This window comes from Oncorhynchus mykiss, chromosome 6, assembly GCF_057628025.1.
Source record: "Oncorhynchus mykiss isolate SJ-2025 chromosome 6, ASM5762802v1, whole genome shotgun sequence".
NCBI classification, from domain to species: Eukaryota; Metazoa; Chordata; class Actinopteri; order Salmoniformes; family Salmonidae; genus Oncorhynchus; species Oncorhynchus mykiss.
Window position 1 is genome coordinate 58065151 of NC_143027.1, and position 141696 is coordinate 58206846.

At 43.7% G+C, this 141696-nt stretch overlaps 8 protein-coding genes and 1 pseudogene across 19 annotated transcripts; 4 read left to right on the plus strand and 5 right to left on the minus strand.

Moving 5' to 3' along the window:
• Positions 1–8657: 8657 nt before the first annotated feature.
• LOC110526932 (matrix metalloproteinase-15) lies at positions 8658–34652 on the minus strand. Its single transcript, XM_036980588.2, has 10 exons — positions 33500–34652; positions 25721–25869; positions 24943–25065; positions 24542–24849; positions 21227–21388; positions 20594–20859; positions 17296–17434; positions 15357–15507; positions 14952–15070; positions 8658–14621 (listed from the first exon to the last, which is right to left on the minus strand). Exons 1-10 carry the CDS (start codon positions 33623–33625, stop codon positions 14143–14145), a joined length of 2022 nt encoding a protein of 673 aa, XP_036836483.1. The 5' UTR covers positions 33626–34652; the 3' UTR covers positions 8658–14142.
• LOC110526234 (adhesion G protein-coupled receptor G5) lies at positions 33589–43427 on the plus strand. 3 transcript variants are annotated; one of them, XM_036980590.2, is made up of 16 exons: positions 33589–34653; positions 34922–35027; positions 35121–35256; positions 37101–37169; positions 37517–37611; positions 37825–37903; positions 38041–38182; positions 38732–38857; positions 38985–39104; positions 39206–39251; positions 39377–39471; positions 39644–39759; positions 39941–40209; positions 40387–40489; positions 40875–41155; positions 42813–43427. In XM_036980590.2, exons 3-16 carry the CDS (start codon positions 35213–35215, stop codon positions 42908–42910), a joined length of 1683 nt encoding a protein of 560 aa, XP_036836485.2. In that variant the 5' UTR covers positions 33589–34653; positions 34922–35027; positions 35121–35212; the 3' UTR covers positions 42911–43427. The 3 variants fall into 3 exon arrangements, with proteins under 3 accessions (XP_036836485.2, XP_090094546.1, XP_036836487.2); XM_090238420.1 differs by having other exon boundaries at positions 33636–34027; positions 34925–35027; XM_036980592.2 differs by lacking the exons at positions 33589–34653; positions 34922–35027; positions 35121–35256 and adding an exon at positions 36755–37002.
• Positions 43428–43435: 8 nt separating this feature from the next.
• Positions 43436–50987, plus strand: LOC110526233 (adhesion G protein-coupled receptor G5). 5 transcript variants are annotated; one of them, XM_090238418.1, is made up of 14 exons: positions 43436–43585; positions 43965–44033; positions 44702–44935; positions 45103–45277; positions 45364–45514; positions 46168–46290; positions 46456–46575; positions 47487–47526; positions 47708–47823; positions 47920–48038; positions 48254–48522; positions 48643–48748; positions 48998–49287; positions 49508–50987. In XM_090238418.1, exons 2-14 carry the CDS (start codon positions 43970–43972, stop codon positions 49651–49653), a joined length of 1953 nt encoding a protein of 650 aa, XP_090094544.1. In that variant the 5' UTR covers positions 43436–43585; positions 43965–43969; the 3' UTR covers positions 49654–50987. The 5 variants fall into 5 exon arrangements, 3 of the variants coding, with proteins under 3 accessions (XP_090094544.1, XP_090094545.1, XP_036836481.2); XM_090238419.1 differs by having other exon boundaries at positions 43476–43589; XR_016496777.1 differs by having other exon boundaries at positions 43580–44033; positions 48979–49287.
• A 310-nt stretch (positions 50988–51297) lies between these two features.
• LOC110526235 (adhesion G protein-coupled receptor G5) lies at positions 51298–58484 on the plus strand. 2 transcript variants are annotated; one of them, XM_021607030.3, is made up of 12 exons: positions 51298–51464; positions 51946–52009; positions 52400–52490; positions 52684–52818; positions 53072–53200; positions 53339–53393; positions 53559–53650; positions 56404–56522; positions 56765–57045; positions 57150–57249; positions 57359–57639; positions 57760–58484. In XM_021607030.3, the coding sequence occupies exons 1-12, from the start codon at positions 51404–51406 to the stop codon at positions 57867–57869; spliced, it is 1518 nt and encodes a 505-aa protein (XP_021462705.3). In that variant the 5' UTR covers positions 51298–51403; the 3' UTR covers positions 57870–58484. The 2 variants fall into 2 exon arrangements, with proteins under 2 accessions (XP_021462705.3, XP_021462706.3); XM_021607031.3 differs by lacking the exon at positions 53072–53200.
• Positions 58485–64502: 6018 nt separating this feature from the next.
• LOC110526238 (putative RNA polymerase II nuclear localization protein SLC7A6OS) lies at positions 64503–70851 on the plus strand. The gene is made up of 5 exons (XM_021607033.3): positions 64503–68277; positions 69178–69480; positions 69658–69864; positions 70153–70258; positions 70394–70851. The coding sequence occupies exons 1-5, from the start codon at positions 68086–68088 to the stop codon at positions 70501–70503; spliced, it is 918 nt and encodes a 305-aa protein (XP_021462708.3). The 5' UTR covers positions 64503–68085; the 3' UTR covers positions 70504–70851.
• A 41-nt stretch (positions 70852–70892) lies between these two features.
• LOC110526237 (Y+L amino acid transporter 2) lies at positions 70893–92359 on the minus strand. Its single transcript, XM_021607032.3, has 10 exons — positions 92235–92359; positions 79472–80038; positions 78753–78878; positions 78494–78638; positions 77982–78105; positions 77458–77561; positions 75286–75382; positions 74863–75012; positions 74497–74680; positions 70893–72726 (listed from the first exon to the last, which is right to left on the minus strand). The coding sequence occupies exons 2-10, from the start codon at positions 79971–79973 to the stop codon at positions 72659–72661; spliced, it is 1500 nt and encodes a 499-aa protein (XP_021462707.2). The 5' UTR covers positions 79974–80038; positions 92235–92359; the 3' UTR covers positions 70893–72658.
• A 640-nt stretch (positions 92360–92999) lies between these two features.
• On the minus strand, positions 93000–112653 carry LOC110526239 (receptor-interacting serine/threonine-protein kinase 2). 5 transcript variants are annotated; one of them, XM_090238421.1, is made up of 12 exons: positions 112198–112653; positions 99314–99459; positions 98563–98716; positions 97337–97486; positions 96944–97086; positions 96759–96808; positions 96483–96611; positions 95964–96049; positions 95676–95744; positions 95444–95585; positions 95114–95290; positions 93000–94484 (listed from the first exon to the last, which is right to left on the minus strand). In XM_090238421.1, the coding sequence occupies exons 2-12, from the start codon at positions 99457–99459 to the stop codon at positions 94174–94176; spliced, it is 1557 nt and encodes a 518-aa protein (XP_090094547.1). In that variant the 5' UTR covers positions 112198–112653; the 3' UTR covers positions 93000–94173. The 5 variants fall into 5 exon arrangements, with proteins under 5 accessions (XP_090094547.1, XP_021462711.3, XP_090094548.1 ...); XM_021607036.3 differs by having other exon boundaries at positions 93000–94487; positions 112198–112544; XM_090238422.1 differs by lacking the exon at positions 112198–112653 and adding an exon at positions 100112–100456.
• A 3037-nt stretch (positions 112654–115690) lies between these two features.
• Positions 115691–129144, minus strand: LOC110526240 (adhesion G protein-coupled receptor G1). Its single transcript, XM_021607038.3, has 14 exons — positions 128077–129144; positions 121839–121933; positions 121266–121712; positions 121059–121110; positions 120565–120679; positions 120353–120475; positions 120059–120187; positions 119371–119413; positions 118774–118880; positions 118533–118648; positions 117986–118245; positions 117756–117855; positions 117355–117635; positions 115691–116922 (listed from the first exon to the last, which is right to left on the minus strand). The coding sequence occupies exons 2-14, from the start codon at positions 121903–121905 to the stop codon at positions 116804–116806; spliced, it is 1959 nt and encodes a 652-aa protein (XP_021462713.3). The 5' UTR covers positions 121906–121933; positions 128077–129144; the 3' UTR covers positions 115691–116803.
• Positions 129145–135494: 6350 nt separating this feature from the next.
• LOC149982935 (general transcription factor II-I repeat domain-containing protein 2A-like) overlaps positions 135495–141696 on the minus strand; it is a 7110-nt pseudogene continuing 908 nt past the window's right edge.

The following is a 141696-nucleotide window of genomic DNA, read 5'->3' on the forward strand; positions in this document are numbered from 1 at the left end:
ACAGTGCAGACAGGGATGCTGGCGGCAGGGTGGGGCGGAGAGGGGGTGTCTGTCTGATTGTCTGGCTTTAGACAGGCGGATATGAGGAACGTGTGTGTGTCTGATCACCGCTCGGTGTATCTACTGAGCATTAGATAGATGCTGGCTGGCGGGGTGTGTGTATGTGTGTGTGTGTGTGTGTGTGTGTGGGGAGGGGAGGGGGGGGTAGTGCGTCTTTATTAAAAGCTCTATGTCTACTGCTGCAGGTTGAGGTTATGGCAGATGTGGCCAATTCCTTTGGCTCAGAGAAGCAGATCTGCCGGAGGCAGGCGGGTGAGGGGGTAGGGGGGGCCTGATTATAGAGTCACGGCGGCTGTGAGAGTGCTGCGTCTACATCCCTGTGAATACGAAGCGGCAGGCAGGCAGACACGGGGTGACCTGGAGGTTAGGCGGGTTTAGAAGACACGTAGACGGACCAGGGCCTCTGACAGATTATCAGCCTCACTCCCACCATATCTTAACTCTGGACAAACGACACAGATAACAGAACATATACGGGAGGGGAACAGTTGTTAAAGCCAGCAGATACGGGTTACATTTTTACATCAAACACGATGGACGGAGGCTATTATGAAGAGCTTTTTGATGCGAGCACCTGTTGACATCTCCGGGACGAATGACTGACCAGACATTCAGAACAAAAGGGGGTGAAGGGGCATATCTGTCTGTCTTGCAACCTGACCCTGGTCTTAAACTGGGTGTGTGGTCATCCTGGGAGAGGCACAGTGATGAAGACCAGGCCTGGTGAGTGTGCGTGGGTGAGTGCGTGTGTGGGGCTCCAGGTCAGTTGAGTGGTCAGGTGACAGTCCGGGAGTGTGGGTAGCAGTTACACGTTTTTAATGCACCAGATGTCTTAAAGACACAGAGGCTGAGTCAACTTCCTCCTGGAGGTATGATTTCATGAGCTCATAGTAGCAAGTTGCGTGCTCAGTGAGTACATTTACATGCACACGAATAATTTGACATTCAGCTGATTATGGCATTAGGCCGAGTATGGCATTATTCATTCAAACACCTCACTCTGGTTATCTTAACCCGGCGCACACGACGTACTGTCATAAAGTACGTACACGCCGATTAAAACACCTGGTTTCCTGAGCAAACTTATGAATCATTAGGACTTGTAAACGCCTTAGTCAGAGTTGTAGAGGTGTATTTGATCTGCGAATGTGCTAGCACAAACAAAGTATTCACCTTGGAAATTGTTTTCACATACAAACTTTACATGTCCGAACTCAAACAGGCTTCACGAAAAATAACATGGCCGCTGTGGTAGAACGTTTATTTTGATTGGCTATTTTCTGCATGTATCAACGTCCAATCAGATGGTCCATGTAAACAGGATTATTAGCAAAATCGTTCTTCTTGCAAAGCATGTAAACGTTGAAATCAGACTATTACATTCCTCTGACTATTCACAATGATCATATTATTGTGTGCATGTGACCGTACTCACTTTAGCACATCCCTGTATCACTGTGTGACAGCTGTAATGTAGAACTGTTGGATGAGACAATCAAGGGAAAAACAAGGCAGGATACATACAAACGCAAACTCTATTACTACATACTCTGACCTTACATGTTGTTTACATGTGGTTGAGCGCTTCCATACAGTTTATTCAGAGTCCATTTGGACCTGTGCATGCCCGGCTTGTATGTCAGTCCTTCGAAGGGGCAATCTATGATCGCTAGAGCCATTTTGAATTTACCCATTGATTCTTGAAGAATATAACTTATGTAATGTCTCATGAGCTAAGATCGACTGTTCTACCCCGTCAGAACTCAAAATGTACGTTTATTTTACTCCGATGTTTGGAAACAATGTAAATGTAAACAAACACTATATACCCTGGAAACATGGTTAAAACAATTATTTTGATCCCGTGAATGGTCAGTCCTTGTATCCATAGCTCTGTTTATGAATTGGAGAGTGATTGCACTTCTCCAGCCCCATTCCTCAGCTGCTTACCAAAAAAAAAGCTGGCTGTGTGTCTGCTTGGTCGTTGTTTGAACTACAGATTACCCTTTGAACTAAGAGACAGTCTCCTGGCGGGATCTCCCGAGCGTTTCCCAGAACTTGTCATAGAAAGCCTTAGTGAGGAATCCATGGCATGTCTCCTGGACTACAGAGCGGAGAGACAGAGGGGTGCCTGGGAGTGCCCATTCCAAAGGCATGATCCATATTCCTGTTCCAGTGAGAGGGAAAGTCCACCAACACACAGATATAAGGGATGTGTGTGTGTGTGGGGGGGGGGGGTCTCTGTGTGGTCCAGTCCATGGGGCCAGAGCGCCTAACACCTTTAGGTTGTCAGAGGTCAGTGCCAGGGATTCTGTCCTATCTGACACTGAACAGGGCACCAGTCATCCTGCCAAAGTAGAGCTGGTCTGCTCTCACTGTCATGGTGACAGATAGGTTAGATAGTCCTATTAGGACAGATAGAGACTCAGCGTAGCCTCAGAGAGCCCCCCCCCCCCCCCCCCCCCCCCCCCCCAACAGGGCACGTCCAGTACACACAGCCAGGACAGGTTTGCGTGTCCCTGATATTTCAAAGAAACCCAACCTGGCCCAAACTAACCTGTACTTAGCAGGGAATGCAGTGCACGGTGTGTTGTATCCTTGAGTGGGTTTATATCTCCACCTAGCTCAAAGGGTGCATGACAAGAGTGGATTAAGCAGAGTGGATAGAATAAATAGGTCTATAAATCTGCCCTGGCTGTCTCCTGTGGCGGGGAGGGGGAGGGACGGGGGGAGGTAGCTATCTGTTTGCATTCCAGAGTGGCACACAACAACACAATCAACACATACCAAGCCAGCCCGCAAGGCAGGGGAATCAGACGGGAGAGTGACGGGCAGAGAGGTGCCAAAGATGGCACCGTGCTCTCCCAGGGGAATGTCATTTAACTGTCCTCAAGCACGCATTCTCTCTCTCTCTCTCTCTCTCTCTCTCTCTCTCTCTCTCTCTCTCTCTCTCTCTCTCTCTCTCTCTCTCTCTCTCTCTCTCTCTCTCTCTCTCTCTCTCTCTCTCCATCTTCTGCCCTGTTTGTCTCTCATTTCGGTTCTAGCCACAACACCATGTGTGACACATTATTGTGCAGATTCACTCAGGGCTGCTCTCACTTCCACCACCATTCCCCCATGAGGTTCTCAGTACCGCCGTGCTGAAGTAGACCCAGCAGTTCTACGATCTCCATCAGTCTTCCACTCTTCTCTCCTCCCTTCCCACGCCAGCCTATCGGGGAGATATGGTGCAACTCTGTCATTTGTCTGGCTTATCTGACCTTCCAAAGACCTTTCGTCCGACCTCTCTCTCTCTCCCTCCCTCTAATCCCCTCCATCTCTCTGCTGATATGGTGCTTTTTGAGGAGTGCTGCTGCGAAAGATACCCGAACTCCTCTTTTCTTGTGGGGAGCAGTCTTGGATACTTGTCTATACACACCGAATCCATCCTTCTAATTCCCTTCGATGCCAGTCAATCGAGATTATGGCCAGTCAATAGTAATTATACACTGCCTTAGTTTATCCACGTTCTGTCCGTATTAACACGTTCCGCAGATGGGATCCCCGCCCACTCAGACAGAGTAACCGTCCTACCTTCCAGATACAGATCTCATGGCACAGTCGGGGGGGTGGGGGGGGGATGACTTCTAATTAAAACCAAGGAGAGGAAGGGAGGGGGAAGAGTGACAATGCATCTGCATGGCATAAATGAAATGACTTTTGAGGTAAAGAGGGATAGTCTCTACATTACTCTTCCTCCTCCTCTCCATCTGTGGTACTCCTCCTCCACAATACATTTGACTGTGTCCCATCGGGATCCGATCTGAGGGGACTGGATTCTTCTGAGGGTGTATGGTGGCCCTCAGCTGCAGACCTTTACTACCTGACTGCTGACTTCAATGGCGCCATTTTAAAAGAGCCAGCTGGGTGAAGGCAGGGGCATGCGTGCCCAGTGCTGTCCCGTGGGTCACAGAGGTATCAGGTATCAGATGAGGGGCTCTAAAGGAACAGATGAGATGCAATGTAGAGGGAGGGAGGGAAGGAGCGTGGCAGAAGGGCAAACGGCGGGGAGAGATAGGGAGGAACACTGAGGAGATGAAGAGAGAAGTGGATGCTGACATGAAATGAGAGCGTGGCAGGCATTGAAAAGCCCCTGACAGCGCTGAAACCACAATTGCCTTCATTGCTTTGAGCGTGCAGCCATTGTAAACAAAGCCCGGGACGTGAGTCTCTGTTTGGCATGTGCATCTCTCTCTCTCTCTCTCTGTGTACTTTATATGAGGCCCTCTGCACCTTACCTCATCTGGGTTGGGAAATAATGACACCATCTACAGAGCACCACATTCTCAGGGCTCCCCCTTCTTGGGAGACCCACAAATGTAGCCTCTCTCTGGGCAGTGTGCGCTTCCCCGCTCGGGTTCCCCAGGGCTGGTGCCCAAGCAGCTGCAGCAGGATCACCAGACATCACGGACAGGGAAGGTCTGACTAATCTCCTCTCCAGGCACCGAACCGACAGTGTGCTGCTGCTGCTGCTGCTGAGTCTGTGGAGTGACTCTCCGTAAACACACAGGTCTAGTGCTAACCCTCTCACAAACACACACACGGAGAGAAGCGAGCACGCACCTGTCAAAGTTATCTGCTTAGGATGTTGTCTGTTGTTTTCTGCTTCACCTCGGAGAGAGAGAGAGAGAGAGCGAGAGAGAGAGAGCGATAGAGGGAGATGGGGAGAGAGAGAGAGAGAGAGAGCGATAGAGGGAGATGGGGGGAGAGAGAGAGAGAGAGAGAGAGAGAGAGAGAGAGAGATACAGACAGAAACAGATAGACAAAGAGACAGAGAGCGAGATAAACAAAGACAGTTGCAGCAGTAAAGGCGTTTGTCATGGACATGGTGACTGGCATATGAGCAAGTGTGGAATCTGTTGCCATGGTCCCCTATACTAAGGCATTAAACAACATCAGTTGCCAAGATGAACTACAAAACAAATGGATTATTTTCTCCGCAAATGCCCATTTTACTAAACCCAATGGCATTTTGTGGCTCGGCCATTGTTTTGACGGGTCACCAAGCAATCTTCACAACACTAAATGCGCCATTACTTCCCTGGTCCAGTCGCATGCACATTGTGATAGCTTCTTTACGGAGAGGCTGTGTGTTTGCCACCTTATGACGTGAGCAGTAAGATTCCCTCATGGTGCTCTCCTCTTTAACTCAATCACACCATGTCATTGTATAGCCTTTCCTCCTTAGTACCGTAACGGGTTTGGCATCAGTCAGACCACGGTCTGGTTCTGCTCACTCAATCACCCAGGGGCCCAACACACACCTGTTCTATATACAGGCTAACTGAGTGTATCACACACATGCGTTTGCACAATAACTAAACACACACACCCACCCACATAACTACACAAGCATGCACATAACCACACACACACACACACACACACACACACACACACACACACACACACACACACACACACACACACACACACACACACACACACACACACACACACACAGTGTTACAGGTTCCACTATCAGAGGGTGTGTGTTTAATAGACGCTTGGTCTGTTGCCCTTCGTGTTCCAGGCTGATCCCTGAGGTAGGGTTGTGAGGCTTGTGTATAATGTGACATGGGGTTCTGAGGGGGGAAGACTTACCTCCTCTCTCCTAAACATAGACCTCAAATTGAACAGGGATGTATAGGGTTTAACTACACAGAGGAGAAGGAGTCTACATCATAAAACCAACACATCAGGTCTACCACGTATTTCCTCAACCGGACCCCTTTGTACTTTAAACGGTGTAAACACTAAATTACTCTGACAGATGACAACGTTCGTGCGGCCTTCCAGTTCATCTGGGACTTCGTAAAAAATGTGGTATATCGTGGTAATATTGGGGAAACACAATCTGTGTAATGTGAAACATGCTACAGTCGCTAACTGCGAACTTCCAATACAGTTGTGAGGTCCGTGTCTCTCTTGAGTCCATGGGCAGAACTTTCTCTCAGGAAAAAAAAGAGACCCGGATGGATCATGTGACCGTAATGGAGCCACTTCCTCTGACCCTGGACTGTATACGAACACACAAGCGTGGGGGACAATACGTCTCTGATGAGGGAAACGCTACAGATGTACTGAGGATCACTGGTGGCCACCATGACTACAATCAACATTCATCACCCTCGCTTGAACCCTTCGAGTCATGTTTCTCTCCTATGCGTGCAGACCTTCGTGCATGCCTGCATGTTGAGCCAGGGGGACTTGAGTAACCGTGGTGCTGAGCGTGGTGCGGGCCATGCCAGCAGAAACAGAGCTGGTGCCCCACTGAGACGCAGACGCTGTTTACAAGGTAACAATCACCTCACTGCCCTGAAGCAGGTGGAGTCTAATCATGAGCAAGCATGGGCCAGATGTCACAGCTTGCAAAGTCACGATGCCTAAAAAGCCAAGAGGGACACACATTTCAGCACATTAAACACAGTGAATTTCCCTCGATTTACCCATATTCATCCAAGCAATCTAGACATAAGCAAATAGGACTACAGAGAAAGTGTATTGAGCTGTCGTTTAGGCCACAAACTGATCAAAACACATCTAAGGTTCCCATTCCATATGTGCAGTCTGTTTGCTCAAAGTCTAACACACACTCCATATGCATGTGTAGCTAATGAGTAATGGGTGGGTCCTGCTATGAATTGAGACATTTCTCCCTTTACTTTGTTTTTGCCAAGTGCCCAAACATATTATGCTACACCAGATGTTCTGCATATGACACCATTACCTCACTTTTTAACACTAAGAGGGTCGGCCCAGTCCAGTCACCCTCCAAATTCTGACTCGGAGAAATGAGATAGTAAGTCATTATTATGGGATAGTAAGTCTGGATCATGGGATATTGAATAGCCCTGCAGGTCGACACTATTTAAAGGGGTAATCTGGGATTCAAACAATAAAAAAAGTGTCCTCAACGCCACTTAGTTTGGTAAACAGCTGAAGAGTGGGGCAGAAGAAATGTAACCGCTCTCAAATTCATAGACGCAGGAACTGGATGCAAGGACTGACCATCCATGACATCAAAATGGCAGTTTTACCACGTGTTGAAGCTATACAATGTTTGTCTAAAATTACATTGTTTAAAAACAATGGAGTAAAAAAGCATATATTTTGGGTTCTGATGGGTTAAGGCCGTTGCTCATGGGGCATTTCTAAGTTGTATTCTTAAAGAATCAATGGCTACATATGAATCATTTAAAAGTAAAAATAAAATAAAAATGTATGTACCAATCCCAGAATGCCCCTTTAATGAATTGAATTAATCAATGAAATAAATCGGTTGTCAACCAGATGTCATCAAACGGGCACCAACTCACATCAACAAAACTCTCCAATCCATCCATATGGAACAATACCACCACAAACTCTCTCTCTTTCTCTCTTTCTCTCTCTCTCACACACACACACACACACACACACACACACACACACACACACACACACACACACACACACACACACACACACACACACACACAATGTGTGATTTATGTGACAACGACTTACTATCTAATAATTCTGACTTAGTATCTCATTAGTAGGACTTACTATCTCATAATTATGACTTACTGTCTCGTAACTCGTAGTCAGATTTGATTTCCTTGGTGGCAGGATACGGGCTTCCATACAGTTAGACAAAGACAGACATGAAGAAATAGAAAGTGTGGTTAAGGGGACAGGGTAAGGATATACCATTTGCAATTCTTTTCAGAATATTAGGTATGAACTTACTGCTTGTATATATCATGGGTACAATAGCACAGTAACAGGTGGCATGTAGGCCTAACAGGTGTGTATGCGAGGTTAATAACAGGGTTTGTTTCAAGCTGTGGTTAGGTATTGCTGGTAATAATTAGTCCACTGCTCAGGGGAGCAGCCAGTATAAGTAAAGCTAATTTAACAACGCCAAGGCCAGGTCTCAATTCTAGGTAGAGGTCGGGAAACGATTAGAGCTCAGCAGGTTCAAAGCCCTGACAAGGCTTACGAGGAATGCATTAGCGGAGCTACAAAGAGGTCTGTTGCATTAGGCCACAATATGTAGCCATTTTGCGACGGTACCACTAATGCGTTCCTTATAGACCTATGGTTTGTTATCTTGCACTGTCACATGTAATTAAAACTGCCTACTTAGTCATTTATTCGCTGTAAACATTTGAATATAGATATCTAAGTGAACAGGATTGTGAATCTACAGTATATTTTCTGTGTCATGATTTGGATATAGGTTACTACTGTATAGAAAGACACTGGCTCTGACCAAACGACTGTACTTGCTTCCTCTCACCGCTGTAGTATATGGGCTGTTGCTGCCAAATCTCCCTCCCATTTTCCCATGGTCCATGTTTCCTGGGCCCTGGTCACGGACCGCGATCTTAGCTCAGGGACCGTTTGAAGAAGGGGTGGGACCATTGTCAGAATACAGTTTGTTTGTTTACTGAAGTCCTCATTTTGGGAATTTGACATTATGGCGGACACAATAGATCATGATCCCACAGCTTCTGTATTGGTGGAGTGCCAAGTCACATCATGAATAGGTCATTGGGATACTCGACTTCTTTGTTTTTCAGAGCGTTTTATTGTGTACATGTCCAGCATGGATCGTTAACACACTCAACAGGAGGTGAACACACACCGCAAATGTATAAAACCTTCACGTTCTACAGCAAAACAAAATACAAACACACACGGAATGTTATTCAAAGTACAAAAAAAGAAATCCTACGAAGTTGAAAGAAGAATTCGGAGAAAAAAACGGCACATAATTAAACAAACTGAATGAATATTCAAAATAATCATGATAATCACAGACAAATTAACTTTATTTTCATCCCATCAATGTTAATAGGCGTGGTGAGGTTTAAAAAAATAAAAAAAACTACTCACTGAAGCATTACCCGGGTAGTAACTTTCACGCAACATTGCTGTAACGTTTTTAAAACATTTGTGAGATGTAACGCTGCGCCTAGTAGGCTTTTAGTTGCCTGGTTTTCCAAGGACCTGGGAGGAGCAGTCTACCGTAAGTCAGTTGAGAGTTAATAGCGTGTGGTTTCAGTTGTTCAAGCTCAGCTGAGTGAGTAAGGTGAGATGCACTCTGGGATAGGGATGCACACCCACTGAGTGTGTGTCTAGAGTCGAGACTTCGACGACTCAACTGAAGTGCAATGATCATTTCCCCCGCCAACCTCTGGATCTTGACAGACATCAAACAGAGGATTGAGACATCGAACGCAGGGATCAAAATGAACCCCTTTCTCTTGACATCGTGTCATCTTTCTAACAGATCTCTCTTTTTCTCCACAAAGAGCAGTCTGGCATCCTGTGTGGTTGTTGATTGCAATGAATAACAAAACCATTTTGTCAAGCTAGTGGTTAACCGTTAGACACAATATGAAGCAACTGTACAGGATGCCTGTGAAATGCACTGGCCACAAACAACAACTAACGGAATATATAGAACCAACATAGTCTGCTGGGTTCCTCTCTATCTTGGATACAAAACATCAGACCGCCTTGGCTGCTCTGCTCCCTCCCTGGCCATGACAGAGCTGCGGGGAGGGACAGAGTGGGATTGTGGGAGGAAGGAAGCATCCGGATCCTGGCCTAGGGCTCAGCCTGCCTTCCTGCTGGGCCGGAGCAATGACAGCATGGAGGACAATGCTGCACTTTGTGAGAGAGACCATTGTTACAGTCCCCCTGGGGCCAAGGCAGGGCCTAGACGGGCTGCAGAGAAGACCAGACGAGCGCAGAAGAGTAGAGTGGTGTTGAACAGAGAGAGAGAGAGCAAGTAGTGATACTGTAAGGCTAGAGTAAAGGTACTAGAGGCGACTACAGAGTAATAGCACTCGAAAAAACTCACACCAAACACATACACAGAGGGTGTTGATACCTCAATCAATCCCTGACATAATATTTCATAACTGTATTTTTCATTGCTGTATTTTTCATTGCTGTATTTTTCTTAACTGTATTTTTCATTGCTGTAGTGTTCCAAACAATTCTCATGGAAAACAAAAGAAAAAAGGAAAAAAACAAAGCAGTCTTGGACTCAATCCCAGAGTGCTCTTATAAAGGCTCTAGTTGCCTTCAAGCAGGCAGTTTCTTTGTGAAATTTCCCACATTTCCGTTGCATCTGCTTGAGCTAGTTCTACGGCAGGCATCGTTGGGGACTACAGTGTCTTATTGGGGAGACGTCTCAGACACACCGAGAAACAGTTGGAAACTAAATCCACACTAAGAGACAGACATACTAGGAACACAAACAGCCACAAAGGTCTGGGACTCGCAGTGATAGTCTACTCCATACAGGCACAAAGACACTAGCTATCCCAGATAAAGAGAGAGCAAGTAAGGCATGGACTGGGTCTCAGACAATGAGTGAGCATTTTTTGAGTTTGTCCAGATACCTTCTAGGCCTGCTGATGGTGATTTTTCCATTGATTTGGACAGGATGGGTGGGTGGATGGGGACGGGTGGGGTAGTCAGGGGGGAGAAGAGAGAGGGAAGGCTTTTACCTCTGATTAAGTCCCCTCTCAACCTCGCAGCACAATGAGAGGGCAATGGGCAGAGGCGGTCTCCTAGCAACCCCATCGAGCGGGGATCCATCACTGACACACGCAGGACCTCTCATGACAGTGATTCCTCTCCGCTGTCAATAATATTTATAATAGCCCTTTTAACTGGCCTTCCCCCATCTCAGTGGTATTATTGAAGCATCTCACGCATCCTCAGTGCACCTACCCCACCCCCGTCGATGCCCCAGACAAACATGTTCATCACAACTACTGTTTGACGGATGGTAAACAGTGAAAGCTGCCAGGTATCTGAGTGTAGGGAAATGACTTATCTCTACCTTACAGCAAATCCTTTCTCAGTATCTTTTGGGCTGCTAGTAAATCTACCAGACGTATGCATACTGTACATGCGCCTTTGTGGTCGAAGACAAGAGCATAGGGAATACATAACAATGTGAGAAATAAAGAAGTTTACATACACTGCGTGCTACTATTTCCCTTTGGTATCAGAGAATAGACTCCACAGTTCCTTCTCTGGAGCTAGTGAATGTGGGTCACGGGATACAGTGCCAATAATAATCCTTACAGGAAGAGCCCCGCAGTGAGCTCCTCTCCCTCACTCCCCCTACTGCCTTACTCAGCTGTAGGAATGGACCTCTGGTCTCTCACTCAGCCTGCCTTGCAGCCTCCCCAACCCCCTCCAACAATCACCAACATCTGGGTAAAACAATCCAGGAACAGACTGTAAGACTTCCCAAACACTTAACAGATAAGGTTTCTGTCTTTGAACTCCCTATGTAGATTTCTAGCCTCTCACGCCCTCTCTCGTTCCCCTTCTCCCTCTCTGGTAAAGTCTGTCTCTCCGTTTGGACCTCTCAGAAAATGAAAAGAAGCCTGCTTTGGTCCAGAGAAGGCCTAAGATTATAGGCTGGAGGTTAACAATATTTTAAAACACCTGCTATTTTAAATGAGAGGATGTGCTGACATTTTCTGAGTATGTTCAGAGGAATACTTCTCTAGACCAAGCTCAGAGCGAGAGAGAGAGAGATAGAGAGAGAGAGAGAGAGAGAGAGAAAGCCCTCCAATCTATTTAAATCTAGGGGAGTAGGGTATTACAGAGAGAGGGCTCATTGTGTGGTGCATTACTTGAATTATATTTATTAAAACATTTCAGGAGGCTGAAGTATCGCTGGTTCCAAGTATTTCTCAGATGAAAAGTGTCAGTCAATCTCTTACCTACTGGGCACAGACGTTATTTCAAACTCTAGTTTGATTTATATTTTGGTTGAGTTGTCAACTAACTTCAATTCAACATGAAATCAACAAAACATTTCAGCATGTCATTCCCAGCTAGCACATAATGTTCTGAGAATCACATTTCTTTGAGCTTGGTGAGAGCGTGGTTGTCCTCTGGTTATTTTGCATAAAACCTTCCCAAAATGTTCTGGGAATGGTGCAGGGTACCCAGCTAGCTCATAAAGTTCTGAGAACCTTATATTTCTTAGGTTGGAATGTCAGTACTGTTTCCTATGGGTTTCATCATGGTTCTATTTAAAGTAATGTTCTCCAATTGTTCAGAGAACGTTAAGAAACAAAGTTCTTCTGTGGGAATTTCGGTACTTCAGAATAACTTTTTCGACAGGTTTTCTCATGGTTCTATTGAAAGCTATGTTCTCAGAACGTCCAGAGAACGTTAAGAAACAACGTTCTTCCGTGGGAATTTCAGTACTTCAGCATAAAGTTTTCTGCAGGTTTCCTCAAATTTCTATTTAAAGTAATCTTCTCAGAAACATGAATAAAAGGTTCCATAAAATCCCACAATAAAACATTAGTAACGTTCAAAGAACGTTCTAAGAATGTTATTTAAAAACATACATTCCGTTCTCAGCATCAATGGACCTATAAGTCCATGGAGAGAGAGTAGAATATCATAAGTTCCTAAGAAGGTGAATTTCCATGTGTCCTATCTGTACATGGAGTTCAAAACAGTTAACCTAAGATAGCAGTAGTATTAAAAGTCTTATTCCCAGAACTTTATTTAATTACCTTCAAATAACCTACTATTTCCACCTTAGAACATTAATAAAACCTCACAGGAAAACTTTCAGGGAACCATAGTAAAACGTTCTCACAACCTCCCTGCAACCTACAAATGAACGTTCCCAGAACAGGCAAAATGTTCACTTCCATTCTCAGAACGTTTAAAAGACATTCCGTTTTACTATTCAGGAAATGTTTGGCTTCTTTCCCAGAACCAATGGATAACCAAAAACGTCTGTTCCCACAACCTCCAAGGAACCAAATGTGCTAGCTGGGTTGGATTTAGGTTAAAAGTTTGGTGGAAAAATTTGTTTCCCTTACGTGGTGACTTTTTGCAAATCCAATCATTTTCCCACCTTGATTCAACATCCTCACATTGAAATGATGTGAAAACAACATTGATTCAATTTGTTTATGCCCAGTGGATATTCGTTCAATACCCCCTGTCTCTCTCCTACCTCAGCACCTCAACTGCTCCTCCAAGTCCCACACAGAGGCATTTCACAGTGAATTGCCTTTGTCTTAAAAAAATAAAAAAAAATAGGAAAGAAGCACCTTTCTTTTCCAACCCTTCCCTAATCATAACAACTCAAACTCTCATTACCACGGTTAATAGGACCGAAACAAGGTTAGAAATTAAAAAAAGGCACCACGGGACCATGTTTGGTTGAATGAGCCAAACGTTTGTGAAAGTTGTCTATAAAGTATGGACAAGATTTCCAATATCATCCATGGTGCCCTTGAATTAAAAACAGATGAGAAAACCAAAAGTTCAGTTAGTGGCTGTTCAACATGGAAGGTGTAGTGACAAAAGGCATTGGGTGAGTTGCAGTTCAAAAAGTGACACTATTTACACTGATCTCTCTCCTGTTGATACCTGACGTGCAGTAGGCCTGCTTCAGCTGTAGGAGTCCTGAGGGAGGAGGAGGTGGGAGGGAGGAGTGGGAGAGGGATGGGGGGGGGGGGCTCTCTGCTTTTCACAGAATCAAACCTCCTTCACTCCCTTCATTCTGTGCTGCAGTCTCTCTCTCTATCGCTCTGTTAAGTCTCTGTTTTCCTTTCAAAGGCTAATCCAAGAACCAGATGGAAGTTATCTCAGAGAAACCCACTGTAACGGGCAGAGAGAGAGAGAGAATAATGCAGACACTTCCTGGTTTAGAAAAAAAGACTCACACACACACAATATGAACCAAACAAAAACAAAAAACAATGTGCAAACTTTCTGATATAAATAGACTACAGTCAACTCATTGGGTAGAGCACCATGGGAGGGGAACGAGTTAGGTGTATGTGTTTATGTTTGCTGTGTGTGTGTGTGTGTGTGTGTGTGTGTGCGTGCGTGCGTGTGTGTGCGCGTGCGTCATGTGTGTGTATGTATTTGCACGTATGTCTCTACTACCATGTTTTGGATGAGAAGATAGAGATAGAGGTATGAGGGTAGGGTTCAGGTTGTGGGGGGGGGGGGGGGGGTCATTAAGTGGGTCAGAGGTCACACCCAGTCCTGCATGGAGCGTTTGCAGTGGACCAGAAGTTTGGGAGTTCCTTTCCTCTTCAGTGTGTTGATGATGGCGTAGATCAGTCCCAGGATGCACAGCACCAGGACCAGGGGTACTGTCACCATGATGATGTTCATAGTGCGCGTCTCACTCTCGTCGATCTTCAGCACCACGTCCACCTCGTTGGTCTCCTCTTCTCTCTCGTCCTTATAGTCTACATCATTGGTACGGTCCTGGTCCTTGTCCCGCTCCTTGTCCTTCTCCTTGTCCCGGCCTGCGTCAGGGTTGAAGGGCGGGCGATCCACTTCGGGGACCTTGCGGCCTGCGTCGGTATCCCTGTCTCTGTCTGGGTCCAGGTCCACACTGCAGCCCATGAAGTCCCTCAGGATGGATTTAGGGTAGCCCGGCTCACTCTTCATCCTGTGGTTGTCAAACTTCCAGTATTTGGATCCCTTGTAGAAATATGTATAAGCTGGGAGGGGAAGACAGGGGCAGCATGTTGAGTACTAAATACACTATTATGATAATCAAATACTTATCCACGGCATTGATTGAGGCAGTAAACACAGTACGGTTCTGGGGAAAAGAAAGGCAGCAAAAAAAACACCTTATTTTTCTTCATCCTTTCAAATTAATGTCACTTTTTCCCCCTACTCAGCTCATCAACCCTACACTAAGCTCTCTTTCTCTCCATCCCTCTCTCCCCCTCTCGCTCTCTCTCTGATTGACCAGACCCACCCTTCTCCTTTGTTTAGAGTGTTCATTACTGGCATTCTCTTGGCCCCCCTCTCGCCTCTCTCACCTCCATCATCGCTGAGGAAAGCCCCCTTGGGAGAGGACGGGACCGCAGAGCCCCACACACTGATTGGCTTGGGGTAGTCCTTGTCTACCGCACGGGACTGTTCGTTAAAGCGCCAGTACCTAGAGACGAGAGGGAGAGAATAACAGTATGTTAAACCCCTATACAGCATGCATGTTAAATCAGGCATTAATGTAGAACTCAGGGTGTATGTGTCTTCTAAGCCCCCCCAAAAAAAGCAGTCAGCACACGCCAAGAGATGATGTGATCGTAATCGTGCAAAAACATATTCCGTAGCCCCCAAAAAATAGAAGACAATTTACAGTAGTGAACGCATGATGGAAACTCCTTCGGTCAACATGGAAAAGGGCAACAATTCACAGATAACTGGGAGAGTCCCTTCCTTACCAGTCTCCTTTGAAGAAGTATGTGAAGCCTGATGGTTCCCACCAGATGGCTGTCTCTATCTTGTCATAGGGGATGTCCCTGCCGTAGTCTGTCAGCTCCTGGGGGTAACCAGGCTCCAGGTTTGCCTCCCTGAACAACCAGTACTTATTCTCTACAGGTGGAGGAGAGGAAGGGGGAGGAGAGAAGTACAGTGGTGTAGGAGGGGTGGGGGAACAGATACGTCAGGAAAGGGAAGACAGATATTTTGTGGGACATAATAATTCAGGAGGGAGGGATGGATGGAGAGAAAGAGGGAGGGAGAAAGGCATTCATGGTTAACGGTACTTTGTGGAGCATAGGGACTTTCCCTTTCCAACAACTACCACTCACAAACCTGGAGATCGCTATGGAAACTGTTAACCCGCCATTACATTACAGTCTTGTTTATTTGCTGGCTAGCATGCACCAATAATGGACATAATAGAGAGTGAAATTGTGTTTATGCACAGCTTTGGTTAGATATAATCCATTTGAAGTGGTTCGAGTGGAAATGTCGAGGACATGGCGAGTCCTTTTCTTTTATTGTTTTACAGTATGTTAGACACAGAGGCACCATCCCGCATGCCCTGCTTTCTATTCTCCTGGCCCAGTTCTACATTGAAAACAAAACCTTTGCAGTCAGCATCTGGAGACAAACGGCTGATGCAACTCTCTCCCTCACATTTGCCAGATGTTGCAGGCCAACTTTTGGTCCCTTCGTTTCTTTGCTATGGCTGTCATCCAAATTTCAGAAGGCCTTGCCAATGACATCATTTGCCCTGAAGACTTTCTCAGGGAGAGCCAGCTGTCTTAAAAAGCTACAGCTCAAATGTCTCCCCAAAAAGCATTTTCGCTATCTTCATCTGTCTTTCACTGTTTCTGGTTACAAAATTCATGGAACAAAGTGATGCCAGCGGGATCTATAATAACCTCTACAGACATATCATATTGAGTAGGTTCTCCTAAGGATATTATTACATTTGTGGTTTAACAATTGAGGAGGAGGTGGGGGGGAAATCAATAGAAAACCGCAATGAAGTCTGGGCGAAAAATCGTATAGCAGCAAAAGCACTTTTTATGTCAACCTAATGAGGGAAAATGATCTAAATGAAAGTTAAAACCTAAAGTGTTTGGGGGCATGGGACGGTTTCTATGGCAACGGCGCAGGGAGGAACGAGGTAGTTGTGACCGAATGAGGAGTCTGGGGAGGATTACAGCTTGAGCCAATGGGCATTCACTGCCACCAAGGAGATCTCATGTCTAGCCAAATCCGAATTGCACTGCAGTGCAAAACTCTAGGGATCTCCAGTCCTCCCATTTCAACTTGACGATGTCATTATCTTCTCCATTTAGACAGAGACATCATCTCTTCGATCAATCCAAAGACTGTTTGTCCGTAATATACTACTCGAGGTTACAATACATTTGGGGGATCCATGCTAAAGTGAATGTGGAGATCAAGGAACACTTACTATCTGCAGAAATAAATGTTGATTGTGGAACTAGCAATGTTTACTCACTGCTCAACTGTAATTCAATTGTAATGTGGAAAACACTAACAGCTTTAGGTTTGATCTCCAAGGCACACTGGCGTGAAAAGAAAATGCACACACTGCACACGCAGAGGACTGAAACAATGTTTGTGAATCTATTTTAGGATCAGCAACAATGCTTCATTATAGTGTAACCAAAGCATTCAGTTGTTTTGTCATTGCTGCTACTTCAACACATTAACAACCACTATTCCAGGCCTCTGAGTTGGACTATTTCTCCTCTGTTTAACCCTAATAAAAACTAAAAAAAAACAATGACTGACTGTGTGTGTGTGTGTGTGTGTGCGCGCGCGCGTTCGTATGTATGCCTCCGCGCCTGCTTGTAGTCTTACGTGTGCGTGCACGTGCGATTAGGAGAGTACAAATACCTTTAAAGAAGACAAATTTCCCATCGTGTCTCTCGTAGGCTGCATCGATGTCCCCAGGCAGTCCCCTCCAGAAGTGACCAATGGGCATTGGGTAGTTGTCCAGGACCCTGTTCCTCCGCACCCTCCAGAACCAGCGACCCTGTCAGAAAAGAGCGGGGAGAGCCGTTAGAGGGCACATCCACTGGAGCTCTACTGCTCAGCCTGACCTCTAACCTCTGACCCTGCCTGCCTGTGACATGGCTCTCTGGAGCTGCAGACCTAGCTGGGAGCTGCTGCCTGCACACCAGAAATGGACACAACACTGCGTATCAGCAGTTTAGTACCATCACGCAGTCAGTAAACAGCAGAAACATATGGGAGATAGGAACAGAGAGTGCCAAACATGATGGGCCATGTGCCTGATAGTTCCTGAACCTCTCCTCTCTATCAGAGCCTGTTCAGCACATTGCCTGGAGGAGGAAGTCTTCACAGCCACGTTCAACAGTTTGGATCAATCAATAGGAGAAATACTTCAATAACGCATTCACTACATACGCTACATACACATCTGCGCACACATGCTCTCTCTCTCTCTGTCTCTCTCTCTCTCTCTCTCTCTCTCTGTCTCTCTCTCTCTCTCTCTCTCTCTCTCTCTGTCAGTGCGTCCTCAGTAAGTCCCTAGTCACATGGTGCGGTGGGCGTCCGAGCTTGACCTTCACATTCCCTCCATCTCGTTGGCTCAGGCCCAGAGCTTGAGATTACTTCAGATCTGTCTAATATAGAAACCAGACCCAGGAACGCAGCCAAGGGCCTCTAAATTAAAACCGTCTGTTCTAACACCCAGCCCCCACCCCTCCCTCCTCCTCTACATCCACTAACCTCACCCCTCTCCACGCCCCCCCCTTTCCCTTTCACCACCATGGCACACTCTGCAGTGTCTAAAAGAGAGGGCAGGGTCCCGTCTATAGAAAGAGAAAGAGAGGCCACATTGAGTCCCATTTAAAAGGTGGGGGAAACAGCTGCACGCCCGTACTCTCTCTGTCACCTGACTTTAACACAGGCTCTGTTCCAGCAGCGTTTGGGGTTCGGGAGAAGCCTGCTGCTGGGTGGTCGGGCTCCCAAGCGCATCCGAAAGCCTGCACTACATGACAAGACTGCCAGAACGGACAATGAAATAACTAAAGGCAATGCTAGAAGGCTATTAATACCCACGACCACAGCACTGAGCATATCGCATGTGCCAATTACTGTTGGAACTGGCTTGGGCTTGCTGCATGTTGCACGAGGAGCATTTTACGAGTTGGACTTAAATAAAGTAGTTCAACTGGTTGAACTGCTCTGTTTGTTTTAAGTCAGCACAAAACACGTCTGAAACGGTACAAGAGGGAAAATCGCGCTCTCAGTGTGGGACTCGGAGTGCTTTCCAAAAACGACCTCACAGGTCTGCAAACTCATTCATTAGCGGTAAGTTAATAGCATTGGCTGTCAGCATTAATGGTAAAAGCTAAGAGTTGCATCCTCCTGGCAGCAGCTCTTGTCTTTTGTCCTTCAAGCGGGGAAGCGCAGCCTGTTAGTGAGCAGAGCATCATTTAAAGCAGACCTGCCCTGCATCTAATCTACTCCAACACGAAGAGGCAGGAAGAGAAGAGAGATGACAGAAGTGTAATTACGATTCTGAAGAAGAAAAAAACACACCCGTACTAGTCAAATGTACCGACCGTGGAGCCTCACAGGCGCACAAGAGAAAAGAGAACTGACCAGATGCGACTTTCTGTGAACACTACTCAATGTCAGAGACATTCTGGGCTCCATGGTACCTTTCCTAAAAAAAAATAGGCCGGGGGCATCCGCAGAGAGACGGCTTTGTGAAGCTACAGTCTGTCGTAAAGCTGCTGTATACTACTTCAGATGAAGCGTGATGACGAAAGAGCGCAGCACAGTCAAAGATGACTCTTTTCCCCCCTGCTCTCATGTCTACATAACCCTCCAACTCTATGGTGCCTGTCATGTACACCTCCTCTGCCCTCTCCCACAGAGACAGTTGGCCAGAGAGACAGATAACTGAAGTCAAGGCAAATGGCAGTTCTTGGGAAAAAAAAGAGACAACCAACTTATGTAGATACAGTCGAAAGAAAGAGGAGTGCAGTAGAGGGAACATGGCTCTTTTCAGTGCTAAACTTGGACTGAAACAGGTGCCTGCCCTGTTTATATTTATATGTAGGTGCTAGATACCTTTGAGCTAATATTCTAAATGAAGAGCAGGAGCTTAAGCAGTAAAACATTTTAGGTGCCGGTACTCAGCAGCGACGAGCTCCCGTCCAAGTCAAGCACGGGCTCTTTTCATTCAAAAGAGAAGAGTCGACCACATCAACTGAAGCATAAACAGTGAAATCCTCTCCAGCTGTCGGCAAATGGCCCAACAAATGGTTCAAACGAGAGCCATCGCCGCAGCCCTGGACTGGTTGGTCCTGCGGATGTTAAGGCACACCTGAGACCTAGAGAGTGCTGCTCCTCTCCTCTTTACGGGGCTCCATGTCATAAAATAGAACGTCTCTGAGGTTTTACAGCCTGCTTAGGGCCCAATTGAACCCAGGCCCTGAACCAACTGCCCATAAGGCTCTCCAGATGATCCTAACCTGGGGAGAGCAGATTTTACTGCACTACTGAGAGACACAGACAGACAGCATCATGGTTATCACGCCCACTGGCTGCAATAAGACCAGCCTTTGATCAAATGACCTGCGAGATCAAATCAAATCACATTTTATCGGTCACACAGTTAGCAGATGCTATTGCGTCTGCAGCGAAATTATTGTGTTCCTCGCTCCAACAGTGCAGTAATATCCAACAGTACACAACAATACACACAAATCTAAAAAGTAAAATTATGGAATTAAGAAATACAGAAATATTAGGACGAGCAATGTCGGGAGTCTGGAGTATAAATATAAATACATATGTATATATGTTGTGGGATGTATAGACCATAGACAGTATATGGACAGAATATGTAGTATATCTGGAGAATAGTATATGTTTAGCAATAGTTAAATAGGATAGGCCTTGACTAGAATATAGTATATACATATGAAGGGGGTAAAACAGTATGTAATCATTATTAAAGTGACCCGTATTCCATGACTATGTACATAGGGCAGCAGCCTCTAAGGTGCACGGTAGAGTAACCAGGTGGTAGCCAGCTAGTGACAGTACTGTAAGTAGGTCATGCAGCCATCCAAGAGCAATCTGTTCTTTGCAGCCACGCTGAGACTGAATCAACTCATCTCATATGTGTAGGAAGGCAGTCTGAGGTCCTCACCTTGAACACAAACATCTCTCCCCTGAGCATGGTGACCGTGTCGAAGTTTCCTTCACAGATGTTTGGGCCGTAGTGGTCTGGGCGGTCAGTCGTGCGGGGCTTGTCTGGCCTCCGGGGTGGGGCGTTAGGGGGAGATCTAGGGGGAGGGTTGGGAGGAGAGTTGGGGGGTGACTTGGGGGGAGAGTTGGGGGGTTTGGGGTCTGGCTGGGCTGGCCGGCGAGGAGTGACAGTGGGAAGAGCCTGGGTGGGTGTACCGTCTGGCTGACCTAAAGAAGATAAAGTGATAAACGCATGAAATAAAAGCAGTTAGAGGCTACTCTCCACTCCAAAGTCCTAAAAGGAAATCAAGGGCTCAGAGATTTGTCCTCCAACTGATCTCATAATTGGTAGCTGTGTCCTGGTTTTGCCCAAGCTAGATAAGTGGATATGTGAGTCAGCAGGCTGATTTTCCACTTAGAGCTGTGGGGAGGAGGCATGTAGAGTGGAAACACAGACACAGACTATTCCAACTTCAATCAGGGTTCTAAACACAGGGGTACCCAGGGCTGGAACTCCCCACTTGCAGTTATAGCTCTTACAGCCAACATTATCAGGTCCATATACCAGTAGTTTTGTCGCAGAGGGCCAACTCACCATAGATCTGTTGTATTCCTCTGAGGTCATCCTCGGGCAGTTGAAAGTCGTCCGTTTCCATCCACTGGTAGAAAGGAGCCATGATGGCCATTGGGTTGTTGGAGTGTTCCAGGCCCAGGGCATGGCCCAGCTCATGTACCGCAACAAGGAACAAATCATTACCTGGAGAGAAGAGAAGAGAGAGAGAGAGAGAGAGAGAGAGAGAGAGACAGAGAGAGACAGAGAGAGACAGAGAGAGCGAGAGAGAGAGAGAGAGAGAGAGAGAGAGAGAGAGAGAGAGAGAGAGAGAGGAGGATAGTCATTGTCATACTCAAGGCACTTAAGAAGTATAAACCTCGTCACGACTAAACCTGAAATCGACAGCGAGTGAGTAAAGTGAGAAGAGCAATGACCTGAGCTGTGGCCACAAGCAGGAAGTGTTAACAGAGTTACTGGGATCACCCAGGAGGGAATGGCAGACAACGAGCGATACGGGCCATTCAGGTAGCATCTCACGCAACGTGTCTTTTTTCATCCTCTCTCTCCACACGCTAACTAACCGTGTGTTGATTCAGGAGCCAGAACACTTCATTCATTCATGCTACAGACATGTAAAGCAAAAAGGTACTGAAACCACGACAATCTAGTAGTGTAGCCTTAGGAACTGGAATGAAAGACAGAAATGTACTGTACATCGCGTCCAAAAGAATGGTTCTAAAATGGTTGGAGTGAAATGAAGGACAGCTATATTTGGCAAGTTTAGCAAATAGAGTTGACTTGGAGAGCTCGGGGCTTGGGTTGGGGCTCGAACTGTGGTTGGAGCTGGGGCTAGGGTTGAACCTGGGACTGGGGTTGGACCTGGGGCTAGGGTTGGACCTGGGGCTAGGGTTGAACCTGGGACTAGGGTTGAACCTGGGACTAGGGTTGAACCTGGGGCTAGGGTTGGACCTGGGGCTAGGGTTGGACCTGGGGCTAGGGTTGAACCTGGGACTAGGGTTGGACCTGGGGCTAGGGTTGAACCTGGGACTAGGCTTGAACCTGGGGCTAGGGTTGAACCTGGGACTAGGGTTGGACCTGGGGCTAGAGTTGAGGCTGGAGCTGTGGTTGGAGCTGGGACTAGGGTTGGAGCTGGGGCTAGGGTTGGACCTGGGGCTAGGGTTGAATCTGGGGCTAGGTTTGGACCTGGGGCTAGGGTTGGACCTGGGGCTAGGGCTGGAGCTGTGGTTGGACCTGGACCTGGGGCTGGAGCTGTGGTTGGAGCTGGGGCTAGGGTTGGACCTGGGCCTGAAGCTGTGGTTGGAACTGGGGCTAGGGTTGGGGTTGGAGCTGGGGGGTAGGGTTGGACCTGGGGCTAGGGTTGGAACTGGGGCTAGGGTTGGAGCTTGGGTTGGAACTTGGGCTAGGGTTGGAGCTGGGGGTAGACCTGGGTTTGGACCTGGTACTAGGGTTGGAGCTTGGGGTAGACCTGGGGTTGGACCTGGGGCTAGGGTTGGGGTTGGAGCTGGGGATTTAGGTTTTAGTTGGGGGTTGGGTTGGAGGTAGAGGTGGGGGTTGGGGGGGAAGTCAATGGGTCTTCCCATTTTGACCCTGGTTATTGTTCCCCAGTGCTGGCCAAGTGAGGAACACAGTTACGTCATTCTAACTGAGACTACATGGCGGTGGGGCAGTAGTCTGCACATTCAGACAGTAAGCACCTCCCATTGGGGTTATGAAGTCAAAGCAGAAAAATGTGCTTGTTCCGGGTTTTTAATGGGGTTAATGGTGTTAATGGTGCTCTCAGTAGATAAAGCGGTCGGTCTAATGTCTTCTGGTAAGCAACAAGACACGCAGTCCTCCTCGTACCCTGATCAAAGCCTGCCGTTGTCCCAGACCGACTGACAGTGACGCATTGTCACTGCAACAGAGAACACATCTGTGACACAGTGACTGCCACTTCAACCGCCCTCCACAAAGAACATCCTGTGGACACCCTCAAAAAAAGTAGATGGAAATTGCCTTGAATTGACCTATCCTATAGGTTCGCCTTTTAAGTTTGTTCCAAGTAATGGCATGGTACTTTCCCAGCAAATGACACATTATTCCGTTCCAGTATTAATTGACATTTAACCTGATCTGTGGGCCATCCTGTCTGAAATGAAGGCTTAGGGAGGTTTGTGAGATGTCTGTAGGGAGCACTCTATTATACTGACAGACAGCATTATGTCATATGGCTTCTGTCATCTGAGGAAGTTGAGATGTTCAGGATTCCTCCTTTTGCCAGCGTCATGCTCTTATCCCCTCCCCTTCCAACTTCTCCTCCAACCACAACCTGTGACTTAGCTAGCTATCAGCACATCCAAGTTACTCTAAAAATATCCCACAGGAAACACACAGAGAGAGAGAGAGAGAGAGAGAGAGGGGAGGGGGGGGGGGTCTCTGTAAGGTAACCCTGACAACCATGTGGCTTACAGACTTCAAACGTCTCGGGAGAAGAGCCAACTTATCTCTCTTCCTCCTCTCTAAAATGAACACAGCAGCACATATCCCCATCTAAGAGCCTAATGAATAGACTTGCAGCTTTGTTGGATATCAGTGTGTAATAACCACAACACTTGTCAAGCGTGTTTAAGCTTTGCCAACAATGTCGTTAATGTGCCACGAAAACTTAGTTGACCTTTACTTTTAGAATTTCCGTGGTTTAAAAGACCGTTAAAAGTCATGTGTCAAGAGAGTTTTAAAGACCCAGGCTGCACGAGGATACAACAGTGTTAAAGACAGGGTCAACTCAAAAACCGGTCTCCCACTGTGGAATTACCTCAACACCCTCGCTGTGGCAGTTAGACTTCTCTCCGATCAGTCCAGTAACACCTCCTACTCTCTTGACCTCACCAAGCAGAGCCAGCCACCTGCCTCTGCTCTGACCTGGCTCAGGAAATGACAACGTTCACCTCCACAAGGCAGGGGAAAACCCTCAGTCCCTCACCAAGACCACTCTGGGCAACAGCAGTTTGGTTAATGATTGAAAGTATGAAAAGAGGGGGAGGGGGATTTAGAACAAAATAATTCTACCATTCCTGAAAACACGGCTTTGAGAGCCGGTGGAAGTTGCAGTATGATGTCATCAATCTAACTTTGGAGTTCAATGAAGGAGTGAAATTCGACAGATTCTCAACAAAACAAGTGACGATCTGGTTTGTCGTGGCAACTATGGTTGAACAAGTGGAAGGACAAACCAGCTGAAGTAGGTGAGGAGAGAGGAAAGCAGGGACATTGCATTTTTCTCATAGGTATGTACAAGAAGTAGCGGTTCTGGTGTCACGCTAAAGAGACCGCTGTCCATCCACATCCATCACCTACCTTGCAAGTTCCCATTGCCGATGGTCCACGGCTCATCAGAGTCAAAGTGAGTATCACCACCCATACCAGGACCAGGGAAGTAGGCGTGGGCCAGGAACCCGCCCTCGCCATCGAAGGGTGAGCTGTCTCCATGGAAACCCGAGGCAAAGAAGATCATGATGTCAGGCTCCTTCCTGCGGCCATATTTGATCTCCTGGTAGGGGATCTCATCGAAGGTCAGCGGGGTCACCTTCTGCCACACCTTGAAGGCCCTACGGATGGCCTCATACGAGTTGTACTCCCCGATCTTTGGTGTGTAGTTCTGTATACTGCAAGGGAAGAGGAGGAATCCAAATGAAAACTCATTTGGAATTTGGTTATGGACGAAGATTGACCAAGGTGAAGTAAATCCTGTTATTTACCTGTAGGTGAGGTGGCTCTTGTTCCATTTGTGGCCAGTGAGTGCATAACGTTTGCGCCGAACGTTGGTCTTGATCTGACCCCCAAACTTGTCTGGGACTCCACAGCGCGGCCTCCGCATGGCTCTAGGAGAGGACGTCAGGGTTACACTATCCACTCCTCTACACAGTGTCACACTGGGGTTTTATGAGATACACTGCCCGTGACACCAGCCCAGGTGCCATAGCATAGAAAGTGTTAATGCGTTTTATGTGCAGTAACAGATCTGTGGGTTCAAGACGGGGCGGCGGGTAGCCTAGCGATTAGAGTGTTGGGCCCGCAACCGAAAGTGTTGCTAGATCGAATCCCCGAGCTGACGAGGTAAAAATCTGTCCTTCTGCCCCTGAACAAGGCAGTTAACACACTGTTCCTAGGCTGTCAATGTTCCAAATAATTTGTTCTTAACTGACTTGCCTAGTTAAATAAAGGTTAAAAATAAAAAATAAAGATTGCTCCCAGTTGGGGATTTGATATCTACACCCCAGACCGCCTCACACTCCCATTAAACTTATCACTTATCGCTCAAATCCTTCCGTCTCCCTCACACTGTACAAATCCACTACAAACTAGGGAATGAATCCATTGACATGATTGGACCCATAGGCATGAGAGAGAGAGAGAGAGAGAGAGAGAGAGAGAGAGAGAGAGAGGGGGGGGGGGGGGGGGGGGGTCTGGTTCAGGAGAATGGCATTAGGGTGACAGAAATGACAAGAGCACAACAGGGAAGGAAGTGTGACATACGTCACCGTGCCGTGGTCCATGGCCCCGGTGACCGCCAGGCCGTAGAAACGCTGCATGTCGCTGACGGCGTTGGAAAGGATGTGAGCTGACCGCATGGTGGACATCTGTCTGCTGGCCTGAGGTAGGTAGCCATACATCCGCAGCCATGACTGAGAGAGAGAGAGACAGAGAGAAACTTAACACCATACAGAGTGTACACTCTGAAGGCTGCAATTCTGAACTTTTGGCCAATCACATCAGATCTTTTTCAGAGCTGATCTGATTAAGTCAAAAGGCCAATTGGGGGGAAAAAAAAGATCAGAATTGGGCTGCCTGTGTAAACGCAGCTTAATAGGCATACAGAAGAGCGTAACTAATTGGCTCCTTATAGGACACGTCACTAAACTCTATACTCTTCTGTGAACTGGTCATCTCTGTATACCCGTGGCAAGACGGTTGATGCATATTTATAAAACCCTTAGGCCTCACTCCCCTCTATCTGAGATATCTAGTGCTGTCCTCATTCTTCACATACAACACCCGTTCTGCCAGTCACGTTCTGTTAAAGGTCTTCAAAGCACACATCCCTGGGTCGCTACTCTTTCAGCTCGCTGCAGCTAGCGACTGGAACGAGCTGCAACAAACACTCAAACTGGACAGTTTTATCTCAGTCTCTTCATTCAAAGACTCAATCATGGACACTCTTCCTGACAGCTGTGGCCGCTTTGTGTGATGTACTGTTGTCTCTACCTTCTTGACCTTTGTGCTGTTGACTTTGCCCAATAATGTTTGTACCATGTTTTTGTGCTGCTACCTTGTTGTGTTGCTACTATGTCGTTGTCATGTTGTGTTGCTACCATGCTGTGTTGTCATGTGTTGCTGCCTTGTTATGTTGTTGTCTTAGGTCTCTCTTTATGTAGTGTTGTGTCTCTTTTGTTGTGATGTGTGTTTTGTCCTATATTTATATTGTATTTTTTTTTTTTTATTAAAAAATCCCAGGCCCACGTCCCCGCAGGAGGCCTTTTGCCTTTTGGTAGGCTGTCATTGTAAATAAGAATTTGTTCTTAACTGACTTGCCTAGTTAAATAAAGGTTCAATTTCAAAAAAGTTCAAAATACATTTTTAAAAACTGCCGTGTGGGGGAGGAAGACATGATGGGAGAAACCTGATACAATCACAGACTTCAGATTGATCGTTCCACCTGTCAAAGGGATATTTAATACCACCACAGGCTGTGCCAGAGCGTCACGGCCGATAGATCTACAGATGGAGACACTCAACAGGGTGGCCAAGGAACTCTATCAGCTAAACCATCGTGAAAGAGAGAGACCAGGAACTAACCAGCCGCACCAAAATGGCCACCCCTCATCACTCAGCTGATGGGTAATGCCTGGGAGGCCGAGGATAAGGAGAGGTAGGGGTTGGCTTTTCTCTGAAGCCCATGCTACTGTATAGGAGGCTACTGATCTTTAATAATGTAATTAGCGTTAATTACGTAAGACACATATACACATATTCTGTAAAAAACACAACTAACCCTATACTGTGGTTGCTGAATCATCGCCATGCCTGCTGTAACCAAGGTGGAGGCGATAACAGGGCTAGTGACTGAGAGCAGGGTTAACACAGCGGGTTAACTTTATTTATCTCCGAGTTCGATTACACACAGCTGCGCTGAGACACCATTTTGTTGACAGCCGTTTGTGTCCGAGAGAGGATAAATCACAGCGTATGAACCAGAGAGGCAAAAGCGATATTTTCACTGAAGAATAAAAAAGACACGGAAAACACGTGGCTTACATTTCCTCATCTCCCGAAGAGCCATTTAACATCCACTGAGATGTTTTACCTCTCTGCCTTGAATCATTCTCAACCACTTCCAACTGTCAGAACATCTTTAGAAGCCTCGTGGAGGGAGACGTGAATGGCCACACTTTTGTTGATGCCACTCATCTGATATTTGTAAGACTGACCCGTGTGACTGAGTGTGCGAAGCGGCCACATGATTAACACGAGAATAGTAACAACCTCTGGCCCTGTAACACAAGCAACCATGGACATCTTGAGAAACTCTTAAAGACACACCTCCTCCCAGAGCAGTAAATTTGTGAATTACCAGGGGGGGTTGGGTGATTAAAAGTGGACCTATCCTTACCATACTGAGCAGAGAGTGGGGGAGGAGTGCTATAATGGCCACTTCACTTCTAGCTAAGGACCAGGCCTGGGTAGCTGTTCCTAGTTGCATGGGGCTCCCTCTGGTTTCTGGCTGGCATGATCTCCTGCTTCCAACTCCCCTGCTCACAGAAGACACAGGCCTTTGTGGTCCCCTCCCTCTGCTGTTATGCAGGACTGAATAGCCGGCCCTGTTTCTGGGCACAGGCTGAATGTAAACCCCTCTTTCTCCAGGGTACCAACTGGGGCCCCCAGATCCCATGCTGCTGCTGCTTCTGGAAACATGGCTGACGAAGAGCCTTACAGAGAGCTGAAACACTGCTCTGTCTCTGCTCTTTCTCCGCCGGCACTCTCTCCAGCCGCTCTTACTCTCTTCCCCTTCCCTCTCTCTCTGATATCAACTTCCTCTCTCTTTCCTGTCACATTCTCAACCCCCTGCTGGCTGGCTACCTGTTTTCGCTTCCCTCATTCTACATTTTTCTCTCACTCTTTCATACAAATTCAGGCAGATACTTATCCTATATTTTCATTGGCTATGGGTGGAAGCGGAGAATGGCTGGTTCATAGCTGGTTTAGGTGGGACCCACCTTATCTTCCAGATAAGGGCCCGATCACACAATCTGAGTCCGGGGTTCTGGAGGGTGTAGGAGATGATGGGGAGTGTTCATACAAGACGGAAAATATATGATCCCAGCCTGTGAAATACACAACAACCAGGTTTCTTTTCTCTCTGGCATCGTTCGGGATGGTATATATTGAAGGGCGTTGGAACAAGAGAAATAGGCTGCACCACGTTCTAGATATATGAAAGCACCCTTTTAAAAAGTAAAGTGCTTCAGTCTGTACCCTAGCCTCTAAGAATCCTCTGTACTGAATACAAAGCAAGGCTTTGGTTCCAGGGGGGAGTGAAGCATAGGACGTATTTTAGTCCAATCAGCCACCCTGTCAGCAGCTCCTTCAATAAGACCTTGAGCCTACCTGCCAAAACGAAGGCCTCCTGGATCCAGCAATTCACAAAGAATTGCAAAATGAGCCTCACTCGGTGTGTGTGTGTGTGTGTGTGCGTGCGTGTGTCTGCGTCCCGCACAATGTCAGCCAAGACACTAACAAATGGAGAATGCTTTTATTCCCTGGACTTGGTAGCCTGCCATCTTTTGGTCCTAACCTCCAGCAGAGAGAGAATAAAAATGAAGGCGAGAGACAGGGGGAGGAAATAAAATACACACAGGCACTGTCCTACTCTGTAAAGGGAGTGTCTTGTGAGAGAGAGAGAGATAGAGATGGACGCAGACAGAGAGACCGCTAGAGACAGGGCGAAAGAGAGACAGAAGAAAGAGAGAGAGAGAGCGAGAAACAGGGATCCAGAGAGATAAAAAAAACAAAATAGAAAAAGAGAGAGAGATCCGGAGGGAAGACAGTCACCATTTGAGGTTAATGGCATTTCCTGTTCTCATCACTACCCATTACCTCTCGCCATGGAGATGAAACCTCGCTGTGCCCATGGCGACGGGCAACCTCAGGGGAACACAAAGGAACTGGTTGGAATACATAAAGGAGGCATGCTGCAGATTCCAAGGATAAGCAGAAATAGAGGGAGGCTGGCTCTGCCAACGTTAAGGGTTAAACTGGGGATAAAGATAAGGCTTCAGGAAGCAAACAGTCGGCCTCCTGTGTCCTGCAGACTTAATAAACCCTGGCACCTCCCCCTTCTCCACCTCTTCTCTATGCTGGTCTCTCTTTCTCCCCCGTTTCTCTCTGAAACAGTCCTCTCCAGACAAGAGCTCTCATTGTTGCTCCTCAGCGGCCTGGGAGTCCTGCAGGCCTAAATGTCTCTCCACTGTTTGTGTCCCATTTGGAGAGAAAAAAAGCTGTCACACTTACCCATCACATGCGGCACAGCTGAGCAAGCCGCCTAGTTCACTCGTTCTTTCTCTCCCTCTCTCTCTATCATTTCTCGCTCCCTATCACTCCCACTCCATCGCTGTTCATCAGACCGTGTAGGAGTCCAGTCTCTTGTGATAGGTCAAGCTGTAGGCTCAGGGTGGGAGCTGATGACCATTTCGTCAGTGAGAAAGTTCAGTAAAACAAACGCAAAAGGGAGAATCCATTCAAGACAGATCTCAGGTGAGCTTATATGCATATTGTTCATGCATGCTGATTAATCCCGTTACATTGAACTGAATGGAGAGAGAATATCAGATATAGTGTAACAGTTTAGTGAAGACACACACAAGTTCTCAAGTGAACACCAACCCACACCTTGAGGACAGACGTTGGCAGATAGGCGTTAACTAACAGGCTGTCTGTTCTCGTCAGTCTCCACCCCGCCCCGTATTTATTTTAAACAATCCCTCAGTCAACAGGTCTCCCTGACTACACTTAAAGACCCCATTACCACCTAAACACTACAATGCTAATACTCTGCCAGGATGTGGCATGTCGGGACAAGAAAGTCCCCCCCCCCCCCCCCCGTTATTTTTGTCTGTTAAACAATGGCTGCAGGGTCAGCAGTAACTACCTGTGTTGTGAGCCTCATTCTTCATCCTAATCCTTCAGTCGAGCCAGTCACAAATCTGCCTCACTCAAGAGTGCACCCAACCAAAACACAAACATAAACACAACTCCGGTAAGAATGCATGGGCACGCATTGGCCGACCCATCACTGATGTGATCAGTATTGACTAATTGAATGATGACAATATTGATTCTCCCCAGCAGTGTGTCAATCTAAGAGTCTGTATATACTACATTCATTAGGGGATGATTTCTTATGACACAATAATGTTTTATACTCCTTTATGGGTTTGTCTTACATTGTCTCTCCTAAATATGCCATATTATAGTATTCTAATTGTATTATTAAGCTATAATATTGGTAATATACCTTGGGAGTCCCATAGGCCAAACACCATCATCATGGTCACTAGGGCTTTGAGAGTCTAGTGCCACATAAAATCACATTAATATAGATATATATATTTGGCAGTGGTAAATCTAGGGTGAAAGTTGGGACAATAAAAAGTAGACCTCATCTGGCCGTCTGAAAAAAAGAAAAATGGTGTTTCCCATCCATGACGATGCAGGAGAACAACTCCTGATCTCTCACGGCACCGGAACCTTCCAGCAAGCACAAAGGTGCTACGGTATAGATGTTACATCTGCCACAGGCCCCACAGGTGGGAGAAATGTGTATACAAAATGTGTTGGCAAAGGAACCAGGCAGATTGTGGTGGTTCAGACTGCCTCACATACGTGTTAATATTATGATTTCAAAGTGGCTTAACAATTTCGATAGTCACAACACAACAACCGACCTCAATTGCAGTGGCCCGTGAGAGAGAAAGAAACAACGTGTGCATAACTGACCCCTTCATTAAGCCTCGACCTGACGGGAGAGGCTAAGCACTAAAGTCAACACAGCATGGTTAAGTGGGTGCAGCTGGGACAAAGTCCACAAAAATACAGACCGATACAATAACAAAGGAGAAAGGGCATTACAAACATTCAATACTGCTCTGCTGGATTGAAACTGGCCCTCCACATTCAGTTGGTGTGTTGTAAAGAAAAACTAGAGGGGTATATTCTTCTCTACACATTTGTTGGGACATTTGATTCCCTCGAGCACACATGTTTATTGCTAAGCTCACCGCCCCAAACATTAGCCTACATCTCAGCTCCCTCTCACCTATCTCCCCCCAAGCATTAGCCTACATCTCAGATCCCTCTCACCTATCTCCCCCCAAACATTATCCTACATCTCAGCTCCCTCTCACCTATCTCCCCCCAAACATTTTCCTACATCTCAGCTCCCTCTCACCTATCTCGCCCCAAACATTAGCCTACATCTCAGATCCCTCTCACGTATCTCCCCCCAAACATTAGCCTACATCTCAGATCCCTCTCACCTATCTCCCCCCAAACATTATCCTACATCTCAGCTCCCTCTCACCTATCTCCCCCCAAACATTATCCTACATCTCAGCTCCCTCTCACCTATCTCCCCCAAACATTATCCTACATCTCAGCTCCCTCTCACCTATCTCGCCCCAAACATTAGCCTACATCCCAGCTCCCTCTCACCTATCTCCCCCCAAACATTATCCTACATCTCAGCTCCCTCTCACCTATCTTGCCCCAAACATTAGCCTACATCTCAGCTCCCTCTCACCTATCTCCCCCCAAACATTAGCCTACATCTCAGCTCCCTCTCACCTATCTCCCCCCAAACATTAGCCTACATCTCAGCTCCCTCTCACCTATCTCCCCCCAAACATTAGCCTACATCTCAGATCCCTCTCACCTATCTCCCCCCAAACATTATCCTACATCTCAGCTCCCTCTCACCTATCTCCCCCAAACATTATCCTACATCTCAGCTCCCTCTCACCTATCTCCCCCCAAACATTATCCTACATCTCAGCTCCCTCTCACCTATCTCGCCCCAAACATTAGCCTACATCCCAGCTCCCTCTCACCTATCTCCCCCCAAACATTAGCCTACATCTCAGCTCCCTCTCACCTATCTCCCCCCAAACATTATCCTACATCTCAGCTCCCTCTCACCTATCTCCCCCCAAACATTAGCCTACATCTCAGCTCCCTCTTACCTATCTCACCCCAAACATTAGCCTACATCTCAGCTCCCTCTCACCTATCTGGAGCAGATCGGGAATCAACACTGCCTGCTGCTGAAGACACTGCAAAAGCATTTGCCTATTCCCCCCCACATTTAATCATTCAGTGGATTCATACTGCACGTCCAAAGCAGGGGGCAACTAGTGAGATGAGCATGACTCGGTCAGTGAAACAGATACCTTTTCAGGTACTGTTGTAGTATTTCAAGAAAGCAAAACAACTCTACCTGTAGGAAGGATAAAGTGGAGGACCAATACTATGGATATGCGCTTACAGAATGTGGTTATAACAGTGGGATGACTTAACCTGACCCAGATCTCCTCTAGGAACAGCAGCTTTCCACATATGGTGCTGCCTGCAAGAGTGTGTCAGTGTGTCAGTGAATTGAGTAAGATTTGTGTAGTTTGGCTAGCAGCATGGCCTTTTTGGGGAGAGGTTCCAGCGGCACACAGGGGATGGTCCTGTTAATATTGGAAGAGCTAGTTATGAGCAGGATATGCAGCTTGGTGTGCTGGATCGGGTTCCTCAGACCGAATGGGCTGGGTCATTAAGTTCAAAGTGTGTGTGTAAAAGTGACCCATTTGCACTCATGAATGAGCAACATGTATAATAATGAGCTGACTTTTTGTTTCAAGACTGGAACAGACTTGACCTAACAAATATTTTGGTTTTCTTGCAGGGTATCCAAAATGATTAGGAAGACCTGTCCCCAGCACACATACTTGTTATTTTGGCCAATTGTTATTTTGAGTGCAAGGTTGTCAATGGTATATGTTGTCAATGTTATATCTCTATTGAAATACAGGCCGTCAAAATAGCAATGTCAGCAAAAGTTAACTGGAGTTTTGGTGAGAGTTAAAACAAATATATTTGTATGTGTTTTGCGGCATATTATGATACATTAAAACTAGTGTTTGTATTAACACTACAGCATTGTTGTCACACAGGGATCTTTCTGAACATTGACAGTTTCAGTGAAGATGATCCAATTACCTCTGCATTAAAAGCGTCATCCTCTCCTCCGTGTGTCCCGAGACAGGTGACCCAAAGCACGAGGAGAGAGGGAACTAAAGTCCGTCTCCAGAGTAAGCAAATCCAGTTTACCCATGAGGATGCCATAGCCTACTCTTGGCTTGCCAAAACGCCGGACAAGGAAATGGATACCTTGTCCAAGTGTCCACTGTGCCACTGGGTATAAAGACGTGCTTCAAGTTGTTAAGAATAGTTTATGTTGGTCACCTTCCAAGGAGTTCCTCAGAAATTCGATAAATGTTAAGAGGAACTATTTTTACATGTGCTACGGCGAGGACATCAACACAGACAATGGCATTCATCAACTCCGTCGGTATCGCTTCCAGAAAACAAGGTTCACTCGAGTAGCCAGAGGTGTTGCAGCTGTTCGAAAGGTTGTCCTTTTGACGGCCAATCTACAAGTCTGCTCCACAGTTCTGTTTGAATAGACCACAGTCCCAGGAGGGGGATCGGAGAAGTCTTGCACTGTTGCCAGGATTTCTAAAACGCGTAGGTTGCCTATTATTGCTTGCGGGCGTGTCCCAATTTTACTCACAATTCCGTATCAGGATTAGCTGCTAAAAAGTAATTTCCTAACAACCAGCTTTATGGTAAGTGGCATGTTGGAGTCACTGCACCAGAAGCCAGCTCACAAAGCACGCATAGTGACTTTAATCGTAATATGTCAGTAATTTACTGGACTGCTTTGTGTAACAGGCTTAACATTGACAGAATAAACGTGCAATAAACGCGCAAATGAGCCCAGAGAAACGGAAAACGGTTGAAGGTTAAATAACGGGTCCAAGTTTGTTGACAATTATTTACAGAACCCGAAAAAGAAGTTGAAGTCGGCTGCAGCTGTCCAACACTCGCGCAAATCTAGCGCGGGTGTCCCCGAAGCCTGTTTTGAATCGCGGAGCCTCTTGTGATTATTTAATATGATGGTTCTCTTCCCGTTAAAATCCAGAATTTTCTTCCAGTTTTCCTGGACTCTTTCCACTCTGTTCTGTTCCTCTCCCGGGTCGATTTAAGTGCGTTTTATGGAGCGGGGCAACTCGAAGCTGGACTGGCTGCTTCATCAGTGACTCTGTACCTTGTGCGTCGCGGTCAAAGTCGTTCCTCCAGCTATCAAATCAGTAAGGAGAGCGGATGTAGCCCCCTCCCCTCCCCCCACCCCATTAGCGGATGTAGCCCCCCACCCCCTTGGATGCTATCGAGCTCGTATAGGCTACGAATTAGTATTTTGATGGCATTTACGTTTTCAGAGGTTTCACAAAACATTATATTTATATTGTTATTGGCTGAATTCATTCTGCTTCATAGTTGGAAATAACAAATAGTCTAGCCCTGAAAATGATTATATTGTAGGTCTACTATCTTATGTATTGATAGTCTATCCCTCAGTAGAATGCCTCAGGAAAGGACTAGCAGCAGCCAGGCAGAGCACCCATGGTTGTCAACAACAAGCTAGTCGCAGAGGAAATGTGTGCCAACAGCTGGAAAGAGACAGGTGAGTGTATAGCAGCCCTCTCATTAGTTCTGTCACATTCAGCCAACTCCTTTGTCTAACCTATGTCCTGTCCTGACACCTGCCTAATGGAAGCTGGGGACAGACATATCTGTAGGGTCAATGGAGCAGTCCCCTCCAAAGGAAGGGGATACACACCTCAGCAAGCAGCCTAATACCTCCTCTCGATGAGTAAGGGTGCTTTCCAACAAAAGAGGCACAATCTGATCAGGTAAATGGCTTTTGCATTTCGTTATCAAGTGAGATCAAAAGGGGGGTGATTTTGAATCCCTGTACTATCAATCACTTGTCACCTTATGTGTCTATCATCTGTTCTACAGCCTCTGGCTGGCTATATCCTCACCTGCCTAATAACAGGAAGTTCACCATTAGTGGATATTGCCTCAGCCTCACCGCAGAGTGTCATCGCATTTGAAGCACGGGATAGCTATAAAACAGCATACTTTTCTCTCTGCCCCATGGCAATGTGTGTAGAATCATAGGAAGTTAGCAGTTTTCTCCCGAAAAACACTCCTACCGTGCAGGAGCCCCCGTGAAACGGCGGTATGCCACTGGTGTAGCTACGTATGTTACTGCTTTTTTGGGGGGATGAATGAACTAGCCTTGCAAATATTATTTGGGGAGAGATCTCAAGTAGGCAAGTCATTTTAAACATGAGCAGATCGAGGACCTCTATGTCTTTGGTTTGCATATGCACCACCACCACCTGAGAATGTGGCCTCCTATCCCATTGTTTTAATGTTGTATTTATTTATTTATTTATTTTATTTCACCTTTATTTTTAACCAAGTAGGCCAGTTGAGAACAAGTTCTCATTTACAACTACAACCATGTATCCAGCCAGCCACTAAACAGGATGACTGATAAAGCAGTGTCCAGAGTGGACTAAGTGACAGAACAAATATGTGGCTGAAATGTATGTAGAATGAATGGGCACAGCTTTGCCCTGGGTAATGTCTGGCTATTGGGTAGCACTAGGACCTGTGTTTCTGTAGGAGTGCTGATAGAGGTTCAGCTTAGCCCTTTAGATCGTCGTTCATTTGATTATTATGGACAGAGACCACCTGATGCTAGATCAGCACTCCTACTCTGAGGCACTTGGTACATGGCGAGCCATGTAACTCTACCTTGAAACGACTTCAGTAGAGTTGAGAGAGATTTGATTATCTCTGGGTGCCCTCTACTGGCATTGATTTAAGTCAGATGTTATGTGTATATATATATATATCTTTTTTTTTAAAACATGTTTTCAGTCAGATGTAACCTGCGCCATTGGAAGGTAGTATCCATGAGTGATGGCTCGGCGTCATCGGCGTTGGCTGTCTTGTGTCATGGGTAGACATGTTATGCGTTGGAGAGGTTTTTGCTGGTTGGTTAGCAGTGTAAAATGAAGACTCTGTGGCTGTGACGGTGATGACGGCGATGCTCAAATTCGTCGTCATAGGAAGGATTTATTTTCGTCCGCTCCTAAGTGAGCGTTCACACTTACAAGTCAGCCAAAGCCTTTTGCAATGACCAATGAGAGCCAAAACGCATTACAGGATTTTGTAGTGAGCCTCAATAAAGGGAAAGTGTATTTTTATTGGAAAACATCATATCTCTCCAGTGGTTTAGTCCTCTAATCACTTTAACTCATTTCCATTTAAAAAAAAAGTTTGTTTGGTGTTTCCCGTGCCTCGTAGACCACATGACAGTGATGACACAATGTCAATGCACAGGCAAGTGTACAGCAAGGGTATAAGTTGAAACAACAGAGTCAAACTGTGTAACCCAGTATCTGCCATATACTGCATGTACTTCCTCTGTAATTCTATTTGCACACACATTACTTCCTTAGAATGCATGTAACCGCTCTGACCTCCCCTGCACCTCTTCGAGTGCTGTCGTTAGGACCCAAGATCTGTTCTAGTAATATTTCAAATATTTTACCCTGAACCTTGACTTCCCAGGTTGATAGGTGAGTTCTACTTTGTACTTTGAGACATATTGTTATTACTACATCCATATACGTTTTTCTACAATAATCATAATTGTATTCATCTTGATCAATTTCAGCATATCCAACCAGTATTCAGTGGTCCAACCAGTATTCAGTGGTCCAACCAGTATTCAGTGGATAGGCACGTGAGTGGATGGGTTCTTTGCAAAATTATAGCAGCATTTCCTCTTTACTAGGTCACACAAAATATGCGTAGGCAATGAGATTGAATTTGGTTTTATTAAAATGAGTGTTTCTGATGTTAAAGGTAAGCAAACATTTTGTGACTGAGCATTTACGCTGCAGTATAGGTCCTTAAAACATTGGCTACTCTATTGGTGCAATACAGAGACAGTGTGAAGTTGGGTTAGAATATTTTGGGGATTGCAGCACCTGGATGATTGATTCAACGATTATGTGATATCAGATAAATAGTCCGAATAAGGGAGTAAGGGATGTCTTTCCACCTGGTGTTTGACTTTTACCCCATTAGGATGAAGTCCAGGTTGTTTTACATCATGGTTCTGCTCACAGGACGTCTCGCTATGAACGAAGGAAACAAACATTCGTGCTCCAACTACACTCAAGGTAAAAAATATGAGTTAACCTTCTGACTTAAAAAGATACATTGTTATGAACTTGATTATTATCTTGCTGATATTCTGTTGCCTAGTTTTATCACTTTGATTTCCTGAGTTTGCATCAAAATGTCCATTTTATTTTAAACAAATACAAGGACTCGGGTGTTTCGTGAATCGTATTGTTTGTTTGCACGGTTTCTATCTTACGTTCCGTCTGTAGTCGATGTGGATGGTGTAAGATGCTGGATGGAAGTTGTCAATGAGCAGTTTAAGACGGAGAACCTCAGCACTATTATTAAGTATGCATCAAATCATTTTGCAAGATGATATAGATGATATATCATACATTTCATACACTCCAAATGTGGTATTGACATTTGTACGTTTGCCAAACCTCAAGGAATATGTACTATGTTTGTCTGTGCTTTCCTTACAGATCTGTGGAGAAACTAGAAAGGGTTCTTGAAAACACAGCTTTGAATGAGACAACTTCAATCATTGTTGAGAGGCTTGTGGCTCACATATTCAGGGCCGAGGGCCACTTTACAGGGCTTAATATATCTGCCAGCCAAGAACGGGTAAGATGACAGTGACCTACGATGAAATGCTTGAGGAAGTTGATACACAGTCTTCTGTAAACCACGTACAGTTTGGCATTTATTGGGAATGGGGATGAATCTTGTCGTGGAGGCAGCTCTGCAGAGTGGTCACTAGCTGCCCTAGCCACAAAGTCAAAACATCTGATTTGAAACGTAACCCTAATCTTCACCCTAACCTTAACCACCCTGCTAACCTTATGCCTAACCTTCATTTAAGCCAAAACATTATTCTTTTGTTATCATGAAACATTTTACGATACAGACAATTTTGATTTTGCGGCGTGCCCGTCTTGTGGAAACTGCTCAGCTCCACCTCCAGGACAAGATTCACCCCAATAAACATCAAACCTGCGTCACATGCAAATAGATCATTTGAATGGAAATGCAAATGGGATATTTGAGGTATGACATTTGGGGTGGGTGGGTGATTTGAGATGGGGATGACATCATGACATCATTTTACAGCTATAGTGAACTCTGCCCGATCACTATCCTTGTGTCATTGTCCCTGATGGTACTGTTACCTAGGTAACATCAGACGGTGACCGTGTGGCCAACACTACCGTCAAGGTCCACCTGCCCAAAGAGCTCTTGAAAACCAACGAGAACAATACCATTATCTTCTGCATGATTACCTCACCAGAAAAATATGGGGTAGGTGTGTGTGCGTGTGCGTGTGTGTGTGGTGCGTGCTTGCATGCATGCGTGCGTGTTCCTGTATGGGTCTTTAATACCTTGCTTAATTATTTCAGTTTAGCTGTATTTTGAAATGTTCTTCTAGCAATTGGGGATTCTTGATGGCCGAATAGTAGGTCTGGCTGTGAGCAAGAAGAGAGTGTTAGGTCTGCATGACAAGGTCAATATCTCCATGCCTCTACAGCGCCCCACGCTGGAAAGTCAGGTGAGTGCAATATCAACTCTCTGCGACCTGCACCAGTTCCATGACTACGACAGTGGCAAGAATATAAACTCAAGACGCCTCGTTTGTGTTGTTGTTCACAGGCTGACAAACAACCATCGTGTCAATTCTTTAATTTTTCAACCAATAGTAAGTGCCAATATGAAATGTTATAATACTGATTATAATACTGTCATGAAACTTTTAATGCCCTTGAGGTATCAATTCATGTGACGTCACATGGCTGTGTTTCCTCTGTACAAATGAACGCTTAGAGTTCTACCAGGATGGCTGCACCACCGAGTGGAAGAGAGACGAGGGCCGTGTGGTCTGCTCATGTGACCACCTCACATACTTTGCTGTGCTGATGGTAGACGACTTTACAACTAGCACAGTGCTTCCGTCGTTTCCTTATCACAGCATAGGCACACACTTTAGAATCGATTGAAAGTCAAATGGAAGAGAATACAAAACAAAGTTAAGTAAAATATACCCATCTACAAAAATACACTGGAGCATTAGTTGTATTTTCCTGCGTTTAGGTGTCTCCCTCCATCTCTGAAAGCGATCGGGAGATCCTAAGCTACATCACTCTGATTGGCTGCAGTCTGTCTCTGTTCTTCCTGGTGGTCACAATCGTTCTGTACGCCACTCAAAGGTATGTCACTCTCTGGGCATCATGGTCAGCTCCTCACAGGAACCGCTGGTTTGTCATAAGTTTGACATCATCAGAAAGTGGCATCAAGATGTACATGAACTGGAGGGAGCAGATTCAATTAACATTTTATAGCAACTGACCTTGTTTTCACCATACGCTTTCTCTCTATTCCATTGTTCAGAGGTGCAGGCACAGACATCTCCCTGAAGGTGCATATCAACCTGTCTGTGGCCCTGATCCTCCTCAACCTGCACTTCCTGCCCAGCCAGCAGGCAGCAGCATTATCCTCCTCTGGGCCATGTATCTATGTTGCTGTCCTTCTGCATTACTCTCTACTGGCCACCTTCACATGGACAGCAATCGAAGGCTTCCACCTTTACCTGTTGCTGGTCCGTGTCTTCAACATCTATGTCAGGAGATACCTGCTCAAACTGAGCCTGGTAGGATGGGGTGAGATTGCATTTTACAACCTGAAACTGGTCGTAAACAGTAAGCAAAACAAAACAAAATGGATCTTTTAAAAGAGGCATGGGTGGTGTGCCAACCTTTTGTCTGTCCTCTGTGAGCTTTGTTGATCCGAGCGGGCATACAGTATAATGGATAGCCTGATGTCTCATTTTGTTTCAGGATTCCCTGCGGTCATTGTCATCGTGATTGCTATCATTGACAAAGACACATACAGCCGTGTGACTCTTCATCCTTCTAAGACCAATGGCACAGCTGTGGAGATGTAAGACTGTTGTACCTCTTAAATGAATGTGGATGCTATGTTTAAACCCCAAAAACCTCTTGTCACATTTTATTACTAGAGTCTGTATTGAAATATGAGGACCCCCCCTATAGAGGGTAAGAGATGTATCTCTCTCTCGCTCTCTGTCTATCTGACTCTCTCTCTATATATATATCTCTATGTATCTCTCTCTCGCTCTCTCTCTCTCGCTCTCTGTCTATCTGACTCTCTCGCTCTCTGTCTATCTGTCTATCTGACTCTCTATATCTCTTTTTATCTCTCTTTCGCTCTCTGTCTATCTGTCTATCTGACTCTCTCTATATCTCTTTGTATCTCTATCTCTCTCTCTCTCACTCCCTACCCCTTCTCTAACTCGCCTAACAAGGTGTTACCTCTCTAATGATGTGATGAAGCTGGTGACCACGGTGGGTCTGTTTGCCCTGGTGTTTGTGTTTAACCTCGGTATGCTGGCTGTGACTATGAGGCGCCTCAAGTCTCTGCGCACTGAACAGACGTCAAGGGAGAAGGGTAGGGCCAGGAGGGACACCTGCACTGTGCTGGGCATCACCTGTCTGCTGGGCATCACCTGGGGCATCATCTTCTTCTCCTTCGGCCAGCTTACCACGCCTGGCCTCTACCTTTTCTGTGTCCTCAACTCTCTACAAGGTAAGAGTCATTGTCATGACTCTCATTTATAGAGGCAGGTCAAACTGACTGTGTTTATTATTTAGTAGTAACCTAATGGGACTTCCAAAAACGAACTTTACTGCCATTGTGTGTATGCAATCAGTGTGCTATGTAAGTGAAGGGTTAAACATAATGTTGTTTCCTTGTCTTAGGAACATAACAACTGTGCAGTAATGCAAGAATGACCAATAGGTCAACATACAGGATAATCTCCTCTATTTGTATTTTATTTAATCTTTATCTAACTAGGCAAGTCAGTTAAGAACAAATTCTTATTTACAATGACGGCCTACACCGGCCAAACCCGGACTACGCTGGGCCAATTGTGCGCCGCCCTATGGTACTACCAATCACAGCCGGTTGTGACACAGCCTGGATTCAAACCAGGGTGTCTGTAGTGACACCTCTAGCACTGAGATGCAGTGCCTTAGACCGCTGCGCCACTCAGGAGCCTATCTTCACATTGATTTTCTCTATGCACTTTTTGCTCTCAGTGGAGACTTTCTCTTTATTTATTTATTTGACTGAAACAGTACACATCGATTAACGTTTCTATAAATGTGCCAAATTTAGCTGGCTAGTTTTTTATCTGTAGTCCCTGGGCAGATGGATAAAATCATTTAGCATCACAACATTCCACATATTTCTTATTTATTTCAAATCCAGTCCCTAGATGTGTCTTAAAGAGCGACTGCCTTTAAAAAGCAATGAATCCCTTTGAAAACAGTGGCGTCGATATGAGCCAAAAACATTTATTCTAGTCTCAAAATTGACTACGAAGTTGTAAATAGGATCATTTTGGTCATAAAGTCACTCTAGTCTAAAACTGAGTTTGGAACATCTGTGTGTCACAATGGGTAAATTAAGGTTTTGATTTGATGATGTTGATTTTCCCACTAACATGGGGTGAACAGCTGCAGTGATTGCTCGATCCAGTAGCATAGACAGTGAGACAGACCTGTCCAGCAGCTCTGACATGTTTTAACTTGAGAAATACTGCACCAAACACTTTAGTTAGATATAAAATTGAACAACTAAACATCCTCGGCAAAAGCGTCAAAATTAATTACGGATTTCTTGAGTTATCTTAGATTCATTCTGGGGATTTTGAGGAAGTGAAATAGGCTTCCGCATCTACAGTGTCTCATAGGGGGACAAACATCATTAACCAAATGTGGACTCAGTTAGGAAACACCTCCAAGACTGAAATCTTGTTTTTTTAAATGAGCAACAGGACAAACACACGCACCAATCGGCGTGCTCAGTGGCTCTTTAAAATAGTAGAAGTGAGAAGTAAAAAAAATAATAGTAATAAAAAAGTAGAATAGGCCTAATTGTGAAAAATAAAAATCACATCGTATAAAATACTAGCATAAAATACAAACAACCAAATTGAACAAACAGCAACAAAAAAGGTGTTCCAGGGTATGAACTTTTTTTTGTGAACTCGCCAACACTAGCAACACATTTAAAACCTTCTGGAAGTCGTTTCCAGTGCTGAACAGCTTTTTACAGAAAATGCCAACTTTGAATAAGTATTGACATTTGGAATATACTGTGTGGGTTGTGAGAGGTTGAATGAATACTGTAATGAAATTCTGCCTCGAAGGGTAATATGTCTCATCTTCTTTTGTAGGTTTTTTCATCTTCCTCTGGTTTTGTGTGTTCAAATGGAAGACTGAGGACAGCCAACCTGGCAGTGACACTCACTATACCAATTCCAGATCTGCCTGAGGACAAAGTCTGTTGTCAACCAATCCAGCACTGTTGTTATCAATGTTCATTTCAAACTTGATTGCGATTTTTTTCTTTTGAGAATACGAGCCCTAAACTGTAGACCTTCGAGAATGTCTACAAACCACCCACATGTTTTGTACCAGTACAATATTGTTATTTTTTTATTTTTGCGATTGTTTAGTTATGGAATGAAGGAAGGTGTTTTCAGAATTCCTTTCGTATGTGGTTTGTTCAATTCTAAATCATGTGAGCCAACAGGATCTGATGTAATGTGCTGAGATCCTATCCCTCACTAGTTGATTAACCTGCAACAGAAGATGAATAAGTTTGATCTAAGCAAAACTGTAGCCTATTCATTGATACACCGCTCGAGCAAGCTGAAGTCCAGACTAGATTTGCATAAAACAAACGCAATGCCGCCATTTTCCTCCAAAGTTTACATAAAGATATTAAAATGTTGCAGTTATAAAATTTGACTATGAACAGTCATGAAATAAAACAGCTCCAAACATTAGAATAGACGTTTGTTCAAGGCACAGTTGGAAATACAAATGGGATGGGAGTTTACTCTGTCCAATGATGTGTTTATCTCTACAAAGCACACAGTGGTTTCACACATCATTTGCTCACCCCACAAGGACATCAAATGTGAGTGAAATCAACTCCTAGCGTGTAAGTAAGTGTACGTGTTTGTGTGTAACGGAATATGAATCCATCCTATTTTGTCATTGTCAAGTTCAGCTATTGTGTTGATAATGTTGTGTCATTGTCTTACCTGAGTGACGGCAGAATGATATGTCTGGGAATAAGCAGAGATCACCGTGTTGATTATCAGAACGCATGGCTAGGTTTTGTAGGTATACCTTGTGGTATTAAGTAGTGTTAGCCTCGGTGTCAAGCTGAAATGAAATTCTCGGGCTGCATTGTGTACTTTACTGAGTGTGATGTTGAATGAGTGGCAAGGGCTATGGCAGTATGTTGAAAACAAGGATTACTTTGTAATGTATGTTTTTGGTCATTCATGTTTTCTACTGTTCTACCCTTAAAACAGCCACAATGTTTCCTCTGCGTCTACTTCTACTGATATCTGGAACACTGGCTATGAATTGCTCAAATTCAGGTACGAGCACATCTCAACTAACCGGTGCCCCACGCACACTGACTCTGTACCGGTACCCCCTGTATATAGCCTCGCTATTGTTATTTTACTGATGCCCTTTACTTATTTGTTACTTTTATTTCTTATTCTTATTTTTTTTGTAGCTATTTTTTTAATTTTTTAACTGCATTTTTGGTTAGGGCTTGTAAGTAAGCATTTTACTGTAAGGTCTATATACCTGTTGCATTCGGGCGCATGTGACAAATACAATTTGATTTGATTTGACTAGTGAGCTCAAACTGTGTTTCGTTTTAATGCACTGTGGGACCAAATCAGTGGAGGCTGATGTGGGGAGGACGGCTCATAATAATGGGTGGAACAGAGCTAATGGAATGGCATCAAACACATGGGAACCATGTGGTTGATGTATTTGCTACCATTCCACTCGTTCCGCTCCAGCAACTACCACGATGCCGTCCTCCCCAATTGATATGGAGGGCTTAAGTACACTTGATTTGGGTTGATATTGGTACAATTATTTTATGCTGTTGTAATAATTAGGCAAAAAGCTGTATATAACCCCATTCATGGTTGTTGTAACTCATAAATTGAATTGTGGGGTATCAACCAAATAATAATAACTTTATGCACGGTCGAGATGTTTATCTATTGCTATTTCATTTCCATAGATGATACCTTTTATTTTAACACCACAACTGGGGAGATTTCAATGACAATAAACCTGCCGAACAAGACTATCACCATCAACGATAAAGCCGATGACGATCTGAAATGCTTTTGGTTCATTGAAAGCTATGTTGAGTGCACCTCAATGAACTTGACCTCTATTAACCTCACTGAGTGTCAGACGGCGCAGATTTCTGTCGTCGAGAACTCAACCAGCAAGTTGATCTTCAACATATGTGAACCTACCTTTTTTTTTTTTGTCTATTCGTAATCTCGAAAATTCTGAATGAAACGTGAAACTGTAGCTGTGATTCCTCTGTGATGTCAGAGGTGTTATATAGTCATAACAAAATGACAGTAATAAACCTTACTGAACCGTAACACTTTTTTTTTTGTCCCTCAGTTTCCTCCATGTGTGAGGTCACCAAGTGTACTGGGACAGCAATCACTGCCCTGATGAGAGAGATACAAGACCATCCCAGTGAGGGTCCAAAGGATCTTAAAAGGGTCCTGAACATGCGAAATATGTGTGCAGACCTGTTCAAAAACGATTGGACCATGAGGATGATGTTTATTGGGTAAGTGACCAGCCAACCTGTTTCCATTGACTTCTGAAAGAGACGTAACTTTGATGAGCTGCCCTGTCTCTGTGCTGTATTTGCAGCGTTGAACGGGGCCTGATACACAACATGATGAACATCTCAATCACCGGAGAGCCTGTGTACTACAACCTCAGGAATCTGGCTCTGACTGTGTTTAACCTGACCAACCTAACCAGTGCGGATGACAAGATGGTGAAAATAAAAGCCCCAGAGGTAGGGCTGCTGTATCTGGGTTTGTGTTTAGGCATCTTGTCTCAGATTGAGGTCAGAGAGGAACCCATCCTATAGAACATGTGTGAGTTCCAAATGTATACACTACCTTTCAAAAGTTTGGGGTCACTTTGAAATGTCCTTGTTTTTGAAAGAAAAGCACATTTTGTTGTCCATTAAAATGACATCAAATTGATCAGAAATAAAGTGTAGACATTGTTAATGTTGTAAATGATTATTGTAGCTGGAAACGACTGCTTTTTTATGGAATATCTACATAGGCGTACAGAGGCTCATTATCAGCAACCATCACTCCTGTGTTCCAATGGCACGTTGTGTTAGCTAAACCAAGTTTATCATTTTAAAAGGCTAATTGAGCATTAGAAAACCCTTTTGGAATTATGTGAGCATAGCTGAAAACTGTTGTTCTGATTTTTTTTTTTAAATGTTTTTTTAAATGTACTTTTCTTTCAAAAACAATGACATTTCTAAGTGACCCCAAACTTTGGAACGGTAGTGTATGTCCTGAGTAAATATGTGGTCTGTGTATATTTTATTTACATATTGTAATACTCTGACTGCAGAAGGGGACCCTCTAATGATAATGAGTATAGTGTGTCAGCTAGGTATTTTCCTTTCTCGCTGAAATGATTCAGCTCCTCCCTGAGAACAACTCTTACATTCCGGAAACATGGATCCCTATTGACGCACTCCAGAACATCCCGGAGGAAAATAGGAGAGTGGGCGTGGTCACCTATAAATCACCCAATCAGTTCTTGGTAGGACTTCTCATATTGAGCATCTATTCTATAATTGAATTCAATCATTCTTCCAATTCAGTAAATTCAAAATAAATCAAACATTTTGTGGTTTGATGGGCTGGGCTTTCATGAAATCGCAAACCCTCATAATCCTCCATGTCATTATCACCCTCTTCTATCCAGTTTAAAGAGGAACTCGTGAGAACCATGGCCATACGGATAGAGGTGGATGGCGGCAGACAACTTCAGAACTTGATCACTCCACTCAAGATGAAGTTCAAATTGCTTGACCTTATAATACCAGTAAATTGTCGTCATAAGATTTAGGATGTTCCTGTAATTGAGACTATCTCAAATGTTTTGAGATAGTGACAGATTCTTGGTTGTTTTGGCTCTGTACTCCAGGACTATGAGGTTAAAGTGCAGACTGTCAAGCCCACATTTTCGGGTATTTTCATCCATATCGGGGGAACTGTTTCGAAATTACAGCCCTTTTTGGATATAGTCTCTCCATTTTAGGGGACCAAATGTATTGGGACTCATTCATTTATATGTGTATTGAAGTAATCAAAAGTTTAGTATTTGGTCCCATATTCCCAGCACACAATTATTACATCAAGCTTGTGAATCTACAAACCTGTTGGATGCATTTGCTGTTTGTTTTGGTTGTGTTTCAGATTACTTTGTGCCCAATATAAATGAATGGTAAATAATGTGTTGTTTCATTCTGGAGTCACTTATATTGTAAATAACAATATAATATGTCTCTTAACACTTTAACACATTAATGTAGATGCTGCCATGATTACAGATAGTCCTGAAGGAATCGTGAATAATGTTGAGTGAGAAAGTTGCAGACGAACACGTATCATTCCCCCCAACAAAAATGCGAACCTCCCCTGTTATTGTAATAGTGAGAGTTTGGCATGTCTTGGGGGTTTGATATTTGTGCATCTGTAACTTTCTCACTCGTCATTATTATTGTTCTAAACGGTTCACCCGATATGGATGAAAAAACCCTCAAATGAAAGCGGACAGTCTGCATTTGAACCTCATAGTCATCACATCCAAAATACTATAGAGCCTATAGTATAGAGTATAGAGCCAAAACAACAAAAAATGTGTTACTGTCCCAATAATTTTGTAGCTCACTGTAGTTCACAGTTGATTCTATTAATGCATTACCGAATCAGTGATTATTTTTTTCTCTACAGGTGAATTACAGCCTGTCGTGTCAATATTTCAATGAATATGGTGGGTTGATTTCTGTTACAGTATGTAAGCCTACAGTAACTGTGTTTACATAAAACTACAGTCCATTGCATACCACAGTCCTTTGCATAACATTCTGTTGTTGCCTCATATGGCAATATAAGCTGTACACGTACTGACTGCATTTGTGAATGACTAAAAAAGGGTACTCTCTTCCAAACAGGGAACATAAACCTCCCAGACACTGTCTTTTGGAAAACGGATGGATGCGTTACTAAGATCAACGACAGCGTGGTGGAGTGCATCTGTAACCACGCTACGCCGTTCGCCGTGCTGCTGGTGAGCCATTTATATCCACCAATTCATCTACATCATCCTATCATAAATGTCACCTGGTGATAGTCGTCACGCCGTATCCATTCTTGTCCCTTCCAGATCGCCGACCTATCTATTGACGGTGTGCACTGGCAGGTCTTGTCTTACATCAGCTACATTGGCTGTGGCTTGTCGGCCTTCTTCACCGCCATATCCTTCCTCACCTACGTCATCACCACGTATGTGACCCCCACCTCACCAAAATGCCGCCTGCCCGCTTTTCCCTTCGTTCTCCATTTTGAATTGGATCTCTTCCGCTGTATGTTTCATCCCGTGTCTATTTCAGCATGGCCCGTGTAGTTATCCCTGCGCCTGTATAGATGACTGCACCCGTACTAGTCATCTATCCCCGCTGTTTTATCAGTTGTCTGATACGGTCGTGCCCTTGCTTTAGGAACTCCAGGGCGGACAACGCCAACAGCATCCACGTGTCACTGAGCGGGGCTTTGTTCCTGCTCAACACCTCGTTCCTGCTCAACGAGTGGGGGGCCAGTCTGGGCATCAGGGGCGTGTGTGTCTTCATTGCGGCGGCCATTCACTACAGCCTCCTCAGCTGTTTCACCTGGATGGCCATTGAAGCTGTCCACCTGTATCTCCTCCTGGTCAAGGTGTTCAACACCTACTACCGACACTACATGGCCAAGCTGTCTGCCATTGGCTGGGGTAAGTGAATCAGTTCTAAACATGCTCATTCAGGTGAGAGACACAGTGGAACAAGAGTTTGCGGACACGGAACCGTGGTCGGACATGTGAATACACTCATCCTGTGTGTGCACTGTTCAGGACTCCCTGGTATCGTTGTGGGAGTTTCATTGGCGGTCAAGGATATCAAACCGCTATATGGACCTACAGAAATGACTATGGCAGACACTAACCGGACAAATACAATGTGAGTAAATGTTATCTTTCTCTTTTTGAACGTTCACTTTTTATCAGTACAATTTCAGGGGTGGCCCAATGTACAGCATATTGATGTTCCTAATGAACGTTCTATGTGGAGAATGTTGAGGACAAGGTGAATATGACAAGGTGAATATGATTATGTGTATTGGTAAAGGCCAGATGCAGTTTGTCCAGTCGAATCACAGTTTAATCACTGCGTCACTGCGTTTTAACCAGGGCTCTCTCCCCACCCCAGCTGCTGGATCACGGACATCCCCTTCTTCTACAGTATGAACCTGGCCTACTTCACCATCATCTTTGTCCTTAACTCTGGCATTCTGTTAACGGTGACCACCCGGATCTGCCAGCTGCAGCGCTATGGCAGTAAGGGCAAGCCTGGGAAGGCAAGCCTGGCCTGGAAGGACATCGGCACCGTCCTGGGTCTGACCTGCCTGCTGGGCATCACCTGGGGCCTGGCCTTCCTCAGCTACGGCTATGTCAACCTTCCCATCCTCTACCTGTTCAGCATTTTCAACTCCCTCCAAGGTGACCCAGGGAACATCACGAAAGACAGGGACAGAAAGAGATAGTAAAGCTGATGTTGAGGGGTGGAAGGGAAGAGAGTGGAGATCAAATAAGATTATGTACAAATTGAGAGGAGTGTCAGGTAGAGAAAATGTGGCCCTATGATCTTGAAAGCACCTATTAGTGAGCACCTATGTGGGTGGAGTCTGAGTGATGATCTGTCTGTGTTTCTCTCTCGAAGGATTCTTTATATTCCTATGGATCTGTGGCACTGCCAGGAAAGACAGGGAGCGGGCGGCGAATACCAAGAGCACATCAGCAGCTCTGAACACCTCTACAGCCAAACCCAAGGAGGAGATGTTCCCTGGCAACAACCCCTACCAGTAAACAATGTCTGTCCACAATGGAGATCACCCATATCTTCTTAGATGGCAAGGGGAGTTTTGGCTTTTGTGTCTAATGGCATATGCATTGTCTCTTTCTTTCTCTTTCAAATTGAGTTATGGTTTCTACACCGGTTGTGTGCGTGTGAGTACATGTGCTGTGTGTTTTGGGCTTTTGTGGCCTTGTGGATGGAGCAGATGACTACGGGTCTCGTCCCGTGTGTTAATCATCATGCGCGTGTGTTATTTATTCAAGGTACTCCTCGTTCTTTTGTTTGGGTTTCAACCCTGTGTCTTTGTTACGTGTTTGTTTGGTCTTCGTCCCCGTGCCTTTACACGGCACGCCGTAATTTGGGGCTGAATAAAAAAAACTATTACGCATTCCTGCGCCTGTCTCCCGAATCCATTTATACCAACGTGACATGCATTTTCTTCTGTATCATTCCAATGTATTTATTGGGAAAGTGCTTTGAGGGAATCATTTTACTTGAAGTGTACGTTGTTTATGATTATCAACCTTCATTAAATATCCGATCTCAAGTTGCGGAACTGACTGGTGCATAATTAGTCAGGGGCAAACCAAAGGATTTAGTTTCCTGCATACCATTTAGTTTCCTGCATATCATTTAGTTTCCTGCATACCATTTAGTTTCCTGCATACCATTTAGTTTCCTGCATAAACCTTTTCACACCGCCTCATCATTATTAGTTTCACAATCAATCACTTGATTTTCTAACTCAACTATGTAAAGTGTGTTGCAATCTGGTAATGTTTTCTACATTTGAACTAATATCACTTCTGCAGAAAGTGTCTCACTGGGAGCACTAGGTTCTCAAATGCACACACGATTTTCCATTTGCATATGATTGTGAAACAGAGATCCTCTTTTCTAGCAATTTTCTGGTGAGTGTCAGAATGAGTCTTAGAGATGCTGAGAAATGCCACCATATACAGCACTGTAGCCTAGTGGTTAGAGCATTGGACTAGTAACTGAAAGGTTGCAAGTTCAAATCCCCGAGCTGACAAGGTGCAAATCTGTCGTTCTGCCCCTGAACAGGCAGTTAACCCACTGTTCCTAGGCTGTCATTGAAAATAAGAATTTGTTCTTAACTGACTTGCCTAGTTAAATAAAGGTAAAAAAAAGCATTTTTTTTGTTGATGATTCTCACTGAAATGTTTTGATTATATTGATTTACCTAACATTAACCATCCCCCCACCCCCACCCAAAGGACTACAAAGGACAAAAGCTTTCAAGCTTTGTATCTGGAGACGTCTTATGAACAGTATGTTTTTTAACATTTATATTGTCTAATAAATATAAGTGTTGTATTCATTACATGATGTGTCTACAATAGCCTACTTTTATTCACCCAGTTTTGTAATGCCATAGCCTACAGTATACTCAATTAACTTCCTGCACATTATTGTGTTATTCTTGATGATTTTTCTTAAATTGTATCTGGAGACGTCTTATGAACAGTATGTTTTTTAACATTTATATTGTCTAATAAATATAAGTGTTGTATTCATTACATGCTGTGTCTACAATAGCCTACTTTTATTCACCCAGTTTTGTAATGTCATAGCCTACAGGATACTCAATTAACTTCCTGCACATACAAATATGTCCAACCCCCTCTCTAATTATAGTAATGATATGAAACCAGGAAACAACAACACACGAGCAAAGATCAACTAACAAGACAGACCATTTGCCCATCAGCGGTCACAGACTGAAAGAGGGAGAGAGTGATGAAGACCAGTTATTTATTTATAATATTTATATGCATCCCTGCAACCCTGAGAACCAATGGTAAGCTCCTGTTTGTTTCTATGTGTCGAGCAAGTGTTAAAATGGATGGCACGTGTGGATGAGTATAGGTCGAGGTTATGTAAAGATTTTTGAACAAACATGGACATCAGTGAAAAGGGGTGGGCCAATTAATTGTATATCTGGGGTGGCCAATCCTGGCCTGGAGAACTATCATTTTCAAATAAGATACCTAATCAAGGTCTGTTAAAAAAAGATACACGATTAGTTCAACCAGGTGTGTCTCAACAGGGCTGAAAAAAAGCATACACTCACTGTGGCTCTCGAGGACCAAGGTATGCCACCTCGGATTGACATGGTCCCCACTGAGTTTTTGTCATCATCATTGGCTTTAGTGCCCGACAGTAGTTTTTCATCTGTTTGTTTTGATGTGTTTGTCTTGAGATGAAGCATTGGTACCTTGTATGGATTTTTGTCGTTTCCAGAGTGACATAAGGATTAACCTTGTCAATAACGTTTCCAGACAATCTTCCAAACTGTAAAGATGCTCTTCGAGATTGTCTTCGCACCGAAGTGGTGTGGACCAGGTACTCCAATAAAAGTCCTTATCCCCTATTGTAATGGGATTTTAATGTGCCACGGATATAAACAAAAAAAAAGCCAGTACCTGTTTATCCTTGTAACTACACAGTTAAACATCTCACTAGTCCATATGGGAATGTCCATTAAGTTGACATTTTAGTCATTTAGCGCTTTCATCCAGAGCACCTTATAGTAGTGAGTGGACACATATTTGTCCTTTTACATACTTGTCCCCCGAGGGAAACAAACCCACGATCCTGACGTTGCAAGCACCATGCGCTACCAACTGAGCTATATGGGATTTGATAACCATTTGATATCCGTTCATTACATTGATTAAGTTGAATATAAGAAAAGGGGTTCAAATCATGTAAGATGATGTGTGTTTTCGGTAGGTGTTACGAGGATAGAATTACAATATGCATTCCAATGACCAGAATGGCCATCCCAAACTTCTACAGATGGTCTGTCAACTCATCCAATCAGGTGAGATCATGAATTCATTGCTGTTGATCTCACAACCTTCTGGTTCAGCCATATATACCGGGGTGCAGCAACAAAGACTTCAGACACAGTCGAGTCTCTTGTTTATTTTTTTTATTGCTGCATATTGCAATTTTCGGTATTTCTGATGGATATGTTGCACTTAAAACTGCAATGTCCATTAATTCCACCATAGGCAGAAGAGAGCACGAATTCTGGACACAGAGTGCACATTCCTGCACATGCTCTCCAGAGAAGCAAGAGGAACGACTCTATTAGCACTGACTATGTGCAAATTACAATGGCTGTACTCAACAGCTCTCTATTCAAGGTTGGTAACTGACTCAAACAGTAGGCTATTCTTTGTTTTAGCTGAAACCAACCAATGGTAATGGACAAAATAGTACCACTATCCGGTATACAATTCAGCACTACAGTAAAACAATGAATATATTATTTAATATCATGAAGTCATTTATTGAGGAAGGGTTTTATGAAAGCGAAAGGCACATAAGACCTCTCTGAATGACGTTTGCTCGTCTGCTGCTGCTTTCTGTTGCACTTCCCTCCAATGTTACCAACAGCTTAGCCCGGTTCAAGGCTCTAGATCAGGGGAAGTCCTTGGGCAGTCTGTGCTGGCTGTGAGGGTGGGGGACCACAGTGTGAGTGACCTTGACCAGCCTGTCAGAATCGCCTTCAGAAACACAAATGTGGTGGGTGAATGGAGTCCACTTGAACGTTCAACACTTACTGGCGGAATGTGACTGTGCACCTACTGTATCTCTGAGACAAATATCAGTCTAGTCTATCCTTCAATGAACAGTGTGTGTTTTACATTGCCTTTGTTTCAGACTGAGAGAGGGACTTGTGTTTTCTGGAAGGACTCAGAAAATAAGAATGGCGAAGGTAGGGGCCATGGCTTGACTCATCTTTTAGTGGTGGAACCACTGCGGTGGACTAGCGTGTTCTTTTCCTGTGTGTGTGGACATTTGTGGGTGTGTGGGTGGGTGTTGAACTCTTGTACCTTCGCAATATGTGTGTGTGTGACTTTTGTGGCTTTTCTGTCTGCAGGGGACTGGAGCTCAGAGGGTTGTATTACCACCCTCATTCACGGAGAGTTTGTGTGCAGCTGTAACCATCTCAGCTTCTTTGCAGTGCTTGTGGTAAATACGTGATACAGTTGTTGTATAGGTCATTACTTTAGTTATTTGAATAACTCTATACAAATCATAACTGTGTAATACATGCAAAGACTGATATAGAAGTCTTCAAAACGCTCACTTTAAAGGGATAGTTCACTCAAATGACAAAATGTCATATTGGTTTCCTTACTCTATAAGCGGTCCATCGACAAGGTATGACAGAAATCCATGCTTTGGTTTGTTTACCTGGCCATCGTTACCAAATGCTAATGTTTTGGCACAAATCCAATGCAAGGCAACGATACAGATATTAGCATATTTTGCGCTTCATGTCCAAATCATCTACAAGTAACTTAATTGCGCTACGCAATCAATTGTAGATACTTTAAGATAATTTGGACATGAAGTCCAAACAATGCTAATAGGTACCATTAACTTGCATTGGAAATGTTAATTTCTTAGGGCTGAGATCCCGCTAACGGGATCGATATGACAACAGCCAGTGAAAGTGCAGGGCGCCAAAATCAAAACAACAGAAATCCCATAATTAAAATTCCTCAAACATAGAAGTACTTCACACCATTTTAAAGTTACACTTCTTGTTAATCCCACCACAGTGTCCGATTTCAAATAGGCGTTTACGGTGAAAGCACCACAAACGATTATGTTAGGTCAGAGCCAAGTCACAGAAAAACACAGCCATTTTTCCAGCCAAAGAGAGGAGTCACAAAAATCAGAAATAGAGATAGAATTTATCACTAACCTTTGATGATCTTCATCAGATGACACTCATAGGACTTCATGTTACACAATACATGTATGTTTTGTTCGATAAAATTTTTATATCAAAAAACCTCAGTATACATTGGCGCGTTATGTTCAGTAGTTCCAAAAATATCTGGTGATTTTGCAGAGAGCCACATCAATTTACAGAAATTCTCATAATAAATGTTGATGACAATACAAGTGTTATGCATGGAACTTTAGGTACACTTCTCCTTAATGCAACCGCTGTGTCAGATTTCAAAAAAGCTTTACGGAAAAAGCAAACCATGTAATAATCTGAGTACGGCGCTCAGAGACCAAACAAGCCAAAAAGATATCCGCCATATTGTGCAGTCGTCAGAAGTCAGAAATAACATTATAAATATTCACTTACCTTTGATGATCTTCATCATAATGCACTCCCAGGAATCCTAATTTTAATTTTGTTAGCGCGTTTTGTAAACAAATCAAAACTCACGAAGCGCATTCACTAGGAGCTGTTCCGTTACAGTCCGTATAAACATGTGAAACGATGTATAGAATCAATCTTTAGGAAGTTTTTAACATTAATCTTCAATAATGTTCCAACCGGAGAATTCTTTTGTCTTCAGAAATTCAATGGAACGTGAGCGAACTCCCACGTGAACGAGCGTCAAGAGCTTGTGGCACTCTGCCAGACCACTGACTCAAAGAGCCCTTATGAGCCCCTCCTTTACAGTAGAAGCCTCAAACAAGTTTCTAAAGACTGTCGACCTCTAGTGGAAGCCTTAGGAAGTGCAACATGACCAATATCCCTCTGTATCTTCAATAGAGAATGAGTTGAAAAACGACCAACATCAGATTTCCCACTTCCTGGTTGGATTTTGTCTCAGGTTTTTGCCTGCCATATGAGTTCTGTTATACTCACAGACATCATTCAAAAAGTTTTAGAAACTTCAGAGTGTTTTCTATCCAAATATACTAATAATATACATATATTAGCAAATGGGTCTGAGTAGCAGGCAGTTTACTCTGGGCACCTTATTCATCCAAGCTACTCAATACTCAAATCAAATCAAATCAAATTTTATTTGTCACATACACATGGTTAGCAGATGTTAATGCGAGTGTAGCGAAATGCTTGTGCTTCTAGTTCCGACAATGCAGTAATAACAAGTAATCTAACTAACAATTCCAAAACTACTGTCTTGTACACAGTGTAAGGGGATAAAGAATATGTACATAAGGATATATGAATGAGTGATGGTACAGAGCAGCATAGGCAAGATACAGTAGATGGTATCGAGTACAGTATGTACAAATGAGATGAGTATGTAAACAAAGTGGCATAGTTTAAAGTGGCTAGTGATACATGTATTACATAAGGATACAGTCGATGATATAGAGTACAGTATATACGTATGCATATGAGATGAATAATGTAGGGTAAGTAACATTATATAAGGTAGCATTGCTTAAAGTGGCTAGTGATATATTTACATCATTTCCCATTATTAAAGTGGCTGGAGTTGAGTCAGTGTCAGTGTGTTGGCAGCAGCCACTCAGTGTTAGTGGTGGCTGTTTAACAGTCTGATGGCCTTGAGATAGAAGCTGTTTTTCAGTCTCTCGGTCCCAGCTTTGATGCACCTGTACTGACCTCGCCTTCTGGATGATAGCGGGGTGAACAGGCAGTGGCTCGGGTGGTTGATGTCCTTGATGATCTTTATGGCCTTCCTGTGACATCGGGTGGTGTAGGTGTCCTGGAGGGCAGGTAGTTTGCCCCCGGTGATGCGTTGTGCAGACCTCACTACCCTCTGGAGAGCCTTACGGTTGAGGGCGGTGCAGTTGCCATACCAGGCGGTGATACAGCCCGCCAGGATGCTCTCGATTGTGCATCTGTAGAAGTTTGAATACTGCCCCCAGACATAAGAAGTTTTAACTATCACTTTAATAATTACATCATTTTTTTGTATGGTAAGTCCTAGCTGGTAACATACTCTTGATTCCTTATCCTATTTTCTCACTGACAGAACTCAAATTTGTCGGTAGACCCTGTGAATGCTGCCAACCTCGGCTACATCTCCTACATTGGTTCATCATTCTCTGTGGTTTTCACCACAGTAACCCTTGTCATGTACACTTGTCTTAGGTAAGTATTCTCTATTCATTGAAAATAAACAGAGTAGGTAAACCATTCACAATGCAGCTACACAATAGTACACATTCACAAACGTATGTGTCAAAAATATTGAGCGATAAAATAGAGGTAAGCAAGAGACCTCACTTCAGCCCTTTAATCTGTACACAGACAAAGGCAGAAATATAGCATAAATGGTATACATTATGTAAACATCTCTGTGGGCCTGAGCCTCTTCTTTTCTGTCCCCATAGGAAGGGGCATTCTGAACAGTCAATATCCATTCATGTGCAGCTGACAGGAGCGCTCCTGTTTCTACACCTCTCCTACCTCTTGAGCGAGTGGTGGGTGTGGCATGAGGCTGATGGGGCTGAGGGACATGTCTGTCTGGCCTTTGGGTTGATACTGCACTGGGCTCTCCTGTCCACCTTCACCTGGCTGGCCATTGAAGGCTTCCATCTCTACATGCTGTTAGTCCGCGTCTTCAACATCTATGTCAGGAAATACCTGCTCAAACTGAGCCTGGTTGGATGGGGTGAGATCACAAGTTCCACTCATAAGTATTTTTTTCTTTCTTTGACAGTTGAGCGATATTCTACACCATACAATGTATAGTCTAAATGCAGTCCTTGATTCCAGGCATACCCACTGCAACTGTGATGGCCTGTCGTTTCTCAGGAGTCTACGGCATACATAGCTTCTACATGACGGGGGCCAATAACGGCTCATCAACAGACATGTGAGGTTCAATTCACAGTATTTTGCCATAGGAAGCTAATATTTAAATATACTGTATGTGTAGCCATGAAAACAAGCAAAGGTTCAAATGGACTCTTGTCTAACTGCAGATGTTGGATAAGCAGTGCAACAGACAGCCCTGGAGTCGTGGTCAGCTACATCACAGTGAGTGGATATCTGGGCCTGGTCTTCCTCTTCAACACAGCCATTCTAAGTGTGGTGGTGGTGAAGCTGTGGGGGCAGAGAGGGAAGGGTAGGATGTGGAAGGACTGGGCCACGGTCCTGGGGCTCAGCTGTGTGCTAGGAGTACCATGGGGGTTGGCATTCTGCACCTACGGCCCCCTTTCTCTCCCTGGACTGTACCTCTTCAGTATATTCAACTGCTTCCAGGGTCAGTATCCTATCACACACAACCTCTCTAAGGAAAGATATATGATTGACTGCTTTAAATCTGAGTGATCGCTGAGTGATTTGTTGCTTTTCAATCCCTCCAAAATGATTACTACTACAGGTGTCTTCTTGTTCCTGTGGTTTCTTGCCCTTTCACGTAAGGGCCGCCCAGAGCACTCCTCTGTGAAAGACTCTTCCAGTCAAAAGATGATGGAGACAAACTTCAACTGATACTGTGGGACTTGCAACACATTCCAGCATACCTTTTAATAGTGTTTGCAGACCAAGTCCTGAGTATGAAACAGCGGGGAAAGTATAATTCATTTCTTCCTGGTACGGACCTCTTTTCCGGAAAAAAATGTATGGGCCTAAATATAGAATTGCATATAGAATCCCTATCAATTCAATAGCATTTATCTGGGCCTAGTGGTAAAGATTTGACATGAAACATTTCAAATGTATGACCTTTTATTATGGCATCAACAAAACCAGTCATGATGTTTTAATCAGCTTGTCAAACATCGGCCCCTTTACTAGGCTACCCGAGCAACGTTTATCCACTCACAACATACTTCCAGCCCCCAAACAATGGTGAATTGAGAGAGACAGCTGTTACACAAAACACCAAAAAGTGTCATGACATTTGGCGTTTGTATTTAGGCCAGAATATATGCGTCCACTGCTGTCTGCGTGCGTCTTGGTGTCGGCCACTCATCTCTGCCGTGGCATAATTTCAGTGTTTTTGCATGACATTTTGGAGCATAGGCACCACCTGTTTTCATGTCCATTTGCAAAATGTTCATGCCTCTGCCAAGCGGTAATAATAAAAAACATTTTAAATTTCAATTATTGTGATATATTGTATTTTACCAGTACAGCAAACCCTCGCTATTTATTTTGTGGGGACACCGTACCAGACCGTACCAACTTTCAACTTTCACCCCTGGTGTAAACATGACATTTATGATAAAGTGTGACACATGGAGCAAATAGCCATTACCACACAGACTATCTACTGAATAAAATGGTGCTTGGTGTTGTGGTGTTAATCAGATAATTGAATTATTTAATGCTTTCTTATTGTTTCCTAAAAATAATCTACCAATGCTATTAGACCCATGATTCAGCCTTTTCCACAACGCGTTAATGATACATAATAGAATGTCACTTTGAACTTTAATATAATGTCATTTATTGGAAACAGGAGACAAAGGGCTGTGAGACAAAGGCTTAAGGGGCAGCAGGTAGCGGCAGGTAAACAAAGGGGCGGCAGGTAAACAAAGGGGCGGCAGGTAGTGGCAGGGAAACGAAGAGGCGGCAGGTAGCTGCAGGTAAACAAAAGGGCGGCAGGTAAACAAAGGGGCGGCAGGTAGCTGCAGGTAAACAAAGGGGCGGCAGGTAAACAAAGGGGCGGCAGGTAGCGGCAGGTAAACAAAGGGGCGGCAGGTAAACAAAGGGGCAGCAGGTAAACAAAGGGGCAGCAGGTAGCGGCAGGTAAACAAAGGGGCGGCAGGTAAACAAAGGGGCGGCAGGTAGTGGCAGGGAAACGAAGAGGCGGCAGGTAGCTGCAGGTAAACAAAAGGGCGGCAGGTAAACAAAGGGGCGGCAGGTAGCTGCAGGTAAACAAAGGGGCGGCAGGTAAACAAAGGGGCGGCAGGTAGCGGCAGGTAAACAAAGGGGCGGCAGGTAAACAAAGGGGCAGCAGGTAGCGGCAGGTAAACAAAGGGCGGCAGGTAGCGGCAGGTAAACAAAGGGGCGGCAGGTAACAAAGGGGCGGCAGGTAGCGGCAGGTAAACAAAGGGGAGGCAGGTAGCTGCAGGTAAACAAAGGGGCGGCAGGTAAACAAAAGGGGAGGCAGGTAAACAAAGGGGCGGCAGGTAGCGGCAGGTAAACAAAGGGGCGGCAGGTAAACAAAGGGGCGGCAGGTAGCGGCAGGTAAACAAAGGGGCGGCAGGTAGCTGCAGGTAAACAAAGGGGCGGCAGGTAAACAAAGGGGCGGCAGGTAAACAAAGGGGAGGCAGGTAGCTGCAGGTAAACAAAGGGGCGGCAGGTAGCGGCAGGTAAACAAAGGGGCGGCAGGTAGCGGCAGGGAAACAAAGGGGCGGCAGGTAGCGGCAGGTAAACAAAGGGGCGGCAGGTAAACAAAGGGGCGGCAGGTAGCGGCAGGGAAACAAAGGGGCGGCAGGTAGCTGCAGGTAAACAAAGGGGCGGCAGGTAAACAAAGGGGTGGCAGGTAGCGGCAGGTAAACAAAGGGGTGGCAGGTAAACAAAGGGGCGGCAGGTAGCGGCAGGTAAACAAAGGGGAGGCAGGTAGCTGCAGGTAAACAAAGGGGCAGCAGGTAAACAAAGGGGCGGCAGGTAGCGGCAGGTAAACAAAGGGGCGGCAGGTAGCGGCAGGTAAACAAAGGGGAGGCAGGTAGCTGCAGGTAAACAAAGGGGCAGCAGGTAAACAAAGGGGCGGCAGGTAGCGGCAGGTAAACAAAGGGGCAGCAGGTAGCTGCAGGTAAACAAAGGGGCGGCAGGTAGCGGCAGGTAAACAAAGGGGCGGCAGGTAGCTGCAGGTAAACAAAGGGGCAGCAGGTAGCTGCAGGTAAACAAAGGGGCGGCAGGTAGCGGCAGGTAAACAAAGGGGCGGCAGGTAGCTGCAGGTAAACAAAGCGGCGGCAGGTAGCTGCAGGTAAACAAAGGGGCGGCAGGTAGCTGCAGGTAAACAAAGGGGCAGCAGGTAGCTGCAGGTAAACAAAGGGGCGGCAGGTAGCTGCAGGTAAACAAAGGGGCGGCAGGTAGCGGCAGCTAAACAAAGGGACGGCAGGTAGCAAAGGGGTTCGATTGTTGGGCCAGGAACTTAAAGGTTGCTAGATTGAGTCCCTGAGCTGACAAGGTAGAAATCTGTCGTTCTACCCCTGAACAAGGCAAGGTGGCTTGTTCCTAGGCCGTCATTGTAATTAAGAATTAGTTCTTAACTGACTTGCCTAGTTAAATAAATAAATAATATCCTAGACGCATGAAAAGGGGAATGTATGTGGAGGGTATGGGTCAACAGAAGATGAACAGCAGAATATAGATGTTGTGGTGGCAGTTAGAGGACGTCCTCCGGAAGTTGTCACAATTACTGTGTAAGTCTATGGAAGGGGGTGAGAACCATGAGCCTCCCAGGTTTTGTATTGAAGTCAGTGTACCCAGAGGACAGGCTACTGTAGACCTTCATTGCAAAACAATATGTTTTAATCAACTATTTGGTGACGTATATTTAGTATAGTTTTATTGAAATAAGATAACTTTTTAAATGGGGGGAGGGGGGTGTTGGAACTGAGCACTGAAGCAGGCAGCGGAGTCACTTGAGTGAGGGGAGACAGAACAGCATGCTTGCACGTTGTGACAACTTTTTACCAGTTGTTGGTAGGCTATGTAAATTGTCATTATGGAGACACATATTTCCAACTCTTTTTCCATAAAACATAGGCTAACATGCTAGAACTGACACGCACCAAGACATAACCGGAGACAACAGGAAAACGACTTTAGGCGCTCTAGAGTGCATGAGATAAATTCGCTCTGAGGTAGTTTAAACAGCATTCTGATGTGGACTACTTATAGAAAAAAGGGTCTTACGCATGCTCAGGTCTTGGGTCTCGAGCGCAGCACGAGTGAAATCTTTAAATGGAAGTTATAGAACTCCCTAGCATGCATCCATTCCAGGAAAAAGTCCACAATGAAACTGATATTAAATGTAGAGAATGATACATTTGCATCTTCAGGCTACTGAAGCCTACCATGTTATACAATAAATATGTTGAAATGACGATATCACTGGAGTCATTGCAAATCAATTTGTGCCACTTGTGTAGCCTACCTGGAGCTGACAAATGGATTTAATCAGTGGTGGAAAAAGTAGGTTCCCCAATTGTCATACTTGAGTAAAAGTAAAGACACCTTAATAGAAAATGACTAAAGTAAAAGTGAAAGTTATCCAGTAAAATACTACTACAGTAAAAGTTTGAAAGTATTTTATATTATAATATTTTTTATTTATTTAACTAGGCAAGTCAGTTAAGAACAAATTCTTATTTACAATGACGGCCTACCCAGGCATAGCCCGGATGAAGCTGGGCCGAATGAATGCTGCCCTATGGGACTCAAAATCACAGCTGGATGTGATACAGCCTGGATTTGAACCAGGGACTGTAGTGACACCTCTTGAACTGAGATGCAGTGCCTTAAACCGCTGCGCTACTCGGGAGCCCTAAATCATAAATATACTTAAGTGTCAAAAGTAAATGTAATTGCTAAAATATACTTAAGTGTCACGCCCTGATCTGTTTCACCTGTCCTTGTGCTTGTCTCCACCCTCTCCAAGTGTCACTTATTTTCCCTGGTGTATTTATTCCTGTGTTTCCTGTCTCTCTGTGCCAGTTCGTTTTGTTTGTCAAGTCAACCAGCGTTTTGTTTCTCAGCTCCTGCTTTCCCAGTCTGTCTTTTCTTGCCCTCCTGGTTTTGACCCTTGCCTGTTCTGACTTTGAGCCCGCCTGCCTGACCTCAAGTCTGCCTATCGTCTTGTACCATTTGGACTCTGACCTGGTTTTCTGAACCCCTGCCTGTCCTGACCTCGAGCCTGCCTATAGCCTGGTACTGGACTCTAACCTGGTTTATGAACTCTCGCCTGTACCCGACCTGCCTTTTGTCTACGCCTTTTGTCATAATAAATATCGGAGCTCAACCATCTGCCGCATGTGTCTGCATTTGGGTCTCTTAAACAACTTCTTATGGCTGCAGGGGCAGTATTGAGTAGCTTGGATGAAAGGTGCCCAAAGTCAACGGCCTGCTCCTCAGTCCCAGTTGCTAATATATGCATATTATTAGTAGTATCGGATAGAAAACACTCTGAGGTTTCTAAAACTGTTTGAATGATGTCTGTGAGTATAACAGAACTCCTATGGCAGACCTGAGAAGATATCCAAACAGGAAGTGGAAAATCTGAGGTTGGTCGATTTTCAACCCAGACCCTATTGAATACACAGTGGGATATGGATAAAGTTGCACTTCCCAGGGCTTCCACGAGATGTCAACCGTCTTTGGAAACGTGAATGAGGCTTCTACTGTGTTGTGGAGCCGGATGGGAGCTCTTTGAGTAAGTGGTCTGGCAGAGAGCCAGGTCCTGGTCACGCGCATTTCACATGATAGCGACCTGGTTTCCATGGCTTCTCTACAGACATAGGAATTCTCCGGTTGGAACTTTATTGAAGATTTATGATAACAACATCCTAAAGATTGATTCTATATTTAGTTTGACAAGTTTCCTCGACCTGTAATATAACTTTTTGATGTTTTTGTCCGACGTTTGGATGGACCTGCAAGAGCGTTTGGATTTGTGTACTAAACGTGCTAACAAAAGTAGCTACTTGGACATAAATAATAGACATTATCGAACAAATCAAGCATTTATTGTGGAACTAGGATTCCTGGGAGTGCATTCTGATGAAGATCGTCAAAGGTAAGGGAATATTTATAATGTGATTTCTGATTTCTGTTGACTCCAACATGGCGGATAATTGTATTTATTTTCTGAGCACCGTACTCAGATTATTGCATGGTTTGCATTTTTTTTTTAAAATCTGACACAGCGGTTGCATTAAGAAGAGGTATATCTATATTTACATGTCTAACAATTGTATTTATCAACATTTATAATGAGTATTTCTGTAAAATGATGTGGCTCTCTGCAATATCACCGGATGTTTTTGGAACTAGTGAACGTAACGCGCCAATGTATACTGAGATTTTTTTATATAAATATGAACATTATCAAACAAAACATACATGTATTGTGTAACATGAATTCCTATGAGTGTCATCTGATGAAGATCATCAAAGTGTAGTGATTAATTCTATCTCTATTTCTGCTTTTTGTGACTCCTCTCTTTGGCTGGAAAAATGGCTGGGTTTTTCTGTGAGTTGGTGGTCACCTAACATAATCGTTTGTGGTGCGTTCGCTGTAAAGCTTATTTGAAATCGGACACTGTTGTGGGATTAACAACAATATTACCTTTAAAACTGTATAAAATACATGTATGTTTGAGGAATTTTAATTATGAGATTTCTGTTGTTTTGAATTTGGCGCCCTGCACTTTCACTGGCTGTTGTCATCCCGCCAGATCAGAGGCAATAGGGATGACCAGGGATGTTCTCTTGATTAGTGCGTGAATTGGACCATGTTCCTGTCCTGCTAAGCTTTCAAAATGTAATGAGTACTTTAGGGTGTCAGGTAAAATTTATGGAGTAAAAAGTACATTATTTTCTTTAGGAATGTAGTAAAAGTTGTCAAAAATATAAATAGTAAAGTACAGATCCCCCCCCAAAAAACGACTTAAGTAGTACTTAAGTAGTACAAAGTATGATTACAATCATAAACCCAGATTTTAGTCAGTAAAACTAGCCTATGCCCATTGAAATGATAAGGCAATCTCGCAAAGAAGCCATTTGTAATGGTTTGTAGTCTTAACGTCTGGCACATAACGGCACAATTGCCAGAAAATAGTCTAACATTCGTTTAATAAGGGCAAATGACATTTTCTCTTGCGACATTTTCAAATTCCTTTATTATTCACATTAGGTCATAATTATTATTTTGATGGAAAACCTCATTTTGCTTCTTATGTCGTTAGAAGTTAAGTCGATATTCCTTTTTAATTCGATTGATAATGTTATTGAAAAAGTTTATTTGGCTAAATGTGGCAACTCCTCTCTTGCTGTGAAAAACTATTTGGGGCTAGTTTTCAGGCCTTGTGTGCGGGTTTTGAGTAGTCATTGAGGCTAGAAATGTAGCTAGACCAGGCAACCCTGCCTCCTGGAAGATCTTCTGACGTCCTTTCCCGAGAAGGAAGGAAAGATGGCGGAAGTGTTCAAAACAAAGAGCGCGTCGCGCAATGTTGAATGTTCTGAATGGACAGCAGTAGTATCGAAAACTGGAACAAAAAGGAAATTGTCTAAAATTGTAGTGGAGGATATGTGTATGAATGATAATGAATCGCTCCTTGTTGGGATGCTTTTGTTGAGTAAGGATGCATATGTGGGAGACCTGTTTGAGGTGTTTAAAACGGTGAAGTATGAGCTGGAAAAAGTGGAGTCTGTCAGCGTGACCAGGAGTGGTCTTATTTTGATGAATTGCATGTCTGAAGAACAGAGGAAGGTTGCAGTGAGCCACAAAAGAATCCGGACAACAGAAGTTTTGAACTTTGGAGTAGAGCACCCGTCAAAGGAGTTATCTCAGGGGTGACGAATAATGTTCAGGTTGAATACCTGAAGATAATTCCTGGTGTGGTTGGTGCCCGGCATCTGACCCTTTATTTTTCGAAAAATAGAAAATACCTACGTATGTGAAGCTTGGTTATGTAAGATACGTCGTAAGAGCTTTCATCCCCAAACCATTGCAGTGTAAGAATTGTAAAGTATTTGGCCATGTTTCAAGTGTGTGCAGACAGACAGAGTATACTGAAGAACGGTGTGTAGAAGAACGACGGTGTTGCACTTCAAATCAAATCAAATTTTATTTGTCACATACACATGGTTAGCAGATGTTAATGCGAGTGTAGCGAAATGCTTGTGCTTCTAGTTCCGACAATGCAGTAATAACCAACAAGTAATCTAACTAACAATTCCAAAACTACTGTCTTATACACAGTGTAAAGGGATAAAGAATATGTACAAAAAGATATATGGATGAGTGATGGTACAGAGCAGCATAGGCAAGATACAGTAGATGGTATCGAGTACAGTATATACATATGAGATGAGTATGTAAACAAAGTGGCATAGTTAAAGTGGCTAGTGATACATGTATTACGTAAGGATGCAGTAGATGATATAGAGTACAGTATATACGTATACATATGAGATTAATAATGTAGGGTATGTAAACATTATATTAGGTAGCATTGTTTAAAGTGGCTAGTGATATATTTGACATCATTTCTCATCAATTCCCATTATTGAAGTGGCTGGAGTTGAGTCAGTGTGTTGGCAGCAGCCACTCAATGCCTTCTGGATGATAGCGGGGTGAACAGGCAGTGGCTCGGGTGGTTGTTGTCCTTGATGATCTTTATGGCCTTCCTGTAACATCGGGTGGTGTAGGTGTCCTGGAGGGCAGGTAGTTTGCCCCCGGTGATGCGTTGTGTAGACCTCACTACCCTCTGGAGAGCCTTACGGTTGTGGGCGGAGCAGTTGCCGTACCAGGCGGTGATACAGCCCACCAGGATGCTCTCGATTGTGCATCTGTAGAAGTTTGTGAGTGCTTTTGGTGACAAGCCGAATTTCTTCAGCCTCCTGAGGTTGAAGAGGCGCTGCTGCGCCTTCTTCACGATGCTGTCTGTGTGAGTGGACCAATTCAGTTTGTCTGTGATGTGTATGCCGAGGAACTTAAAACTTACTACCCTCTCCACTACTGTTCCATCGATGTGGATAGGGGGGTGTTCCCTCTGCTGTTTCCTGAAGTCCACAATCATCTCCTTAGTTTTGTTGACGTTGAGTGTGAGGTTATTTTCCTGACACCACACTCCGAGGGCCCTCACCTCCTCCCTGTAGGCCGTCTCGTCGTTGTTGGTAATCAAGCCTACCACTGTTGTGTCGTCCGCAAACTTGATGATTGAGTTGGAGGCGTGCGTGGCCACGCAGTCGTGGGTGAACAGGGAGTACAGGAGAGGGCTCAGAACGCACCCTTGTGGGGCCCCAGTGTTGAGGATTAGCGGGGTGGAGATGTTGTTGCCTACCCTCACCACCTGGGGGCGGCCCGTCAGATAGTCCAGTACCCAGTTGCACAGGGCGGGGTCGAGACCCTGGGTCTCGAGCTTGATGACGAGCTTGGAGGGTACTATGGTGTTGAATGCCGAGCTGTAGTCGATGAACAGCATTCTCACATAGGTATTCCTCTTGTCCAGATGGGTTAGGGCAGTGTGCAGTGTGGTTGAGATTGCATCGTCTGTGGACCTATTTGGGCGGTAAGCAAATTGGAGTGGGTCTAGGGTGTCAGGTAGGGTGGAGGTGATATGGTCCTTGACTAGTCTCTCAAAGCACTTCATGATGACGGAAGTGAGTGCTACGGAGCGGTAGTCGTTTAGCTCAGTTACCTTAGCTTTCTTGGGAACAGGAACAATGGTGGCCCTCTTGAAGCATGTGGTAGGGATCATGATCCCGAGTTCCTGGAGTGCCCTGTAAGGTTGAATTGAGGTGGCAAAAGTTTGAGCGGTCAATCGAATCTCCTATGCGAAGGTGATTAAAATAATTGAGAAAACTTTCGCAAGGCACTGTAGCTACTGACAAAGAAGAACATCAACACAAAGCAGCTGCTTTACAAGTGGGATGCACTGTTGAGCTCTACATCCCGAGGGGTTCATGTTGATTGTACAGAGATTGTGACAGCCAGTAAAATGGCGTCCCTTGAAAGGGCAAGAACAAGAAGTGTGTCAGGAGAAGTGGAGTATTATCATAAGGAGACGGATACTTGGAATACGGAGAAGGAATTAAGGGAAAAAGAGAGGCAGAGGAGGACGAAGAGAGAGAAGGAGGAAGAGGGTGAGCTTGAGTCTGTTAAAAATGGCAGAAAAAAAGAGAGATTGTTTGTTAAAGAAGAATGGAAGAGGTGTAAGCAGATTGAGCTTTACAGATTTGAGTATTTGTGCTGAATGCATTACATTGTTACAGGTGTCAAGCTTATGGGCATGTGGCAGTAGTGTGTAGGAGGGAGGTTCCTAGGTGTGAGAAGTGTGCAGGAGGGCATGAGACAAAGGAATGTGTAACATTGGGGAAATTAGTTATATGTGTTAATTGTAGGGGTGCCCATGGGGCTGGGGTTCAGAAATATCCTGTGCGAGAGAGGCAGTTTGAGGTTTCCAGGGTTAGAGTAGTGCAGAAGTTGTGGTACGCTGAGGCGGTGAAGAAAGTAGAGGAAGATGGGTCAAGGGGGAGGGATCTTGAGAGGAGTGGTGTGAGTACTAGATCTGTACCAGTACAGGCCAACAAGTGATATATGTTTCAGTGAGGTTGGATTTTTATTATTTATAGCAATGGTTATCAACTGTACTGCAGGGATGGAACATAAGTCACTGAATATTGGTGGCAGCTGCAAAGAGTTATTTGGGTCAGAAGAGTTACAAGGTGTTAATTGGTGGTGTCCCAACCTTTTAGGCTGTTGGCTTGAGGTAGGATTAAAAATATGTATTTAGTGGAGTAGGGTTAGATGGTAGGGTATGTGTTGATTTATGTATTTTATGATTATTTATTTTAAGTATAAGGAGTATACTCCAGTCTAGTAGGTGGCGGCAATGCAACATTTGTTGGATGCCAACCGCCGTAAAACCTAATCGAAGAAGATACCATAGTATTGGGAGAATCCTGCCTCCTCTTTCACAAGTGCGACTATAGCTAGCTAGTTACGGTAGTGCCAGCTGGAGCAGCCATGGATCCAAGCACCACTATTCTCCGGGTGAAAAGAAAGAGAGGAACTGACCCTGCCGATGCGTTGCTGCTTGCCTGTAAACGTATTCGGCCAGAGACCACATCCCAGACCGCTGGGGAAACTGTGCCTGAGCCCGATGATGTAGAGGTTGAGAATTCAGTCTTCAAACTCGTGGCAACGGTAGCGTCACAGGTATGGGCCGCTGTCAAACCACGGTTTTTTGTGGGCGCTGTACACAATCGGCTGGTGCTGTGCAAGACACTCAAGTCTGCTGTTTTAGTTTGGCTAGCTAGCTACCTAATGTATTTGATGTTAAACTAACTGTAGTTAGCTTATCAGCTGGTTAACGTTAGCTATATACATTGTATTTTCTCTTCAGCTCAAGTCATCCTTACTTAGGTAACTGGCTAGTTCGCTTTGTGTTGATTAGCAAGCGAGCTAGCTGGCTAACAACACAGATAGCTTGGTAACTATCGTTCGCGAGCTGGCCTACGTTTTCGTTAACTTCACAGCACCAGTATCTGGTGTACCTGTCTCTTGCACATCTGCCATTTCAAGATCATGGGACAATTATACATTTGTATATTTAGCTAGCTAGGAGGAGATAATCCTTCGCAACACCTGTTTGGGTAGAAAATAAGTTTTATTGGCTCCCGAGAGGCGTAGCGGTCTAAGGCACTGCAGCTCAGTGCTGGAGGCGTCACTACAGACGCTGGTTCGATTCCAGGCTGTATCACAACCGGCCGTGATTGGGAGTCCCATAGGGCGGCGCACAATTGACCCAGCGTCGTCCGGGTTTTCCCGGGGTAGGCGTCATTGTAAATAAGAATGGGTTCTTAACTGACTTGCCTAGTTAGTTAAATAAAAATATGAGTTGGCTGGTCATGGTCCAGAGTCAGTCATAGCTAGTTTCATAACCTATTGTTTTATTTTCAATGTAAAAGAGATCTTAATGTTTTCTTAGCACTCAGAAACAGTTCTTGGTAGCTAAGTTTAATTTAGTGAACCTTTTCATGTAATGCACTGCCAGTCTTATTAGTCTCAACTGTCTTTGTTAGGATAACTGTTTCCCTACATTGTCACCATTCTTAGGATGCCCCAGTCCAGACACAGGTTCGTGAAGCACTGGCCCGCCCCCGCATGGCCCACGCCCTGCGCCCGTCAGGCAGCTCCCAGAGGATTGTGGGAGATCTGCGGAGCGTAAAGTGGAGCACCAGGCGGGAGGAGCGATACAGGATCCTCTCCAGCCATCGAGCAGGGATGCCTGCAGAACAGTCCCCCTCAACGCAGCCAGAGCCCACAGAGGAGCCAGGGAAAAATGCCTGGAGCCTGGGTGAAGTTCAGGTGTTTGACATCATCCAGGAAGATGGGGACCCGGACAAAGCACCTAGAAAGGTAGGTGTGAGCTGGGCTCCCCTAGCTAGAGCTGGGGAAACGTTCTATGTAAACGTATCAGTGCCCAGTTCCCATATGATGAATTCAGTGGATCCAGATTGTAGCCTACCTGCCACTGACACATAGGCCTAGTATTTGGATGGCTTGAATTTGATGCTTATTGTGACTGTTTCCCAGTTGCTGACCCCTGACCCAGAGACGATCCTGTGTAACTCGATGAAGATGCTCCGTGAGAAGCTGAGTGTGTCTGGAGAGGGTGTGGGTGTTGAGCATCGTGAACGGGAGGACGACTACGTGTATGACCTTTACTACCAGGAAACAGTCGCTGCAGGCTGGATCCAGGACATCCTGTCCGTCAGGCCCTACTCAGACGAGGGAGAGTTGGTAAGGGTCAAAAGTGTATCTTAGAACTAGTTTTTACAAACTTTATGCCCAAACTCAATCAATTGGGCTTCTCAAAAATATGGTTGCTGTGTTTGAACTTAAAAATAAATTAATTCAAATACAGCTGGCTCTCTCATTTAGATTTTTCACCCACACCACTTTCAATTCAAGTCCCACCTTGTTGCGGTGTTTCCAGACTATACACAGTAGCAATTGAGCATGGGACAAGGTTAGTATCTGAATAACATAAAATTATGCAGGAGGAATAACCTTTTCTTGGATTTCCAGGTGCCTGACTTGGTGGTGAATGAGGAAGTGTATGAGAATGAAGAGGGGAACTGGAGGAATGACTACCCAGATGAGGATGGCAGTGACAGAGAGGAGCGCTATGGAGGTAGGCTAGTACATTTATTTTGATTGTATGAAGTTCACAAAAGCTTCACACAATGATTATCAAAGCTCCCATAGTAAGGATAGTTGCATTACTAGTTTCTCTCCGAAACCTAATTTTGCCGTTCTCATCCTGAAGGGTCCTGGGAAGAGCACTCATACAGTCGGAGATCCTGGGACCAATACCAGGGCGAGGTGATGCAGGAGTTAGATGATGATGATAATGGAGACAAGGATGACTCTGACTGATCTCCAACTTTGAGCATTGGTGGTTGTCTTTTTTTACTGTGCAAGTGTTGGTGTGAATGTGTGGTAGATGTGTCGCACATAACTATGGTGTGCTTCTGGTTTAACTTGTATGTTGGTGAGATGGTTTGGACTGCGTGTTTGCATGTTGTGCATGGTAGTACGTACGTGTAAGCGTATGGTAGTGATTGTGCATCTGAAAGTGTGATACTATGTGTGGGTCTACATTCCCTGTCACACGGGAGTTTGTACTCTTGATGTGTGATGAAAGTGACTCCAAATCCCTTCTGTAAATATGTAGATGTGTATAAAATAAAGCTTTCAAAATAAATGTAAGACTTCCCAAAGAAATTGTGCATTATTGCTGTAATGAATGAAATTATACTGCAAACTGGTTAAGAAGTTTTATTAATAAAACCAATCTTCCATGGAATTAGTATTCAACAGGCAAACTGACAGCCAACTCATTCCTCATATTTAACTTATTCATGGGTAACAGCGTCTTTCATATTCACTGAATAACTATAAATATTGGCCCAGGAGATCCTTTGCATGGTTAACTTACAGGTACAATAAAGTTAACGTTCTGTTTAATTCACTGCTGCTGCCCTAATAGGCCCATCAAGTGATCCCAACTGTTGGTAAAGCTGACATGGCCTCAGTCACCATGGTCTTTGGAGGGTTACATTTGCCGTTGCTGAGATGAGTTGGCTATTGTACATTTTCAAAAGTAGTACAGAAGGTCTTTGTGGGTGGGATTCGGGCTTATGGATAAATAGTTTGCATACTACATTAACCTTACTAAGGTCAGCCAGCAGTTCACAGAAAAATGAGCATCTCATTACTGAAGTAACACCAGAAAGGAGGGCTGGGAAAAAAACCCACTGAACAACCATGTAGCAGCAGACATTGAGTCATTGGTTCCCTTTTTCCAATAAACCATAATCCATAACTCAAAAGCTCCAAGAGAACAAGACCGTAGCATCACCTTTAAGAAATACATTTTAATATTTACGAAAACCGGTGTATTTGCATGTCCCTTCCGGATATGCAGACATACACTAAGTGTACAAAACATTAGGAACAACTTCCTAATATTGAGTTTTTGCCCTCAGAACAGCCTCGATTTGTCTGGCTTGAACTCTACAAGGTGTCAAAAGCATTCCACAGGGAAGCTGGCCCATGTTGACTCCAATGCTTCCCACAGTTGTCTCAAGCTGGATGGATGGCCTTTTGGTGTTGGACCATTCTTGATACGGGAAAACTTGAGTGTGAAAAACCCAGTAGAGTTGCAGTTGACACTCAAACCGGTGTGCCTGACAGCTACTACCATACCCCATTCAAGGACATTTAAATATTTTGGTCTTGCCAGTTCACCCTCAATGGCACACATGCACAACCGATGTCTCAAGAATTTAAAAAAATCCTTATTTAACCTTTCTCATAACCATCATCTACACTGATTGAAGTGGATTTAACAGGTGACATCAATAAGGGATCATAGATTTCACCTGGACAGTCTCATGGAAAGAGCAGGTATTCCTAATGTTTTGTACACTCAGTGTATATGTATGACAGGCACGGCATATTAAAAAGTGCATACCTATACCCTCTGACATCAAAACAACCTCTATAGGTCATTCCATCACGAGATAAGAGATGTGCTGCCATCTTACATAGATCTCCAGCCTCTGAGAAGGGAGAGAACAACTCCATATGCTCTGATGCAGATCTCACCCCATACACCAGGCAAGGGACAATGATATGTCAGGAGATGGGGAGAAGTGAAACTTTGAGTAGGATAATGACGTAAGGAGAGGGGATGTCCCAGAGTCCTGGCCAGATGACCATGGCTTTTCTTGGGATCTGTCCTTGCCAAATGCTTAACTTCACATGAACCATCAGGCATCAGGTTGGCGACAGTGAAAAGCAACTGGAGTCCCACACTGTCACCTCTCTATACCTGTCTGTGCATGTAAACGTGTGTATAGTGTCCCAAATTGTAAACTACAGACTAACATAGTAGTGAGACATTCTGGTAAAATTATTAAATATTCCCAGGTGAATTTCCATGAGTTGGTCCCATGTGTCTGTTTGTGAATTGCAAAGGGTGGTGGGTAACGTGGTGGGAACTGTGTGTCATGGTTGGGAGTGAGGTTTACCCACTGATGTCCATCTCAGTGAGCACACAGAAACAGGTGAGCTGGGTAAAGCGTGTGAAAGAACCTAGCACAAGTGAAAGAAAGAGGGTTAGCGCAATCATTAAATTACTAAAAATGAAAATACTGTTTCCACATCTTTCAATGGAAACATTTTCAACTATCATACAAGACAGGAATATATACAGTGCCTTGCGAAAGTATTCGGCCCCCTTGAACTTTGCGACCTTTTGCCACATTTCAGGCTTCAAACATAAAGATATAAAACTGTATTTTTTTGTGAAGAATCAACAACAAGTGGGACACAATCATGAAGTGGAACGACATTTATTGGATATTTCAAACTTTTTTAACAAATCAAAAACTGAAAAATTGGGCGTGAAAAAGTCGCTTGGGGTATGTCTCTATCAGTTTTGCACATCGAGAGACTGACATTTTTTCCCATTCCTCCTTGCAAAACAGTTCGAGCTCAGTGAGGTTGGATGGAGAGCATTTGTGAACAGCAGCTTTCAGTTCTTTCCACAGATTATCGATTGGATTCAGGTCTGGACTTTGACTTGGCCATTCTAACACCTGGATATGTTTATTTTTGAACCATTCCATTGTAGATTTTGCTTTATGTTTTGGATCATTGTCTTGTTGGAAGACAAATCTCCGTCCCAGTCTCAGGTCTTTTGCAGACTCCATCAGGTTTTCTTCCAGAATGGTCCTGTATTTGGCTCCATCCATCTTCCCATCAATTTCAACCATCTTCCCTGTCCCTGCTGAAGAAAAGCAGGCCCAAACCATGATGCTGCCACCACCATGTTTGACAGTGGGGATGGTGTGTTCAGTGTGATGAGCTGTGTTGCTTTTTCGCCAAACATAGCGTTTTGCATTGTTTGCCAAAAAGTTCAATTTTGGTTTCATCTGACCAGAGCACCTTCTTCCACATGTTTGGTGTGTCTCCCAGGTGGCTTGTGGCAAACTTTAAACTACACTTTTTATGGATATCTTTAAGAAATGGCTTTCTTCTTGCCACTCTTCCATAAAGGCCAGATTTGTGCAATATACGACTGATTGTTGTCCTATGGACAGAGTCTCCCACCTCAGCTGTAGATCTCTGCAGTTCATCCAGAGTGATCATGGGCCTCTTGGCTGCATCTCTGATCAGTCTTCTCCTTGTATGAGCTGAAAGTTTAGAGGGACGGCCAGGTCTTGGTAGATTTGCAGTGGTCTGATACTCCTTCCATTTCAATATTATCGCTTGCACAGTGCTCCTTGGGATGTTTAAAGCTTGGGAAATCTTTTTGTATCCAAATCCGGCTTTAAACTTCTTCACAACAGTATCTCGGACCTGCCTGGTGTGTTCCTTGTTCTTCATGATGCTCTCTGCGCTTTTAACGGACCTCTGAGACTATCACAGTGCAAGTGCATTTATACGGAGACTTGATTACACACAGGTGGATTGTATTTATCATCATTAGTCTTTAGGTCAACATTGGATCATTCAGAGATCCTCACTGAACTTCTGGAGAGAGTTTGCTGCACTGAAAGTAAAGGGGCTGAATAATTTTGCACGCCCAATTTTTCAGTTTTTGATTTGTTAAAAAAGTTTGAAATATCCAATAAATGTCGTTCCACTTCATGATTGTGTCCCACTTGTTGTTGATTCTTCACAAAAAAATACAGTTTTATATCTTTATGTTTGAAGCCTGAAATGTGGCAAAAGGTCGCAAAGTTCAAGGGGGCCGAATACTTTCGCAAGGCACTGTATATATATATATATATATATAAAAATCCGTCCTCATTTGGAAACAGGCTGAGGAAAGGGTCTTATTGAGAGAGGGTAACTCACGTAGTAACTTGGTAATGTAGGGTGGGCGTTTGGACTCGGGCAGGTGGATGCCCAGGAAGTAGACCGGCACTCCGGAGAGGGCAATGGCGATGCCAATGAGAGAGTTGATGGTGTCACTGTACAGTGGCACTGCCACGAGGAACACAGTGCAACAACAGAAGATGATGGGGTACAACAGGGTCAACTGCACACAGGAACACATAGGGGAGACAAGCACAGACATGGAAGGAAGAAGGAAGGAGAAAATAACATTTAAATTGTTGCCTTACATGTAACTACGTGTCTTCCAAGAGATTTGATCTTTAGTCTATTAATTGATCAAGTATGAACATATTAGTTCACAAGTTGAGACATTCAAGTTCTCACCTTGAGTGGTCTGGGTCTGTCTGGTTCCTTCCAGCGCAGGTAGATCTGCCCGGCGATAGACAGACCCATAAAGAACCAGTAGCTGAAGCTGTAGTAGTTGATCAGCTGGAAGACATCCTCTACAGTCAGGTAAACCAAGGCCATGGCACACTGTGGATACACAACAACAACAAAGAAGACACTGGTCAACAGAGGCAGGACGTATGACTCACCAGCAGGGAGAGACATGGCTCATCAGCATCATCCACACCAGATAGTTAGGAAGCTGCACTGGGCATGTCCATCCACCAGGTGTCAGCACTGACAGCAGCTTTGAGTTGATTGGACAGTGGAGATGTTTCTACTTTGTTTGTTTAGCATAACAGTTGATGAAATTGTTCTAAAGTGTGCGATGTAAGTGATGTAAGGAAAGGGGGTGCTTACGTTGAAGAGCAGAGCAGGGACAGGAGTATACCTCTCTGCATGAATCATTGATAAGGCGTCCGGGAGGTGACCTTCACGAGCGCCCACGAAGAACAGCCTGCCAACGGCAGAGGTATCACTTAGTGCTGAGCGATTAGTGTTTTTTGTTTTGGTCGGTTCAGTTTCGTGTAGATTTTTAAAAAGATATAGATTTTTTTACATTAAATGCACTATGCATTATGTGGGTTGAACACCACAGAATAAAACAATTAATACAAGTCCCATGATGGTAGTGACTGCCCATTACTGCTTATCAATTATTAAAATCAGTTATTCACATTATTTTACTTAATAAAATATTTCATTTTGTTTTATTTGATTCCAAGTCATCTCAATCGAGCTGCTGCCTATGCAGACTGACAAAATCACAATTGTAAAAGTTCTTCTAAGTAAATAAGGGTTTACTTTTATGACTGCTAAATACCAACTATCAATCACTTTTGATAATGTATTTTCAGGTAGAGATACCGCGAAGCAACTGCTCTCTACCCCTTTCGATTGCGCCTCTTCTCTCTTCTCTCCCTCTCCGTAGTCATTGTAGTTAATTATCACGTTTTCTGCGCCAAACTATGTAGAACATTGGCCTACTGGTAACTATAACTCACTGCTACGTCACACAGTCCAGGCATGATCTGAAATTATGACTAGTGAAACTGCAGCCAATGTGTGCATTGAGCTCACAGGAAGAAGAAAAAAAAAAAAGGAAAAAAAAAACGAACAAAATGGAATTCAAATAATTGAACAGATGTCGGTCAATTAGTTATTTTTCAAACAACTGACATTTCGGTTAATCACTCAGCACTAGCAGCCACTAGAGCATCTGGACAACATAATGGTAAATCTGTGGCACACAGCATACACTGTGGAATTGGCTATTTCAGCCACACCCATTGCTCACAGATGTATAAAATCGAGCACACAGCGATGCAATCTCCATAGACAAACATTGGCAGTAGAATGGCCTTACTGAAGAGCTCAGTGACTTTCAACATGCACCGTCATAAGATGCCATCTTTCCAACAAGTCAGTAGGTCAACTTTCTACCCTGCTAGAGCTGCCCCAGTCAACTGTAAGTGGTGTTATTGTGAAGTGAAAATGTCTAGGAGCAGCAACAGCTCAGCCGTCTGTCCTCAGTTGCAACACTTATTACTGAGTTCCAAACTGCTTCTGGAAGCAACATCAGCAAAATAACTGTTAGTCGGGAGCTTCATGAAATGGGTTTCCATGGCCGAGCAGCCACACACAAGCCTAAGATCACCATACTCAATTTCAAGCGTCGGCTGGAGTGGTGTAAACCTCGGCGCCATTGGACTCTGGAGCAGTGGAAACGCGTTCTCTGGGGTGATGAATCACACTTCACCAACTGGCAGTCCAACAGACAAATCTGGGCTTTGCAGATGCCAGGAGAACACTACCTGCCCGAATGCGTAGTGCCAACTTTAACATTTGGTGAAGGAAGAATAATGGTCTGGGGCTGTTTTTCATGGTTCAGGTTAGGACCCTTAGTTCCAGTGAAGGGAAATCTTAATGCTACGGCACACAATGACATTCTAGACGATTCTGTGCTTCCAACATTGTGGCAACAGTTTCAAGAAGGACCTTTCCTGTTTAAACATGACAATGCCCCCATGCACAAAGCGAGGTCCATACAGAAATGGTTTCTCGAGATCGGTGTGGAAGAACTTGACTGACCTGCACAGAGCCCTGACCTCAATGAACACCTTTGAGATAAATTGAAACGCTGACTACGAGCCAGGCCTAACATCAGTGCCCAACCTCACTAATGTTCTTGAGGCTGAATGGCTGTAAGTCCCCGCAGCAATGTTCCAACATCTAGTGGAAAGCCTTCCCAGAAGAGTGGAGGCTGTTATGGCAGGAAATGGGGGACCGACTCCATATTAATGCCCCTGATTTTGGAACGAGACGTTCGACGAGCAGGTGTCCACATACTTTTAGTGTACCTCCATAGCCACTACCAGAAAACAACTCCAGCTGGTGTTTATTATAGAAGGTCACTGTAAAAACCATCGGAGTACAACATAACCAGATGGAACAATCGAGGCCTTAGACTGAACAGCAAGACCATAAAGCTTAGGGCAATGTATGGGAGAGCGAGCGTGTCCCAGGATTTACCTGGATGCGGCGATAATAGATGAGTTTAGCCCTCCGTAACAGGACAGAGCCACAGCGATGGGGATGGTCCAGCTCATCACTCCCAGAGTGTGGTCCGCAAACGTCTACAGAGGAGAAGATAAAACATATTTCACACAGGATATTTAAAAAAAACGCACACTTTTACACATGGCTAAAGAAAGATCCATATCTAAAACGGGGAGTCTGTCGGACTCCAATTAAACATCCTGACTGTCAACGGGCCAGGCGGCCCAGCCCTGACACAGTCGCCTGAGGGTGAGCAGGTGCTTATAGAAACAAAGACAAACAGGCCTAAGAACAGAACATCAACTCAATGTATACATAAAACATTTTCAAAAAACAAGCAAGGGCATTTATCACATGGTAATTACTTCAACGTGTGGCACATTCCCAGAAATCAGAGCAGTAAGTAATCTGCCTTTCAACAGAGACCCATTGGCCCAATAAACTAAATAAAACCCATTCCGTGATATAAAAGTGAGCGCTCTCAATTCTGAACTCACCACAGCCACAGCGTCACTGGCGAGGATGGCACTCATGTCCAGCACGGCGTAGTAAGCCACATTAGTCATGATATATATGATCGTGACGATGGGCATGGAGATGGCAATGGACAGGGGCAGGTTCCTATGGGAACAGGGTCAAGAGGTCAAACATGATCATTCACACAGTATACGTCTCTCTTTGCTTTGGCATATACTCTAGCCGGAGTTAACTTGCTTAAACAAAACAGTGCAACATGGTGGTAAGGTTACATGTCAATGGCGTTAATGTGTGAACGTACATACGGTAGGTTCTACTTTGGAATAACACCCAGCTGCCAGCAATCACTATGGCACTCCATTATCTACCACTGCATTCACACATCCTTGTTACCAAAGCTTCCTCCAATTAGTAATGGAACCCAGTTACCGTTCTAGCAGGGGAGCGGAGCAGTTGGTCTAGTTACTGACGGACTATAGAGGCGGAAATCAAGCGGTATGTTTGGTACGTGTAGTCAGGACGTCATGAGTACCTCTCTGGGTCCTTGATCTCCTCGGTAACAAAGTTGAGTGTGTCCCAGCCCGAGTAGGAGAACAGGGCAGAGTACAGGGCCAAGGCAATGTCTCCTGGGTCTGTGGAAGAGCCCTGGAATGACGCCTCAAAGTTCACGGTGGATCCTGAGAGGAGGCAGACAATAATTACTATACAACCTCTCATGCAATGGGATAAAAAACGGATACGAAAATGAATCAACCGTAATGTGTTGGCAGCAGTGTTACAGTGTCACTGACCTTGGCATAGCTTCACTACGCCTGTGATGATGATGACGATGAGGGCAAGAACTTTGGCGTAAGTGAAGACATCCTGCACCCTGGTGCCCCACTTCACGTAGGCTGAGTTGATGAATGTCAGCAAACCTAGGGCCAACCAAAGACAGGAGTGTTCACACAACATCAGACGACTAGTACTTAGCAGAGGGCTGTTATAGATCAAAGACCAAATATTTTTACTGTGCTGTGAGAGTCTTTCAAAATCACAGAGCACTCATTCAATTAGTTGCATGTTACAATTCACAGGTCACATGGAGAGGACTCGAAGCTTCTTAACTCAAGAGTAGTTCTGCCCTGCCCTGTTCTGTTCTGTTCTGTTGGGCTGCTGTCTGTACAGATGCACAGCGCAGTGAGTGCACACGCATGCATGAAAACAGTTAGTGTATCAGTGAATCAGTTAATGTACCCTGTAACGCAGGAACAGTATGTACTAATTCTGCCTGTTGAAGTCACGTAGCGTTACTGAAATGGGTATGAGGTAGGAAGGTACTGGAAAACCTGAAGAGCAAGTCCTACTAAGAGCAATTTGAGAGCGTTCTAAGTTACTCAACTGGAATTAAACGGTCTGCTAATGTCCTATTTGCATTTTCAGAGTGTCCTTTGATCCTTCATTTGCCATTCGTGAGAGAAGGATAAAGTGAAGCAGAGAGTGCCTAAGCGCGTCATAAGGGTTTACTCACATATGCAGGCGGCTGCGATGAGGCGCGAAGCTGAGTAGGGTGGCTCACACGTGGGGAAGAGCGGCTGCACCAGGTAGTTAGCGAACGTTATGGCGATGACTGCCTGACTGGTGGGCTCAATGATGAGCAGTGATGTCCACAGGCGAATAAAGGCAATGAATGGACCAAAGGATTCCAGGATATAGGCATAGCTGGCCCCGGACTTGGTGATGGTGGTGCCCAGCTCTGCGTAACACAGAGCGCCGACCACTGAGAATATTCCACCGACGGCCCAGATGACCAGCGACAGGCCGTAGGAGGCGCTGTAGATGAGCACGCCCTTGGGAGACACGAAGATGCCCGAGCCAATCATGTTGCCTACGATGAGGCTGACTCCGTTGAGCAGGGAGATCTCCTTCTTCATCTGCATGCTTTCTTTAGCCTGCTCGGGGGCCACGGCGTCTGTGTCGACGGGGTGCGAGGAGCTCTCGTTCAGCTTCCTGGACTCGTCCCGGTTCTCCATGCTGGGACTGTCTGGGGGCCTGGCTACTTCTGGGAAGAGGGTCCCTCTGATTGGGTGCCACCTGCCTTAAGAGACAAGAAAGGGGAAGATGGAGGATTTGAGATTTGAGAGAGAGAGAGAGAAAAAAAAAACTGGCGTAGCTAATGCCTCTGAAGCAGGCAGAGAGCGTGGAGTGGTCTAATCCAAATGTATTCCATCTACTCTCTAGACCCACTCCCTGGTGTAGCAAACACACCCACAGCTCTGTGGGCCAATGTGCCCATCATCTCACACCTATGTCTAAATTGTATTACTTTTTATTTAAGAAATTATTTTGACAATAACCCAATTGCATCGTCTATGGCAATGTTTGACAGCCATCGTCGATGTTGACGACATTGCGATGTCACAAAACAACAGGTTTAGTCTATTTGAATTTGTGCATTTTATATATAAGTCAACAGATACATTATTTAGCCTATAACAATCTTTAACACTTGAATGAACATTGATTTAGGCAACAAAAAAACAAAACAAGGCCTATTTTGCCTGTCAAACTGTAAAAATCATTTCATATAGGCCTCCAAATTAGAGAATAAATAAAGTAGCCTAAACACAATAAGTACAAAATATAACCTAAATTAGTGCAAAAAAAACCTGTGCAAATAAATCATTCAAGGTTTGACAGAATATTCCAGCCTATCCTATAGGCTATGTCTTTCGATTAAGATTAATCTGGATTTGAATGAAAAAAATGAAATTGAAAAAAGTGTAATGAGTTTTTTTTTTTACCATGTCTCAGGCCCCATAAAAGGTTTCTGGCGAGGAACACCAGCATGTCCACCCAGTGGCGAACTCAGCAGGATGACGGACTTGTAAATACTTAGCCCAGAGTATTTTTTTTATACAGGAGTAATAAAGGTCTAGTTCACTCATTTTGTGGGGGACCCTCACACCCCTACTTCCCACAGCTATGCTGATATGAGTATTTTTATGGACAATAGTACATGGTCCAACCAAAATGCAGCCTAGACTAAACCTTTAAATAGGTTTAACACCGTTTAGGCCTAGCAATGTGTCCTTTACATATTTTGGTTCTTCCTGCCGGTCAATTGACACCTCCGTGTGCACCCCCAAGAGAGAAAAAAAAAGATACGATTGAATCTCCACAATATTTGTCCAGGAACTTGCAGGTGCCTTGGTGGAAGAGCGGGGAAACACCTCACAGCAAGAACTGGCAAATCTGGTGCAGTCCATGGGGATGAGATACACTGCAGTACTTAATGCAGCTGGTGGCCACACCAGATACTGACTGTGACTTTTGATTAATGTGTCCCTTTGTTCAGGGACACATTATTCCATTTCTGTTAGTCACATGTCTGTGGAACTTGTTCAGTTTATGTCTCAGTTGGTGAATCTTGTTATGTTCGTACAAATATTTACACATGTTAAGTTTGCTGAAAATAAACACAGTTGACAGTGAGAGGACGTTTCTTTTTTTGCTGCTTATATACATTTTTTTGCTGTTTATATACATTTTACGGACACGAGGTATTTCATAATCGTTGTTTTTTAATCCCATCCTTTAATCCCATCAACCCCTTCCATCCATCTCTGAATCTGTAATGTTTGAATTTCCCACTTTAATTACATAACAATTAAAAACATTATTGCGGCCAGCCTGCATTCTAAATAGCAGCATTGCGATACCGTAGGCCTGTAACTACGTGAAACATAAACGTTAGGCTTAACATTAGAAAATGACGACCAATTAAATAAAAATGTACCCATTAAAGCAAAGCTATAGGCTACTTCAAGCCCTAGCACCACATAAACTGATAGGCAGCAGCGTAGACGTCACAATTTCAGATCCATGGTGAGCGATCGGTAGTCTATACTTTGAGTGGCTGACGCAAACTCTAACCTGAGAAACTGCGCTATGCCAGTGGGCCCACTCATGGGCTGCATTCCGAAACACTTAAAAAAGACACACCCTATTCCCTTAGGCCTCAAATTGAATTATGGGGTGTTTCATGCCCTCGAAGTGAACATAATTGTACACTTGTAAACTCCGTTAAAAACGAGGGCTGAGGGGCTTACGTTAAAAACGGACGAAAAATACGGCCGCGGGAATTCCCCCAAGGGCATAGAACATTGTGTTTAGGGCCGAAGGCGGTCTACTTTGAGTTGTTTGAAATGCAGTCATGGTATGTATGATAACATCACATCCTGGCTCTTAATGCCCTCTACAGTGCAGTCAGTGCTGGGGCAGGGCTGTACATTCCATGTGATGAATGTGTGAAATGCATAAAAATAAATGCGCTTAACTGATTGCATCAATGAGGACAAATATCTCTGATATAACTGCACTCTGTCAATAACTAGGCATGACTTATTCTACGATTATACCATCTGCTTGTCAAGAGATTGACAATATGCTTGGCCTATCATGAGGGTGTCTGTGTGAGTTAGAAGTAACATTAGCGGAAAATGGCTAACCTTGGGTGTAGGCAGTTATAATGAGTTGCGGGAGACGCATACAGAACGTAGTGTAGAGAACAAACACTCTTTTGTTAGATAACAGGAGCCAGGTGTGTAATAACTGTATCGAGAGTATGAGCGCATAGATATTCTACACAGCTACAATGCCTGACCGCTGAAGCGCCTAGGGGGCTGGGACCAGCTCGTGCGCCAACAATCAACGATAGGCTGAGTGAGTTTAAACCACGCCCAGTCTCTACTCTGACAGGACGGCTCGGAAGCAGGAACTACTTCTGTCAGAGTATATTATAATAACTTTGTCAGGAACAAGTCAGTTCTCTGTTCTACCCTGCGTGGTGTTACAGCGGACCCGTGTATACAAAAATTGCATTTACCACTTATTGCTTAGCTAATAAAAAAGTACATAGTTTACAATCGGTGACTCAGTGTCATATTTATCCTGATACCAGATTCAATTGACGCAACCCTTAACAGTAACCAAAAGGTTGCAAGTTAAAATCCCCGACAGGCAGTTAACCCACTGTGCCGTCATTGAACATAAGAATTTGTTCTTAACGGACTTGCCTAGTTAAATAAAAAGTTTTTTTTTTAAATATATTTTTAAATTAAGCATAATTACTTTTTACCATATCATTTTGATGAAGACAGGTGAGAGGTAAACAGACTTCTTTGAATGAAATTAAATGTATGAATTGCTCAGAAAGGTAACGTGAGTGTAAGGGTGGGAGCCCCATGCAGCCCCATGTGCTGAAAGTGAGCGCCTTGAAGGAATAGAGTTGCCATATTTGCATGGGACGGTCTGCAATATTCCCTCTAAACTGCGCAGGCACGCAGCTCCCCTCAGACTAACACGACAAAGAAATATCAGCACGATATTGAATTTCACTCAACTTTTCCCCTTTGGTTAACACCGTCAACATATCGCTCAACTGAGATGATTGTGGACTTCAGGAAACAGCAGAGGGAACATCCCCCTATCCATATCGATGGAACAGTAGTGGAGAGGGTAGTAAGTGAAGTTCCTCGGCATACACATCACAGACAAACTGAATTGGTCCACCCACACAGACAGTATCGTGAAGAAGGCGCAGCAGTGCCTCTTCAACCTCAGGAGGCTGAAGAAAGTTGGCTTGTCACCAAAAGCACTCACAAACTTCTACAGATGCACAATCGAGAGCATCCTGTCGGGCTGTATCACCGCCTGGTACGGCAACTGCTCCGCCCACAACCGTAAGGCTCTCCAGAGGGTAGTGAGGTCTGCACAACGCATCACCGGGGACAAATTACCTCCCCTCCAGGACACCTACACCACCCGATGTCACAGGAAGGCCATAAAGATCATCAAGGACAACAACCACCCGAGCCACTGCCTGTTCACCCCGCTATCATCCAGAAGGCGAGGTCAGTACAGGTGCATCAAAGCTGGGACCGAGAGACTGAAAAACAGCTTCTATCTCAAGGCCATCAGACTGTTAAACAGCCACCACTAACATTGAGTGGCTGCTGCCAACACACTGACTCAACTCCAGCCACTTTAATAATGGGAATTGATGGGAATTGATGTAAAATATATCACTAGCAGCTTTAAACAATGCTACTTAATATAATAATGTTTACATACCCTACATTATTTCTCATATGTATACACTGTACTCTATATCATCTACTGCATCTTTATGTAATACATGTATCACTAGCCACTTTAAACTATGCCACTTTGTTTACATACTCATCTCATGTGTATATACTGTACTCGATACCATCTACTGCATCTTGCCTATGCCGCTCTGTACCATCACTCATTCATATATCTTTATGTACATATTCTTTATCCCTTTACACTTGTATAAGGTAGTAGTTTAGGAATTGTTAGCTAGATTACTCGTTGGTTATTACTGCATTGTCGGAACTAGAAGCACAAGCATTTCGCTACACTCGCATTAACATCTGCTAACCATGTGTATGTGACAAATAAAATTTGATTTGATCTGTGGGAATTGCTCGAGTCAACCAATTAGCCACTTTCAATGTAACATACCAAAACAAAAATGAACTATGCAAGACTTAGTATGCAAATCTAACTGCAAAATATTTTCATGTAGGTAGAGCGCATCAGAGTAGGAATCTATTGCATTGAAAGGCATGACTCAGTACTCTCACCATAACCAATCAGAGCTGTAGTAGGCCTATATGCAAATAGCCATTGATGGATCTGTGCCGTTCACTTTGAAATACCTGTTTACAGCATGAGCGGCTGAGAATAGATGAACTTGTTTTGAGATTATGTAGCCACCTATGCACATTTGTTCATATGCTTTGCTAGTTCTTGAGTTAATTGCCCAGTTATAGCTCATTTCTAGTCAACAATGGGGTAGTGGTTGCTTCCTTCAAGAGCACAAAAATGTGTGCATTGCTAGCTTTCTTTGAAAAGTTAGTCAGGTAAAGAGCTTTTTTTTTATGTCTTAAAGGGGCAGTGATGTATTGAGACTGGCTACTTAACTTATTCAAGACAAAAGGCTACTAGTTTACTCCAATTAGGAGAGGGGTGGTAGGGTTAGGGGAAAATAATAAAGGAACCATAATTTGTATGATTCTCTGTAATGGGAATAATAATGCCATTTATTTTGTAAAGTGGTTTCTTGCATGAAAACAAGAACATTCAGCCACCTCCTTGTCTGAAGGACAAGTGGATAAACATGTTAATGTCAAGCCCTGCATTGTCCTTATGGAGTGTAGGCCTATATTGAACACCATCCATTTGCTACTGTAGACAATGACAGAACGGCTATTTCCATGTTAAAGTGTTATGGGATGCATTTTTCTCCATTGTTTTTGATGGTAGGCCACTCTGGTAGGCCTACATTAGGATCAAATAGCCACAGTAGCTTACTTGGTCACTTAAAACTAACTTAAAGCGGGTACAGCCTCAGTGTTCACACGCGGCAGAAGTTGCACTGAATTTTCACAACACTCAAGTTTGCGCTCAGCAGAGCTGAAATTTCCTGTCCTGAAAAAAAATTGAGGGAACATTGACTGTCATTCCACTAAGATATGCACTATACATGCGGACTGTGAGAGAAAAAGAGGTGTCAATATCCACATCCCCACAGGTGGTTATTTGAACCTGGAACAAAACAGGAGTTGTGTTTCTGAACCGCCCTGTCTGGAAGGGGCTCTGCTTTGGTTTCTCCTCATGAAATAATGTACAGATTCTCACACCGATGAGGTGTATACAGTATCAATGACATATCAAACCTTGGTGCTATATAATGGAATGGTTTCATTTTGAAGTATACCAGTATGGATTTTTACAATTCAGTCGATAAGGTTATTTTGATACAGTGCTAAATAAATGAAAAGTTGGATAACTTCACTGCCATTTCTGTCCTATGTTGGTTGGTTTGGTTGACTATAAAACAAATCAGAATGGAGAAAAAACATTTAAACCACTTTGAATAAAATTACATCCTAGGGTCATGCTGCAGTACTCTTGAAACATATTTAGAACTTCAATTATTCAGAAAAATGAAATACCGTCAAAAGTAAAATATTGTGGACATTACATGACCAAAAGTATGTGGACACCTGCTCGTGTCAAACATGTCATTCCAAAATCATGGGCATCAATATGGAGTTGGTCCCCCCTTTGCTGCTATAACAGCCTCCACTCTTCTGAGAAGGCTTTCCACTAGATGTTGGAACATTGCTGCGGTGACTTGCACCCATTCAGCCACAAGAGCATAAGTGAAGTCGGGCACTGATGTTGGCCGATAAGGCCTGGCTCGCAGTCGGCATTCTATTTCAATATGTTCAATGGGGTTGGGCTCTGAGCAGGCCAGTCAAGTTATTCCAAACCATTTCTGTATGCCATGTTGAAACAGGAAAGGGCCTTCTTGAGACTGTTGCCACAAAGTTGGAAGCACAGAATCGTCTAGAATGTAATTGTATGCTGTAGCGTTAACATTTCCCTTCACTGCAACTAAGGGGCCTAGCCAGAAGCATGAAAAACAGCCCCAGACCATTCTTCCTCCTCCAAAAGACTAATGTTGGCACTATGCAGTCGGCAGGTAGTGTTCTCCTGGCATCCGCCAAACCCAAATTCATCTGTCAAACTGCCAGATGGTGAAGCGTGATTCATCACTCCAGAGAACGCGTTTCCACTGCTCCAGAGTCCAATGGCGGCAAGCTTTACATTACTCTAGCTGATGCTTGGCATTGCGCATGGTGATCTTAGGCTGCTTGGCCATGGAAACCCATTTCATGAAGCTCCCGACAAACAGTTCTTCTGCTGATGTTGGAAGTCGGTAGTGAATGTTGCAACCGAGGACAGACGATTTTTACACGCTACGCACTTCAGCACTCGGTGGTCCCGTTCTGTGAGCTTGTTTGGCTTACCACTACATGGCTGAGCCGTTGTTGCTCCTAGATGCTTCTACTTCACAATAACAGTACTTACAGTTGTACGGGGGCAGCTCTAGCAGGGCAGAAATTTGACGAACTGACTTGTTGTTAAGGTGGCATCCTATGACGGTGCCACGTTGAATGTCACTGAGCTCTTCAGTAATACCACTACTGTCAATGTTGGGCTATGGAGATTGCATGACTGTGTGCTCAATTTTATACAGCTGTCAGCAACAGGTGTGGCTGAAATGGCAGAATCCACTAACTTGAAGGGGTGTCCACAGATACACAAAAGTAATGTATTTTGGCCATTTCGCCCAGCACTATGGGATGGTGTATCACCCTGGAAACACCATGCCACAGCAGTACAGCCCAGTCAGCCCAGACACAACGGTGGTCGTCCTGATCACCGATGACGTTGAGATGGCCTAAATGGAGGAAGTCAAGATACCTGGCCGTGTGGTGCCAGAACAACCTCTCCCTCAAAAGTCAGACAAAGGAGTTGATCGTGGACGACAGAAAACAGAGGGCCGAGCATGCCCCTAATCACATCGACGGGGCTGTAGTGTAGACGGTAGAGAGCTTCAAGTTCCCTGGTGTCCACATCATTAAGGATCTATCATGGTCCAAACACACCAACACAGTCATGACGTGGGCACAACATCTCTTCCCCCACAGGAGGCTGAAAAGACTTTGCATGGGCCCTTAAATCCTCAGAAAGTTCTACAGCTGCACCATTGAGAGCATCTTGACTGGCTGCATCACCGCTTGGTATGGCAAATGCTCGGCATCCGACTGCAAGGTGCTACAGAGGGTAGTGTGTACGCCCCAGTACGTCACTGGGGCCAGGGTCCCTGCCATCCAGGACTTCTATACCAGGCAGTGTAAGATGAAGGCCCTAAAAATGGTTGAAGACTCCAGCCACCAAAGTCGCAGTCTGTTCTCTCTGCTACCGCACAGGAAGCGGTACCTGAGTGCCAAGTCTGGGACTAAAAGTCTCCTGAACAGCTTCTACCCCAAAGCCATAAGACTGCTGAAGAGGTTAATTGAATGGCTACCCGGGCTCTCTGCTTTTCAGCCCGTACATAGTACTTCAATCAATCACCCCAACTACCCCAGTACACTGACTCGGTACCGGTACTCCTTGTATATAGCCACGCTATTGTTATTTTATTGTATTACTTTTCTTTTTATCCATTTGTTAATTTTCATACTTTTTAACTGCATTGTTGGGAAAGGGATAGTAAGTAAGCGTTTCACAGTAAAGTCTACATTTGTTTTATTTGGCGCATGTGACAAATACAATTTGATTTGACAGTGGCCATGACACTGAATTAGACATTAAGTCCTGTGTTGCTGAGCGGGTGTGTCCGGTCTGTGAGTCATGTTCTTATGGCACAGGGCCAGCAGATCCTCAGTGCTTTGCACTTTGAATGGCTTCTGTACTGTTACTGCTACAGGATCTGATGGCTATTGTTTTGCTCTTGTTTTTGCAAAAAGGAGTGAGTTAGTGTTGCGAGTCAATGCCTGGATATCAGAGGTTTCATTTATTCACCCTGATATAGGGCTTAGCGATATAGCCAAAATATCAAAGCACAATATTTTTCTTATCTTTGACGGTATTTGATGTTTCTGAATATTAAAAGCACAAAATATATGTTTCATGAGTAGTGCATGACAACCAATTAATTCTAAGTGGTTTAATTGGGATTTATCCATTCTGATTGTCCTAGTTTGGTTGAGTATAAAACAAAGTTGACAGTGAACTAGTCCAATTTGTCCAACTTTTAATTTATTTAGCACTGTATCAAAAATAACTTTATAGACAGTATTGCAAAAAAAAAAAAAAATTATTGTACCGGAATGTGGATCTGTACCAGTATGCGGATCAATACCACTGTACCTTAAAAAGACATATATATATATATATATATATACACACACACACACATATTACACACACACACAGTGGGGCAAAAAAGTATTTAGTCAGCCACCAATTGTGCAAGTTCTCCCACTTAAAAAGATGAGAGAGGCCTGTAATTTTCATCATAGGTACACTTCAACTATGACAGACAAAATGAGAAAAAAACAGCACATGGCCCATTCATTCTTTCCTTTACACAGATCAGTCGTCCTGGTCCCAGCCCCGAAGCATGATGTTTCCACCCCCATGCTTCACAGTAGGTATGGTGTTCTTTGGATGCAACTCAGCATTCTTTGTCCTCCAAACACGACGAGTTTTTACCAAAAGGTTCTATTTTGGTTTCATATGACATTCTCCCAATCTTCTTCTGGATCATCCAAATGCTCTCTAGCAAACTTCAGACGGGCCTGGACATGTACTGGCTTAAGCAGGGGGACATGTCTTGCACTGCAGGATTTGAGTCCCTGGCGGCGTAGTGTGTTACTGATGGTAGGCTTTGTTACTTTGGTCCCAGCTCTCTGCAGGTCATTCACTAGGTCCCCCCGTGTGGTTCTGGGATTTTTGCTCACCGTTCTTGTGATCATTTTGACCCCACGGGGTGAGATCTTGCATGGATCCCCAGATCGAGGGAGATTATCAGTGGTCTTGTATGTCTTCCATTTCCTAATAATTGCTCCCACAGTTGATTTCTTCAAACCAAGCTGCTTACCTATTGCAGATTGTCTTCCCAGCCTGGTGCAGGTCTACAATTCTGTTTCTAGTGTCCTTTGACAGCTCTTTGGTCTTGGCCATAGTAGAGTTTGGAGTGTGACTGAGGTTGTGAACAGGTGTCTTTTATACTGATAACAAGTTCAAACAGGTGCCATTAATACAGGTAACGAGTGGAGGACAGAGGAGCCTCTTAAAGAAGAAGTTACAGGTCTGTGCGAGCCTTGCTTGTTTGTAGGTGACCAAATACTTATTTTCCACCATAATTTGCAAATAAATTCATTAAAAATCCTACAATGTGATTTTCTGGATTTTTTTTTCTAATTTTGTCTGTCATAGTTGAAGTGTACCTATGATGAAAATTACAGGCCTCTCCTCTTTTTAAGTGGGAGAACTTGCACAAGTTATATATTGAGATTAAGGTCAGCCTCAGCCCAGAATTATACTTTTACTGAAAAGAAAGGCTGATAATATAGTAGATCCATAGTCATTACTTTCCTTTGTGAAATATATATTTTGCCCAGCCTTACCACCATACTCACAAGGTCTATACACAAAGGAAAGTAATGACTATGGATCTACTATATTATCAGCCTCTCTTTTCAGTAAAAGCATAATTCTGGGCTGAGGCTGACCTTAATCTCTCATGGACAGACTTTGTAATCATAAATGAAGCATCTCACCAATGTTCCCTCAATTTTTTTCCCTGGCACTGAGCACATTTCCGGTCTGCTGAGCGCAAGTTTGAACGTTGTGAAAATTCTGTGCAACTTCCAGCACGCATTTACTGTGAACACTGAACCCGCTTTAAGTTACAGTTTCAACAGTGGCCAAGAAGGTTGTTGTGGCTATTTCATCATAATGTAGGCCTAACAGAGTGGCCTACCATCAAAAACAAATGGAGAAAAAGGCATCCCATAACACTAACATGGAAATAGCTGTTCTGTCATTCAGTCTACAGTGGCAGCAAATGTGTGGTGTTCAATGTAGGCCCACATTCCATGAGATCTTATTAAAGGTTAAAGGCTTATCATTAACCTGTTTATCCACTTGTCCTTCAGACAAGGAGATGACTGAAAATGTGTTTGATAAAATAAAATTCATTATTATCCCTTTTCATTATTATAGGGAAACAGACATATTATGCTACCCTCTGCCTATTGGCTACTTAGCTTATTCAAGACAGTCATAAAAATACAACACTGCCCTTTTAAGACATAAAAAAAGCTCTTTACCTGACTCGCTTTTCAAAGATGTCTAGAAATGCACACATTTTGTGCTCTTCTAGGAAGCAACCACTCTCCCATTATTGACTAGAAATGAGCTATAACTGGGATAATACCTCACTAACTAGCAAAGAATATGAACAAACGTGCACAGGTGGCTACATGCAGCTCTCTCTTTGTTATCAAAACAAGTGCATCTACTGGCAACCACTCATGCTATTAACAGTCCAGGTTAAAGTGAATGGCACAGATCCATATATCAAATCAAACTGTATTGGTCACATACACATGGCTAGCAGATGTTATTTTGAACTGTGGCACACCTTGATTGGATGTAAAATTATGCAGCACATCTAAAATGTTCCTCATTTATTTAGTGGTAATGACCTCCATCTCATCTGATCCATAATGCAATCTATTTTCTGTGACAATTTTAATGTAAATTGATTACATAGGGTTTATTTGAAATATTTTCATAGTTTTGATAGTTCCTTACTCATGATGGTCAATTTGTGTATACCCCTTTAAGAGTGTCATGCCAGAAAGAAGAAAATGTAGCTCAGGTAAAATCGGTTTGGGCAACAAATGACAAGGCCGTGCTTAGTTTGTTTGTTTGGCAGGCGCTGTGGAATAGCTACAGTTAGCCCAGAGCCATATATTAAGAAATACATAACTCTGGCTAAACCTAAATCAGATTTGCCTGTGCTAATGGTTTTCACAGACAAAGTAAAATTATACAAATTTAACAACAGCCTGAGCGCACTGGATACAGATGTAGCCATGTTCCTTTGAACGTATTATCGGACCAGCACTAGGGCGCTCAAGTCAAAATGACCTGTGCATTCCGCAAAAGTCTGCGGCACACCTGAGTTCCTCAAGCCACATCGGTGAACAGCGGCACACCGGTTGGAAACTACTGCTCTAACGTACTGTTACTTTACTCAAATTAAACTCAACTGTACGGTACTCTCTCTACTGTAGTGCACTTTACTGAATTCAATTAATTTAACTGGACTGTGCTGTCCAAACTTGTGAAACAGGCTTTTAAACATCCGGAAAAATAAGTATTCTAGGTGTCTTTTCAACGTAATTTAGCTTACTGAGTACATTGTTACCCTGGGGATGGTTGTCAGATTGTGACACCCCCATGCCAATTAGATGTTCGTTACCGCATGGCTTGATCTACCACATTTGTATCTTAAAATTATTACACAGCAAGCCCTGGATTTTGAGTAAACACTGTGACAACCAACCCCGGGTTCCCCTACAGGGAAATCGTGGATTTTAATTTGTGCCTTAATGAGATTGTTTTAGAAGCAGACCAAAATCAATATCGATATGTTTACTGTAATGTCCAGTGAACCCTATGGAAACGCAAAGGACCAGTTATCTTTTCCATCTTCTTGCCAGGAAATAACAACCCCCTTTGTCCTACATGGCAGGTAGGCTGTGAATCAGGCATTTACGCGGACTAGTGAAATTAGTAACAGCTACATTCGTATCGGCTATTTGTCTTACCTTTTTATTGTTTTCTGGTTATCGCGATAGACGACCTGCCAAGATGTGTGTGTGGTTGCGGCATCCTCACTGAGCACACAGCAGACTAAATTATCATAGTCACGTGACGGCGGCAATAAATGATCACGTGAATGGATACAGTCGCTGTCAAATACAGTGTACTAGAACACTTGTCTATTTATTTTCTTCAAAAATAAGTTTTAAAATATACATATATATATATATATACACAGACTTTGTGTTCACAGTGTATTTGTTTGATTTACAACTGCACTGGACCAATAAACAAAAATGAAGAAAAACAAATGACCTAGAATGAATTATTCAGATTTCAAATGAAATTCATTTGGTTGGAGGGAAGTGAACTGATTCTCATTTACTGTGTAATTTATCTCACCGGTGGTAATTTGCAGGTGCCGTCAGGGTGAAAATAGCAATTCAACCAGTTTTGAAATGAGAAAACACCCACTGGGCACAGATGACAGTCGTGTATTCTACATTGGTTCAACGTAATTTCATTGAAATTGTGTGGAAACATCATTGATACATATTGATATATATTGCCCACTGTGTGTGTGCCCAGTGGGCAATATATTTGAGCGCAACAGTAATAGGCAACAATTCTACAAGTAGACCTACTTTACACCACTGGGTGGAAATTACAGCCTCTATTAAACATCTTCCTTTGTTTCTGAGTGCATGAACTCCAAAACCAACAAGAAAAGAGCTGCTTGAGTGTCAAGGAGGAGTCTTGATCTAATGTTGTTAGAGATTAATTTGCTTTATTATACAACTCCAAATATTCAGATCATTAGGCTATTCACATACAGACAGTGCTTTGAGGAAATTACTGTTTTCTGTTCTCTGCATGATGTTGAACAGACCAACAACAACAAAAATATGTACACTATGGCCAAAACTTCACTGGGCCTCTCATTTGACAAGACCCCTTTTTTACCCTTTTAGTACATAAACGTCTTTAGACTGTACTTACAATGTGTGACAATTGGTACTGTGTTAAGACCAGACATGCAATTAGACATGTACTGTTAAAAGGCTTGTTGCGCGAGATGGGCAACAAAATCAAAGGGTACCCTGAGGGGAATGTGACAATGACCTATAGGTTAAAGGATTGAACAGATATACAAACACAAACAATCTGCAAAAAATGAGACTTAAGTTCAGTTATTTTATCTGATAAACCAACAAATAATAATCTTGTTACAAGATACCAAGTCAGACACTGCTGAACAGGACAATCCAAACTATGTTGAACATATAGTTTTGTACAATATGTACTTTACAAACAGGCTGTCAAAAGACGAGCTAGATTGTGGCACCACATAATAACCCCACAGAGCAGAGAGAGGGCCAAAAGTCATGACACAACATAGAAAACGTAGCATCTAATATTGAACAAACTGTTTTCTGTGTGTTAGCTCAGTAGTTATCACTCATTATCGCTAGTGATGGGTCATAAACATGATCAAAGCAGATGAATCATCCACACAGCTATTCACTTTCATTGGTTTCTCTCCAACACTATTGTTTCTATCATTTGACTGTCACAGAAGCTTCCTCTAATCAAACATTTATTTAACATCAACTTCAGAGGTAGCATCACTCTGATTGAATACTCAAGAGTTAACAAAGGCATGGACAGGTGTGTCCCCAACATGGATCTCTATGGATATAGATGAGTCATTGCAGCTGTTCTGATGAAATTAGGAATCTCAGGTTCTCCAATGTATATTCACTCTGACTGACCGTGGTCTGTATTAGACTTGAGTGAGTATAGATTAGATTTGGTTAGGGTTCCTCAGCTCTTCACTCCAAGGCTCCAGTCTCAATTGACATTTGAGTCTCAATTGACATTTGATACATTTGGTTAGGGGCCTTTCACTACACAACCACCATTCTAATAACCATCCATCCACCTTCAGTGAGACATCTGTGAGGGGCCACGATTGGTGGCAATGGACATCATACCAAGGGTGGTAGCTACCAGGGAAGCTGCGTGTTCCCCTAAACAGGTACAGGTGTCCAGTAGGGAACGTGTGCGAGCGGTCAGTGTCAGAGAGGCAGAGATGACCTCATAGGCCTCCAGGGGAAGGGCCCGCCGTGAGATGAGCACATCCAGTAGGTTGTTGAGTCGTCCCTCCGTCATGCCTCGAATGATGCCCTCACGCCTCTCGCGCAGGATACGACAACAGCTCACCGCCATCGGAGTCGGAGACACACACCGTGCAGCTGCTGACAAGAAGGGAAGGTGAAGTTTCAGGGATGATACAAACACTAGGATATCACATCTCTCACACACACACGTATAAAACACAAATCATGTAGAGGGGACCTTGAGAAATATCAGTAGCTATCTGATATAAAAGACAGTAATACGTACAGGAGATTATTTCACTGAAGATTGAAATTTATAGCCCTACTCGACAAGTTACCCTCTTATTCAACACATTAATCACCATCATAAATGTCTAGTAGCCATGTATTGCTTTAAAATATATATATATTTGGACTCCAAGCATTTACTGGGACAACAGACAACTTATAGAGAGAAACAAAGATCCTCAAGGGAGGAAACGCATTGGATAAAGATAAGACTGTGAAAGGATGGCCATGCAGGAAACCAGCAATCCCCAAAACTGCTTACTGTGCACATACAAACACACAGAGGGAGGCACTGTTTGTAACGTCTACTCATTTTCATATTGCTTTACTTTGTCTTCACCTTTTTCAGCAACATTTAAGAAACATGCGGGAAAAAGATAAGTCTATTCTAGATAGCTACAGTCTGGGACTGTACTTAAGTTTGCAGACAAAACAGGGTAATAGGTGGGTGGTCTAAGCTTAAACACATTTCCTACCATGGGAGCTAGCAGTGGGCTGGTTGAGAGGGCTCTGTCTGAGGGCTTTGGAGGGGCTGGAGGAGAGTGGGGGTGGTGGGCTCTGTCTCTGGGCGACGCCTCCTGTCCCTCTGGGATGCTCAGGACCCAGGCCACTGCTGGGACTGGTGGAAGACACCACACAGCCAGTCACACAGTCTGAGGAGAGACACGTTGCTGTTAGACTGTCCACGATAAGGTATAAATGAATCATTACTTAACAAAGAAGATAAATAAGAGGATGGTTTCGCTGACAACAAACTGAGCACATTCACAAACGGCTCTCATTATCGATCAGTTTTAAGTTCTTACCCTGACAGTGCCTCCTCTGGGATGCTTCCCCTGTATATATGGCTGTAGGGGGACTAGGGAGTGTTTCACTAGGGTAGGAAGTCTGTGGAAAGGGCAGTGTCTTGTTGCCCACACATTTAGTGTTTCCGGGACCAGTGCAGGCCTAGTATGAGATATGTAAATATTGTTTTCAATGTAATAGACATCACAAGCATACAATCAGAATTACACAAAAAATGTGAACCAAGCTCACCTCTAGGTTGTTTATCTCAATGGGAATATGCTTCACAGGATGGGTTTTAGAGTCATGTAGCGCCCTCTCCTGGTAAAGGGACAGAAATCACATACACATGTTCGCTCATGATTAGTGACGGGTCTATTTACTGTTTTCAGTAGTAACTGTTGACAGATTAAAAGCACATGAAACATATCCTGATTCCCTCAGTCAAAAATAAAACCTGATAGCAGATCAGGGTTGTGGACATGGAGAAAATCGGACTTCGGAGTGTAATAGAACTTATTAAATGAGGATGATCTGTACCTTGCTTTCCCTCACACTGAGGGTAGCCCTTGTCATTGCATCAGGATCAAATGTTGCTATGGCGCTCCTCAATTCCAGTGCACAGTCTGTGGACAGAGAGCAAGAGAAAGAAGAGGACATGAGAAAGATGTCCTGCCAAGTAAACATCACATTGACCATAAGGCACCAAAAGTTCTTTTTTTTTTTAACACCCACATGACAGTCATAAGCAATGAAATACATGGATAGGGACTAACATCAGAAAATAAACAGGTACACACAATTTAGATGAGAAGATTCAAAGAGTCTCATTGACTAAGTGGCAGAAGTAGGGTATGGGATTGTATCTCTCAGACTCGGCATATGGAACAGAGAGGAAGTGGGTGCTGCAAGTGGTTCTGCCTGTCACCTGTCCTTAACAGGCAGGTAAGTAACCAGTCAAGGACGGGGGTCTTGTAGGGAGAGATCAAAGTCCAGGCACAGCTGCTCTCGTCACCATTGTATATCCATACTCTGATTCACCCTCACAGACAGACTTACCCTCTGCTGTTGGACGGCTGTGTGGGTTAGTGCTCCAGCAGCTGGTCATCAGCCGGGAGAGTGTATGGCAGTGGGGTACATTCTTGGGTAGCAGCTCACCCTCCAGGCCTGAACCAACCCCATCCTCACCTGGGTTTAGACAATGACATGATGTGTTACAAATTCTAAACGTAATACAATATTGAGACTGTATGATACACGGCCAGGTATAGCCTAGTCTCCGCTGATAGAAACAAGAGCTGTTCTTTGAACAGACGGAAATAAATAGAGACACACCTCCGCACGGTTGTCTTCTGTTCAAAGTCTCCCACAGCAGCACACCAAAGCTAAAGAGAGAAGATAGTAAAGGCATCATTAGTAAAGGCATCTGTAGAAGTGGTAAACCCCTCCTTCCCCACCTGGTAAAATGAATTGGTGAATATGACTGTTTGAAGTGGCAGGATCGTGAAAGGTGACCTCACCTGTACATGTCTGCCTCCACAGAGGGTGTGGTCCCCGTCAGGGCCTCAGGAGACAGGTACACCAAGTCCCTGAAGCAGGGCCCTTCTCCAGCAGAGAGAGAGGAGCCAACCCTCCACTCCCTGGGCAGGCCCCAGTCACTCAACTGGAAGTAGGAACATGAAGACCCACACACATGAACATAAACATCCACACACAAACCGACAAAAACACCTGCTCTAACACAAGACTCAAACACACACATGTACCTGTAACTGTTCACAATACACCATATCCCATGGATCATATACTATCAATCAAATGGAGTTCTTTCTCACATTAGTTTCACTACTCAGAGAGAAGGTTTTTGTTTCTGTCGTGCAGGACTGGGTCAGTTATCAGTCACTGTTCTCTACCTTGGCCCGGTACTGCTGGTCCAGGAGAACATTGGTGGGTTTCAGGGCCTGGTGGGGGAGTGGTATGCAGTGGAGGTGGCACAACCCCTCTGCCACATCTAATAGGATGCCAAGCCGGAAACTCATGGGTAGACCTGGATACAGCTGGGTCTGGCAGGGATAACAAGAGTTACAATCATTCAACAGATTCAGCATGAACTCGATTCACTTCAGTAAAATGGATCATAAATAAATGGGAACTGAGAATGACTTGTGGGGGGGGGGGAAAGCACATGACAACACAAAGTTGAAATTGTGAACTGAAAATGCTAAAGAATTCAACATGGTCACGACACAACTTACTGTATGTAAACACAGTTTAACCACAGACAGTCTAAGTCATGTGCAGTGGAATGAAGTCACACGTCTACTGTCTGAAGTTATGTTCCAGCCAGGGCACTTTCTCCTGAACCAGGAAAAGCTCTTTGTGTAAATAAGGCAGTGATAGTGCTGATGACAGAGAGATCTATTTTTTGCAGCAGCCAGGGGCTTTCCAGACACAGTATGTGGGTGAAAGGACAGCACTGTTCTCCATGAAGACACAGGAATTGTAAATAAAGCAATCAAAATAAGGGCATTATTTGATTCACTTTATATGTGTCTATCGAAGCTCTGACCAGCAATTTGTTGATATACACTGAGTGTACACAACTTTAAGAACACCTGCTCTTTCTATGACATAGACTGATCAGGTGAATCCAGGTGAAAGCTATGATCCCTTATTGATGTCAATTGTTAAATCCACTTAAATCAGTGTAGATGAAGGGGAGGAGACAGGTGAAAGAAGGATTTTTAAGCCTTTAGACAATTGAGACATGGATTGTGTATGTGTGCCATTCAGAGGGTGAATGGCCAAGACAAAATATTTAAGTGCCTTTGAACGGGGTTTGGTAGTAGGTGCCAGGCGAATCGGTTTGTCAAGAACTGTGACGCTGTTGGGTTTTTCCTGCTCAACAGTTTCCCGTGTTTATCAAGAATGGTCCACCACCCAAAAGGGGGGGGGGGGGGGGGGGGGGCTCAATATTAGGAAGGTGTTCCTAATGTTTGGTATACTCGGTGTACACTGTAGGCCGCAACCAAGGGAAAAGTTGCAGAGCCAAGTTCGATTCATCAATTAGCCTACTGCCACACACTATACATGCACATTCATATTTTAGTTAGACTTAGTACTCATATATTATACTGACCTGGTATAGTAGAGAGTGTAGAGAGCCCTCGGGCATCCAGTCATACAGCAGGCCCATCAGACACCAGGCCTTGTACACACCCAGAGGAACCAAAACTCTCTCTGAATGGACTTTTCTGACCACAGCCACATCTCCCATCCACTCACTCCACTCACTGTTTAGAATATACACACACATATGCAGTAAACACATAAAAACACACAAACCCTCAAAACACACACACACACATCAGAGAGAGAGGCCGCTCTAGCCTGTCTTCTCTCGAGAGCCAGGTCTGCCTATGTGCCCACTGCCCACAAAATGAGGTGGAAACTGAAATGCACTTCCTAACCTGTTGCCAAATGTATGACCATATTAGAGATACATATTTCCCTCAGATTACACAGGCCCACAAAGATTTTGAAAACAAATCACATTTTGATAAACTCCCATATCTATTACGTTTAATACCACAGTGTGCCATCACAGCAGCAATATTTGTAACCTGATGCCACAAGAAAAGAGCAACCAGTGAAGCATAAGCACATGGCTAGTAATAACACTTTTAAAATAAATGTCTCTATTATTTAGAAACTTTTGTGAGTGTAATGTTTACTGTTCATTTCTGATTGTTTATTTCGCTTTTGTTTATTATCTATTCCACTTACTTTGGCAATGTAAACATGTTTCTCATCCCAATAAAGTAATTTGACTTGACTTGAGAGAGAGAGACTTTGTCATTGCATTTGAGTTTGAGATATGCCAATTTTACCTTCGACTTGCAGTGCGAGACGACAGTAGCTTGATTGACACCTGTAGCTCTGTTCTCCGGTAAGTACCCTGAAGACACCCGCCTGCGCTGGTTCGGCACAAGATCACATTTAGCACGTCCTCTTCACGAACAGTTTCCACCGCCATCTGATAGGAACAGAAACCAGTCGACTCAATAATAATACAACTTAGTTTTATTTTATCTTGCTTGTTGCTCTGCCATGGGACTAATGTATTTGTCTTTCACTGCACTGACAAATTTAATAGCGACCAGCCGCGTGTGCTATAATGAGTGTGTTTACATCTACACGATTGGCTGCTTTGTTCACGGAAATCCCCTGGCTAGCTACATAGGAAATATAAAATGAGGGATGAAGTCTTTTTCTTCTTTTTTTTGTTACTGTCGATGGTGTAACAACGGATAAAGGCGGCGGCATAACTTCAATTTGAGAGAGAGTAAGAGGGGGAATACAATACATCACACCAGATAGATCTACAGCTAGGCTATAAATAGGCTTGAACAACTCCTGATTCAACTACCCACTGGGCAAAAACTGGGTGAATCAACGTTGTTTCTACGTGATTTCAACCCCCCCAAAATCTACATGACAATGTTTAATCAACGTGGAAAACTAATTGGATTGACAAAAAGTCATCAATATAAGGGCATTTCGTCATTTTTCACCCAACGTTTAACCTAAATGCAATGACATAGTGAACATTTCTGTTGATTTCACTCTGAATTCATGTTAGTTGACAACTCAACTAAATGTAAATCAAAACTAGACGTTAAACTGACCTCTGTCCCTAGTGGGTACTGACTCCTGAACAACTCATTCCGTTGATAATGTGTGAAGTTAACTGGGAATTTCCCAACTCTGACCCCTAACAGCACTCTGCAGGAGGCATGAGGAAATCCTTTTCAGTCCTTTCACTTTTACATATGTCAGTCAAGAATTAAGTAGTTTTGGGAACAAAGTATCCTTAAGGCAATTATTCCATGGTAACCGAATTACGCTGAGATGTCACTTTAAAATGTACACCAAACAAAACCCATTGATTTCAAAGTTTATGTTACGAATACAGGTATCCTGTGTTCTTTTCTCTCCTTCTCCCCTTACAGGTGAAAATCCTCTCCCCAATCAGTCACCAATCAATCATCAATCAGGAGACACACCTCCTCCTGTTTCCTACCCAATCACAGTTCCTTTCCCTTGGTTTAAAAAATGCCATATGTCTGTAGATCACACTGGGTCACCATCTACTACTATGTCTCTCTATCGTGCTTTATGTATTGAGCTATCTTTTGTTTGAGAACCTCCATATCACTTTGTCCTCACCTGTGAGTATTGTTTTTGGTTATGGTGTTTGTTTGCTGGTGGGAAAAGGGGGAACCAAGACAAGTCGCCCATGGGCATACACTACCCGTAGGTAAACTTTGTTAACACTAGTTAGAACTGGGCTGTTAGCTGTTGTTGAAATAGGCTAGATTAGGGGTGTTTTGGATGCTTGTTTCTTTCCTTGGGTCCAGCTCAGCCCCTTTTCCTGCCCCCCCCCCCCCCCCCCAATTACTGTGTGTTTTCTAATAAACCATGTGTTTGACGGTAATTTAGTTGTCTGTGGTTATTTCGTTCTCACTTTTACTTTTTCACTATTATAATTTGCATGAGTTACCATCTCCCCTAGACTGTTGGGCAAAAAGGGATTCGTAACAGTTTAACAAACCATAACTCTAAAGATACAAATTTGCTGAAAGGAATTGGAGAAAAAAAAAAAATATATATATATACCAGTTTCGGGGGACAAAAATGTTGCCAGCATCGCCATACCGGTTGCAAAATAAATGTGAAGAGATTTGATGTACCGATTACATGGTTTATGTATGCAAAAATGTATGTACAGTACTGGTCAAAAGTTTGGACACCTACTCATTCAAGTTTTTATTTTTTTTATTTGTAGAATACATTGTAGAATAATAGTGAAGACATAACTATGAAATAACACCTATGAAATTGTGTAGTAACCAAAAAAGTGTTAAATCAAAATATATTTGAGATTCTTCAAAGTAGCCACCCTTTGCCTTGACAGCTTTGCACAATCTTGCCATTCTCTCAACCACCTTCATGAGGTGACCTGGAATGCATTTGAAATAACTTCTTGGGGGCAGTATTGAGTAGCTTGGATGAATAAGGTGCCCAGAGTAAACTGCCTGCTACTCTGTCCCAGATGCTAATATATGCATATTATTAGTATTGGATAGAAAACATTCTGAAGTTTCTAAAACTGTTTGAATGATGTCTGAGTATAACAGAACTCATATGGCAGGTGAGAACCTGAGAAAAAAATCCAACCAGGAAGTGGGAAATCTAAGGCTTGTATTTTTTTTAAACTCGGCCCCTATTGTAGATACAGTGGGATATTGGTTATGTTGCACTTTGTTTGAGGATTCCACTGTGAAGTGGGACCGAATGAGAGCGGAATGAGCCAGGTGTCTGGCAGATTGCCACAGGCTCAGAGGCGCGGTCACAAGAGTTAGCTCTCGTTCCATTGCTTTTCTACAGACATAGGAATTCTCCGGTTGGAACATTATTGAAGATTTATGATAACATCCTAAAGATTGATTCTATACTTAGTTTGACACGTTTCTACGGGCTGTAGCGGAACTTTTTGAACTTTTTGTCCGTTCGGCTGGACCTGAACGCGCTTTTGTATTTGTTTACCAAACTCCCTAACAAAATAAGCTATTTGGACATAAATGGACATTTATCAAACAAAACAACCATTTATTGTGGAACTGCGATTCCTGGGAGTGCATTCTGATGAAGATCAAAGGTAAGTGAATATTTATAATGCTATTTCTGACCCAATGTCGACCACCCAATATGGCGGATATCTTTTTGGCTGCTTTGTCTGAACGCTGTACTCAGATTATTGCATGGTTTGCTTTTTCCGTAAAGTTTTAAATCTCACACAGCCGTTGCATTAAGGAGAAGTGTATCTCTAATTTCATGTATAACAGTTGTATTTTCATCAACATTTATGAGTATACCTGTAAATAGATATGGCTCTCTGCACAATCACCGCATGTTTTAGAACTACTGAACGTAACGCGCCAATGTAAAGAGATTTTTTTTAATATAAATATGCACTTTATCGAACAAAACACAAGTGTAACATGAAGTCCTATGAGTGTCATCTGAAAGGTTAGTGATTAATTTGTACCTCTATTTGTGCTTTTTGTGACTCCTCTCTTTGGCTGGCAAAATGGCTGTTTTTCTGTGAGTTGGTGGTGACCTAACATAATTGTTTGTGGTGCTTTCGCTGTAAAGCATTTTTGAAATCAGTCTGTGGCTGGATTAACGAGAATGTTATCTTTAAAATGGTGTAAAATACTTGTATGCTTGAGGAATTTTAATTGTGAGATTTCTGTTTTGAATTTGGCGCCCTGCACTTTCACTGGCTGTTGGCGAGGTGGGACTCTACATATCCCAGAGAGGTTTTAACAGCTGTGCCTTGTTAAAAGTTCATTTGTGGATTTTCTTTCCTTAATGCATTTGAGCCAATCAGTTGTGTTGTGACAAGGTAGGGGTGGTATACAGAAGATAGCCCTATTTGGTAAAAGACCAAGTCCATATTATGGCAATAACAGCTAAAATAAGCAAAGAGAAATGATATGCCATCAATACTTTAAGACATGAAGGTCAGTCAATCCGGAACGTTTCAAGAACTTTGAAAGTTTCTTCAAGTGCAGTCACAAAAACCATCAAGCGCTATGATGAAACTGGTTCTCATGAGGACCGCCACAGGAAAGGGAAGACCCAGAGTTACATCTGCTGCAGAGGATAAGTTCATTAGATTTACCAGCCTCAGGAATTGGCAATTAACTGCACCTCACAGAGTTCAAGTAAATGTGAATCAGGCTTTTATGGTCAAATTGCTGCATAGAAACAGAACCGTCCAGAGTAGTGATGCTAGTCGAATAAAACTAATTCTGTTACCAAACTTTGCATCTGGACAGTTTTTCCAGTAAATGTTTCTTGTTTGTTTTACTGAGTAACTTGTTCAAAGTAGTCAGTGCATAGTTGTATGGTTTGTTATTAACATTTCAAATAAATGTTTTTTGTTTGGCATACATTTAAGTGACAAAATGGAGTCTCAGTGTAATTCTGTTCCCATGGAATTGTTTTATTTCACCTTTATTTAACCAGGTAGACCAGTTGAGAACAAGTTCTCATTTACAACTGCGACCTGGCCAAGATAAAGCAAAGCAGTGTGACAAAAACAACAAACATACAGTCAATAACAATAGAAAAAATATATGTACTGTACAGTGTGTGCAAATGTAAGATTAGGGAGTCAATAAATAGGCCATTTAGGCGAAATAAATACAATTTAGCATTAACACTGGAGTGATAGATGTGCAAGTAGAGATACTGGGGTGCAACAACAACAAAGAACAATATGTGGATGAGGTAGTTGGGTGTGCTATTTACAGATGGGCTGTGTACAGTGATCAGTAAGCTGCTCTGACAGCTGATGCTTAAAGGTAGTGAGGAAGTTATAAGACTCCAGCTTCAGTGATTTTTGCAATTTGTTCCAGTCATTGGCAGCAGAGAACTGGAAGGAAAGGCATCCAAAGTAGGTGTTGGCTTTGGGGATGACCAGTGAAATATACCTGTTGGAACACGTGCTACGGGTGGGTGTTGCTATGGTGAGATAAGGCAGTGCTTTACCTAGCAAAGACTTATAGATGACCTGGAGCCAGTGGGTTTGGCGACGAATGCGTAGCGAGGGCCAGCCAACAAGAGCATACAGGTCGCAGTGGTGGGTAGTATGTGGAGCTTTGGTGACAAAACGGATGGCACTGTGATAGACTACATCCAATTTGCCTAGTAGAGTGTTGGAGGCTATTTTGTAAATGACATCGCCGAAGTCGAGGATCAGTAGGATAGTCAGTTTTACGAGGGTATGTTTGGCAGCATGAGAGGAGGCTTTGTTGCGAAATAGGAAGCCGATTCTAGATTTAATTTTGTATTGGAGATGCTTAATGTGAGTCTGGAAGGAGAGTTTACAGTCTAGCCAGACACCTAGGTATTTGTAGTTGTCCACATATTCTAAGTCAGAACCGTCCAGAGTAGTGATGCTAGTCGGGCGGGCAGCTATCGGTTGAAGAGCATGCATTTAGTTTTACTAGCATTTAAAAGCAGTTGGAGGCCACGGAAGGAGTGTTGTATGGCATTGAAGCTTGTTTGGAGGTTTGTTAATAAAGTGTCTAAAGAAGGGTCAGATGTATACAGAATTAAGTCTTATGTGTAGAGGTTGATCAGAGAATCACCAGCAGCAAGAGTGACTTCATTGATATATACAGAGAAGAGTCAGCCCAAAAATGTAACCCTGTGGCACCCCCATAGAGACTGGCAGAGGTCCGGACAACAGGCCCTCCGATTTGACAGACTGAACTCTATCTGAGAAGTAGTTAGTGAACCAGGCGAGGCAGTCACTTGAGAAACCAAAGCTATCGAGTCTGTCGATAAGAATGCGGTGATTGACAGAGTCGAAAGCCTTGGCCAGGTCGTTGAAGACGGCTGCACAGTACTGTCTTTTATCGATGGCGGTTATGATATCGTTTAGGACCTTGAGCGTGGCTGAGGTGCACCCATGGCCAGCTCGAAAACCAGATTGCATAGTGGAGAAGGTACGGCGGGTTTCGAAATGGTCGGTGATCTGTTTAACTTGGCTTTCGAAGAGTTTAAGGCAGGGCAGGATGCATATAGGTCTATAGCAGTTTGGGTCTAGAGTGTCTCCCCTTTTGAAGAGGGGGATGACCGCGGCAGCTTTCCAATCTTCGGGAATCTCAGACGATAAGAAAGAGGTTGAACAGGCTAGTAATAGGGGTTGCAACAATTTCAGCGGATCATTTTAGAAAGAGAGGATACAGATTGTCTAGCCCAGATGATTTGTAGGGATCCAGATTTTACAGCTCTTTCATAACATCAGCTGGGAGGAGGTGCCCTTATTCTCCATGGACTTCAGTGTTCCAAAACTTTTTGGAATTAGTGCTACAGGATGCAAATTTCTATTTGAAAAAGCTAGCCCTAGGTTTCCTAACTGACCGTGTATATTGGTTCCTGACTTCCCTGAAAAGTTGCATATCACGGAGCCTATTCGATGCTAATGCAGTACGCCACAGGATGTTTTTGTGCTGGTCAAGGGCAGTCAAGTCTGGGGTGAGCCAAGGGCCAAATCTGTTTTTAGTTCTAAATTTTTTGAATGGGGCATGCTTATTTAAGATGGTGAGGAAAGCACTTAAAAAAATAAATGTGCCTAGAGTAATCATTGACTGCATTGGCATTCATGTGCTCAATACCAACATTTAATAAAAGTTGACATAATGTAAACCTAACATAGGCCTACTTTCCCCCTCCTTCCAAGCAGGAGGGCTGCAACCAACTGCCTTATATACCATCTGTGTCAGGAAGCCTGTGCTAGTGGAATATACCATCTATCCTTATATAAACAGGGGGCTTCGAGGTAAGTAGTCCAATAGTCTACCCACTTTTCTCTTATACACTGTTCAGACAGAATTGATGCAAAACATTTTTTGGGGCCAATGTTTATATGAGCACCTTTCAAACAGCTCCATTTTTACCACATTCTTGCCAGCATAAGCCTTTTATGCATCCTGTTCGCATGCCGGCACCTATTGGTTATCAATGGGAGTATATACTGATGTGGGTGGGAGTCTATTTGAATAAATCCATTGAATATACACCATCACAAAGCAATCCATTATGAATTATTTTAAGCAGGTTCTAAGAAACATAAGACTAAGAAAAATAGAATAGCATATTTTGAGTTTAATGATGTTACTGGTCTGTGCAGCTTATTGGCTGCATGGCTGTGCCATGCAAATTAAAATCAATAGTTCATTATTTTGTTCATTAAACAGACAAGACACATGCCCCTGCACTGATCAGTCAACACACATATTTTAAAGTAAGAAAATAATGGAATATAACAATCAACTTAAGTGTCACGGGAACAGAACCGCTGTCATAACAAAAAAAGTGTGATTTTTGTTTGTTTGTAGGTCGCTGTAACTTAGAATCTGCTCCTTCCAATCATGTTAAGAAATCTGACCTGAATGAATTGCACACAGGCTCATCTGAAAAGGAGAGGTTGTGTGGAGCTGAAGAAGCTCATTCATATTAACCCATCATTCGTTGGCTAATTGCCTAATAGGCTACTGCAGTAAATCAGAATCAAATCGGTCTTCATCACACCATCACCCGCTTTATTTCCTTTCAAACGCCCCACCAGTTATTTTGGCTGAAGACAGATTTGTAGTTTAAGTGAGACTGTATTTAAATGGAGAGATAAAATGCCTTAAACATCTTCTGTTAAGCTTTGTGATTAACAGGGAAACGTTTGATGTCAGACAACTATAGAATGATCATGATTTAATGTGTGCCGAAAAGCTCCTGCCAGCCAGAATTGACCAGTAGTGTGTGCCACAGAAAGTATTTGACTCTAGCCACAAAATTAAGGAAATTAGAAAATAACTGGTGGGGAGTTTGAAAGACATAAAGCGGGCGATGGTGTGATAACATTGACTGGTGATGATCAATTTACTGCAGTAGCCTATTAGGCCCAATAATTAGCCAACGCATGATAGGATAATATGAATGAGCTTCTTCAGCTACACATGGCATGCATGGTGAATCGTCAGGCTATGTTATCTACTGGGATTGGTCAACAATGTAGAGCAGAAGCCAAAGGGCTGTGTTGGAGAGGATCAAAACAGCAAGGTATCATGGGTAAATTGTGACCGACTTACAAAAGAATAATGAGTTGTTATTTATGATGCAAGGTAATTTGTTAATCCGTCAATCGGCAGTCACTTTGATGCTCTCGGACGCGGTCATTGTCCTTGAAATGAATATCACCACTGCCTAGGCTTCATTGAAAATGGAAGGGCCACCATGTCCGCCGAGCGCTTTATGTCAGCGCCTTAGAGAGCCAGCTTGAAGTTCTAACCTCTTGCTCGTTCAGCATTCCTATGGTGAAAATGAATGGGGGAAAGAATAGGGTTTTGGGATAAATGTCAAAAATAGGGTATAAGGTTGACACAAGCTAAGGAGATGGTATACATTTTGTTCTACGAGATAATATCAATAAGTTAACCTGACCGTTATGAATTTTGAAGCCTTTGCTTTTCGGAATCACATATGCTACATATTCACAAAATGCGACTAGCTGATGAAGATTCTCATAGAACAAAACGTATAAGATCTCCACAACTTGTTGACCTCATACCTTATTTTCGGCGTTTATCGTAAAATCCTATAAAAACATCATTCATTTCCACATAGGCTTTGTTCAACGAACCATGGCAGAGTTAGTGCCTACAAAAAAGACGCCATTGCTATTTCTCTCTGGATTCACTCACTTCTCAAACCTGCGCTCCTTACACTGTAAATTGCAGCGTGCCGCTTAGGCTGCCTAGAGTGGCTCACTTGTGGCAGTATATGGCAGCACGTTCGACTGTGCGTCAATAATTCAGTATAGCAACTGGCTATGATAGCTGAGGTTCTTAGCTAGGTTCTGAACTAATGTGTATACCAAACATTTTACGGTCCATACACAGATTGGCTACATAGCTAGCTACACAACCATAGGCATATAGGTATTTTTTTATCCTCCACTGCACAATAAGCAAGACAATAGTTAGCTAGCTATGTTACTTCAGCTGCATTGCATGGCAAATATCAGCAAGGCAAGCTTACAAAATTGTACATTACATTCACAGTAAAAATTTTAGCTAGCTAGATTTTTTTTTACATCCACTGTTTCACAAGAAGACAGCCTGGTTAGCTGGTTGTTTCAGGAGTCCCTAAAACATTAAACAACCAGAATTACAATTTCATACACATGTCACAACACCCATAAAGCTAGCCAGCTAGCTGGCTAATGTTAGCTAGTCAGCTAGCTTGCTAAATAGCGATTTTTGTTAATTATCTTTATGACAAAAAAAACATGGCACTGTAGCTAGTTAGCTAATAATACATTGTTTTCTAAATGTATTTACTTACTTTAATATGTTCTCCCAGCCATGTGGATGATTGTAAACAAGGCAGCAAAGTTTGTCACCTGAGTGTTTTAGAGCATATTACCTGTGAATAAATTCATGAAATGGAGAATAGACTATTTACCCATTTAATAACCAGACCTTCATACAAATTTGCTATGCTGAATTCTTAACGTACGACCGAACGTGCTGTCATATGCTGCCAGCACGCCCACAAGCGAGCCACTCTCGGCGGCCTAATCGGACCGCAGCAAAAAAAATAACACCACCCTACTCCACTATTTAAATCTATTTAGTGTTATGTTTATTCCTTATATAATGACAAACTGGGGCGTAGGTTTAACTACTTTTAATGAACATATACTTCAGCTAGAAAACTCCATGTTTAGCCATGCATGTTTAGCCATGCATTCCTTAACCATCCGCATAGCCTGCTGGGTAACGTAGTCTAAATGTTATTAACACATAACAACACATCTTCTTTCCTGTAAAATAAAACTACTTTTCTATATAACTATACATGTCACATCACATTTGTTTACTCAACCTGCATAACATGCAATTTTCAATAAAACACATTTCTTTCCCCCAATTCTTTTCAACTAAATATAGTCTGTCCAACAATACTCTATTGTGGCTCTATTTCTTTTCACAATAAGAAAACATTCGGTCCAGGTGCCCCTTTTATTTATTTTTTTAGCAATTCTCCATAAGCATTTCAGGGGCTCTGACAGCGTTCATTGTCAGTCAGGGTGTTCTGACTGAATTGTCCATTTCTAAAGGCATTTGACGCTTCAGCAGTATCCTCCTGATGATCCTCAGTCCCTTGAGTGAATGGCTGCAGCCTTAGATCCACTCTGTTTCGTCTCAGTTGTGATCCATGCTCCGTTTGGATCTCATAGGATCGAGGTGCAACTTCGCTCTGTACACACCCTTGCTGCATCCAGGTTCCTGTAGTGATGTCTCGGAGTCGTACATGATCTCCAGGTTTCAGTTCAGGTAAGTGTCTTGCACTTTTGTTGTGTCTCTGTTTTTGTTTCTTTCCATCGTGTGCCTTTTTCATCAGACCTTTGACAATTTTGTAGTAGGGTCTGTGGGTACTGGATGAGGTATTTGCGGCTCTGCTTGCTGCTTTGGCCTGTAGGTCAAACACAGTTCACATGAAGTAGTGGCCTGGCTGATTTCCTGGTTCATTCTTGGCCAGTACATTACTTCTCATGCTCGTCTGTATTTTCTGTAGCATTTCTTTGCGTAGTGTCATGGGAATGACAATCTTGTTGCCTTTGAACACTATGTCATCCACAACGGTGAGCTCTGCTCTGCACATCCAGTAATCCTGTATTCTCCTTGGACAGTTTTTCTGTGCAGGCCATCCTATCAGTGTTATTTCTTTCAACTCTGTCATTGTTCGGTCAGCTGCAGTCTCTCTTTTGATCTGCTCCACTCTCTCAGAAGACACAGGAAGTGATGCTACGATCATGTCGAGGTAGGCCTGAATCGCAGCGTTTTTCTGTGTGTCAAAGCTCTCCTTGTCGACTGCTCGAGAAAGAGTGGAACATGAACTTTCCCGGGGTATTGATCATCTTCACATCATACTTTTGCAGTCTGATCAACATTCTCTGGATTCTCATTGGACAATCATTCAGTGGCTTAGACATGATTGACACCAATGGTTTGTGGTCGGTTTCTACTTCGAAGTCTCGTCCGTAGACGTATTGGTGAAACCGTTCGCAAGCGTATGTGCTTGCCAGTAGTTCTTTCTCTATTCGTGCATACTTTTTCTCTGCGCCTTTCAAGGCTCTGGACACATAATCAACAGGTTGCCATGTGTCGTCATGCTGTTGCAAAAGAACTGCTCCCAGGCCAAACTGTGACGCGTCTGCAGAAATCCTTGCTTTTCTCTGGATCATAGAACCTGAGCACTGGCTCTTCTGTGATTGTCTTCTTTAGGTTTTTGAAGCAGTTTTCCTGTTCATGGGACCATTCCCATTCCTTTTTCTGTTCCCGAAGACATCTGAGTGGACCGGACTGTGCTGACAGTTGAGGTATGAACTTTGTAAGGTAGGTGATCATGCCCATGAAGCGTCTCACGTCGTCCTTGTTCTTCGGACGTTCCATGTTGTTGATGGCTGATGTTTTCCTCTGGTCTGGTTTGACTCCGTCCTCAAAGTACATCTCCCACAAAGGTAAGTGTTTTCACACCAAACTCGCATTTGTCCTTGTTTAGTTTTAGGTTGACTTTCCGTGTCAGGTCCAGCACTTGTCTCACTCTCGCATCATTTTCTTATTTTGTGGACCCCCAGACGATGATGTCATCCATCATAGTCTCCACTCCTGGAATGTGCTCGAAGATCATGTGGATTGTCTTGTGGTAGACCTCTGGCGCTGAGAGAATCCCATATGGTAGAAGAAATCTGTACCTGCCCTCAGGTGTGTTGAATGTGCATAGCCTTGAGCTTGCATCATCTAGCTTCACTTGCCAGAATCCTGATGAGGCATCAAGCTGAACCCCTTTGCTCCAGCAAACTGCAACATTATCTCTTCTCTGGTTGGCAACTTGAAATGCTCTCTCTTGATTGCTTCGTTGAGATCTCTCGGGTCTAGACATATCCTGAGATCGCCGTTCTTTTTCACCACAATAACCAGTGAGCTTACCCAGTCTGTAGGATCATCCATTTTTGTGATGACGTCCATCTTTTCCGTGCGTCCGAGTTCCTCTTTGAGCTTTTTCCTCAGTGCAAAGGGAACTTTTCTGCATGCATGCACAACTGGAGTCATTTTGTCATCAGTACATATTTTGTGTTCTCCTGGTAAACCTCCAAGACAGACCCTCAAACACATCCTCATACTCAGCCAGTAGTGATTCTTGGTCATTTTCAGTCTGTCACTACATACTCTTTTCAACGAATGGAGCTTTTCACATGCATTGATTCCTAGAATAGGCTGTACACTCTTTTCCACAATCAGCAGCTGTGCTCTGAACTGTTTTCCTTTGTGCTGTAAAGTTACTATGCAGCTACCTTTGACTGGTATGTTCTCCCCAGTATAACCAGTAACCTTAATTTTCACAGGGTGTATTTTGCTCTTCACCTTCAGTGTTTTGTAGTCATCCAGCGACAACAGGTTTACCTGTGCTCCAGTATCAAGCTTGAATGGTATTGTAGTTTCATTCACCTTCAATGGCACAATCCAATCAGCATTTACTGCATTGCATATTTCCACAGAATCAACAAAGAATTCTTCCATCTCCTCGACTGTGTGAACCTTTTTCTTAGTAGCCTCAGCTTTGCAGCATTCTGAGAATTTTTAATATTTTTTTTTACTACAGTTGTTACATGATTTGCCATATGGAGGGCATTTTTTTGGCTTGTGGATGAATCCACATTTTCCACATGTAGTGTTTTGATTTCTCTATTTTGCTTGTTTTTGTTTTGTAAGGTGTGTGTGTGTGTGTGTGTGTGTATTGCTCCTCTCTTTTTATTACATACACTGACGTCCCTTCCCTGCACAGCTCTTTAGCTGTGGTTTCAGCTGCTCGACACACATTCACTGCTTTATCCAAAGTTAAATCTAGCTATTGTAAATGTCCAATGCATCCTCTCCAATAACATGCAGAAAAATGGAAGCTTTCAATTTGTCATCATCTCCCCCTGCACCACTAGGTGCCTGCTAGGTAGATTTTGAATCTCTGCTTGAAACGTTTCCAATTGTCAGCTAAATTGCCTGTTAACTGCATAGGAGTAGGAGGACTAAGCCTATCCATGACGGAGAACAAGAACAGTGTCAATTTCTCTTACTTCAGTATGTTGCTCATCAACTTGCTCGTCAACAGATTCCAATGCAGCCTCCCTCTCGCTGCTGTCACTCTCGCTGCTGCGGCTCGTTGTCCTCGCTCTTGCAAGCTAGCATCTTCGACTACTCACCTCACTTGACTTGTGGTAGAATGTTCCATTTTCGTCGCGGAAATTTGCAGAGTTACTCCTTTCTTTTCTCTTTGTCATAGCGACTACCAATCTGACACCATGTTATGTTTGTTCCTTATATAATGACAAACTGGAGCGTAGGTTTAACTACTTTTAATGAACATGTACTTCAGCTAGAAAACTTCATGTTTAGCCATGCCAGGCATTCCTTAACCATCCGCATAGCCTGCTGGGTAACGTAGTCTAAATGTTTTTAACTCATAACAACACATTTAGTCCGACCTCATGCCAACAACCTGAAAGGATGGGACACCACCACTTAACCCACCCTGTAACTCTTCTGATGTCAAGTCTCACACACCCAAATACCTCTCTGCATCTGCCAACACAATCTAAATTGTGTACAACTTACATTCTATTCCTGCAGTACAGTTGATAACCATTGCTATAAATGCAAAAAATCCAATCTTACTGAAACATATATCACTTGTTGGCCTATCCCTCTGTACTAGATCTGTACCAGTACTCACACCACTCCTCTCAGGATCACTCCCCCTTGACCCATCTTCCTCTGCTTTCTTCACTGGTTCAGCATATGACAACTTCTGCACTACCCTGGAAACCTCCACTTGACTCTCTTACACGGGATATTTCTGATTCCCAGCCCCATGGGCACCCCTACAATTAACACATATCACTACTTTCCCCAATGCTACACATTCCTTTGTTTGTCTCATGCCCTTCTGCACACGTCTCACACCTAGGAACCTCCCTCCTGCCACATGCCCATAAGCTTGACACCTGTAACAAAGTAATGTGTTCGGAACAAAAGCTCATACAGAATAAATTATATTCTAACATCACTTTGTTGGGGAAAGACTCAGCATCAAAACTCAAAAGAACAAACAATGACTCTTCTGTTTCACCACTCACACCACGCTGTCTGCGATGTACCACACGACGAGCATCACAAACACTGGGTATCTTCCCCTCTAGTTGGTCAACTTTTACATTTACTGCTACCCCAGTAATCATTACCTTCAATGGTGCCCTTTTCTTGAGAGCAAAACAATTCACATTTCTTGCCCCCATTCGTTTTAGCCATTCTCCTGAGCTGAGTTCGAATACTCATACTAACCCTACTATTTGTGACGTAAATTGAGTATGTAGTATATATTCATTAAAAACTTCTACGGAATCTGTGTCCCTAAACCGGGACAGTTGTTGCTAACGTGCACTAATGTGACTAGAATGACTTTGTATACAACAGCCAACTTTCCGGGACACAAACATGTCTTATATGGGCACAAAGCTTAAATTCACATTAATCTAACTGCAGTGTCCAAATAACAGCTATTACAGTGAAACAATACCATGCTATTGTTTGAGGAGAGTGCACAACAACAACTTTTATCACTGCAACTGGTTTGATACTTTCACCTCAGAAGGTAAATAATGTACTTACATTCAGTAGTCTTGCTCTGATTTGTCATCCTGAGGGTTCCAGAGATAAAATGTAGCATAGTTTCGTTTGACAAAATCAATTTTTATGTTCAAATGTAGGACCTGGTGTCTACAGTTTGACCCAACTGCTGTCTCTGGTTCCACAGCCACCCCGTCCCCGGGCCATCTAGATGTGTGAAAGTTGGTGAATAAACTAATGATTCATCATGTATGACATTCCTAGGAGTGTAAACTACATTTTTTTGTATGTTCTCTATAGTTATGTACCTGAATGTATCAATTGACCAATTTGGCACATTTTGAGCAAGCTCCTGGCAGACTTAAAACAAAATATTGTGCAGTAATGTAATTCTTCACTGGATCAGTCTGAGACTTTGCACACGCACTGCGGCCATTGTTAAAATGTTATGATCCTTTTAGTGTGTAGTATACAGTATGTTAGTATAGTTATTCGAAAACAGCTCTGGTCTGGAGAACAGCGAAGTGGTAAAGTCTAAAATACTCAAAGGCAGATAAAATACCGACATTACTGTAATGAGCTTCCTGGGAGTGGATATGGCTGAGACAGGAATATGTTTCAGCCAATGTGTAGACATTCACTTTTACAATTTTTTTTACAAGTCGGTGTCTGACTGTCTTCAGCCAGGTGAGAGAGTTTAGGAAATGGCACGCTATAGTCACAATGCACATGGACGTGGTCATCTCTGGGCTCATCATACACATCATCGATTTGAATCTATCTGACTTGGATCATAATTGTGTCAAGATGATGAGTTTATGACTGGCCTTGATGACACAGACACAAAGGAAGTGATGTCTCTTTATTCTTGTTTCCATTTACTTTAAGATGTGGTTAGGGTGTTACGCTATTTACAATGGGTAGGTTGAAATATTTGTGGGTATGAAAAGAGGACGGTGTCTTATTAAACACTATGTTTTACTCACACTTACCTTTGTGCATTAAAAGCACAGGGATATAGTGTGGACACAATCGGTTTGCTGTATCTAAGTCTGGTAACAGTAAATTCTAATGTAGGCTAAATATAGTCAATCCTCTACTTAGGAATGGACATCTCATTGACAGCCTAAAAGAAGCATAAGTATCAGTTTGATGGCTTACTTCCTCATTCTGAGGGAGAATGAGTGCATTTACCCTGCTCCCTGTCACTCTGAAGTAACCCAGTGTGTGGCCACGTAAAAACCCTGTTGTGCAAGTTTCCACACTGTCACTGTAATCATCCTTCAATTAAGCAATCATGATACACTCAGTGTTTTCCCTTTGAACCTCTGCAATTTACTGTAAACCAAAACTACAGCATCAACATACATTTGTACACTCAGTGTTAGGAACCCCTTCCTAATATTGAGTTGCACCCTCTTTTGCCCTCAGAACAGCCTCAATATGTCAGGCATGGACTACAAGGTGTCAAAAGTGTTCCAGAGGAATCCTGGCCCGTGTCGACTCCAATGCTTCGCTTCCCACAGTTGTGTCAAGTCGGCTGGATGTTCTTTGGGTGGTGGACCATTATTGATACACGCAGGAAACTGTTGAGCGTGAAAAACCCAGCAGCGTAGCATTACTCGACACACTCAAACCGGTGCGCCTGGCACCTACTACCATACTCTGTTCAAAGGCACTTCAATCGTTTGTCTTGCCCGTTCACAATCCATGTCTCAAGGCTTAAAAATGATTCTTTTAACGTGTCTCCCCCGCTTCATCTGCACTGATTTGAAGTGGATTTAACAGGTGACATCAATAAGGGATCATAGCTTTCACCTGGATTCAACTGGTCAGTCTGTCATTGTAGTTGTATACAGTGCAGATATTTAACTTATGGATTATATAGACATCAATTATTATATATTTTTGTAGTTACACATTCAAAGTAAGGGCCTGGTGTTCTTTTCTTGTACAGTAAACTTTAATTGAAGCAATACACATTTACATTCATACTAATATACAAATACAATACTACAATACGTTTTCAAAAGTTGCAAAATATATACACACAATGATGTGAGCGACACAACCAGTCATGTTTTCTAAAAAATAAATATCTGTACGAGTGAAAAAATAAAGTGCAAAAAAACAGTCCAGTAACTATGATCTGAATGTACAGTGTGTCGGTCACAGAATAGAGCAAGTTGCCAACTTCAACCAAATGTCATAGGCCATCATCTGAAAGACACTCAGCAGACATTCTACAGAGCGCCACTTCTATGAGTCCCTTTCTAGGTAAAGTAGATGGGGAAAAAAATCACTGAAACAGTACATAGTTTTAGAGACGTTGTAAATTACAAATCACCTACCGATTATCCACCATCTGAATTGGAATGTCTCCCATACAGCACATTTCAGTTTCATCTAACTTCTTCTAACATCTGTATGACTGATGTATGGGCTGCCATTCTCTTTAAAACTATGTATGAAAGTTTGTTACATGTGGGATTTGACAACATGATGGGTAATGGGTAAACAAAAACGATGAGGCTCAAGTTTGGAATGACTGATATCTATGAGATAATAAACGTACACAGAATAAAACAACCATTTTAAGGGTCGCCCTGGGGCTTAAAGCTGGACTCCATAGCGATGAAACTGCAACGTCCGTTTGCAATATTACAACAACAAGGACGTTACTTCAAACAACGAACACCCGTTTTGTTTTTTTTTGCCTCTGACATCATCGCACATGCGATAGATCAGCAGAGTACTATATTATTTTACCACGATGCAGGATGCATCTCTGCCCTGTTAAAAAAAAATAAAAAAATTAACAAATGCGCCTGGGGCGACCAGTGGCGCTGTTTCACCTTATGCAGATTTTAGCTTTAAGCTTTCATTTTGACAGTAGTTTTTTTACAGTCACTCAGATATGTGTATGGAAATGGCTTGTGCAGTACAATATTCTGAATCTCAACCCCAGAGTTGGAATGTTCTGAGTGACAGTGTTTGGTACATTGCTCCTCCTTTTACCCTACAAAAATTTGGTATCCCATGTACCCCAGCTCAGCTCTACTCCTGTAGCATGTGTTGCCTGGTGGAAGATGCTGTGCTACTGCTACCATCCAAACTAGACCCCGATTGTTTCTGCATCCGATCAAGAATGTAGAATCGAAGCATCAGGAAGAAACCTATGGGACAGACCACAGAATGTTTCAGATTAGTTCTGTGATGGGCCAATAACACCTTAAAGAAGCTAGAATCTATGCTCCAGAATTAGATTCCAGATTCTGATATCAAAACAGCCTATAACCAACATCATTCTAAGCGATCTGTAACAGCTAAACCCATATTGAATGTCACTTATTTCAACAGTTGCGGAACAAATGACATGGAAACAAATCCATATAGGTATCTTAAAATGGTCACACCATAAAGTACAGCTTTATGGTGAACTTCTAGCAGACTGGTTGCAGGGAGGTTTTCTCCTGATACGCTGCTGAAACAGAACACTTTTACAGGGCATTGTTTCAAAGCAACACAATGGACGGTTGGCTCTGACAGCCTCCTCTGGTCATGTGACCATATGGACCTTTTGTTAGACTCAACAGAGGTGGACCTACCCTGTAGGGAGTTGAGGATGCAGAAAAGGAAGAGGATGAACTCAGAGAGCTGTCCAAAGTCCAGGAATTCCAGGCCCCATGAGGTCCCAAAAAGGCAGCTGAGACCCCAGATACTGATGAACGCCACCTTGTTCTTTCTCCACTCGTCTCGGTTCTGGATTTTTCTCTGGACCAGGAAGAGCATGATCAGACCAGAGAGGACCACTACAGCCAGGAAGGTCAGGTTGATGAAGTAATGGGCTAGTAGGCCCACAGAGTCTGGAGAGACATCCATCCAGCACCTAGAAGACCATGGTGAAAAAGTATGAATCACTGGGCTGACTTACTCAGCACCTCAGTCAAATGTCCAAACTTGAACTACTGTTCATCTTTCAGGTGCAGTAGATCCAAAGTGCACTCACATCAAGTAGGAGTTGTCGACATCATCAATGGACACAACCTCTATCACACCATAGACTTTTCCAATGGCAAGCAGTACAATGACCGGAACAGCTGGGACACCTGGACAGAGGATGAAAATGATAGAACAGTAACAGTCAATGGCTTAAAGTTGTACTCAAGTCAATTGTATTCATCTACCAACAATGAGCAGTGGAATATAAACCAATTATTTGCGTATGTTTCCACTCACCAAAGCCAACCAGGTGCCAGACGTAAGGACTGGGGGAGGGGCTGAACACTACATAGACCAACCAAAAGGTGTGTAACCCTTCAATAGACATCCAGGAGAAGGAACTGAGCAGAGCATAGTGGAGAGCCGCCCCAAAAACACAGCATGCCTTGTTCCCTCCCACGTTGGCCACAATCCCTGTCAGGAAGAAGAGGAAGCTAAGAAGGAACAGTGCTATGGCCAGACCTCGATGGACCGCAGTGGATGGGTTCATCCTTCTCCTGCCACAGTGCAAAAAGAGGAGAGAAAGTTAGGGAGTGAGAGGGAGGGTTGGAAGGGGGGATGGAGGGAGAGAAATAAATAGACAAAGAGAGAGTGGGTAACTGTTATGAAACGAATATCACTCATATCTTGTTTTTTTTAAGACATTTAGGAATTTCCCATGATGACATCTGAGATATTTGCACAACATGATTAGGAAGTATTGTCACATGTTGAGGCCTGGTAGGAGATATTATGGGTAGGACGGGCTGCAGGGAGACAGACCCTTGCGCGTGAGGAGAAGTACCTCTGTTTGTTAAGGAAGATCATGATGACAACACAGCTCAACGTAGAAGCGGCACAGCCCATTGATGTAATGACCGTTAGAGCCTTCAGATGGCGCACTGGTCGTGGTTCCAATTGCTGAGGTGAGTAGAAGACAAAACCAATTTTAGGCCTACTATTACAAATCTACTTGAGATTAGTTATTATTGATTTATTCAAATGATTGCCCATGGAAATATTCCATGATAGAGGTTATAGCTCACCACTAGGATGGCAAAGTATGTGAGATGATTACAGTGGCATTCTGTGTCCTCTGCACCTTTCTGTATGGTCTCACAACCTTCCTTTTTCCATGTGACCTCTGCTGGATCTGCAACAATTAAACCAATACCAATAGCCTTAGCAAGACCTGGAAATGCTAACCCTGCATAATTAAGAATTAAGGCCCGAGGTGGTGTGGTATATAGCCAATCTACCACAGCTTAGGGCACGACGCAACGAGAAGTGCCTGGATACAGTCCTTAGCCATGCTATATTGACCATACACCACAAACCCCAGAGGTACCTTATTGCTATTATAAACTGGTTACCAACATAATTAGAACAGTAAACAAGTAATTTCGCATCATACCTGTGGTATATTGCCTGATATACCACGGCTTTCAGCCAATCAGCATCCAGGAGTCAAACTACCTGGTTTATAATTTCTCATTTACCACGGCTTTCAGCCAATCAGCATTCAGGGCTCAAGACCTGGTTTCTAATAATTAATAAACATCCTCTATATTCAATACAAAAAAGAATAATACAAATAAGTACGCTATTATTGCAACAAAGATTAAACATGTTTCTTTACAAACCTTTCTTTGTGTCCCAAGAAACACATTTTCTTGAGTGACTTGTCTGAAAAAGAAAAGTCACAAAAGGGAGGTGAGAGGCAAGTAGGGACTAACATATTTAATTCACCACTAGATGGTGACCTGGATACTGAACAACAACACATACCAAATACTGTATATCTGTCTGGCATGCAAGATGAGCTGCAATCATATTTTACAAGTGTTACTGTTGACCGACTCACATACTGAACAGAAAGGACCAAGTGTACAATGACCTGAATAAAACATGTTCAATTGAACTGAGGTACCAGTATCATTCAAAATATCTAAAAGTGATAACACTAAGGGCCATGCTGAGATAAAGTCCAGAAACACTAAACACTACAACCATACAACAGAAAGTTAACTTTACTCTAACTGTACAACTGTTTAAGAATACAAATCTACTGTACTCAGTGGCAACACCCCTGTGATGTACAGTATTGAATAAAAAGCTACTTGCTACAGTACAATTGCTAGAGTGACTCATTCTGAGATAAGATACATTTTTTTTCTACAAATCTTCCACTTTTGTTTCCTTTCGCTTCTGAAAGGGGTTTGTGCTCGGAGAGTTTGAGACAGCAAAATACATCAAGGAGGGGAAAAACGGCGGCACTTCAAGTCTAACTAAGACACACACATGCAGCCAGGCACACACACACACACTTACTGGTATGACAGAATGATGGAAACCAATCCTGATTGGCTCTGTAAGGTTGGTGATGATCTCGTTCTCCACGGTGATTCCCACCACATCTTCTAGAATCCTGACGCCATTGTGGTTTGCCTTAGAACGCCACTGTGAACACACAACAACCAGAATCACAACTACACTTCATAGTCTATGGACAACGATTAAACTCAGTCTCGGACTACGACTGTTTTGGTGCTTTAGTGTAAACTGTCATGTACAGCTTACATAGACTAGGGTAGCAGCCAAGTGGAAAACCCCATTGGCTCTTACCTGGAAAAAGGTACTGTTTTTGAAGTAGGTGCAGACAACCTTGACCTTTTTCTTTTCTGGAGGTTTCAGACAAGAAGGCAGGTGAACTGATGGAATCATTTGAGGAGGAACTCCTCGAGGCGCCTGCACAACACCAACACACAAGTTATTTATACAAATCCTATAACTGTGTGTGTGTGTGTGTGTGTGTGCGTGCGTGTGTGCGGTCTTACAGGCAGAGTGATGTTGTAGCCCTGAAAGCCTTCCTTCATCTCCACCACAGTGCTCATGGCACAGGGCAGCACCACGTTCCCCAGCACCTTGGACCTCATCAATGTCTCCTCTATCCTACAGACCAATACAGACACAGTATTTTTTAACCCAATCTATCTCATACAGGTTGTTTCTATGCATTACATATAGGCTTTATTTTTGGGCATGTGATGGTGATATAGAAACTGCTGTACAATAGATGGAAGTTTTGTGTACAAACCAGACCCCACCCATTATTCACACTGAGCTCAATTTTTTTTGGTTTGTGGCCTAAGCTCTGCGGCTCACTCATAATAGATGGCGTCATACTTCACTACTGCCCTAAACATGTTTTACAACAACATCTTGTCATGCTGGTTAGTCAACTCAAGAGGATATGCATAGACACAGAGGATAAATGAGTTTGAGAGATGACATGGAGGGGTGTAATTCAAAACAAAGAGGTACAACTTACATGTTCACTTTATCACCGGATCCCTTACTCGCCTCTTCACAAAACTCGTTTTCTGAAAGGCAAAGGATCCATTCAGAAGCAGTCTAGTATTTATATTGTCAAGACTGTACAACACACCCAAAGTGTAGTTAGATTAACAATAACTTATTAAAGTTGATTTCCTCATCACACAATATAACTGACAAGATAACTCAACGGCTTGCTTACTGCAGTTGATCATTCCGCCAAAAAACCCATAGGCTGGGTGTATTTTGTAACTTATGATATCATCCTGTTGTGTCGCGTTGAGTATCCCGTACATCGAAATCCCGTATTTTTTGCCTTGGGACAGGTCAGTGCAGCAGTTCCCCTGTAGACCAGACGACCAGCACAGAGTGTGGTTCTTTCCATTCACCTCTACCCAGAGGTGGTCCAGAAGTGGCTCCCAGTACATACAGAAGGGTCTCTCTCTTGCCTCTGGGCTCGGGCCCAGCTCGATGACAGAAGAGTTCTGACATTGGGCCGTTATCTGACCATGAATGGACAGGGAGCTCTCATTGGCTGAGATGGTGATGTGGCCACAGCCCCTTTTAAAATCGTGAGCCAGAGTTAATTTCCCATTGCCATGGCGCCAGGTTCCACACATTTTGAAGTTCCTGTCGTTTTCCCCTGATCCTGTTTGGACAGTTTTTGAGAATTATTTATGTTTTACTTTTGGAATTTTAAAGAAACAGAATCCCTCTCAATTTATACAGTATTTAGCTTTATTTGTAGACCATTGCAAATAAAATGTTCTCTTACCTGATGCAAAAAGGGTAAAGAGAAAGATCATCCACAGGGTCCCTCCAAACCCCTGGTTGGGCCCCATTGTTACTGTATGGTTTCACCTTTGACCTCTATAAATAGCAAGAAGAACAACACAGTTGTAAAACATGAGTACAACTCAACTTTAATTAGTGTTCCAGACACTTCTCTCCGTGAAAAGCAGGATAGATCTGTCCAAGGGTGACTGCAGCCACTCTTTCAAACACATATCTGTACCATTCCTTCCAGGGGCAATTATCTCATTATTTATCCTGTCTTCTCGAAACAACACATCTCCTAGACACCATTCCTCTTCTTAGATACACTTATTCTTATTTATTTTTTATAATTAACTATTTCCTGAAACATTTGTTCAGTCCTAAAAATACATTCGGTGTCCTTTCTTGAGTTCTTATCAATGAGAACACTGTTTTACTTCCATCAGTCCCGTAGACACCATTCAGTGTGTCTTGTTTTCACTGTCTTCGATGACAAGTGTGTGTGTTCTGAGGGCTCACAGATGCAGACTTACCAATGAATGCAATGCTAATTCACTGTATTCACACTAATTCCCTGTCTGAGAACGAAAATATATCACATTAGCTATTCTGCAGAAGACGTGTACAACCCATGTGGCTGCTGCCGTGGTGATCGAAGCATCTTCCCACAGACACACGCCACAGTCTTTCATTTCAATTCCAACTGAGCTGTAGTGGCAGACATGTGACCTACCTGTGTACAATTTTAAGTGTTAGTGAAGCTTCTTAAAAAAAAGGGGTTCAAAAGGGTTCTTCAGCTGTCCCTAAAGGATAACTATTTTTGGTTCCAGGTAGAACCCTTTTGGGTTCCATGTAGAACACTCTGTATAAAAGGTTCTACATGGAATCCAGAAGGGTTCTTTAAAGGGTTCTCCTATGGGGAGAGCCAAAGAACCCTAGAGAGCACCCTTTTTTCACAGAGTGTATAGAAATGTCCCACTGGAAGAAATGAAGCTACACTAAAGCTACCCTGAAGAAAATGATAGTTTACTTATTTAAAGTTACTTGGGAAAAGTAGTTCACTACATCCAAACTACTTTGTGAAAAATTATTATATGTAAATCTGAAATGTCATAGACTACAAATTGCAAGAACAGATAACTTGGGTAAAATGTAACAATGTTTAATACTTCACCCATATTTTATTATTTTATTATTATTTATTTTATTTTATGCTAAAAAGTGTGTATTTCCAGTCGGTAACTACACATGGAAGCTAGTTAAGGGTGAATTCTGCTACATTGGTAGATCTATCTCTTTTCAACATCAGATTACAACTTTTCTGTTCACACCAGCCTCATATGTGGTTACTGCTTCCTGTGTGAGTGCAGCTATTAGCATATCGTAAATACCATAGTGTATAGACAAACAAAATAAGGAAAACCAATTCAAACTATACAGGAGCTTCTCATCTAAACCATATTGTGCATAGTGTTGCACACTTGATGATTAATGCAATGATATTATTTACAAATATTTGTGTGGATATTTTTAAAGCCTTTACTTTACAAATTGGCTAACAGACAAAAATGCTGTCTACTGGTATTAAGTTAAGGTAATACTTGCAGAGACATTATCTTTATGCTGTATGACTCAGAGGGGGGTATGTGGTGTAGATGTCTCCCACAGGACCTCAGTGTGGAAGACATCTCTTGAAGACAGATTTGAATCTAGATCTGTCTAGAGATATGTCTAAATATACAAAAGTATATTTCCTGGGACTAGTTTGCGTCGTCAAAGTAGTGTAGTGTAAAGAGGACTAAGATTGAGGGGACTGGACGGAATTTTGGCTAGCTAACGTTAACAATGCTAGCTATTTTTGATCAACTTTGCTAGCTGTACAACATACATCAGAAACCTGTCACCCGCAAATGCTACACACCAACAAGCACTGAGCTAAATGTTGACACAGAAAGGTTTCCTACGGATGTTCTCATGGACGCCAAAATGTATTTCTTATGGCATGAGCGTGAGCACCAACACGAGTGAGACATCAATCGATCCCACAATTGGCCTCCTGTAAAAAAACAGCATCATATGATGATATCATATGAGAGATGTCACAAACAGAACAGTGAATGACGTGTTCTATATGTCTTGATTGTGGTCTCTGTATTTCCCCTATGTGGTGAGAGAGTCACAACAAAAGTGTATTTTTAATAAGGCGTATCTTCCCCGACTTCCCCGTTTCAGGTGTTGAGGAACTTCTCCATTTCCACACACTTTTCTCCTCTGAGTGGAGTTTATAACCAAGTCTTTACCTATCTTGCCTCCCTACACAATATTTGTCCTATGCTCAGAACATATCTCACACATAATCTAACACAATGGGGTCCGGTCACACAAGTCTGCAATACTACTCTTCTCCATTTCCAACCACTCGTTCTTCCTCTCTGAGCGTGGCCCTCTTGGCAAACAGATCATACTACTGATAAGCTATACTACGGTTTTGTACTTTTCAAGTAGTGCATTGTGTAATTCCAGTTAGGAATTTGTTGGACTATACTTATAAGAAATAAGAAATGCACAGTTCCCCCCCCCCCCCCCGCCCCCCCACCGCATAATCAGACTTCACATAATCAACAAGTGCACACAAGGTGCTCAGTTCTCGTCTGTTTGAGAAGGGCGAACCCGACCTCCACCCAGTCTCTGCTCCCACCCCCTCTCCATTGTTCAAGCCGAGGGCTTCAACGCAGTGAAAGAATGTCCCTTTTCACTTCTCAACTTTGTGTGTGCGTGTTTGTGTGTGCGTGTTGACAGTTCATACAGTTATAAATGCTCAAGGCCAAAGCATGTTGTATAGTAGCTAGCCACATAATGCATGAGCTTGGTGACAAGAATTAGACATACCATTGTGTAAGAAACTCAAATTTCCATGTTGATCATTCTGATGAGACGGGTAAATTCGCACACGCAATTTTTCACACTTCCCCACTCTTTTCGCCCGTTAGTTTCAAAGATGCTGCATTTGTGACACTGTGGCTTCAATTGAAACTTGCCCTATCCAATGAACTCTGGTTCAAAATGTCTTTAAGCTGCAGTATTTTGATGTCTTCAACATCAGTGATTCACCCTGTCTGTCACTGAACGCATCTGTACACCACTTCAGAGTAGTATAGCTTGGAGTGGCAAAGCAGTCAAAGCAAGTGAGAGTCAGACAGACATGCAACAAGCTTTACTCCACCACCTTTTGTCTGAGAAGAGAAAACATAGCATAAGACTAGTCCGGATCGAGGGAAAGATGAACGGAGTGAAGAGAGAGTAACGGAGTAAAGAGAGATCCTTTATGAAAACCTGCTCCAGAGAGCTCAGGACCTCAGACTGGGGTGAAGGTTCACCTTCCAACTGGACAACAACCCTAAGCACACAGCCAAGACAACACAGGAGTCTCTGAATGTCTTTGAGCGGCCTAGCCAAAGTCCGGACTTGAACCCGATCGAACATCTCTGGAGAGACCTGATTATAGCTGTGCAGCGACTCTCCCCATCCAACCTGGCAGAGCTTGAGAGGATCTGCAGAGAAGAATGGGTGAAACCCCACAGATAAAGGTGTGCCGAGCTTGTAGCGTCATACCCAAGAATACTCTAGGCTGTAATCGCTGCCAAAGGTGCTTCAACAAAGTACTGAGTAAGCGGTCTGAATACTTATGTAAACGTAATATTTCCTGTTTTTATTTTTAATAAATTTGCAAAAATTAATAAAACCTGTTTTTGCTTTGTCATTATGGGGTATTATTTTCTAAATTGTTTACTATTTTCTACATTGTAGAATAATAGTGAAGACATCACAAATATGAAATAACACATATGGAATCATGTAGTAACCAAAAAAGTGTTAAACAAATCAAAAAATATGTTACATTTGAGATTCTACAAAGTAGCCACCCTTTGCCTTGATGACAGCTTTGCACACTCTTGGCATTCTCTCAACCAGCTTCATGAGGTAGTCACCTGAAATCCATTTCAATGCACAGGTGTGCCTTGTTAAAAGTTAATTTGTGGAATTTCTTTCCTTTTTAATGCGTTTGAGCCAATTGTGACAAGGAAGGGGTGGTACACAGAAGATAGCCCTATTTGGTAAAATACCAAGTCCATATTATGGCAAGAACAGCTCAAATAACCAAAGAGAACAGTCCATCATTACTTTAAGACATGAAGGTCAGTCAATCCGGAAAATGTCAAGAACTTTGAACGTTTCTTCAAGTGCAGTCGCAAAAACCATTAAGCACTATGATGAAACTGGCGGCTTGAGGATCGCCACATGAAAGGAAGACACAGAGTTACCTCTGCTGCAAAGGCTAAGTTAATTAGAGTTAACTGCACCTCAGATTGCAGCCCAAATAAATGCTTCACAGAGTTCAAGAAACATCAACTGTTCAGAAGAGACTGCGTGAATCAGGCCGTCATGGTCAAATTGCTGCAAAGAAACCACTACTAAAGGACAGCAACAAGAAGAAGAGACTTGCTTGGGCCAAGAAACACAAGCAATGTGCATTAGAATTTTGCAATGTGCATCCAAATTTTCGATTTTTGGTTTCAACCACCGTGTCTTTGTGAGACACAGAGTAGGTGAACGGATAATCTCCACATGTGTAGTTCCCACCGTGAAGCATGGAGGAGGAGGTGTGATGGTGCTTTGCTGGTGACACTGTCTGTGATTTATATAGAATTCAAGCCACACTTAAACAGCATGGTACCATAGCATTCTGCAGCGATACACCATCCCATCTGGTTTGTGCTTAGTGGGACTATCAATTGTTTTTCTACAGGACAATGACCCAACACCTCCAGGCTGTGTAATGGCTATTTGACCAAGAAGGAGAGTGATGGTGTGCTGCATCAGATGACCTGGCCTCCACAAGCAACCAAGCTCAACCCAATTGAGATGGTTTGGGATGAGTTGGACCAGAGAGGGAAGGAAAAGCAGGCAACAAGTGCTCAGTATATGTGGGAACTCCTTCAAGACTGTTGGAAAAGTATTCCAGGTGAAGCTGGTTGAGAGAATTGCAAGAGTGTGCAAAGCTGTCATCAAGGCAAAGGGTGGCTACCTTGAAGAATCTAAAATATATTTTGATTTGTTTAACACTTTTTTGTTTACTACATGATTCCACATGTGTTATGTCATAGTTTTGATGTCTTCACAATTATTCTACAATGTAGAAAATAGTAAATTAAAGAAAAACCCTTGAATTAGTAGGTGTGTCCAAACATTTGACTGGTAATGTATAATGTATAAGGGGAAAGGGGGAGACCTAGTCAGTTGTACAACTGAATGCCTTCAACTGAAATGTGTCTTCCCGCATTTAACCCAACCCCTCTGAATAAGAGAGGTGCGTATTAACCAATTTTAGAATAAGGCTGTAACGTAACAAAATGTGGAAAAAGTCAAGGGGTCTGTATACTTTCCAAATTAACTATATCTCTCAGATATAGGAGAGACACTTCAGAACAAACTTCCTTTAGATTTTTGGGGGGGACTATCTGTTGTTCCATGTAGTGAATCTGTTACTCAATGCATTTGTATGGGCTAATGGCAGTAAGGCCACATTTTATTTTTCATCAAATAATTTTTAACATATTTTTTTTATACTTAAAATTCTAATTCAAATAGCTAAATGATCATTGGTATGACCTTCTTAAAACAATTCCATATAGCTTATTCTGAACTGTATTATTTTGCCAACCTGTCAAGGAAGTGGGCAAACATTAAACTGCACCAAAACCATCATCCAAGCATTGTTGAAAATACTAGCAGCACCTCATCCTTTGATTCTGCATTTCATAATAGTAATAAGTAATACCATTACAATTACGCCTACTAAAAGTAAGAACAGATACAATTCTGAAGAAATTTAGCCAAAATCAACTGTCACATACTTCAGAGCAATTTATTTTTGTCTACTGTATCGGTCAATCTGACAAAGAAATGAATATGTTACCTTGACTTGATAACTATCAACAACACAAATGTAAGAACTGGTTTGTAACGGGTTGTAGCCTAATTTAGCACAATGTGAAGCAGGCCAAATCTGAGGTTCACTATTAGACCTTTAAAACATAGAAACACTTGCCTCTGCTTTGTCAATACATCCATTGTCTCCACACTGAATGTATTAACCGGTAGGCTACACACACGTTATGGTGAAATTAGGAAAGAAATAGAATATCACAGATTAGTGCTGTAAAAAAAAGTTGTACCTTTACACAGTCGGGAACCCGTCTGCTCCTCTGCTAAAAGTGTTGGTTATGGTTTTCCGTCGATGTCTAAAGATGTTTGTCTCCCTATGAACGGTGCTCTTCACAACTGCCCACGCGGACTATAGGCTTCGCTATACGATAGTGACAGAAACAGAAACGTGAAGTGGAAGGCGAAAAGAAACCGCATTCTTCCCAGAAACTCAGACAGCCACAGCAGCGTGTGAAAAGGAGCTCAGACATACATGACTGGAAGTTTATCTTTCAAAGACTCGGCTATTTTTAAATGTCATTTTGGCAACTACCAGACACTTCAGCACATCAGACACTGCACCGGCACCCGGGCTACACAGTACAGCCACATAGAAAAGGTTCCAGTGTTTGAGCTGCCTAACCCTGTATATAACCCTTAGAGAATAGCTGTCAGCACTGACAAGGTGTGAGCGCCAGACTGCCTGTGGGTGTTTGGTAAGAGGAGGGGCAACTGTTGTGAGTTTTTTCTCTAGAAGAAGAATAGAAAATAGGCCATTCACTACAAAATCTATTTTAGGCTATAACGTGTTCCTAGCTCTGGCTTTCTGTACGTTTTCTTAGAGAACTTCATTATCTAGATGTAAAATGTACTTATTTCTTTTGTTATGCTCTGTTATTTCCCCAAGGTTATCAGCAGTAGGCTAGCCAACTGTGATATTGTGCCAAGTTAATGTTTAACCATGGGTAACAATTACCTGTAGACACTTTGACTTTGACATTTGGCATTTTGGCAAGTCACATTTCTCAATGAAAAACCTTTTCACAGGAAGGAGAGAGAGAGAGAATGATGTAGAGTCTTCAGCTGTCCGCACAAGAGGATGTGCGCATGGGAAGACAAAAAGCCAACAAAGGGATACTTGTCTGATATGTGGAGTGGAAGAATTTGACCGTTTTTTTTTTATGGCTGTTGCCCTCAACGAGATAGGGATAAGTCCCATTTCGCTGGTGATGAAAACGGCCTGCTGATTCTCTGTGGCTAGGACAATACAGGACAATACAGAATACATATAGGAATAGGGGGCTACAGTTGAGGGGCACAACTGGCCGCCCGTCCAGCACTGCATGCTCCCCGACACCCCAATAAATGTCACTGCCTACCCCAGGAGTTAAAAAAACGGAAGCAGAAATGTGTCACATCTCCATGAGCGACAAAGAGGAAGTTTAAACAGACAGTGGTTATGATGGTTGATGATGAGTTTTTTTCACTATTAACTCCGCCAGTCAGTTAAGTAACAACTTCACAATGGTTCCTCGGCGCTCACACACAACAACTTCACAATGGTTCCTCGGCGCTCACACACAACAACTTCACAATGGTTCCTAGGCGCTCACACACAACAACTTCACAATGGTTCCTCGGCGCTCACACACAACAACTTCACAATGGTTCCTCGGCGCTCACACACAACAACTTCACAATGGTTCCTCGGCGCTCACACACAACAACTTCACAATGGTTCCAAGGCGCTCACACACAACAACTTCACAATGGTTCCTCGGCGCTCACACACACACACAATCATCTGTTATAGAAGGTCTGTCATTTGTTAAAGAGTTGTAAAACAGTAATGGTCTTTGAAATATTAAAATTGCATGTTGGTGTAGTTTTCACTGGGAGACCAATAGGTAATGATGAGTCAGCCTTTATAGGTTTGGCGGCCTCTGTCTGGACTCCAACATCCTGCAATTCTGGTTTTCACCTTCACCTTTTCACCAATCTTTCATTTAAAAAAATATCAAAACACAAATGTGCTTTGCTTTTACCCGCTTGTGAAAATATTGTCTGTCATTTCTAAAAAAAAATGTGTAAATAAGATGTGAACTTGGTGTTGAAAGAAGCTACACTTCCTCAAACCTTCCTTTGAACATCATGTCATTTGTAGGAGGTTACATTCAGTCGTTAATGCTCTGAAGCTCAAAGCTTAAAACATCCCGTATCACCTCAGAGAGTATCAGGTAGATTTCCTTCGTAAACTTACACACCCACAGCTATGGCTAAAATACAGCAGGTGCCTTGTGCTCCGAGATACTTTTGTTACACTCCTCACACCCTTTCTCCCTCCCTCACTCCTGGAATGCCATGGCGCCCCAAGGTAATAACACTGATGCATTGTGCCTAGGGTTGCACGCACACACACGAACACACAACAATGTGTCTTAGGTCTTACCCTATTAAAGATTTGATGGATGCAAACTAAGACACTTGGACTCCCCTCCTCTGAGACCTCCTCTTGTTATTGTCCAAGTCAATGGTTTCATAGCAATTTGGGTAATTTGGGGCCTCAACCACTAACTCCAGTCAATGGTTATAGCACCTAAAGCCACATCAAAGCCACATTCACAGCAAACAAAGATGTAACAGTATTTTGGACCTGTAATACTGAGTTCACTACACTTTGGTATCACATATTTTTGGCATCTCTTGAGTTTGTGTGCCCTCATTGTCCCCACAGCCCCAATTATGACTACATATGTATGTATTGTAGTTGTTATTCCATTGAGACTGGCTGCCTGCCAATGAGGTGCCAGCAGACTTCTTAAAACCATCGCCTGTATCCCTACTCCCACGCCTGTTTTGCCTAACTCCTCCTACCCACAGTGACTGTGGGGGAAATCCAGGTGGTTGCCCCAAAGGAGAGATAATATCTGTTTACGTGAGAGACTCCACACAGTTACAGGTCCTATTGTAGTGTTTCCCAGACTGTAGCCTATGTTCTTCAAAATGTCGTTGAGTGTGTACTGATTATTGGGGGCTGTTTGTACCGTTCCTGGCAGGTGGAGTTAAACAGTCAAATGCTGATAAGAATCTCTTGTTTTAGATAGAAGGCAAACACTTCCCCTCTAGTCTACATGATCTGTGTGTAATGTATGATATGTGTCTGGTATGATGTAACATTTGAATAAAGAAAGACAATCCTGAATTTTGCTCCAACATGTTCCCAAGCATCAGTTTAAGAATTTTCAATGAAAGGTCATTTGATGTTTTCATTAGGTAGCTTACATTTTTTATCTTCCATTCTTCCGCCCCTGTTATCTTATTTAAAAAGCAGAATAACAAATGTTCTTCCCCCTTCCCCACCCTCTCCTGTTGAGAATTTCTGTCCTGAGGCGGCAGCTAGCATCTCATCTCATCCATGTCTCCCTATCCGTCCTTTCTCCATTCTCTGGATATGCCTTGTCTTTCTCTTACACACACACACTCTCTCTCTCTCTCTCTCTCTCTCTCTCGCTCTCTCTCTCTCTCTCCCCTCACTCTCTCTCTCCCCCCCTCTATGTATTTTTCTCTAGGTTCGTCTGTGTCTGCCCACAGAGGGAAGTAACATTGTAGCTGACTGACTGTCTGGTGTGGTTTGCCCTGTGTTGTGTGTTCAGTGGCATCTCTCACAATTACAACCCACTGTAGACAGATGGCAAGGGTTTTGCTTGGGCTGACAAAGACTTCCCCTGCATTATTAAAACGATTTTACTGAACATAGGGACTCACTAGGACCCTGAACGACCCTGCGATTACATAAGGTCATCTGCTGTGTCCTGTCACCAAGGTGACGGGTGGGTGCCCAGGGACTAGCTTGTCATTGTTGCTTCTCCCCCAGGCTCTCTCTCTGCAGTCAGTCAGACACTGAGCTGCCTCATTACAGCCATTACCATATAGATAGAGTTTGTTTAGCCATTGAATGACTGTATCACTTATAATAGAGTACTGTATCATAAAAATAAACGAATCTCACAAAATAGTGATATTGATAGGATTTTACTTTGGTCCTTATGATAAAAGAGTAATTTCATCCGAATGCTATGGTTTATGGCTACTGAGTAGTGTGTATGTTTCAGAATCATCGGACCTGGAGGAAGATGTAAGAACGTGAGGAGACCAGCTCTGTTGCTAGTAAGAGAGTAAAGTCTACATGATTACAGAGTAAACATGCAAACGTTTCCATTATATCACTCCATACTTACTCACTCACTCACCAAACTAATTTCCTCATCTTTCCCAGCTGCCTCACTGTGGTGTGCTGTTTAGTTAGGTTATATGAAAAACATTACATTCTGTGCTTAACTGATCAATTATCTGCTGTTTTTCGATGGCCTTACTTGATAAGGATCCTGACACCCCTTACAAAAAAACTTGTTAAGAAACATGTGGTTTTCGGACCTGTGTAAAGATTCATACGTACATTTTTCAATTGTTTTTTTCCTCATGTGAAAAATAAATTCCAACACATTTATTTTGTATATGTTAATTTTTGACCAATTCCATCTACATCTTGTGTCCCATCTAGGGACGACCCTGCTTAGCTTCAGCGGCAAACCAGCAGTGGGATGCAGGGGGTTATGTTGCTGGAATTAATATGCCAGAACTTACACCTGGAGAAAAGGCAGTGAATGCAAAGGCCAGGGTAACATAACCAGAGATAGGGTTAATTGCATTTTCATTTTGAAAAATTCACTGAAAACATTTTTTTTTTCAAATACAATTAATTTGCTCTGGTGTTTAAAAATAATTTCCATGCAATATTTTTTTTTGCTATCAATACTTTGGGGTTTATCTTTGTATTTCTTTCAATATCATTATTTTTGTTTGCAATATTAATAACAAATTTGTTCTCGACTTCTGCTTGATGGCACAAAAGTAACTCAATCACAAGAGGATTGGAAAATCCTTAATTTAAACATTAACACAGTTTTGGTAAAAAGCTGAGGGAGGGGGCTGGAGAAATACAACTCTCAAATCCATAGACTATGCTATGGATGCAAGGACTGACCATCCATGATATCAAAAGTATAGGATTGTGGAAAATCTCAATTCCGTAAGTTTATATGTGATAAAGAAGCAGATGTGAAAATCAAATTTGTTTCAATTTTTTTCATATGTGAAAAACTTTTCATATGTAAAAAAAAAGTTCACATGTGATTGATTGTGGAGTTTTCTTACATGTTAATCTGCAAATTAGATGTTTTTTTATGTGGAGTTGTTTTACACGTGAAATGGCAAATGTGATTTTCACATGTGCAATGTGGTGAGGGTATCCAACAACACATCTGCCACGCTGACTGTCAACACGGGGGCCCCACAGGGTTGTGTGCTTAGTCCCCTCCTGTACTGCCTTTTCACCCACGATTCCAACACCATCTATCAGGCTTCAGGTAGGACCCAGATGCAGACAGTGTCGAAAAAAACAAAAGCTTATTTCTAGTACAGGGGCAGGCAAGCAACTAATTAAAGGCAGGCAGAGGTCAGTAATCCAGAGAGGGTGCAAAAGGTCCAGAATGGCAGGCAGTCTCAGGGTCAGGGCAGGCAGGGGTCAATAATAAAATCAAATCAAACTTTATTTGTCACATGTGCCAAATACAACAAGTGTAGACTTTACCGTGAAATGCTTACTTACAAGCCCTTAACCGACAGTGCAGTTCAAGAAGAAGAAAATGTTTACTAGGTAGACTAAAATAAAAAGTAATAAAAAAAGTAACACTAAGAATAACAATCATAAGGCTATATACAGGGGGAACCAGTACCGAGTTAGTATGTGGGGGTACAGGCTAGTTGAGGTAATCTGTACATGTAGGTGGGGGCGAAGTGACTATGCACAGGTAACAAACAAATAGCGAGTAGCAGCAGTGTGCAAAAGGGGGGGGGCAATGTAAATTGTCTGGTGGCGATTTTATGAATTGTTCAGCAGTCTTATGGCTTGGGGGTAGAAGCTGTTGAGGAGCCTTTTGGTCCTAGACTTGGCGCTCCGGTACCGCTTGCCGTGTGATAGCAGAGAAAACAGTCTATAACTTGGGTGACTGGAGTCTCTGACAATTTTATGGGCTTTCATCTGACACCGCCTATTATATAGCTCCTGGATGGCAGGAAGCTTGGCGCCAGTGATGTACTGGTCCGTTCGCACTACCGTCTGTAGTGCCTTATGGTCAGATGCCGAGCAGTTACCATACCAAGCGGTGATGCAACCGGTCAGGATGCTCTCGATGGTGCAGCTGTAGAACCCTTTTGAGGATCTGGGGACCCATGCCAAATCTTTTCAGTCTCCTGAGGGGGAAAATGTTTGTTGTGCCCTCTTCATGACTGTCTTGGTATGTTTGGACCATGATAGTTAGATGGTGATGTGGACAGCAAGAAACTTGAAACTCTAGACCCGCTCCACTACAACACCGTCGATGTTAATGGGGGCCTGTTCAGCCCACCTTTTCCTGTAGTCCGCTGTCAGCTCCTTTGTCTTGCTCACATTGAGCGACAGGTTGTTGTCCTGGCACCATACTGCCAGCTCTCTGACCTCCTCCCTATAGGCCTACTCATCGTTGTCGGTGATCAGGCCTACCACTGTTATGTCGTCAGCAAACTTAATGATGGTGTTGGAGTCGTGTTCGGCCACGTAGTCGTGGGTGAACAGGGAATACAGGAGGGGACTAAGTACACACCCCTGAGGGGCCCCAGTGTTAAGGATCAGTGTGGCAGATGTGTTGTTGCCTACTCTTTCCACCTGGGGGCGGCCCGTCAGGAAGTTCAGGATCCATTTGCAGAGGGAGGTATTTAGTCCCAGAGTCCTTAGCTAAGTGATGAGTTTCGAATGCACTATGGTATTGAACACTGAGCTGTGATCAATGAACAGCATTCTCACATAGGTATTCCTTTTGTCCAGGTGAGAAAGGGCAGTGGGGAGTGCGATTAAGATTGCGTCATCTGTGGATCTGATGGAGCGGTATGTGAATTGGAATGCATCTAGGGTGTCCGGGATGCTGTTGATGTGAGCCATGACCAGCCGTTCAAAGCACTTCATGGCTACCAACGTGAGTGCCACGGGGCGGTAATCCTTTAGGCAGATTACCTTCACTTCTTTGGGCATAGAGACTATGGTGGTCTGCTTGAAACATGTAGGTATTACAGACTCAGTCAGGGAGAGGTTGAAAATGTCAGTGAAGAAACTTGACAGTTGGTCTGCACATGCTTTGAGTACACATCCTGGTAAACCGTCTGGCCTAGCAGCTTTGTGAATGCTGACCTGTTTAAAGGTTTTGCTCACATCGGCTACCGAGAGCGTTACCACACAGTCATCCAGAACAGCTGATGCTCTCATGCATGCTTCAGTGTTGCTTGCCTCGAAGCGAGCATAAAAGGCATTTAGCTCATCTGGTAGGCTCACGTTACTGGGCAGCTTGTGTCTGAGTTTCCCTTAGTCCGTAATAGTTTTCAAGCCCTGCCACATCCGACAAGCATCAGAGCTGGTGTAGTAGGATTCAATCTTAATCCTGTATTAACTCTTTGCTTGTTTGATGGTTCGTCTGAGGGCATAGCGGGATTTCTTATAAGCGTCCGGATTAGTCTCCCGCTTGGATTAGTCTCCCGCTTAGTCTCATCCTTGGCTTCTGGTTAGGATATGTACGCACAGTCACTGTGGTGGGGCAAGGTATGGAATGGCAGGCATGCTCAGGGTCAGGCCAGGCAGAACGGTCAAAACTGGGAAGGACAAGAAAACAGGAGCAGGGGAACAAACCATGGTAGGTTTCACAAAACAAAATAAACTGGCTACAGACAAACAGAGAACACAGGTATAAATAAAAAAGAGGATAATGGGGAAGATGGGCGACACCTGGAGGGGGTGGAGACAAGCACAAAGACAGGGGAAACAGATCAGGGTGTGACAGCATTATTAAGTTTGCAGATGACACAACGGTGGTAGGCCTGATCACCAATGACAATGAGACAGCCTATAGGGAGGAGGTATGAGACCTTGGCAGTGTGGTGCCAGGACAACAACCGCTTCCTCAACGTCAGCAAGACAAAGGAGCTGAAAATGGACGGCCGGAGGGAAACGGAGGGCCGAGCACACCTCCATTCAGGAAATGGAGGGTTGAGCATGCCCCCATTCACATCCGAGAGGCTGTAATGGAGCGGGTCGAGCGCTTCAAGTTCTTTGGTGTCCACATCACTAAAGATCTATCATGGTCCACACACACTAACATAGTCAGCTTAGTGGTTACAGCATTGGACCAGTAACAGAAAGGTCGCTGGTTCGAAAACCCGAGCCGACAAGGTGAAAAATCTGTCGATGTGCTCTTGAGCCAGGCACTTAACCCTAACTTTCTCCAGGGTGACCCTGTAAAACAACATATGCACCTATCTGGTGTATGTGACAATAAAAACTTCGAAGAAATGTGTATGGGCCTTCAGAGTTCTACAGCTGCACCATTGAGAGCATCTTGACTGGCTGCATCACCTCTTGGTAAGGCAACTGCTTGGCATCCAAACGCAAGGTGCTACAGAGGGTAGTACGTATGGCCCAGTACATCACCGGGGCCAAGATAGACCCAATCTGCAACCAACATGACCCTGAACAGCTTCTACCCCCAAGCCATATGACTGCTAAATAGTTTAAGTAGTTAACCAAATAGCTACTCGGACTATCTGCATTGACCATTTTTGACTCATCACATACGCTGCTGCTACTGTTTATTATCTATCCTGTTGACTTGTCACTTTATTCCTAGTTATATGTACATACTGTATCTTCCTCAATTACCTCTTACCCCTGCTCTTTGCCTTGGTACTGGTACCCCGTGTATATAGAAAAGTTATCATTACTCATTGTGTGTTTATTATTATTTCTGTTATTTCTATATTTTATTTATTTCTGCATTGTTGGGAAGGGCCCGTAAGTAAGCATTTCACTGTTAGTCTACACCTGTTGTTAGACAGGTGCTCCTAGACCTTAGTGCTGCTTTTGATACCATCGATCACCACATTCTTTAGGAGAGATTGGAAACTCAAATTGGTCTACACGGACAAGTTCTGGCCTGGTTTAGCTCTCATCTGTTGGAAAGATATCAGTTTGTCTCTGTAGATGGTTTGTCCTCTGACAAATCAACTGTAAACTGCGGCTATGGAACCCTGACCTGTTCACCGGACGTGCTACCTGTCCCAGACCTGCTGTTTTCAACTTTCTAGAGACACCAGGAGCGGTAGAGATATTCTGAATGATCGGCTATGAAAAGCCAACTGATATTTACTCCTGAGGTGCTGACATGTTGCACCCTTGACAACCACCGTGATTATTATTATTTGACCCTGCTGGTCATCTATGAACATTTGAACATATTGGCCATGTTCTGTTTATAATCTCCACCCTGCACAGCCAGAGGACTGGCCACCCCTTATAGCCTGGTTCATCTCTAGGTTTCTTCCTAGGTTCTGGCCTTTCTTGGGAGTTTTTCCTAGCCACCATGCTTCTACACCTGCATTGTTTGCTGTTTGGTGTTTTAGGCTGGGTTTCTGTACAGCACTTTGAGATATCAGCTGATGTAAGAAGGGCTTTAAAAATAGATTTGATTTGTTTACAGAGCATGTGATGAATATAATTTATTTGACATGTTATTCTCCTCACATGTGAAAAAATGTAATGCATATGAAAATATGGTTTCACATGTCAAATTTAAGTTCAACGTGTCAAAACTGATATTTCACATGTGAAAAAGCAAATCTGACCTCTTTTTCTGTAAGGGACATCAATTTTAAGGAAGCCACATGGGGAAGAGGGGGATTGGGAGGCAGAATAATTTATCTAAATGTAAATTCTTTGTGCCTTAATAAAAGCGATTCTTTCTGACTCAGCTGGGATTTAATCTCTTTTTGGCCAGTGTGTATCACCTCTGACTTCCTCCCCTTGCATCCCCTCAGCATTTTCACCCAATCATATCGGTGTGATCAGGCATGTGTCTGACTTTGATTATTTCCGTTCTCATATGATAGTGAAAGAGCAGAAATGTGTTTTAAATCATCATTATCAGTCTAATATATTGTATGTTTCAAGTTTAACTTGAACCCTAAACATGTAATGGGAGTATTGTTCCTCATTACAAACAAATCATTGTGACTCAGATTTTACTGGATATTGCTCATCATACTAGGTAGGGGCACTGAGTCATTTCATGGTTTTCTAATGTGAACACAAAACCATTGAGACTGTTTCAGTACCAGATGTAGACTTTAAAAGATTGCCTCAGATTAGAAACAGTATTGAGGTGTCGACTGTATGTATGTCTACATCAGGCCTGGGCAATTATTTTCCATGGAGGGCCACATTAGAATATATTTTTTGCCATCGCGGCCAGAACCATATTACAGGATTATACATCATGTGTTGACAGATATATCTACTGTAAATCACATCTAGATATGGTACTTATTTGACTTTTTTAACATGCACAGAAATAAACCACATCCATGTTCTCCTTTTGGTAGGTATTTTCATTATTAAACAATGAATGAACTACACGGAGGGAAAAGTACACTGTGCATTCAGCACCATGGACAGAACTCTTGTTAACGGGTATGCACAAAAACACAAGAGAGAGAGAGAGCTCAACATTATATTTAAACTACTCAATCAGTGTGAGGAGTGAAGTCTCTGATGGGGATTGATTAGAGCAGTGAAGTCAGGTATAGTTTCTGACGTCGCTATGCACAGGATTTCTGAGAGGTGAGAGTCAGTAAGAGATGATCTGTGCCTTGTTATATTTCATCACTGAAAATATCTGTTCACATACTGTACATAGGTTGACCCAAACAGTACAAACATCTTCTGAGCATGACTCCTAATCTTTGGAAGGTTTTGTTCATCGAGAGATGCATAGAACCTCGTCAGTGACATTGTTTTGAATAGTTCTCCAATCACTGCATCAGACTGAAGACCGATATGCTCAAGTTGCAGGTCAGTGGGAGCGTTATCCACATTGAAGGTGAAAGGAGATGAAACCAACAACATGCCATTTTCTAACACTTTGAAATCCTCCAAAATGACGAGAAAACTTACCGTTCAACGCATGCAGCATCGTTGTATTCTTCTCCCGCTGATCATCTGATAGGGAACAGACTAGTAGTGTCAGTAGGTCATCTGATAGGGAACAGACTAGTAGTGTCGGAAGGTGGGTGAGATTGTTGGCTTCTACTTGGCGCGTCAGGAGGAGTAACTTTCCCTTGAAGGCTTTGACAAGGCTGTACATCTGATGTGCAAAAAGGCCCTTCCCTTGTAGTTTGGACTTCAGTTCATTCATGAGGGCCATGATGTCCACACTGAAGGCAACATCAGCCAACCATTCTTTATCTTGCATTTGAGGGAAATCCACATATTTTCCTTTCATTTGCAAAAGCTCAGCAATCTGGTCCCACATTCTTTTAAGCACCTTCCCTAAATTCAGCCATCTCACGTTTGTGTGGTAGGGGAGATCTTCATGACCCGACTCTGTCTCTACTAACAGTGTAACGGTTTTCTTTGGGTGAAGTAGAGTCGGACCAAAATGCAGCGTGGTTGTTATTCATGATTTTTTAATGAAGAAAAACTATACATGAATAAACTAAACAAAACAAGAAAAGTGAAAACCTAAACAGTCCTATCTGGTGCAAACACAGAGACAGGAACAATCACCCACAAAACCCTAAACATGGTTCCCAATCATAGACAATGACTAACACCTGCCTCTGATTGAGAACCATATCAGGCCAAACATAGAAATAGACAAACCAGACACACAACATAGAATGCCCACCAAGCTCACATCCTGACCAACACTAAAACAAGGAAAACACACACGAACGATGGTCAGAACGTGACAGTACCCCCCCCTCCAAGGTGCGGACTCCGAACGCACAACCTAAACCTATAGGGGAGGGTGTGGGTGGGCATCTGTCCGCGGGGGCGGCTCTGGCGCTGGACGTGGACCCCACTCCATAATTGTCTTAGTCCACCTCCTTAGCGTCCCTAGATAGGCGACCCTCGCCGCCGACCTTGGCCTAGTAGTCCTCACCAAGGGCCCCACTGGACTGAGGGGCAGCTCGGGACTGAGGTAGCTCGGGACTGAGGGGTAGCTCGGGACTGAGGGGTAGCTCGGGACTGAGGGGAAGCTCGGGACTGAGGGGAAGCTCGGGACTGAGGGGTAGCTCGGGACTGAGAGGAAGCTCGGGACTGAGAGGAAGCTCAGCACTGAGAGGAAGCCCAGGCAGGTAGTTGGCTCTGGCAGATCCCGGCTGGCTGGCAGTTCTGGCAGATCCTGGCTGACTGGCAGTTCTGGCAGATCCCGGCTGACTGGCGGATCCTGGCTGACTGGCGGATCTGGAAGATCCTGGCTGAATGGCGGATCCTGGCTGAATAGCGGATCCTGGCTGACTGGCGGATCTGGAAGATCCTGGCTGACTGGCAGCTCTGGCTGCTCCATGCTGACTGGCAGCTCTGGCTGCTCCATGCTGACTGGCTGCTCTGGCTGCTCCATGCTGACTGGCTGCTCCATGCTGACTGGCGACTCTGGCTGCTCCATGCTGACTGGCGGCTCTGGCTGCTCCATGCTGACTGGCGGCTCTGGCTGCTCCATGCTGACTGGCGGCTCTGGCTGCTCCATGCTGACTGGCGGCCCTGGCTGCTCCATGCTGACTGGCGGCTCTGGCTGCTCCATGCTGACTGGCGGCTCTGGCTGCTCCATACAGACTGGCAGCTCTGGCGGCTCCTTGCAGACTGGCAGCTCTGGCGGCATCCTGCAGACTGGCAGCTCTGGCGGCTTCCTGCAGACTGGCAGCTCTATGCAGACTGGCAGCTCCTTGCAGACTGGCAGCTCCTTGCAGACTGGCAGCTCCTTGCAGACTGGCAGCTCTATGCAGACTGGCAGCTCTGGACAGGCAGGAGACTCTGGCAGCGCTGTAGAGGCGGAAGGCTCTGGCAGCGCTAAACAGGCGGGAGACTCCGACAGCGCTGTAGAGGAGGAAGGCTCTGACTGCTCTGAACAGGCGGGAGACTCCGGCAGCGCTGTAGAGGAGGAAGGCTCTGGCAGCGCTAGATAGGCGGGAGACTCCGGCAGCGCTGGAGAGGAGGAAGGCTCTGGCAGCGCTGGACAGACGAGGCGCACTGTAGGCCTGATGCGTGGTGCTGGCACTGGTGGTACTGGGCCGAGAACACGCACAGGAAGCCTGGTGCGAGGAGCTGCCACCGGAGGGCTGGTGCGTGGTGGTACTGGGTAGACCGGACCATGCAGGCGCACTGGAGCTCTTGAGCATCGAGCCTGCCCAACCTTACCTGGTTGAATACTCCCGGTCGCCCTGCCAGTGCGGCGAGGTGGCATAGCCCGCACTGGACTATGCAGGCGAACCGGAGACACCGAGCGCAAGGCTGGTGCCATGTAAGCCGGCCCAAGGAGACGCACTGGGGACCAGATGCGTAGAGCCGGCTTCATGGCACTTGGCTCGATGCTCACTCTAGCCCGGCTGATACGCGGAGCTGGAATGTACCGCACCGGCACTGGAGACACAGTGCGCACCACAGCATAACACGGTGCCTGCCCGGTCTCTCTAGCCCCCCGGTAAGCACAGGGAGTTTGCGCAGGTCTCCTACCTGGCATAGCCATACTCCCTGTGAGCCCCCCCCCAATACATTTTTGGGGCTGACTCTCGGGCTTTCTTCCGCGCCGCCGTGTTTCTTCGCCAACTCCATTCTCCGATAACCTTCCGCGCACTGCTCCATCGAATCCCAGGCGGGCTCCGGCACTCTCCTTGGGTCGACCGCCCACCTGTCTATCTCCTCCCAAGTAGTATAGTCCATACTCTTGCTGTCC

Bases quoted from the DNA above. Each gene is read 5' to 3' on its own strand.
- LOC110526237 (XM_021607032.3), bottom strand. From the start codon at position 79,973: ATGGAGAACCGGGACGAGTCCAGGAAGCTGAACGAGAGCTCCTCGCAC. The intron at 78,639-78,752 runs GTCAGTGACACT...GCCTCCTCTCAG, and splicing joins CGTAGTGAAGCTATGCCAAG to GATCCACCGTGAACTTTGAG. The intron at 75,383-77,457 runs GTAAATCCTGGG...TGCCGTTGGCAG, and splicing joins TCTATTATCGCCGCATCCAG to GCTGTTCTTCGTGGGCGCTC.
- LOC110526235 (XM_021607030.3), top strand. From the start codon at position 51,404: ATGAAGACCAGTTATTTATTTATAATATTTATATGCATCCCTGCAACC. The intron at 53,201-53,338 runs GTGGGTGAATGG...CCTTTGTTTCAG, and splicing joins CCTTCAGAAACACAAATGTG to ACTGAGAGAGGGACTTGTGT. The intron at 57,046-57,149 runs GTGAGATCACAA...CCTTGATTCCAG, and splicing joins ACTGAGCCTGGTTGGATGGG to GCATACCCACTGCAACTGTG.
- LOC110526240 (XM_021607038.3), bottom strand. From the start codon at position 121,905: ATGGGGCCCAACCAGGGGTTTGGAGGGACCCTGTGGATGATCTTTCTC. The intron at 119,414-120,058 runs GTAAGTGTGTGT...TTTCTTTTTCAG, and splicing joins TCCATCATTCTGTCATACCA to ACAAGTCACTCAAGAAAATG. The intron at 118,246-118,532 runs GTACTTCTCCTC...GCACTGTGGCAG, and splicing joins ATCTTCCTTAACAAACAGAG to GAGAAGGATGAACCCATCCA.
- LOC110526239 (XM_021607036.3), bottom strand. From the start codon at position 99,459: ATGGCGGTGGAAACTGTTCGTGAAGAGGACGTGCTAAATGTGATCTTG. The intron at 97,487-98,562 runs GTCAGTATAATA...TATCCCTGCCAG, and splicing joins TACACTCTCTACTATACCAG to ACCCAGCTGTATCCAGGTCT. The intron at 96,809-96,943 runs GTGAGGTCACCT...TTCTCTCTTTAG, and splicing joins GTGGAGGCAGACATGTACAG to CTTTGGTGTGCTGCTGTGGG.
- LOC110526238 (XM_021607033.3), top strand. From the start codon at position 68,086: ATGGATCCAAGCACCACTATTCTCCGGGTGAAAAGAAAGAGAGGAACT. The intron at 68,278-69,177 runs GTATGGGCCGCT...CACCATTCTTAG, and splicing joins TGGCAACGGTAGCGTCACAG to GATGCCCCAGTCCAGACACA. The intron at 69,481-69,657 runs GTAGGTGTGAGC...ACTGTTTCCCAG, and splicing joins CGGACAAAGCACCTAGAAAG to TTGCTGACCCCTGACCCAGA.
- LOC110526234 (XM_036980590.2), top strand. From the start codon at position 35,213: ATGAGTAAGGGTGCTTTCCAACAAAAGAGGCACAATCTGATCAG. The intron at 40,210-40,386 runs GTGAGATTGCAT...ATTTTGTTTCAG, and splicing joins ACTGAGCCTGGTAGGATGGG to GATTCCCTGCGGTCATTGTC. The intron at 41,156-42,812 runs GTAAGAGTCATT...CTTCTTTTGTAG, and splicing joins TGTCCTCAACTCTCTACAAG to GTTTTTTCATCTTCCTCTGG.
- LOC110526932 (XM_036980588.2), bottom strand. From the start codon at position 33,625: ATGGCATCCTCATGGGTAAACTGGATTTGCTTACTCTGGAGACGGACT. The intron at 25,066-25,720 runs GTATGTCACACT...GTCCTCTCCTAG, and splicing joins ATGGACCACGGCACGGTGAC to AGCCATGCGGAGGCCGCGCT. The intron at 15,508-17,295 runs GTATTTGTACTC...CTCCACCTGTAG, and splicing joins GAAATTTGTCTTCTTTAAAG to AGAATAAGTACTGGTTGTTC.
- LOC110526233 (XM_036980586.2), top strand. From the start codon at position 43,919: ATGTTTTTGGTCATTCATGTTTTCTACTGTTCTACCCTTAAAACAGCC. The intron at 45,278-45,363 runs GTAAGTGACCAG...CTGTATTTGCAG, and splicing joins ATGAGGATGATGTTTATTGG to CGTTGAACGGGGCCTGATAC. The intron at 49,288-49,507 runs GTGACCCAGGGA...TCTCTCTCGAAG, and splicing joins CATTTTCAACTCCCTCCAAG to GATTCTTTATATTCCTATGG.